General features: G+C 44.0%; 1 protein-coding gene and 1 non-coding gene across 2 annotated transcripts; both read left to right on the plus strand.

The window, feature by feature from the left end:
- The first annotated feature begins 34,223 nt into the window (after nt 1–34,223).
- LOC124718712 (homeobox protein Hox-A1-like) lies at nt 34,224–78,291 on the plus strand. Its single transcript, XM_047244332.1, has 4 exons — nt 34,224–34,407; nt 77,248–77,349; nt 77,446–77,646; nt 78,122–78,291. Exons 1-4 carry the CDS (start codon nt 34,224–34,226, stop codon nt 78,289–78,291), a joined length of 657 nt encoding a protein of 218 aa, XP_047100288.1.
- Nucleotides 78,292–128,735: 50,444 nt separating this feature from the next.
- Trnas-cga lies at nt 128,736–128,810 on the plus strand. The gene has a single exon. It is a non-coding gene; the product is annotated as a tRNA-Ser (tRNA).
- Nucleotides 128,811–144,179: the final 15,369 nt, after the last annotated feature.

Genomic DNA, 144,179 nt, shown 5'->3' on the forward strand with positions numbered 1-144,179 from the left:
GATGTCCGGCCAGGACGCGGGCCGGTTTGACGGCCCTCGCGGGCCGGTTTCGACCCGCGGGCCGTAGTTTGGAGACCCCTGGTCTAAATTATATGTGCCTTTTTCGGTGCTCCTGCAGCAACTTTCTGTCGTGTTTTGTGTACCATGGGGGATCAGTTCCGTCTCTTATTAATTTATTTGGTATGAATCTCTCGAGTGCTGTTGATACTATTTCTTTGAACTTAAGCCACATATTGTCTTCACTTACATAGTTTGGAAGGATTGGAGACTGTCTCTTAGAAAGATGTCGACCGAATTTTTAGCTGCTTTTACAAGTAGATACATTTCGCATTTAGTTTTGGTGAATTTCTTTGTTACAGAATTGAGCCTCGCTACGACTGTAATCCCTGTATCCGTCGTGATGCTCAGGATTACTTGTAGCTGAGAGGTCAAGTGTGTTTTCGTAACCATTTACAATTTTTTAAAAAAGCATTTAGAACAATTACGGCAGTTGTTTTTTATCTACAATAGGGTCTGAAAATGTATTTTTTTCAACATACGGAAGATAGATTGAAGTCACTGCCAACTGTAATTGTATGAGCAACATACCTACTTGTGATGAGACTCAAGTTTTCTTTGAACTCATCAGCATCTGTTACATCTGAGACCGGGAGTCGGTAAAAGGAGCCAGTTATTATATAGGGTGATTCAAAAAGAATACCACAACTTTAAAAATGTGTATTTAATGAAAGAAACACAATATAACCTTCTGTTATACATCATTACAAAGAGTATTTAAAAAGGTTTTTTTTACTCAAAAACAAGTTCAGAGATGTTCAATATGGCCCCCTCCAGACACACGAGCAATATCAACCCGATACTCCAACTCGTTCCACACTCTCTGTAGCATATCAGGCGTAACAGTTTGGATAGCTGCTGTTATTTCTCGTTTCAAATCATCAATGGTGGCTGGGAGAGGTGGCCGAAACACCATATCCTTAACATACCCCCATAAGAAAAAATCGCAGGGGGTAAGATCAGGGCTTCTTGGAGGCCAGTGATGACGTGCTCTGTCACGGGCTGCCTGGCGGCCGATCCATCGCCTCGGGTAGTTGACGTTCAGGTAGTTACGGACAGATAAGTGCCAATGTGGTGGCGCTCCATCCTGCTGAAATATGAATTGTTGTGCTTCTTGTTCGAGCTGAGGGAACAGCCAATTCTCTAACATCTCCAGATACTGTAGTCCAGTTACAGTAGCACCTTCGAAGAAAAAGGGACCAAAAACGTTATTGGCTGAAATGGCGAACAAATGTACAACTAAATGAAACTTTATAGCTCCCTTAATTCGCCGACAGATAGTGCTTAGCTCTGCCTTTTGTCGTTGCAGAGTTTTAAATTCCTATAGTTGTGGTATTCTTTTTGAATCACCCTGTATTATTCCGGTTGTCGAATATAACCTCCTTCCATACTAAGTCACAGGAACTATCTGCTTCAATGTCGCTCGCGAGCTGAAGCACACGTTACATTCTTTTTCCTTAAGTTGTGCTTCTTGTTTCTGTTATAGTGCAGATCATCACAATTACGGCTTTTCCCTCCAAAACCTAGGATGCTTTTTCTGTGACCCTGTAAATACCAGAGCTAAACAATGTAGAACAACAACGTACATTACAAGCATAGCATTCTGTATTACTTCATTTCCTTATTTCTAACATTTTAAAATTGTACGTCGACTTTAGATGACATGTCAATCATAGATGTTTTTATCTCTATTTAGTGCACGTATTTTCAGTGATGTTTTGAACATTCTCCCGCTACACCTTATTAACCAATGTTTCGCCGCAAGGGATATCGGATTTTACAGAGTAAATTAATATGGAGTATGTCGTTCTTCCTTTCAAACATTCACATCCCCATTTCTTCTCTCTTTATCGTCTTTTGGGCATGCAGTTGTAGGGATTAAAGTAGGCACAAATGCAGTGATCAAAAAGAAATGATTAGCGTACATTCGCATTCTCTTTACATCGTTCCTTTCTTGTTGTTCCCATGGCGATGGACTGTTTCTATCGCAATAAGTAAGCGTCAAAGGAAGCTACCGTACAGACAGAGGGATCTGTATTTATACTTGGCAGAACTAATTACATACTGACATAATCGTCGGCATTGCTTCCGTTTCCCAAAAGTTATAAATATTTCGATTTCGGAAAAGAAGCTCTATATTTGGCCAAGATGTCGAAGAAGGAGGTCGCTTACGTACTGGTTGTCTCGAGTAAGATGTGGAGACGGCGGTTTGAAAGCGGACAGAAGTAGTAAGAGGAAGGGCGTCCCTTACCTGAGGGATCGCTACTCAAGTTACCTGGCGAAGGGGTAAGCATGGCAAATGTCCGGCGTGGCAAATGTCCGGCGTGGCAAATGTCCGGCGTGGCAAATGTCCGGCATTCCCTGGGATAGGTGTTAGTGGAGGTTGTTTACCCAGTGGCGGCTGCTGTGTAAAAGCGGAAAGATCATGCGAGGTGCCTGGGCTAGCAGCGTATTTAACACTAAATTCGTCTAGAACCTTCATATGGAAATGATGCTCTAAGCACCCCCTTTTCTAACTCCGACTTTTGCTGTTGCACATGGATTAAGAAGAAAAGCGAACTGACTGTAATCGACAATGCAAGTGGAGTAGAAAAGAGTTTGGCACCTGCAATAATTTAATTTGATATAAATTAAATTCATAAAAAAGTTTCATTAACGTGGTGAGAAATAAAAGGCTTGCTTTACCGATCTACAGAATGAAAGTTCAGTCCAAAATAACAATTTGATTTATTATGGCTACAGATATAAGATGAACATCAACAAAAAGAAAACGAGGATAATGGAATGTAGTCGAATTAAATCGGGTGATGCTGCGGGAATTAGATTAGGAAATGAGACGCTTAAAGTAGTAAACGAGTTTTGCTATTTGAGGAGCAAAATAACTGATGTGATGGTCGAAGTAGAGAGGATATAAAATGTTGACTGGCAATGGGAAGGAAAGCGTTTCTGAAGAAGAGAAGTTTGTTAACATCGAGTATAGAGTTAAGTGTCAGGAAGTTTCTGAAACTATTTGTATGGAGTGTAGCTATGTATGGAAGTGAAACGTGAACGATAAATAGTTTGGACAAGAATAGAAAAGAAGCATTCGAAATGTGGTGGTACAGAAGAGTGCTGAAGATTAGAGGGGTAGATCACATAAGTAATGAGGAGGTATTGAATAGAATTGGAGAGAAGTTTGTGGCACGACTTGACTAGAAAAAGGGATCGGTTGCTAGGACATGTTCCGAGGCATCAAGGGATCACATATTTAGCATTGGAGGGCAGCGTGGAGGGTAAAAATCGTAGAGGGAGACCAAGATATGAATACACGAAGCAGATTCAGAGGGATGTATGTTGCAGTAGGTACTGCGAGATGAAGCAGCTTGCACAGGATAGAGTAGTATGGAGAGCTGCATCAAACCAGTCTCAGGACTGAGGACCACAACAACAACATCAACTGCTATGCTAACGTGTGTTTTTTATCATATGAAGAGACATCTGTTGGTTATTCTGTGCACTTTTTTCGGTTTCAATAAAACCCCAGCTTGAGCGTCAATTTTTACATCTCTATCTGCATTATTCCGAGAAGCACTGAATTTTTAAATGTTAATTGAGTTTTGGGTCACTCATTTTATCAAATTACACAGGACTGTATGAAACGAGGCTACCGTTTAAACTGCGGGAGGAGAAGGGGGACAACCTCCTAGACAGCGTCGGTGCTCGAGGCAGATCACGTGACCTCTCGCTGTCTCCAGGGTAACCTTAGCCGGGCGGCCGGGCACTTTTAATATGCAACCCGAGCCTGAGCAAAGGGGCGGTGCTGCTCCGGCAGCCCTTAGGGCCAAGGACGAGCCCTGCGTCGCGCCCTGAGCCTTCACTCGCCGCCTCTGTGTCGACAGATACCCACCTACTCACTTGGTACCTCTTCCGCTACGTCAGGTACATCGTGTAACAGGCGATCAAAAAGTTTCCTTTCGGAGGCCGCTCAGTTCAGAATCGATATGCCAGCCATGCTAAAACGCTGTGAGCATTTACACAATCATCCCAATGGCGCACGGGATTGAAGGTATCCGTTAGATAAAAGACCGTGCGCTATTGCTTGAAAAAGTCCGTAACTTAGACATTCAGAAATGCAGCCTTCTGTTGCAACGAATTTTTTTTTTTAGTTTACCTAGGTTTCGATGTGCAACGGCCTTGCCGCAGTGCATACACCGGTTCCCGTGAGATCACCGAAGTTAAGCGCTGTCGGGCGTGGCCGGCACTTGGATGGGTGACCATCCAGCCGCCATGCGCTGTTGCCATTTTTCGGGGTGCACTCAGCCTCGTGATGCCAATTGAGGAGCTACTCGACCGAATAGTAGCAGCTCCGGTCACAGAAAACCATCATAACGACCGGGAGAGCGGTGCGCTGACCACACGCCCCTCCTATCCGCGTCCTCAACTGAGGGTGACACGGCGGTCGGATGGTCCCGATGGGCCACTTGTGGCCTGAAGACAGAGTGCTTTTTTAGGTTTCGATGCCAATAATGGCAGCTTCTTCAGGACCTATAATTTAACAAAAATCAAATTATTTTTAGGGCCAAACGTTGGTCAAGGCACAGAATAAAACTAATACAGAATAGAAGACGCATAATCATAAGATTATGTCTGGCAGTACTAAAAACAATAAGAAAAACGTAGATGGAGCGACGCCGGGCCAGGAATCTGAAGGCTGAATTTCTTGTCTGTAAAATTCACGGTTGCTGAAGCGCGGCCACGTGGGATTAGCCGATCGGTCTATGGCGCTGCAGTCATGGGCTGTGCGGCTGGTTCCGGCGGAGGTTCGAGTCTTCCCTCGGGCATGGGTGTGTGTGTGTGTGTGTCCTTAGGATAATTTAGGTTAGGTAGTGTGTAAGCTTAGGGACTGATGACCTTAGCAGTTAAGTCTCATAAGATTTCACACACATTTGAACATTTTTTTTGCGGAAGCGCTGCATTATGTTAAAGATTTGTAACTGCGTAACTGCACATCCCCGTCCGACAGAAAACGTCACCGAGGACACTGGACTCGCATTCGGGAGGGCGACGGTTCAAGTCTGCGTCGGCCATCCGTGATTTCCCGAAATCCCTTCAGCTAAATGCCGGGATGGTTCCTTTGAAAGGGCACAGCCGACATCCTTCCACACCCTCCGCTAATCCGATGGAACTGATGACCTCGCACTTTGGTGTCCTCAATCAATCAATCAACCAATCAGGAAACGTTGAAACATCCCCTTAGAAACATTTATAAAATGACAGTGCCGGAAATCCTCGACGTTATTTGATTTTCAAACAGCTGAGCAAAAATGAACGTAAAGTTAAAGTCTTCTGGGTTATTAGGCCGCGTCATGTTTCTTCTAAAATTTTTGACGTTTCGACCCCTCTGCTGGGATCTTCCTCAGGATCTTTTGCTGTTTTAGCAGTAGTGGACACCAAAAGATCCTGAGGAAGATCCCAGCAGAGGGGTCGAAACGTCGAATATTTTAGAAGAAACATTACGCGGCCTAATAACCCAGAAGATTATAACTTCAGTGACAACGGCCACGAAAGCCTGCAGACTTACTTCTCTCTTTACTTAATGTAATCATGACTAATCTGACACCCAATATTTTTAGCGCAACGCAATCTGACTTTCAATAATCCCTACAAAAGAATGGCCCTGACTAACAATAACCTATACCTTTCATGAATCGCTTACCTCACAAAAATCTTCGTTACTCGAACTACTGCAATACAGCGAGCTCCAATAGTGCCAGCTATATAAAAGATTCTAACTACTGAAGGCACTAACTACTGATAGGCATAGTTAGCAAATGAAAGATTTTGATAGAGAACTAACAATGTATTTACTTTAATAGTGTTCAAAAGTCATCATACATATATATCTATCAATTCATGACATCCATCCTTACAAATTTCCTTTTTCTGACGGACACAAGATCGTCCGTTCTCAAAATTCTGCCATGTCTCTCCCCACATCCACCACAGCTGGCGGCTCACCTCCAACTGCACAAGACTATACGCTGTTCACATCCAACTGCCCATCACTACAATAGTGAATATACCAACAATGCCAACTAGCCACAGACTGCACACAGCACAGTCTGTGATTTTCATACAGAGCGCTACGTGGCGTTACCAGCATAAAAACCTTAACAGCCTCCTTACAACGTCGACTCTTCAAGGCCTTTTTTAAGGGACCGAAAGCGTGATAATCGTATGGGAAGAGGTGAGGACTATAGGGCGGGTGCTCGGGTGTCTCCAACTTCATATGGCATGACTTTTGCGTTATGACGTATACTATACAGGGACGTGAGTTACCATAAGGCAGCAGAATCTCTTGTCACAAAGGTGGTTGTCAACAGACATGCTGCCCCACATACATTTTCCTCGTTCAGATGGCTGTCTAACGGTGTTCGTCCTATGGCACCCAAGAAGAGAATAACAGCACATTGGTCCTGTTCGAGCGCATTTGGTAATAATGTCGCCATAGTACACGTTTCCACATTTATCGCACTCAAGTCGGAAAGACACAAATGCCGCATTAATACTTCGCCTACATGTCGGTGCTTATATTACGAGGGTTGGAACATAAATAGTGGCAAGTATTTATTCACAACCGATACAAAAGAGTTACATGTTTACACCTGTTACTGTCCTTCAGAGTAGTCACCAGCGTTGTGTAGAACCCGTTGCCAGCGATGTGGAAGGCGTACTATACCGTTAGCAGAGCCTGTTCTGTTGATGGTGCGAATGGAGCGGTCTACTGCCTGGAACAGTTCTGAAGCGAATGCCACGAAGTGGTTCCTTCATCTTCGGATTCAAATCAAAGTCGCAAGGACTTAAGTCCGGGGAGTATGGTGCATGGTACAGTACTTCCCAGTCCCATCGACCGAACAGAGCAGCCACAGCTTGCGCTGTATGCGCCCGCGCATTGTCGTGCAAAATGATGGGTGGGTTGCGCAGAAAGTGTCGCCGCTTCTTTCGCAAAGCTGGTCGGAGGTGATGCTCCAAAAACGAACAGTAATACTGTGCATTGACGTTCTGCCGTGGAGGAACGTAATGCGTTAGGATATCACCATCACAGTCGTACACGAGAATCACCACAACTTTAGACCACTTCATTCGCACCATCAACAGAACAGGCTCTGCTAACTGTGTTCTACGCCTTCCACATCGCTGGCAACGGGTTCTACACAACGCCGGTGACTTCTTTGAAGGACAGTGACAGTGGCAAACACGTAACTCTTTTGTATCGGTTGTGTTCAAATGTTCAAATGTGTATGAAGTCTTATGGGACTTAACTGCTAAGGCCATCAGTCCCTAACCTTACACACTACTTAACCTAAATTATCCTAAGGACAAACACAAACACCCATGCCCGAGGGAGGACTCGAACCTCCGCCGGGACCATATCGGTTGTGAATAAATAGTTGCCACTATTAAGTTCCAGCCCTCGTACCAACATCGGAAGCGTTATACATTGCGTCTCCACTGCAGCAACGCCGTCAAATGGAAACTTTTGGTTGCCCCTTATGCATCCATTTACTTTTTTTTTTCTTTCAAAATGAGAGATTGATCTGCTGTCAAGACGGAGATAATCCGCGACACCTGATTTGTGATAATGCGTTTTGTTGCAGTCTACTGTCACATCTGTTTTGACAAAGGAACACATTTCGATAAGCGTTGTTGCAAACTTTCTGGTATACTGCATGAACGAAATTACGACTGTCAGCTCCATCTGCGGAACTCAAGAATATTATCCACTAATTGTTTCGCTAGATATGACTACCTTCAGGTAAATAAATAAATGCCGTGTGACTAGGGCCTCCCGTCGGGTAGACCGTTCGCCGGGTGCAAGTCTTTCGATTTGTTGACGCCACTTCGGCGACTTGGGCGTCGATGGGGATGAAATGATGATGATTAGGACAACACAACACCCTGATAGGAGAAAATCGCCGACCCGGCAGGGAATCGAACCCCGGGCTCTTAGGATTGACATTGTGTCGCGCTGATCACTCAGTTACCGGAGGCGGACTATCTTCAGGTGCAGATGCTGAAATTAGTATCTGTCTGTTAGTGGTGTATTGGGACAGGCTAGCTACAATCGATTAATAAACTCCATGACCCTGTTCCCACACAGGAACTGGGTACAACAACTTCCAACCGCGTCCCAAGAACTGCGAAGTGCTGTGAAGTACACTCTACGACACAGAAAAAAAAGACATGCCGCAAAGGTATCATATGAATGGGTCGGAAATCTGTAGACGCGATGTACATGTACAGAAAAACAAACGATAAAAATTTAGGATTAGTTGGGTGATTAATTCAGGAGAAAGAGCTTCACTAACTGAGCAAGAGAATAACGCGTTGAAATAACTTCCGGGAATTGAGCCAGGTAAAACTTTCAGCGACCGCCGATATTTCGGCGGGAGAACACCCCGCCATTTTCAAGGCAAACTGCAACGGACAGGCGGCGTACATGCGAATTTAAAACCTCGGTTCTCGCACTGATGCGGGAAAAATAACACACACACACACTAGAAACTAGTGACACCAAAGATGACCAAAGTCAGAGCTATCGATAGTGGCACTACAAACTCGCAGGTGAGGTAGCATTGACTCTGTCCCTCTGTTTTTTGACAAGGGAGAGAGCCCGATTCCAAAAGAGTTTACACGAAAACCTCCATCCATGTTAACGAGGTTGCTCGCTAATTTAATGTCAACTGCCTCCTTAATAACACTGTCCCAATAGCTGGACGCGCATGCCAATATCTCGGTGTTATTATACAACATGGGGTGACCAGTATCCAAACAATGTTGGGCAATAGCAGATCTACTTGGCTGCTGTAATCGTGTGTGCCGTTTATGCTCAGTACATCGGTCTTCCACGGTCCTGATATTTTGGCCAATATATGGCAAGCCGCAGCTACAAGGAATGCGATATACACCCGCCTTACGCAGACCAAGATCATCCTTGACAGAATTCAAAAGCGGGGGGGGGGGGGGGGGGTTGGGTTGTTTTGGGGAAGGAGGCCAGACAGCGAGGTCACCAGTCTCATCGGATTAGGGAAGGACGGGGAAGGAAGTCGGCCGTGCCCTTTGAAAGGAACCATCCCGGCATTTGCATGGAGCGATTTAGGGAAATCACGGAAAACCTAAATCAGGATGGCCGGACGCGGGATTGAACCGTCGTCCTCCCGAATGCGAGTCCACCTCGCTCGGTATATTCAAAAGCGCTCTAATTTTAGATGGAAGTCCCAATGACATGTAGTCTACAGGAAACGTACTCACACCGACTTGTACTCATAGGCTAATAGTTTTCACCATCCGGCTCAGCGTGAAGGGATACTTCGTACCTTGGTACACAGGGCACATGTCGTTTCTGACGCTGAGACTTTGCCAGCTGAGCTGTCACATATCGAAGTTACGTTTCGTCAAAATGGTTATAGTGATAGATTGAACGCGCGTTACGCTATCGAGCAACTGTACATCGGGTGAGTGATGATAATTCTGAGTCGACACCCAAGTCTGCTGCCTTTTTGCCTTATGTAGGAAACACTTCCAACAAGATCGGTCGTATTTTACGGAAATACGAAATGAAATGTGTTTTCCGACCTCCATTAGAATTATGCTCACGTATGAGCCAGCACTGCAGCATCAACAGTTTTGATTGCTTCATGGATTCATGGACGATGCGCAGCAGCGTAATTGGTTGGTGCTGTGTACGCGGTCCTTGGCGTAACCCTACCAAAAAGAATGCAAACGGCGAGGCACGGGTTGAGCATGAAGAAGTTCGACATTGTCTCTTGTAAGGTTTTTGAACCACCTCACTGCGCTTGTTTCAGCTGGTGGTTCCCTCCAACACTGGTGTCGAAAATTCCGCAGTTCCGTTTACACAGGTCTTGATTCTGTATACCAGATGACCTATTGCGCCCTCTCCAGATCTGATGCCGTACTGCTGGACTCTAAATCAAATCTGCGACAAAGAACAAAGGAAAAACTGTGAGAGCTGGTGAACGTTTTCCAATGAACCACGACTCTCTGTCTTCCAAGTTATGATTTTTTCTCCATCTACATCTACATTTATACTCCGCAAGCCACCCAGCGGCGTGTGGCGGAGGGCACTTTACGTGCCACTGTCATTACCTCCCTTTCCTGTTCCAGTTGCGTATGGTTCGTGGGAAGAACGACTGCCGGATAGCCTCCGTGCGCGCTCGAATCTCTCTAATTTTACATTCGTGATCTCCTCGGGAGGTATAAGTAGGGGGAAGCAATATATTCGATACCTCATCCAGTAACGCACCCTGTCGAAACCTGGACAGCAAGATGCAGAGCGCCTCTCTTGCAGAGTCTGCCACTTGAGTTTGCTAAACATCTCCGTAACGCTATCACGCTTACCAAATAACCCTGTGACGAAACGCGCCGCTCTTCTTCGGACCTTCTCTATCAACTCTGCCAACCCGACCTGGTACGGATCCCACACTGATGAGCAACACTCAAGTATAGGTCGAACGAGTGTTCTGTAAGCCACCTCCTTTGTTGATGGACTACATTTTCTAAGGACTCTCCCAATGAATCTCAACCTGGCACCCGCCTTACCAACAATTAATTTTATATGATCATTCCACTTCAAATCGTTCCGTACGCATACTCCCAGATATTTAACAGAAGTAACTGCTACCAGTGTTTGTTCCACTATCATATAATCATACAATAAGGGATCCTTCTTTCTATGAATTCGCAATACATAACATTTGTCTATGTTAAGGGTCAGTTGCCACTCCCTCCACCAAGTGCCTATCCGCTGCAGATCTTCCTGCATTTCGTTGCAATTTTCTAATGCTGCAACTTCTCTGTATACTACAGCATCATCCGCGAAACGCAGCATGGAACTTCCGACAATATCTACTAGGTCATTTATATATATTGTGAGAACCAATGGTCCCATAACACTCCCTTGTGGTACGCCAGAGGTTACTTTAACGTCTGTAGACGTCTCTCGATTGAGAACAACATGCTGTGTTCTGTTTGCTAAAAACTCTTCTATCCAGCCACACAGTTCGTCTGATATCCGTAGGCTCTTACTTTTTTTATCAGGCGACAGTGTGGAGCTGTATGGAACGCCTTCCGGAAGTCAAAGAAAATGGCATCTACCTGGGAGCCTGTATCTAGTACTTTCTGGGTCTCATGGACAAATAAAGCGAGTTGGGTTTCACACGATCGCTGTTTTCGGAATCCATATTGATTCCTACAGAGTAGATTCTGAGTTTCCAGAAATGATATGATACGCGAGCAAAAAACATGTTCTAAAATTCTGCAACAGATCGATGTCAGAGATATAGGCCTATAGTTCTGCGCATCTGCTCGACGACCCTTCTTGAAAACTGGGACTACCTGTGCTCTTTTCCAATCATTTGGAACCTTCCGTTCCTCTAGAGACTTGCGGTATATGGCTGTTAGAAGGTGGGCAAGTTCTTTCGTGTACTCTGTGTAGAATCGAATTGGTATCCCATCAGGTCCAGTGGACTTTCCCCTGTTGAGTGATTTCAGTTGCTTTTCTATTCCTTGGACACTTATTTCGATGTCAGCCATTTTTTGGTTCGTGCAAGAATTTAGAGAGATGTTAGCGGCCATATTTCCAACAAGTTTTGTACAATAGATGAGTAATGCCACATAAATTTTGGCCATCTAGGTCCTTCCTTTTCCTCTCCCTCAAGATTAGGCTGCAACTTACGAGGGGTGTCCAGAAAGTTCCGATCGGTCGCGAAATGGAAACGACTATGATAATCCGATAAAGTTTTGCACAGATGTTGGGAAGTGTCTCTAGTATGACCCTAGATAGCATCACGTCGCTCTTCTCGTTTCTGAGCTCACAGTGAGCGGTTAAAGATGTCTAGAAAATAGTGTCTCCCGCCAAGGACAAGGACCTGGTGAGAAATTTCGCCTGAAGCTATGCAGCCAACATTACATAACTGTCGTGCGGTTTCTTCTTCAAGACAATTCTCAGCCGCATTCTGCAGGGGCAATGAAGATGCTCCTGCATCGTTTTCAATTGGAAATGTTTGATTACCCACAATACAGCCCGTAATTGACTCCCTCTGAGATTCATCTCTGCTCACACGAACCGCTGGCTATGAAGACTGCATTTTGGCACTGACAACGAGCTGTAGGCCAGCGTAGAGGATTGGCGGAAAGCACTGGCGGCTGTCGTCTATGATGAAAGCATTGGAAAGTTGGTACAACGCTATGACAAATGTCTAAGTCAGAACGGCGACTATGGAAATAAGTAGCTGGAAGGTGTAGCTAACTGTTGTAAATAAAACAGTTTTAATTTCGACTGTGGTTCCCATTTCGCGATCAATCGGAACTTACTTTCTGGACAGCCCTCGTATATGCGGGCCAAAACGATACGTACAACAAATGAGAACGCTGTGTGGATGTTCTGTTTTGAGATGAAGAGGTTGGTACTGTTGTGGGTTGGCAGGAGAGCCAACACCTTAATAATAGAGGAAGCTGAAAGGCACGCGTTTTAGCTCACGCAGGCTGGCGTGAGGTCTGGAACATGACAAGGAAATTAGAATTTAGAGAAACGGACGTAGCTGGTGGAATACTTAACTTTAATCCATAATTGGTGAACATCGGTCTGACGGTACATGCATCACAAGATCAATAGCAACTGATAATGGCGGCTTGCTAGGTCGTAGCAAATGACGTAGCTGAAGGCTATGCTAACTATCGTCTCGGCAAATGAGAGCGTATTTTGTCAGTGAACCATCGCTAGCAAAGTCGGTTGTACAACTGGGGCGAGTGCTAGGGAGTCTCTCTAGACCTGCCGTGTGGCGGCGCTCGGTCTGCAATCACTGATAGTGGCGACACGCGGGTCCGACGTATACTAACGGACTGCGGCCGATTTAACGGCTACCACCTAGCAAGTGTGGTGTCTGGCGGTGACACCACGGGTACAGTAGAGCAAGTCACGACGAGCTGAGTAAAACCAGTGAGAAGACTGAGGCCCCGCCAAAAACAAAGTTACCACGGCGGACGTAAACTCGCAGCGAGGTTACAGAGGCCCTGGTGGACACCTCTCGCCGGCGACACATCACGGCGATGGGCAAACAACATTATTTTCGCATTACTGGCGTGTCGCAGGTGTGGGGTGGCCGGCCTTCATTAACCCCCGGGGGGAGGCGGCAGCGCGCTGATTTTTTTCGGGACTTCCCCCTTTTTTGCCGCTTGACCGGCCGGCAGCACTAATTGAGCGAGGCAGGTGTGCCAACCCCCGGGCAGTGATGGATGGCCAGCCGTCCGCTGTAGCCGCGACTCAGATTCTCCCGTTCGCTCGCCGCCCGCCCGCCCCATTGATTGATTGATTGATTGATTGAGGCACGGAACGCGCGGATTGCAAGTATTTTACAGGCGTTTTGGGCAGCTCGTCTGCCGACATGTCGGCTCACTTATGTTTATATTCTAGTCGGCCGATAATCACCGATATCATCACTTGCGTCGTATCCTGACGGTTAGTTAAACACATCAGAGCGTGCTCAGATGACGTCAGTACCTATCTACAACTACATCAAATGAAGTTCAATTCTTTTATCTTGGCGGTTCGCGCATGCCCGCCCAGACGCGGGAGATTGCTGAGTTGCCAGTTGTACGCGCCAAGAGAAGCAGCGCCATAGTATAGTTCGCAAACTTACGTTTAGGGGGGAGCGCGCAGTTTATGAAGTAAAGCCACCACAGTCGCATTAACCCTTTCGCTGCTACAGAAACGTGCTCCCCGCATTCCGCGATGTGCGCGATTTTGTCATCATTGCACTGCTCGCCTATGCAGACACATGGTGTTTCGACTGCTTTGACACACTTTATCATTCGATTTCACAAAAACTATTTGGCCCAAAAATTTGATTTTTACACATCTTCTTGACTGATAATTTTCCCCCATCAATGACTTAATTTTGTTTCGATATTCAACGCAGTTATTGTGCAGCATTAGATGTAGTAAACCATTGCACGAAATTTTGAAGAGTTTGCAGAGGTAAAAGTCCATAGCGTGTACTTTCCAAATGGTCGATTTTAGTTGCCACTAGAAATTTCAAAAAATTACATTCAAACGAATAAGATTCATGAAGTAAGACACTTCGATATTGTTTTTAAATAAAAAAAACATTTAGCACCAATAGAGGTTTGAACTCCGAACCCTTCGCTTAGCAGCCATACAATTTAACCATTACGCTAACGCAGCTCGTCATTTAATATATTTCACGGACGACTTTGAACGATCACGCAAAATACCGACGAACACTGTTGGTATGATTATGAATTACTCACGTTTCGTCGAAGTACAATAGGAAATGAACAGTTGCCGCTGTTCTTTATTGCGAAAAAGCGGTTAGTGAGAATGATACAAACACCTTTCCTTGCCTGAATTAGGAGGCTTATTGCTTGTTTGGTTTAATTAATTAATAGAATATGAATCAATTGGTATAAAGAATGCTTTTTCCAAACTTTCTATAAAAGAAAGTCTGCTATCAAGACATTGCTTTTGTTCAGTTACGTTATTTATCACTGAACGTTTCTAAAACTGAAGACACTCGTCTGTGCTCTGCACTGCAGTCGAGCTCTGGCAACGCCGTTCTCTGTTCATTGGCTGACTCTGTTTTGTGACGTCAGATGCGCAGAACGAACCTAAACTTGGCCGCCGTCATAAATGACGCGCACTTTAGTACCTATCTGCATCTACCAATCTGCAAGCCACTTCGCTATATCCATAAGCTACTTCGAGTGCGCGTAACGGAAGTTGGCACATCTACACAGCCGGCGTGGTAGGGGAGAGGATAGACTCCTGTATACGAGGGTTGTCCAGAAAGTAAGTTCCGATCGGTCGCGAAATGGAAACCACAGTTGACACACACAGTGGTTACGGTTACTACAAGCCACACCACAAGTTGGGAAACGGGGCCAAATTTCTAATAGTTTACCGTCGAGTTGAGAGTTTCACACAAAAATGTTTTATTCATATCTTACAGAAACTAACAGTACGGCAATAAACAGCCTATTAAACACGCCGTTAGCGGCAATAAAGTTTTTTACAGCAATGCAACAGTTAAAAAATTTCTTTTAAAAACGGCAGTCAAGTCATTTATAGCAATACAACAGCTTAAAATTTTTTTAAAAAAAGCAAAGAAGCTAACAGTACGGCAATAACAGCCTTTCAAAACACGCCGCTAACGGCAATCAAGCAATTTAGAGCAGTACAACAGTTTTAAAGTATTTAAAGAACATTAGTACACAGGTTACTAAAGTAAATACAGAACTTTGTTAATAAAGTACGGTGAGGTAGTGAAGCCACCAACACCGCCATTAAAAAAATCAAAGGTCTCAGCAAACACACGATTACTGGCAATAAAGGAATGGAGGAATTTAAAAAGTTGTTAAACAAAAGTGTCCTGGAATTTCATTAGAACATAACAGATATGACGGACCCGTGTAAAGCGGCCACAAATCACCCACTCAGGGATGCTCAGGCTAGGCAGAATACTGACCAATTTAAATACGCCCGTAAACACAATTGCCACTCTCAGGCTGGTCACTGCACCGACTTTTAGCCAGCGAAAACTTGTTATAAGATGGCTTAACTTGCTGACAGAATTAGAGCTAACCTCGTGCAAGGTAACATTACACCACACAGTCCTGAATGAGCGACCACATGATCAACCAACAAGAAGCATGAATTTACTTATAACACACGACAGAATAGGGAAACAAACTGCCAAAACTACACCTCCCATCGGACTGTAACGAGAGGAGGAGGAAAGAACACTGTCTTCAATTACACCGGTGCCAGGGACAGGAAACCCGGTCGCCGAAGGCCACAAGGCAGAAGAGACGCTGGTTACACAAAATTATTACTTAATGATTAAACGTTCCACGAAAACTTGCAGTTATGCTCGAACAGGCAGTACACGACCTCCGATGGCAAGGATCCACACATCCGACCGCACACGCGTCGCCAGCGTACCCAACACGCCACGGTCACGCGACAACACGCTCTGTCACCGTAGTTCACGTCTTCTCTGCAACGTTGACGGGTAGTGACCGCTCCTTCATGTTAGGTGTCTCCTTTTAAACTCCAGTGTTGAAATGGGGGATTTAAAGAAGCTTGTTAACGTCCCACCAAGGTGAAATGAACAGCAACTACTCGTGGGGCGATTCTGTATACAACCAACACGCGGGGAGCTCTTCCGTCAACTAGACCCTCTCGTTACACACAACCGACACACACCACGTGGCGACTCGGTACAACTCACCACCTCTGGTCCGCGCTGGAGAGCCACACTGCCCTCCCGTGTCCACCACACTCTCTCTCTGGGCACAACGCCCCTACTTCCGCACCACCACACAAAGTTACAACCGGTCAAAGACCTCACTTCCGCCATAGCAGTTTCCCGGAAGCAAACGCAGATATCGATAGCAGAGGGAAAAGACAACCAAGCAGCCACTTAATGACAGACAAAATATCAAACAAACATGTCAGGGGAAGAAAAGGAAAACCAATGCAATCTAAATACAGGGTGTTTCAAAAATGACCGGTATATTTGAAACGGCAATAAAAACCAAACGAGCAGCGATAGAAATACACCGTTTGTTGCAATATGCTTGGGACAACAGTACATTTTCAGGCAGACAAACTTTCGAAATTACAGTAGTTACAATTTTCAACAACAGATGGCGCTGCGGTCTGGGAAACTCTATAGTACGATATTTTCCACATATCCACCATGCGTAGCAATAATATGGCGTAGTCTCTGAATGAAATTACCCGAATCCTTTGGCAACGTGTCTGGCGGAATGGCTTCACATGCAGATGAGATGTACTGCTTCAGCTGTTCAATTGTTTCTGGATTCTGGCGGTACACCTGGTCTTTCAAGTGTCCCCACAGAAAGAAGTCACAAGGGTTCATGTCTGGCGAATAGGGAAGCCAATCCACGCCGCCTCCTGAATGTTTCGGATAGCCCAAAGCAATCACACGATCATCGAAATATTCATTCAGGAAATTAAAGACGTCGGCCGTGCGATGTGGCCGGGCACCATCTTGCATAAACCACGAGGTGTTCGCAGTGCCGTCTAAGGCAGTTTGTACCGCCACAAATTCATGAAGAATGTCCAGATAGCGTAATGCAGTAATCGTTTCGGATCTGAAAAATGGGCCAATGATTCCTTTGGAAGAAATGGCGGCCCAGACCAGTACTTTTTGAGGATGCAGGGACGATGGGACTGCAACATGGGGCTTTTCGGTTCCCCATATGCGCCAGTTCTGTTTATTGACGAAGCCGTCCAGGTAAAAATAAGCTTCGTCAGTAAACCAAATGCTGCCCACATGCATATCGCCGTCATCAATCCTGTGCACTATATCGTTAGCGAATGTCTCTCGTGCAGCAATGGTAGCGGCGCTGACGGGGTTGCCGCATTTGAATTTTGTACGGATAGAGGTGTAAACTCTGGCGCATGAGACGATACGTGGATGTTGGCGTCATTTGGACCGCAGCTGCAACACGGCGAACGGAAACCCGAGGCCGCTGTTGGATCACCTGCTGCACTAGCTGCGCGTTGCCCTCTGTGGTTGCCGTACGCGGTCGCCCTACCTTTCCAGCACGTTCATCCGTCACGTTCCCAGTCCGTTGAAATTTTTCAAACAGATCCTTTATTGTATCGCTTTTCGGTCCTTTGGTTACATTAAACCTCCGTTGAAAACTTTGTCTTGTTGCAACAACACTGTGTTGTAGGCGGTGGAATTCCAACACCAGAAAAATCCTCTGTTCTAAGGAATAAACCATGTTGTATACAGCACACTTGCACGTTGTGAACAGCACACGCTTACAGCAGAAAGACGACGTACAGAATGGCGCACCCACAGACTGCGTTGTATTCTATATCTTTCACATCATTTGCAGCGCCATCTGCTGTTGAAAATTGTAACTACTGTAATTTCGAAAGTTTGTCCGCCTGAAAACGTACTGTTGTCCCAAGCATATTGCAACAAACGGTGTATTTCTATCGCTGCTCGTTTAGTTTTTATTGCCGTTTCAAATATACCGGTCATTTTTGAAAGACCCTGTATACACAAGGTGTAGCACGAGTCGATACACGGCTCAGCAGTGAAAACCACAAATGTTTTATTTCCAACAGTTGGGTACACCTTTGACCAACTTCTCTACACAGTCGCCACTCCAACTTCGAATATTGTCGTAGTGTTGTATCAACTTTCCAATATCCTCGTCATAGAATGCAGCCGCCTGTGCTTTCGGCCAGTCATCTGCACTGGTCTGCAGCTCGTCTGCAGCTCTTCATAGCCAGCGGTTCCCGTGAGCAGAGATGAGACGCAGGGGGAGCCAATTACGGATTGTATTGTGGGTGATCAAAAACTTCTCATCGGAACCGCTGCAGGAGCGTCTTCATTGCCCCTGCAGTGTGCGGCCGGGAATTGGCATGAAGGAGGAACCGCTCGACAGTTGTGTTGTGTGGGCTGCATGACACAGGCGAAATCTCTAACCAGGCCCTCGTACTTGGGGGCAGACGCTATTACCTACACATCTTTACGTGCTCACTGTTCACTCAAAACTGAAAAGAGCGACGCGTCACGATCGACAGGCATACTAGAGACACTGCCCAACACATATGTGCAAAGCTTTACCGGATTTTCCTGGTGGTTTCCATTTCACGACCGATCGGAACTTACTTTCTGGTTCAAACGGTTCAAATGGCTCTGAGCACTACGGGACTTAACTTCTGTGGTCATCAGTCCCCTAGAACTTAGAACTACTTAAACCTAACTAACCTAAGGACATCACACACATCCATGCCCGAGGCAGAATTCGAACCTGCGACCGTAGCAGTCGCGCGGTTCCGGACTGAGCGCCTTAACTTAATTTCTGGACAACCCTCGAGAAATACAGGATGATTCAAAAAGAATACCACAACTTTAGGAATTTAAAACTCTGCAACGACAAAAGGCAGAGCTAAGCACTATCTGTCGGCGAATTAAGGGAGCTATAAAGTTTCATTTAGTTGTACATTTGTTCGCTTGAAGCGCTGTTGACTAGGCGTCAGCGTCAGTTGATGCTAAGATGGCGACCGCTCAACAGAAAGCTTTTTGTGTTATTAAGTACGGCAGAAGTGAATCGACGACAGTTGTTCAGCGTGCATTTCGAACGAAGTATGGTGTTAAACCTCCTGATAGGTGGTGTATTAAACGTTGGTATAAACAGTTTACAGTGAATGGGTGTTTGTGCAAAGGGAAAAGTTCTGGACGGCCGAGAACGAGTGATGAAAATGTAGCACGCATCCAACAAGCATTTGTTCGCAGCCCAGGAAAATCGACTCGCAGAGCTAGCAGAGAGCTGCAAATTCCACAATCAACTGTATGGAGAGTCCTACGAAAAGGTTAGTTATGAAACCTTATCGTCTGAAATTGGTTCAAGCACTGTCTGCAGCTGATAAGATTAAAAGAATCGATTTCTGTGATTTTATCCTTGCTCAAATGGAAACAGATGAATCTTTCGTTTCAAAGATTGTGTTTAGTGATGAAGCAACTTTCCACACTAACGGGAAAGTCAACCTTCACAATGTCTGTATATGGGGCACTGAGAATCCGCGGGAAACAACTCAGTACGAACGTGACTCGCCTAAGGTGAACGTTTTCTGTGCCATTTCAGCCAATAAAGTTTTTGGTCCCTTTTTCTTCGAAGGTGCTACTGTAACTGGACTACAGTATCTGGAGATGTTAGAGAATTGGCTGTTCCCTCAGCTCGAACAAGAAGCACAACAATTCATATTTCAGCAGGATGGAGCGCCACCACATTGGCACTTATCTGTCCGTAACTACCTGAACGTCAACTACCCGAGGCGATGGATCGGCCGCCAGGCAGCCCGTGACAGAGCACTTCATCACTGGCCTCCAAGAAGCCCTGATCTTACCCCCTGCGATTTTTTCTTATGGGGGTATGTTAAGGATATGGTGTTTCGGCCACCTCTCCCAGCCACCATTGATGATTTGAAACGAGAAATAACAGCAGCTATCCAAACTGTTACGCCTGATATGCTACAGAGGGTGTGGAACGAGTTGGAGTATCGGGTTGATATTGCTCGAGTGTCTGGAGGGGGCCATATTGAACATCTCTGAACTTGTTTTTGAGTGAAAAAAAAAAACCTTTTTAAATACTCTTTGTAATGATGTATAACAGAAGGTTATATTATGTTTCTTTCATTAAATACACATTTTTAAAGTTGTAGTATTCTTTTTGAATCACCCTGTATAGTAATAAGCATAATTGAAAGATTTGAAAGCACATAAGTCACCAGGTCGGGATGGAATCGAAATTCGGTTTTACAAAGAGTACTCCACAGCACTGGTCCCTTACCTAACTGTTTATCGTGAATCTCTCACACAGAACACAGTCGCAAGCGACAGGAGAAAAGCGCAGATGACTCCAGTATACAAGAAGAGTAAAAGATCGAATTCACAAAATTACAGACCAGTATCCCTAATATCGGCTTGCTGCAGAATCCTTGAACATATTCCCATTTCGAATGTAATAAATTTTCTTGAGACTGAGAAGCTTATGTGCAGTAATAAGCACGGTTTTAGAAAGACTCGCTCGTGCGAAACTGAGCTTGCACTGATATACTGCGAGCTATGGTTGATAGGCAACAATTCCATATTTCTAGATTTCCGGGAAGCATTTGACACGGTGCCCCATTGCAAGCTGTTCAAATGGTTCAAATGGCTCTGAGCACTCTGGAACTTAACATCTGAGGTCATCAGTCTCCTAGACTTGGAACTACTTAAACCTACCTAACCTAAGGACATCACACACATCCATGCCCGAGGCAAGATTCGAACCTGCGACCGTAGAAGGCGCGCGGTTCCGGATTGGAGCGCCTAGAACCGCTCAAATTTTACGAATAAACGTCATTCATTCAAAAAAAAAAGTTTTATTGACAACCAAAAATTTTAGCACTGCTGCTGGGGCAAATGGTTATGGCAGTTTTTACGGAGTAACTAGGAAAAAATGTAAAATTTGCTACAACCCAGACCAAACAAGTATTGAAAGTAGCGGTTATTCAAAACTGAAACAGCCATCTCTAGCAGGAACGTGTGAGGAAGACTGAAAAGTTTTAGAATGCCATGCTTCTAAAAACAAACGAAATCTCTTTACGTTTGACAGCTACTCTCTGTTTTGCGAGTTAATTGCCGTCCAGTTTGTTCGATTTGCTCTAATATTTTGTTAATTATTATAATTCAAAGAAGCCGTATAGATTGAAACGTGAATTTAACTAGAGAACATTTCCTGGTTATAATTTTCTTACTATTTTGAATCGCCACTCACCTCTAAACAATGTGAAAAACGGCTTAGAAATTCATCTGCCGAAGAAGCCCCATCTAAGGCGACGATTTTTGGCACAGCAAAATCAAAAGATATCAGATTTTTTTCTTTGTAATGAATTTCGTGAAGAACGCCCAAGAACGGCTGTTACTGACGAAAATATTGCTAGTGTTCGCGCAACGCTTGAACAAGATAGACGGACGTCAGATGATTTTATCTAGTTGCCATTGGGCATTGATAGGACTCAAATCCAAAACATTTTACATCAACTGCTAGATGTGTGCAGACTCTGTTGTCGATGGATTCTCCATATCGAAAACGACAGTGCATTCATTGGTGCAGAAAAACTCTGCAAAAATTCGAAGGCAGCACTTCATTTTTGTAAAATGGATTCGCAGACTGTGACTACATATTAGCCGCAGCTGCGTGTGACGAATGGAAATTTGTTGCAGACCGAGACTCGAACCCAAGTTTCCCCACTTATCATAAGCGGTGGCCTCAGATCATTTCGGCTATTCAAGCACGCCCCAGTGCCAGTCCAAACCTCCATATGTCACGCGGTCAGAATCTAAATGCCCGCCCTTTCGTAAAACGAAGCATAGATAAACTATTATAATTTCGCGCCGACATTTTACCCCGCCAGGGGTGATTATATTATTAATAGTGACAATGTCAGTGTAAATAGAGTACCTGCATTTGTTGCAATACAGTGGCCTTCAGACTTGCATGCGTATCGAGGACATTGTATTGTGATAGATGTAGTTGGTTGGTTGGTTTTGGAGAAGGAGACCAGACAGCGAGGTCATCGGTCTCATCGGATTAGGGAAGGACGGAGAAGGAAGTCGACCGTGCCCTTTGAAAGGAACCATCCCGGCATTTGCCTGGAACGATTTAGGGATATCACGGAAAACCTAAATCAGGATGGCCGGACGCGGGATTGAACCGTCGTCCTCCCGAATGCGAGTCCAGTGTCTAACCAGTGCGCCACCAAAGTAACTGCTCCAACACAGACACTGTCGCTATTAATAATAAAATAATATTTGGTTTGTAATATCAGCAGTAGTGATGAATATTGGATTTCTTGTTATGACTCTGAAAAGAATTATCAATAGCATCAACGGGTCTTCGGAAAGGAATTTAAGCCTGTAAAAGTCCTATTAATTCACAGTGCTGTTAAGAAGACGGTTGCTGGCTTTTTTTTTTTAGTAATAAGCCTCATTGCTGCTACAGCATTAAAATCCAGTTGGCACATGAATGGCTGTTTAGCGCAAATTTTTGAAAAAGTTTATGGAAAAATCCTAAAAGGAAAAAATAATTTTACATCATGACAACACATGACTGCATACAGCAAAACTAACAACTGAGTATGTAGATGCCCTGAAGCTCAGCGCTATGAACCCTCCACCATATTTCCCTGTCCTAGTACCGTGTGATATTCTCTTGTTACAATAAATTCAAGATAAAATGAATGGAATCACTTTTCGCCATCAGATGAAGCAATCTTAAATCATAAAAAAAAGGTTTCCGAACAACCAGACGAAGAGTGGCACCACTGCTCTAAGAACTGGTTTCATCAAATGCAAAAAGAATTTTATGCTAAAAGCAAATACACTCCTGGAAATTGAAATAAGAACACCGTGAATTCATTGTCCCAGGAAGGGGAAACTTTATTGACACATTCCTGGGGGCAGATACATCACATGATCACACTGACAGAACCACAGGCACATAGACACAGGCAACAGAGCATGCACAATGTCGGCACTAGTACAGTGTATATCCACCTTTCGCAGCAATGCAGGCTGCTATTCTCCCATGGAGACGATCGTAGAGATGCTGGATGTAGTCCTGTGGAACGGCTTGCCATGCCATTTCCACCTGGCGCCTCAGTTGGACCAGCGTTCGTGCTGGACGTGCAGACCGCGTGAGACGACGCTTCATCCAGTCCCAAACATGCTCTATGGGGGACAGATCCGGAGATCTTGCTGGCCAGGGTAGTTGACTTACACCTTCTAGAGCACGTTGGGTGGCACGGGATACATGCGGACGTGCATTGTCCTGTTGGAACAGCAAGTTCCCTTGCCGGTCTAGGAATGGTAGAACGATGGGTTCGATGACGGTTTGGATGTACCGTGCACTATTCAGTGTCCCCTCGACGATCACCATTGGTGTACGGCCAGTGTAGGAGATCGCTCCCCACACCATGATGCCGGGTGTTGGCCCTGTGTGCCTCGGTCGTATGCAGTTCTGATTGTGGCGCTCACCTGCACGGCGCCAAACACGCATACGACCATCATTGGCACCAAGGCAGAAGCGACTCTCATCGCTGAAGACGACACGTCTCCATTCGTCCCTCCATTCACGCCTGTCGCGACACCACTGGAGGCGGGCTGCACGATGTTGGGGCGTGAGCGGAAGACGGCCTAACGGTGTGCGGGACCGTAGCCCAGCTTCATGGAGACGGTTGCGAATGGTCCTCGCCGATACCCCAGAAGCAACAGTGTCCCTAATTTGCTGGGAAGTGGCGGTGCGGTCCCCTATGGCACTGCGTAGGATCCTACGGTCTTGGCGTGCATCCGTGCGTCGCTGCGGTCCGGTCCCAGGTCGACGGGCACGTGCACCTTCCGCCGACCACTGGCGACAACATCGATGTACTGTGGAGACCTCACGCCCCACGTGTTCAGCAATTCGGCGGTACGTCCACCCGGCTTCCCGCATGACCACTATACGCCCTCGCTCAAAGTCCGTCAACTGCACATACGGTTCACGTCCACGCTGTCGCGGCATGCTACCAGTGTTAAAGACTGCGATGGAGCTCCGTATGCCACGGCAAACTGGCTGACACTGACGGCGGCGGTGCACAAATGCTGCGCAGCTAGCGCCATTCGACGGCCAACACCGCGGTTCCTGGTGTGTCCGCTGTGCCGTGCGTGTGATCATTGCTTGTACAGCCCTCTCGCAGTGTCCGGAGTAAGTATGGTGGGTCTGACACACCGGTGTCAATGTGTTCTTTTTTCCATTTCCAGGAGTGTAATTGGAGAAAGGATGAAATCTTTTGGGTCATTTTGAATCTTTCACTAATCTAATTTTTGCCACTCCTCTTTGCTTTCGTCTTTCTTTGGTTTGTTCCCAGCCTTCCTAAATTCCTTCACCAAAGAAAACGAAGTAAATATTCTTGAATTCGAATCAAGAACAGCGGCCTACATGAGTAACTTAGTAGACATCCCCGGAGCAGTGACGATATGTACCCAAAGAATGTGAAGATCCACAGGTCACACCAATATTCAAGAAAGGTAGTAGGACTAATGCTCTAAATTACAGGCCCATATCATTAACGTCGATATGCAGCAGGTTTTTGGAACATGCATTGTCATCGACCATTATAAATTACTTCGAACAGAACGGTCTATTGACACACCGTCAACATGGATTTAGAAAACATCGTTCTTGTGAAACACAACTAGCTCTTTACTCGCACGAGTGTTGAGTGTTGTTGACAATGGATTTCGAATTGACTCCGTATTTCTACATTTCCAGAAGGATTTGACACAAGCGGCTTGTAGTGAAATGACGTGCTTATGGAATATCATCTTAGTTATATGGCTGGATTCTTGTTTTCCTCTCAAAGAGGTCACAGTTCGTAGTAACTGACGGAAAGTCATCCAGTAAAACAGAAGTGACTTCTGGCGTTCCCCAAGGTAGTGTTGTAGGCCCTCTACTGTTTCTTAACTGTACAAACAATTTAAGAGTTAATCTAAGCAACCATATTAGGTTGTTTCCAGATGATGACGTTGTTTATCGATTAGTATATTCATCAGAAGATCAAAACAAATTGCAAAACGATTTAGAAAAGATTTCTGTATTGTGCGAAAATTGGCCATTGTTTTTAAATAATGAAAAGTTTAAGGTCAACATCATGTGTGTTAAAAAAAATATCCGTTAAACTTCGGTTACACGATAAATCAGTGCTGTTTAAAGGCCGTAAATTCAACTAAATACCTAGGAATTACAATTACGAACAACTTAAATCGAAAAGAACACATAGAAAATATTCTAAGGATGGCAAACCAAAGATTGCGTTTTATTGGCAGAACACTTTGAAAATGTAACAGATAAACTAAAGAGACTGCCGACACTACGCTCGTCCGTCCACCTTTGGAGTAGCGCTGCGCGGTCTGGGGCCCTTATCACATAGGATTAAACGGAGACAATCGAGAAAGTTCAAAGAGCAGCACGTTCTGTATTTTGGCGAAATAGGGGAGAGAATGCCACTGGCATGATATAGGATTTGGGATGGACATCATTAAAATAAAAGCGTTTCTTGCTGCAGCGGGATCTTCTCACGAAATTTCAATCGCACGCTTCCTCTTCCCAATGCGAGAAATGTTTCGTTGACGCCGATCTACATAGAGAGAAACGATCATCATGATATACACTAGTGGCCATTAAAATTGCTACACCACGAAGATGACGTGCTTCAGACGCGAAATTTAACCGATAGGAAGAAGATGCTGTGATATGCACATTCACACAAGGTTGGAGCCGGTGGCGACACCTACAACGTGGTGACATGAGGAAAGTTTCCGACCCATTTCTCATACACAAACAGCAGTTGACCGGCGTTGCCTGGTGAAACGTTGTTGTGATGCCTCGTGTAAGGAGGAGAAATGCGTACCATCACGTTTCCGACTTTGATAAAGGTCGGATTTTAGCCTATCGCGAATGCGGTTTATCGTATCGCGACATTGCTCCCCCCATTGGTCGAGATCCAATGACTGTTAGCAGAATATGGAATCGGTGGGTTCAGGAGGGTAATACGGAACGCCGTGCTGGATCCCAACGGCCTCGTATCACTAGCAGTCGAGATGACAAGCATCTTATACGTAACGAATCGTGCAACCACGTCTCGATCCCTGAGTCAACAGATGGGGACGTTTGCAAGACAACAACCATCTGCACGAACAGTTCGACGAGGTTTGCGGCAGCATGGGCTATCAGCTCGTAGACCGTGGCTGCGGTTACCCTTGACGCTGCCTGACAGACAGGAGCACCTGCGATGGTGTACTTAACGACGAAACTGGGTGCACGAATGGCAAAATGTCATTTTTTTCGGATGAATCCAGGTTCTGTTTACAGCATCATGATGGTCGCGTGTTTGGCGACACCGCGGTGAACGCACATTGGAAACGTGTATTCGTCATCGCCATACTGGCGTATCACCTGGCGTGATGGTATGGGGTGCCATTGGTTACACGTCTCGGTCACCTCTTGTTCGCATTGACGGCACTTTGAACAGTGGACGTTAAATTTCGGATGAGTTACCACCCGTGGCTCTACCCTTCATTCGATCCCTGCGAAACCCTACATTTCAGCAGGATAATGCACGACCGCATGTTGCAGGTCCTGTACGGGCCTTTCTGGATACGGAAAATGTTCGACTGCTGCCCTGGCCAGCACATTCTCCTGATCTCTCACCAAATGAAAACGTCTGGTCAATGGTGGCCGAGCAACTGGCTCGTCACAATACGCCAGTCACTACTCTTGATGAACTGTGGTATCGTGTTGAAGCTGCATGGGCAGCTGTTCCTGTACACGCCATCCAAGCTATGTTTGACTCAATGCCCAGGCGTATCACGGTCGTTATTATGGCCAGAGGTGGTTATTCTGGGTTCTGATTTCTCAGGATGTTTGCCCCCAAATTGCGTGAAAATATAATCACATGTCAGTTCTAGTATAATATATTTGTCCAATGAATACCCGTTTATCATTTGCATTTCTTATTGGTGTAGCAATTTTAATGGCCAGTAGTGTAGAAAATTATTGTGAAGATGGTTCGATGGACCTTCTGCCAGAGTGTGATTTGCGGAATATCCATGTAAATGTAGATATAGACGTAGATGTAGATATTCTGTGCTAATTTGACTGTTCATTATATTCAACAGTTTCTGTAGTTCTTCCTGACTTTCACAATAGATCGCAATGTTACAATGTGAATCGTATCACCGACATCACTCCAAAATGGATTTCGATCCCACCGCTGATCTTTTTTTTATCCTGTTGTTGCTTATTTGATGAACAAGTTGAACAGTAGGGGAGAAAAACTGCATACTTTCCTTCCAAACATTTCAATCTGAGCTCTCTTCCTCTTGGTCCACCATTCTTGTTGTTTCCTCTTGGTTCTTGAAGCTGTTGCACCGACCCATTTTTATACACTGTATCGGTTCATTTAGAAGCAACATTCTTCGTTTTACCCGACACGCTGCACCTGAAGTCCAGACGCGTTGCAAGTGGGAGCTGGGAGGACTCTAGCGTGTGACGTTCGCATGTGGGCTGACTTTATCAGAGCAACATTTCTGTCGGTAAACCGGACCGGCTACTACACAAAGTTGCAGTCGCTACGCAGCGAAACCGGTTTCTTGCAATCGGCTTACTTTACATCGCAACCGCGTTTGCGTGTCTTACTTTTTTTTTACAGTTTTCTGATATTTCAGGTCGTTGTCTGACGTTATTTCTGTTATTTCATTAATAAAAGGGATGAATTTTCTGTACGAGTCCGCAGTTACTGTGAATATTTCGTGAAGAAACCTTCTAGGGCGCTTATTAAAATTTCTTCGTTTATTACGACGTTTCGGCTACTGCCACGATCAGATATCAAAAAGCTCAGAACGTGTAGAAAAAGACACTTCGTCACTACTGAAACCCGTGTACAGGCATAGGTGCGGATTAGGTGTAGGTTTTAGTACTGACGGACAGTCTTTTTTACTAACTTCTAACCTTTTTGATAACTGATCACGGCAGTGGCCGAAAAGTCATAATAAATAAAGGAATTTTAATTAGCTAGACGGCTTTTCCACCAAAAATTTACGTTGTTGTTATTATAGGCTAATAATGTACTTTGTACATTTGATGCATTACTACTTTCAGCGTTTATAATCATCAAAAATAGTTCTAATGGCTCTGAGCACTGTGGGACTTAACAGCTGGGATCATCAGTCCCCTAGAACTAAGAACTACTTAAACTGAACTAACTTAAGGACATCACACACACGAGGCAGGATTCGAACCTGCGGCCGTAGCAGCAGTGCGGTTCCGGACAGAAGCGCCTTGAACCACTCGGCCACAGCGGCCGGCGGTTACTCCATTAACGTCTCTTGTACGCCATGGATAAAATCATTCTCGGACATTGTAGCCTATAATTGTACATCTATCAGGTATGGTTTGAGCTTTTTTTAGGACTCCACACCTCGATCGGTAGAAACGAAACGGTAGTAGGTCCTTTTGTTGTTTGTCCGTCTGTCCATGTGTGTGTCCGACTATTCAAAACTTTGCTCGGGAACGTTTTTAGGTATCAAGTTGAAATTTATTTCGCATATTGAGATCCACGATCCCTTGGCGATTAAAAGGGTGAAGTTCTAAGTCCATGAAATCAAAAGATACGACCATCTATGTCGCATATTTTGATACTCGCGAACTCACTTAGCCGGCCGCTGTGGCCGAGCCGTTCTAGGCGCTTCAGTCCGGAACCGCGCGACTGCTACGGTCGCAGTTCCGAATTCTGTCTCGGGCATTGATGTGTGTGATTTCCTTAGGTTAGCTACGTTTAAGTAGTTCTAAGCCTAGGGGACTCATGACCTCAGATGTTAAGTCCCATAGTGCCCAGAGCCATCCGAACCAAACTCACTTATCGAAACCTACAGGGAAATTCCGGTTGACTTAGAAACTTGCTGAGGCGAAAGATTTCACACTACAAACAAAGGATAAAAGTCAGAACATCGTTAATTTGTGATTACATCACACGGAAAACAATTTTTTTACCGTTTGTTATCAGACTGTCCGTCGGTCTGTTAAACTTTTTCTCCGCAAAGGCAACACGTCTTAAGTTGAAATTTGTGTTACATACTAAGGTCTAAGTTCTCTTGCCGGTGTAATGAACGTTAGCTTCTAAGTGAATGAAGTCAAAAGATACGGCCGTTTATGTCACATATTTTGATACTCGCGAAGTCACGCATTAAAACCCATAGGGTATGTCCCCTTGACGTAGAATCATGAAATTTTGCAAGAACAAAGATATGGTACAGGTAAAGCTAAGAAATCAGAAAATTGTTGATTTGCAATTATATCACGTGAAACAAATACGAGGGTATTCCCAACAGTAAGGTCTTCTATTTTTTTTATAAGTACAGAACTCTGTTTGTGTGGCAGTTGCTCACGCTGTTATGAAGAGTGCTTCACGCGCTGTGTGTAAACATGCGCACGCCGCGCTGAGACGTTCAGTCTTGGCTTGGCAGCCGTCGAGAATGGAGCTCCCGTTGGTTGTTACCGCCAAGTGCGAATTGCCCGCAGTTATTCCGTTTTTGAAAGCAAAGGGCACTGCGCCGATTGAAATCCATCGGCAATTGACGGAAGTGTATGGTGAGTCGTGCATGGATGTCAAAAATGTTCGTAAGTGGTGTAGAGAGTTTGCAGCTGGTCGGACCGAAACGACGAATCAAGGAGCGGGAGACCGTCAATTTCTGAGGAGACAGTGCTGAAAGCTGAGCAAAGCATGTGTGAAGATCGGCGGATCACCCTGGACAATCTCTGTACGTTGGTTCCTGAGGATTCCCGAAGCACCGCTCACAGAATTTTGACGGAAACATTGAACTACCGGAAGGTGTGCGAAAGATGTGCCACGCATGCTGACTGAGGACCACATGCGGCATCGAGTTGATGCTTCCCGCGCATTTCTTCACCGCATTGCAGCCGAACAGGACAACTTTCTGGACTCAATTGTCACGGGTGACGAAACCTGGGGATACCACTTTACACCTGAGACCAAACAACAATCACACCAGTGGCGACATCCTTCTTCGCCAAAGCCGCGGAAATTCAAACAAACAAAGTCTGCCGGTATAGTCATGACAACCGTTTTTTGGGATCGGAAAGGGGTATTGTTGGTCAACTTTATGCCCACTGGGACCACAATTAACGCTGTCAGATACTGTTAGACTCTGAAAAAACTCAAACGGGCAATTCGGAACCGGAGAAGAGGAATGTTGAGCAAGGACGTACACATTCTCCATGACAACGCTCGCCCACACATCGCTCGGCAAACCGTTGCTCTCCTGCAACAGTTCCAGTGGAACACAATCACCCATCCACCCTATAGTGCCGACTTGGCGCCCAGTGACTATCACCTGTTACCTAAGTTAAAAGAACATTTGGCCGGAAAGCGATTCAACTCCGACGACGAGGTGAAAGAAGAGGTTCATAACTTTCTGAACAGCATGGCGGCGAGCTGGTATGACATGGGCATACAAAAACTGCCACAGCGTCTACAAAAATGCATCAACGGAAATGGTGATTATGTCGAAAAATAGCGAAATGTTCAAGCTGTAAACTGATAAAAACCATTGTAGAAATACACAGGTCTACGTAATTATAAAAAAATAGGAAACCTTGCCTTTGGGATGACCATCGTATTTTTTTTGTCTGTTGTTATTCGACTTCAAACTTGAAATTAAAATATTCTGGAGAGTCCTGGAATCCCTGGGACCGACATCTTGCCAGTATCATTGTCGATAACTATTGTACTATGAAATCCTGATTCTTGCAAAATTTAATGATTCTACCCTACAGGTTGTAACGAGTGAGTTTGGGAATATCAAACTACTTGACATAAATGGTGGTATCGCTTGACTGCATTGACTCAGAAGCTTAAATTGTTTACAGTACCAAGGAACTACAGCTCTAAATATGTGACATAAATTTCAACTTTATAGGTTTAGCGGTTTCTGTGAAGAAATGGTCCTAACAAACGGACAGACGGACGGTCGAGCAACAAATGGCATAAAAATTTTTTCGTATGATGTAATTACAAACTTTCACTTTTCAGATTTATCTTCCTTTACTTACACTGTGAAACATTTCTTATTGCAAAATTTCATGATTTCATGTTCCCTATCTATATAAACGATTTTGGAGACAATCTGAGCAGCCGTCTCCGGTTGTTTGCAGATGACGCTGTCGTTTATCGACTAATAAATTCATCAGAAGAACAAAACAAACACCAAAACGATTTAGAAAAGATATCTGAATGGTGCGAAAAGTGGCAGTTGACCCTAAATAACGAAAAGAGTGAGGTCATCCACACGAATGCTAAAAGGAACTCGTTAAACTTGGGTTACACGATAAACCAGTCTAATCTAAAAACCGTAAATTCAACTAAACACCTAGGTATTACGATTAAGAACAACTTAAATTAATAGGAAGGATAACGAAAGACTGTGTTTTATTTGCAAGACACTTAGAAAATGTAACACATCTACTAAGGAGACTGTCTACACTACGCTTGTTCGTTCTCTTGTAGAATACTACTGCGCGGTGTGGGATCCTTACCAGATAGGACTGACGGAGTACATCGAAAAAGTAGAAGGGCAGCACGTTTTGTATTATCGCGAAATATCGGAGAGAATGTCACAGAAGTGATACAGGATTTGGGCTGGACATCATTAAAAGAAAGGCGTTTTTCGTGGCGATGCAATCTTCTCACGAAATTCCAATCACCAGCTTCCTCTTCCAAATGCGAAAAGATTTTGTTGACACCAACCTACATAGGGAGCAACGATCATCACGATAAAATAAGGGAATTCAGAGCTCGTACGGAAAGATATGGGTGTTCCTTCTTTCCACGCGCTGTACGACATTGGAATAATAGAGAATTGTGAAGGTGGTTCGATGAACCCTCTGCCAGGCACTTAAATGTGATTTGCAGAGTATCCATGTAGATGTAGATGTAGATGTAGATTCTAGATGAAAGGGAAATACCCTCGAGGTTTAGATGAGTGAGTTTACGAGTATCAAAATATGTAACATTACTGACCGTCTCTTTTGATTGCGTTGACCTAGAGGCTTGCCTTTTTTATACCAACGTGAACTGTCCGATCATCTAAAAATAACGAAGCTGTATTGTTCTAGATTCCACTGAAGATGTCTGAGAGTAAGAAAAAGGCTAAACGCGTCTGGGAAAAATAAATTACAGATGCAGCATTAAAAGGCGGTTTTATTTACAAAACAGTTATATCTAAACCTGTTGTTTAATTTCAGTTTGTCGCTTGTGTCTTGTCCAGTTATTTCTCTTACTCTGTCGCATCTTCCCCTCTTCAGCGAGTAGGCAGCTGCTCTGTAGCGAATTGTAATATGTATAGGGAAAACTCCCAGTACTACACACAGTGTCCCCGCGATTCATTCCTCTGACCGCTCCTCAAAATGGGTTTATGCGCACCTAAGTATAATCGATGTATGGAGACATTCATATAAACGCCGCAACCATCGCAGGACTGTGTCAGTCCGTTGTCTCTCATTAAGGGGAGGTTTACTATCTTTTGGTTCAAAAAATTAATTTTTTGTAAGTTGCAGTTTTGGATCCATAAAAGTGTTTAGAATCCACCCGTGAAACGGTTTTTCCGAATACAGAACGAAAATGTTTGTTATTCGCAGTTGGACCCGCCTGAAATCGTTCTTTTCTCTCGGAGGACGAGTTATTGTACCGGTGCTTGGGAGGAAACGCACAAAATTCAAATGAAAGTTTGAACGCGTGTGTTTGGAAGTTAGCCCCCAAGCAAATGCACTCTGGTGCGAAGACTGTGGAGATTGCGACTTCTCCTGGCAGTGAGCAGCTTCAACGAAGGGTACTCAGGAATTCTGAGGGTATTCAGGAATTCTGAAGACCATGACAACGATGGACGTCACCCTGGGACTCTATTCGACGCAGTTCGCCAAGCATTCGGACGACCACCGGATTCAAGCAGCCGAAAACAGCTTGACACCGGCTGTACGAGCGGCTGTGGAGCAGCGCAGGATGGCCCAGATGGAGCAGAACGCCCTCCGTGAGGAAGAGGAAGGACTAGTTTATGGATCCGGAATAGCAGATTGAAGATAAGTTGCCTAATATTGCATGTAGTCAAAAATTCAAACGCGTTTTTCTCGAAATGACTTTTTTTTTTTATCGCGGTGTATGGTAACTTCAAATCTACTGAACCGATTGGCATGATTCTTTGTTTCCGATGAAGCTAACTAAATTGTCTAGGAGTTGTAGCACTTTCATTCCGATCCATCTGCTACAATTACTTGGCCGACGAAGTCGAAAAATCGATGAAAAATCCCATTTTTTCAAATGGCCGCCATTTTGTTTCCTATGGTCCAAATAACTTAAGCGAGGGACAACTCCTAAAGAATCTTATATACTTCGCTAAATTCAACTCAATTTTTATTTCAGACGATCCGGCTGACCTGCGAAATACCGCGCGTGGAGGTCTACATCGAAATTTTGTTTCGTTCCGACGGCACTGGCTTTGCTCTTCGACATTTCCGGTCGAATAAATTCCGCTTTGTAGAGGATATATCAATAAATATTTTGACCAAAATTGACATTGTTATCTATAACAGATCCCGAGAATTCTCAAAGAACATGCTTTTTTCGGGCTAAAGGCTGTAAACCTCCCCTTAAGTGAAACGACGAAACCAGGAGAATGGCGGAAAAACATTCATATAGCTCACATGGCGGGAGAGACTAGTTTCACTTGGTTGTTTCGTCCGAATGATAAAAAAAATTGCTGAATGAGAAAATAATCGGTTGAGCAGTCTGATGTTACGACCAGTCGATTATCCCGTCCCTGGTGGAGAGCTGCATCAAACCGGACACAAGACGTCAACAACAACAACAACATCGGTGCGGTGAGCCACCAGGGTCCTCGCCTGTTCTGGCGCTTTTTTCCTTTCCCCCGGTCCGCCGTCGGGCAGCGATGGACGTCCGGCTGTTTGCGGTGCTCTCCGGCAGAGCGCGGCCCGGCCGCAAGATGGCGCCATCCGTCTTGTTGACGCCTGCGTCGGACGTCGCGGCGTCGCTCGGCGTCGGCGTCGGCGTCGTCCCTAATTGGCCGGCCGGCCCGCCGCCTCCCCCTGTCACCCCCGGCCGCCCCCGCGCAAGCGAGGGCTCCACCCTCTGTGGAGTCCGGCGCTGCCAAGTTCCACTCTTGAGACTCGAAATTAACAGACTCCGACTCCGAAGAGTCCCTCTTAGCTGACAGAGTCCAGACTGCCCGAGGGACGTATTGTTCAGCGCGTCCCACTGATACCCCCTCGCCTATTAAAGTCTCATCGACAATGAAGTTAGTGAGGACCTCTGGCCAAGTCCAAAAGTTTCCACAAGATCACAGACAACTTCTTGCAACAGTTTACCGTAACCCCTCGGAGCAGAGAAAAGTACCTGGCAGTTAGGAATAAATTTGGCGAGGTGCAAGTAGAACTCCGGCATTGAGCATTCCGTACAAATTTAATTATGTGTATAGACTGTTCATCCATTTCCGAGAATCGAGAATCTCTAGCATTTTTACCTGTTTGATATTCCCAAACTCACTCATTACAACCTGTAGGGTACTTCCTGTTGACGTGGAATCATTAAATTTTGCAAGAATCAGGATTTCATAGGACAAATAGACGAAAAAAATTTGTAAACACATCATTTGCTATCGAACTTCAGAATTGAAATTAAAACATTCTGGACAGTCTTGGAATTCCCAGGAATGATATTTTGCTAGTATCAATGTCGATAACAGTCAAAAATCGTCGACAATGTCGTTTCGCGGAATGGATAACCTGTCTGTATACACACCTGTCTATATACACACCTGTCTATATATCGAGAGATTGTAACAATGGAAAATTGAAATAAAGGATGATTTGGAACGAATTGACGCATGGTGCAGCGAATGGCAATTTAATCTCAATGTAGACAAGTGTAATGTGCTGCGAATACATAGAAAGAAAGATCCCTTATCATTCAGCTACAATATAGCAGGTCAGCAACTGGAAGCAGTTAATTCCATAAATTATCTGGGAGTAGGCATTAGGAGTGATTTAAAATGGAGTCATCATATAAAATTAATTGTCGGTAAAGCAGATGCCAGACTGAGATTCATTGGAAGAATCCTAAGGAAATGCAGTCGGAAAACAAAGGAAGTAGGTTACAGTACACTTGTTCGCCCACTGCTTGAATACTGCTCACCGGTGTGGGATCCGTACCAGACAGGGTTGATAGAAGAGCTAGAGAAGATCCAACGGAGAGCAGCGCGCTTCGTTACAGGATCATTCAGTAATCGCGAAAGCTTTACGGAGATAATAGATACTCCAGTGGAAGACTCTGCAAGAGAGACGCTCAGTAGCTCTGTACGGGCTTTTGTTGAAGTTTCGAGAACACACCTTCAGCGAGGAGTCAAGCAGTATATTGCTCCCTCTCGCGAAAAGACCATGAAGGTAAAATCAGAGAGATTAGAGCCCACACAGAGGCATACCGAGAATCTTTCTTTCCATGAACAATACGAGACTGGAATAGAAGGGAGAACCGATAGAGGTACTCAAGGTACCCTCCGCCACGCACCGGCGGGAGGCTTGCGGAGTATGATTGTAGATGTAGATGTAGAATTAAGACTGTACGTAAACCTCAATGCTTGCTTTTTAATCGTATTCTACCACTTTTCGGAAGTATATTTTTCTTAAAAATACACTAGTGTGCGAAACCTAAGCACCAAAGTAACTTTAATGGCAAACATAGCTTGATTAAACTTGGAGCATGCACGGGAACAACTCCTACAGTGTAGTACAGCAGGTTACTGAAAGGAATTCGCAGTGAGATGAAGAAAAACGACACTTAGGTCGAAAAACAATAATTACACAGAGGTCAGCTCGATTCATGATGGTCCCCTGGAGATCATAAAAAATGGAACATTATTGTTATTACGGTGTATGCATGCATATTCTGCAATACATCCCTTGCAACGCCCTACCATGCTGGCCATAAGGTTGGAACGGATTTACTTGTGGTAGGGTGTTCCATTCGTCTACCAGTGCGGTTCTCAACTGTTGCATGGTCGTTGGTGCATCTGGACGTTCTACAGTGCGTCTTCCCAATGCTCCCACAAGTGCTCGATGAGATTTAAGTCGGAGTAATGGGAGGACATTCCACTGGCCGAATATCCTATCGTTCCAAGACGTGCTACGCCTGCGCCATTCGATGCGGTCGCGCATTGTCGTCCAGAAAAAATAAATCAGGCCCGCACACACACCTGAAAAGAAAGGCATGGGGAAGGAGTAAAGTGTCACAATAACATTGACCGATAGAGTCCGCCGTGTCCAAAGATTTGCGAGTCAGTACACTGCTGGAACATTATATCTCCTCACACCATAACACCAGGACCACCAAAATGATCTTATTCGGCAATGTCCATCGTATGGCGAGAGCTGGCAACAAGTAATGACCCCAGAAAATTATTAAATCTTTGAAAAATAATTTTTCTGTTGAAGTAGATGACATCTCTAATAAGGTATTAAAACAATGTGGAGCAATTACAGCTGATGTTCTGAGTCACACGTGTAATGCATCACCAACTCAAGGTATTTTCCCACACAGGTTAAAATATTCCATTGTCAGGCCTCTCTACAAAAATGGGGACACTACAGATGTCAATAATTATCGGCCAGTATCCTTGCTTACAGCATTTTCGAAAATCTTCCAGAATGTAATGTACTCAAGACTGGTTAGCCATTTCAACGGTAATGGGAAACTTAGTAAATCACAGTTTGGATTTCGAAAATGCTGTTGCACTGAGACAGCAGTATACAATTTCACTGTCCATATAATAGAGTCTTCAAATAGTGAAATGTAACCAATAGGATTTTTCTGTGACTTGTCCCAAGCATTTGATTGTGTGAACCATGACATTATGTTACAGAAATTACAGTTCTATGTTATAAATGTAATAGCATATGAGTGGTTTAAGTCATACCTTCAGAACAGGAAGCAAAAAGTTTAAATACGTATGCAACTTCATCTAACTGGGGTGAAATTACATCAGGTGTTCCACAAGGTTCAATCATGGGTCCCCTTTTGTTCTTGATATATATGAACGACCTCCCTTCCTACCTGAAACAGAAAGCTGAACTGACACTGTTTGCTGATGATACAAGTGTCATTATTAATCCATTAAAAGAAACTCCAATTGAAAATGATACAAATAAGGTCTTTGGAAAAGTCATTAATTCGTTTTCTGCAATTGGGCTTGCTCTAAACTTTGAAAAAACACAGTACATCCAATTTTCTGCTGCAAAAAGTACAGTTCCTTTAATAAATAACACATCAACTGAGGTCAGTAGACAGGGTAGAGCATACTGAGTTTTTTGGTGTACATATAGATGAGAATATTAATTGGAAAATTCATATTTTGGATCTTCTAAAGCGACTAGGTTCAGCAACTTTTGCAATCCGAATAATTGCCAATTTTTAGGATATAGGAATTAGTAAGCTCACATACTTTGCATACTTTCACTCTCTGATATTATACGGAATAATATTTTGGAGTAACTCAACATTTAGACAAAAAGTGTTCACTGCTCAAAGGAAAGTGTTTAGAATAATGAGTGGAGTTCAAAAATGGCTCTGAGTACTATGGGACTTAACTGCTGTGGTCATCAGTCCCCTAGAACTTAGAACTACTTAAACCTAACTAACCTAAGGACATCACAAACATCCATGCCCGAGGCAGGATTCGAACCTGCGACCGTAGCGGTCACGCGGTTCCAGACTGTAGCGCCTAGAACCGCACGGCCACTCCGGCCGGCGTGTGGAGTTCATAGTCCACATCTTGTAGTCATATTTTTATAGGATTGAGTATTCTTACAACAGCCTCACAGTACATTTACTCACAAATGAAATTTGTTCTCAACAACATGGACCAGTTTAAAAACAACAGTGACATTCATGATTATAATACCACAAAAAAGAAAAACTTACATTATCCTATGCTGTTATAAAAATTTTCGACAAATTACCAAATGAAACAAAAGTCTGACAGACAGCAGTATACCTTCAAAAATAAATTGAAATCATGTCTGCTTGACAACTTCTTCTATACCATAGATGAATTCTTGAATAGGAATAAATAAATCTATAAATATAGTATATGCATTTTGTGCCATTTAAGAGAATGGGGTAAATAATAGAAATATTAATCTTTAACTCAGTATTGTAATATATATATATATATATATATATATATATATATATATATATATTAAAAAATTTTGTTTCATATGTGCATTTTTTCTACACTTGACACGTTCCACATCATAATGGCTACCGTACTGTGCGAAGTCCATTGATCAATGGAACACGCAACCAACTAACTAACTAAACATCTTCGAACATGATCGTTTTGGTGGTCTGGTTGTCACGGCGTGGGGAGGCATAATGTTCCAGAAGTGTACTGACTTCCAAATCTTTGAACTCAGTACACTGACTGGTCATTGATTTTTTTTTTAGGAATGCATGTGGCTCTGACGTCATTTTTATGGATGACAGTGCGCGACCGCATAGGACAGAGCAGCCGAAGGAGCTTTTAAAACAAAAGAATATTCTTATAAAGTTCTGACATTGTCAGAGTGCGGGCGATCTGTTGTATTATGACTACTGAATAAATTCTCGACTGCCAAGATCGTTTATCATACAGATGACCTGTTTCGGCAAGTCTCTGTTTTCGCCTTCGGAGCTGCAAAAGATGGGACCGAAATGCTAGGATACAGCTACATAATTATGTTCAAACTTTACAATACATGCAATAGCAACATGCTTACCTTTAGATAGTAATTTTGAAGCTGTGTCTCTTGGAAACGCCAGAAAATTTCAGCTATACACAGCAGTGGACAGCTGTCTTGGAATCCTCTGCGGGTTTTGGCCCGCTGGTGACAAGAAAAACATTGTAAAAATCCCTTTTAGTGGGCTTTTCCGAATAATCGCCAGTGAGCCTCCATAATTCCCATCAAGGTCACCGTAGACCCCGTAGACCGCATCAAATGCAAAGACAGCTAACCGATCTGCTCCATTCTCCTAAGGAGGAGCACGTGTGTAATATTCATACTTTGACCATGTACTGTACGATGGTGACACTTAGTCATCGTTCTGTTGGGTATACAAATCGTCTCTAGCCCAAGGACTATCCAAAACATTTGACTCTACCTTTTTATCACTAACAGAACTCGTTGACATGTGCGGTGGTTTGGAATGTACCACATGTGCATGCTGTTGCATGCATGCTGATACGAGTAAAGACATTAAAATTTTGGTGGCTACGTGCTGCGTGACCATTTACCTGTTATGTAAATAGTAATGCATTAAAGACTAGTAAAACATGTCAGTATACATATTTTGCTTTCAGACTTGCATTTCTGTTGGGAGAAAGGGGCGTCAAGAGAAAATAGAATTTATTTATTATCTGTGTCAGGAACTTTCATCTTCAGGTATCTTTTTTGCCCGAAGGAAATCACTTAACTGTGTGAGCCGCACCACATCTTTCTGTATAGTGGTTAAAGAAGAGTTAGCCAAGTGGGAATCAATTTTCTCGTCTCATGTTGACTGAGAGAATGTAGCAGCTCCTTCACAACGAGTCCTATTAATAGCCACAAATCCCATGATGCAATACACCGGTCAGCCAGAATATTATGACCACCGACTTGGTATCGATATAAGCCCATCCAGGCGATAGTGGGAATGACTGCTAGTCAGACACACGCATGGTGCATGTAGTATCAGTGAGCGGGCTGTCCATGTGTAGAATGGGGAAGACGTGCGGTCTACCTGAGTTTGACTGAGGGCAGACTGTGATGACCCAGAGGCTTGGCACGAGCATTTTGGAGACTGCACGACTTGTCGGGTCTTCGAGGAGTGCTGTAGTGAGTGTCTTCAACACGTGGCGAAACCAGGGTGAAACCATGACCAGACGTCGTGGTGTTGGACAGCCACACCTCATTACGGATGTCGCACATCGTCGGCTTCGCGGACTGGTAACGCAGGACAAGCAGGGAAATGTGGTGTAACTAACATCAGACTATAATGCTGGGGAGAGCACAAGTGTGTCTGAACACACAGTGCACCAAAGACTGCTAACGATGGGCCTCCGAAGCCAACGACACACGCACGGGCCAATTTTAATCGGCACGTGACCACGTGACCTTCGGCACTGGACGTTGGCACAGTGGCAGGGCGTGGTGTTGTCTGATGAATCCCGATATCTTTTTCATGCCGATGGGAGGGTGCGAATCAGTCCTCTTCCAGGAGAACAACTCTTTGACACCTGCACTGCAGGACGGAGACAAGCTGGTAGCGGATTCACTATGCTCTTGGCATGTCGGCATGCTTGGGTCCAGTGGAGCTCATGCATGGCACGATGATGGCCAAGCCCCAGACTATGTACACCCCTTGATGACGAACTGGTTTCCCGACGGCAGTGGCATTTTTCAGCAAGATAACGCGCCGCGTCACAAGGCTACTAGTGCGATAGAGTGGTTCGAGGAACACAGTCACGAGTTCCAGTTGATGTGCTGGCCCACGACTCACCAGATCTGAACCCAATTTCTGGGATGTGATTGAATGTGGCGTCAGCATTCATCGCCCCACACCCCCTCGGCCCACCCCCAAAAATCCTCGGAATTTAAGAGAATTAGGTGACTTGTGTATGCAGATGTGGTTCCCGCTCCCTCCAACGATTTACCAAGGCCTTATTTCTTCCATGCCACGACGCTTGGCCGCTGTTATCCGTGCCAAAGATGGACATACCAGCTATGAGGTTCTGGCTGATCGGTGTATATGCAGAGTGGTGGCATAGGCAGAATTCCAAAGCGCTTGTGCAACGGCCTGCATTAACTTCTCGAACTAACGCCGTAGATAGTTCTGACTGCAGTTATCTTTGTTAAGAATCTTTTCCTATAAAAAAATGATATCGTAGGTTATAATATGGTGCAAGTAATCAAATCGAACAAACCTTTTCGTTTTCATGTCACAGATAGTGAACATCTGTCTCATGGTTTAGGTAGCAACATTTTGTTTCTGCAATGGATACTGAGTGCGATACTTCCCTTAGAGCTTTCCTTTTGTTTTCAGTACTAAAAATTTAAAAAGATCAGTGAGTGTTTGATACCCCAGTGAAGATAAAATTTCGCTTCTCCAAAAGTCCCGTGTCAGAAACTGTTTGTACTGTGTGTTGTTATGTCAGTCTGTAGATCTCTAAGCTATGAACTAACGTTATCCATCACCCTATTTCCTGAATCATTCACACTTCATCGCTGGAAAAATGAATCATTCGCAGCAGCAGTAAATCATTGATACGAGGGCGTGCTGAAAAGTGATAGCTCCGACTTTTTGCTCTCGCTATCGGTTCTAATGTTACGTCCATCCACTCGATACAATTTGAAACGAGACTCGCCCGTCCAGGCAACAAGTTTCCAGTCTTCAATAGTCCAGTGTCGGTGTTGATGGGGCCCAAATGAGGCTAAAGCTTTCTATCGTGCAGTCATCAAGGGTATGCGATTGGGCCTTCTGTTGCGAAAGCCAATATCGATGATCTTTCATTGAATGGTTCACACACCGACATTGGTTGACGGTCCCCCATTGAAATCTGCAGCAATTTTCAGAAGGAATGTACCTGTGTCACGTTGAACGATTTTCTTCAGTCGTCGTTGGTCCCATTCTTGCAAGATCCTTTACCGGCCGCGTACATAGACAAATGTATCGCGAATACATAGAAAGAAGGATCCTTTATTGTATGATTATATGATAGCGGAACAAACACTGCTAGCAGTTACTTCTGTAAAATATCTGGGAGTATGCGTGCGGAACGATTTGATCATATAAAATTAATTGTTGGTAAGGCGGGTGCCAGGTTGAGATTCATTGGGAGAGTCCTTAGAAAATGTAGTCCTTCAACAAAGAGGTGGCTTACAAAACACTCGTTCGACCTATACTTGAGTATTGGTCATCAGTATGGGATCCGTACCAGGTCGGGTTGACGGAGGAGGTAGAGAAGATCCAAAGAAGAGCGGCGCGTTTCGTCACAGGGTTATCTGGTAAGCGTGATAGCATTACGGAGATGTTTAGCAAACTCAAGTGGCAGACTCTGAAAGAGAGGCGCTCTGCATCGCGGTGTAGCTTGCTGTCCATTTTCGAGAGGGTGCGTTTCTGGATGAGGTATCGAATACATTGCTTCCCCCTACTTATACCTCCCGAGGAGATCACGAATGTAAAATTAGAGAGATTCGAGTGCGCGCGAAGGCTTTCCGGCAGTCGTTCCCGCGAACCGTACGCGACTGGAACAGGAAAGGGAGGTAATGACAGTGGCACGTAAAGTGCCCTCCGCCACACACCGTTGGGTGGCTTGCGGAGTATAAATGTAGATGTAGAATTGGAACATAGTCCTCAGATGGCCTATTCAAAGTAAGAAAAACAAATCGGGTTTGGAACACAGGACGCAAAGAGTGGCAAGCAGCGACGCTAGCCACTGTGCCAGCGCTTTCGTTGAACAGTTTACTCACTAACAGGCAGATAGTTTACGTCGAAAACTTTCACCGTCGTTTACTCAGAAACGGTCCAGTACCTACGGCTGAAGCCGAGACATGTTTCCGCTTATTTTGATCCCTGTTCGACTGAGGGAAGTGTTTGGTAAATCGTGTTACGGCACTTGCCGAGTTCTCCTCGCTGCGGTGAGTGTGCTAACGTGGCTAAAAGCGACCACAGGCCGGAGCGAGTGGCGCGACCGCAAGAGGCGGCCGGTGGCGCCTGCCACCCACACTGTCAGCGCGGAGGCGGGCCTGTTTGCGCGGGCTGCCGCCAGGGCGCAGCAGCGCTGCAACATGGCGGCCGGCGGCCATCCGTCTTGCTGACGCCCGCGGCCGGCGAGCGCAGAGTGGCTGCTGGCGGCAAACACGCCGCTGATGGCCGCGGCCCGGCCCGGGCCTCTAGGGTTTCCGCGATTAGCGAAAGCGATAGCGGTAGCGAGAGCCCGGCCGCCTTGCTATCCCTCTATCCCCCCACCCCTCTCTTTCTCTCTCTCTCAAGTTCGGCTCCCCCGCTCAGCTCACTAACAGGCTGAAATTCCGAAGTTGTGCCGAAACGGGATGTTGTTGTGGTCTTCAGTCCTGAGACTGGTTTGACGCAGCTCTCCATGCTACTCTATCCTGTGCAAGCTTCATCTCCCAGTACCTACTGCAACGTACATCCTTCTGAATCTGCTTACTGTATTCATCTCTTGGTCTCCCTCTACGATTTTTACCCTCCACACTGTCCTCCAGTATTACATTACTGATCCCTTGATGCCTCAGAACATGTCCTACCAACCGGTCCCTTCTTCTTGTCAAGTTGTGTCACAAACTCCCCTTCTCCCCAACTGTATTCAATACCTCCATCATTAGTTATGTGATCTACCCATCTAATCTTCAGCACTCTTCTGTAGCGCCACATTTCGAAAGCTTCTATTCTCTTCTCTTCTAAACTATTTATCGTCCACGTTTCACTTTCATACATGGCCACACTCCGTAGAAATACTTTCAGAAACGACTTCCTGACACTTAAACCTATACTCGATGTTAACAAATTTCTCTTCTTCAGAAACGCTTTCCTTGCCATTGCCAGTCTACATTTTATATCCTCTCTACTGCGACCATCATCAGTTATTTTGCTCCCCAAATAGCAAAACTCCTGCACTACTTTAAGTGTCTCATTTCCTAATCTAATTCCCTCAGCATCACCCGACTTCATTCCACTACATTCCATTATCCTCGTTTTGCTTTTGTTGATGTTCATCTTATATCCTCCTTTCAAGACACTGCCCATTCTGTTCAAATGCTCTTCCAGGTCCTTTGCTGTCTCTGACAGAATTACAATGTCATTGGAGAACCTCAAAGTTTTTATTTCTTCTCCATGGATTTTAATACCTACTCCAAACTTTCCTTTTGTTTCCTTTACTGCTTGCTCAATATACAGACTGAATAGCATCAGGGAGCGGCTACAACCCTGTCTCACTCCCTTCCCAACCACTGCTTCCCTTTCCTGCCCCTCGATTCTTATAACTGTCATCTGGTTTCTGTACAAATGTCCGCAGCTCGTGGTCGTGCGGTAGCGTTCTCGCTTCCCACTCCCGGGTTCGATTCCCGGCGGGGTCAGGGAATTTCTCTGCCTCGTGATGACTGGGTGTTGTGTGATGTCCTTCGGTTAGTTAGGTTTAAGTAGTTCTAAGTTCTAGGGGACTGATGACCATAGATGTTAAGTCCCATCGTGCTCAGAGCCATTTGAACCATTTTTTCTGTACAAATTGTAAATAGCCTTTCGCTCCCTGTATTTTATTCCTGCCACCTTCAGAATTTGATAGAGAGTATTCCAGTCAACATTCTCAAAAAGCTTTCTCTAAGTCACCAAATACTAGAAACGTAGGTTTGCCTTTCCTTAATCTTTCTTCTAAGATAAGTCGTAAGGTCAGTATTGCCTCACGTGTTCCAATATTTCTACGGAATCCAAACTGATCTTCATCGAGGTCGGCTTATACCAGTTTTTCCATTCGTCTGTAAAGAATTCGTATTAGTATTTTGCAGCTGTGACCTTATTAAACTGATAGTTCGTAATTTTCACATCTGTCAACACCTGCTTTCAACAGCAGCAAAAAATGTGTCCCACAACAGTTGCGACTATTCTTGCAGATGCAGGCATTCCGCCACGAGAAGACAGTGGTTAAAGCCACAGGACAGAACAGGTAGTCGGAACTGTGAAAGGGACCAAAAATGAGCGGCTGTCAGTTACACTCGAAAACATATGATTTTATTTAGTTGCCCAAACATTACAGCCCAAATTTCCGAGCTTAATTATCGACTGAATACGTCACACAATCTTATGGCTTAAGGGCACAACCTCTTTAATTTTTAAAACGGCTGAAGGTCTACGATTTAAAACACAACTACAAAAAAATTTTTAGAAGGCAGAAAGCCCAAGGCTTTATCCTTAAATATTTTTTTTTAAAATGAGGTTGAAGGCCCAAACAGTCTAAGATTTAACAAGTAAGGAATTTAAATTTTAAGAAGGCTGAAGACCCATGATTGAAAAACATAACTACAATAAATTTTCAAAAGGCAGAAGGCCCAAAACTTTCTCCAGAGAAAAAAAAATTAAATGAGCCTGAAGGTCCAATTAATGCAACACTTGACAAGTAAGGAACTTTCAATTTTAAAGCGGCTGAAGGCTCATATGTTCAGCAAAACAGATAGAGAAACGGTAGTGCGATACATCGGTGAAGAAGTTGAAAATCTTCTGCATCTACATGGATACTCCGAAAGCCACCGTACGGTGCATGGCGGAGCGGAGTGTACCCTGTCTCACTACTTGTCATTTCCCTTCCTGTTCGATTCGCAAATGGAGGGGAAAACGACTGTCTATATGCATCCGTATGAGCCCTAAGTTCTCGTATCATCTTCTCGGTCGCTGTTGGCGGCAGTAGAATCGTTCGACAGTCAGCTTCAATTGCCGGTTCTCTAAATTTTCTCAGTATCGTTTCTCGCAAAAAAACGTCGCCTTCTCCCCCCCCCCCCCAAACCCAGCCCCCGCCCCCGTCCCAGGGATTCCGACGTGAGTTCCAGTAGCATCTCCGTAACACTAGCGTGCTGTTCGAACCTCTCGGTGACAAATCTAGCAGGCCGCTTCTGAACTGCTTCGATGTCTACCCTCATTCCGACCTGGTGGTACGAATCCCAAATACTCGAGCAGCAGTCAAGAGTAGGTGGCACCAGCGTCCTATATGCGGTCTCCTTCAGGTGAACCACTCTTTCCTAAAATTCTCCCAATAAACCGAAGTCCACCACTCTCCTCCCCTACCACAGTTCTCACATTCTCGTTCGACAACTTATTGCTTTGCAACGTAACGCCCAGATATTTACACGTCTTGACTGTTTCAAGAAGGGCACTAGTACGAGTGTGAGTCAAATGAAAACATTAAATATTTTTTAAAATATTATTTATTGTGCAGAAGTGGTACAAAGCTGTATCACTTTCCAAAATAAACTTCCCAACGCTCAATGCAAGTCCTCCGGCGCTCACAAAGTGCATAAATTCCTTTAGAAAAAAATTCTTTTGGTAGTCTGCGCAACCACTCAAGCACCGCGTGGCGTAACTCTTCATCAGAACGGAACTTCTTTCCTCCCATTGCGTCTTTGAGTGGTCCAAACATATGGAAATCACTTGGGGCAAGGTCTGGTGAGTATGGTGGATGAGGAAGACACTCGAAATGCAAGTCTGTGATTGTTGCAACTGTTGTACGGACAGCGTTGGGCCTTGTATTGTCATGTTGCAAAAGGATACCTGCTGACAGCAATCCACGTCGCATTAATTTCATTGCAGGTCACAACTGACTTTTTAGGAGATCTGTGTATGATGCATTTGTGACAGTGGTCCCTCTAGGCACATAATGCTCCAAAATGACGCTTTTTTCGTCGCAAAAGAGAGTCAGCATAACCTTCCATGCTGATGCTACTGTTCGAAACTTCTTTTGTTTTGGGGATGAGGAATGGCGCCATTCCTTTCTCGCTCATTTCTTTTCCGGTTTGTGGAAGTGAACCCAGGTTTCGTCCCCAGTAACGATTCTTGCAAGGAAGCCATCACCTTCTCGTTCAAAGCGCCGAAGAAGTTCTTCACAAGCATCAACACGTCGTTCTCTCGTTTCAGGGGTCAGCTGCAGTGGCACCCATCTTGCAGACACTTTGTGAAACTGGAGCACATCATGCACAATGTGGTGTGCTGACCCATGACTAATCTGTAAACATGCTGCAATGTCATTCAGTGTCACTCGGTGGTTTTCCTTCACTATGGCTTCAACTGCTGCAATGTTCTGTGGAGTCACAACTGACCTGGACGAGGAGCATCTTCCACTGAAGTCACACCATTTGCAAACTTCCTACTCTATTCGTAGACTTGCTGCTGTGACAAACATGCATCACCGTACTGAACCTCCATTCGTCGATGAATTTCAATAGGTTTCACACCTTCACTACGCAAAAACCGAATAACAGAACGCTGTTCTTCCCTGATGCAAGTCTTTATACTGATACTGCGACGGTATGTGTGCATCTGCACTATGCTGCCACCTACAGGCCATTCTGCACGCTGTTTGTAGCACGCTTACCAACTTATAGGATAATGGCGCGAAATTTCGATTTGTTATTACAAATTTAAGGTTTTCATTTGACCCACCCTCGTAAAACTGTATCCGAACATTACAGATTTGATATTCCTACTCATCCGTATTAACTTAATTTTTCCACATTTAGGACTAGTTGCCATTCATCACACCAACTGGAAATTTTATCTACAGTCACTCGACTTCGTCACCTTACCGCACCTAACGACATCATCAGCAAACAACCCACAGATTTCTGCCCACCGTATCTGCCAAATCATTTATGTGTACTGAGAACAACAGCTGGGGCACCCCTGATGATACCCATCTCTCTTTTTTTTTTCTTAGCACTATGGGACTTCATCTGAACTTAGAACTTAGAACTACTTAAACCTAACCTAAGGACATCACACACATCCATGCCCGAGGCAGGATTCGAACCTGCGACCGTAGCAGTCAAGCGGTTCCAGACTGAAGCGCCTAGAACCGCTCGGCCACACCGGCCGGCCATACCCTTCTCTCTAATGAACACTCGCCGTCGAGGACAACATACTGGGTTCTATTATTCAAGAAGTCTTCCAGCCACTCAGACACCTGTGAACTTATTCCATATGCTCGTACCTTCATTAACAGCCTTCAGTGGGGCACAGTGTCAAATGCTTTCCGAAAATCTAGAAATATAGACTCTGCCTGATGCCCTTCGTCCATAGTTCTTAGTATATCATGTGACAAAACGTTTAGCTCTGGACAGGAGCATGAGAAGGAACTATGGCTCAAGTTCAAAAAAATAGTTGACCATGCACTGGATACATATGTACCCAGTAGGACAGCAGATAATGGGAGAGGTCCTCCATAGTATACAGTCAACGTAAAGAATATCCCAAGGAAACACAGACTACTGCATAACAGGTACAATACAAACCATAGAGAGATGCTGAATGAAACGCGTTTGGCAATCAAGAAAGCAATGTATTAAGCCTTAAATGACTACCGTAGCACAGTATCGTCAAATGAACTTCCACAAAACGCAAAGAAATTCTGGTAATATGTAAAGGCTGTTAGTGCAACCAAAGTTAGCGCCCAGCCACTCATAGACAAGATAGGAACCTAAAATGAAAGTAGCAAAGAAAGAGCAAAAGTGTTTAACTCTGTTTTCAAATTTTCCTTTACAAAGGTTCAAATGGCTCTGAGCACTATTACATCTGACGTCATCAGTCGCCTAGAACTTAGAACTACTTAAACCTAACTTACCTAAGTACATCACACACATCCATGCCCGAGGCAGGATTCGAACCTGCGACCGTAGCGGTCGCGCGGTTCCAGACTGAAGCGCCTAGAACCGCTCGGCCACACCGGCCGGCCTTTACAAAGTAAACCAAGGAGTATTACTCCAGTGTAATACTCGCTGAAAAGATGAGTGAAATAAATGTTGGTGTCGTTGGTGTTGAGAAACAGCTGAAATCGTTAAAACTGAAAAAAACCGCAGTGCCCGATGGAACCCTATCAGATTCTATACCCAATTCGGGGCCTAGTTAGCCCCTCAGTTAACTATGGCCTATAGTAAATCCCTCGAACAAAAAATTGCACACAGTAGCTGGAAGAAAGCAAAGGTCACATCTGTCTTCAACAAGAGAATCAGAAGTGATCCACAAAACTACCGTCCAATATCCTTGACGTCCATTTACTTTAGAATCTTGGAATATATCCTGAACACAAACATAATGAGGTATCCCCGACAGAACGGCCAACTCCATGTCAACCAGCATGTTCATCGAAAACATAGAGCATGTGAAACCCAACTCACACTTTTATCACGTGACATCCTGAAAGCCTTGGATCAAATCACTCAAGTAGATGCAGTATTTCTCGATTTGCGAAAAACATTTGATTCAGTACACATATATTTATTAACAAAAGTTGCATCTTATGTGTTATCAGACGAAAAAAGTAACTGCATTATGGATTTTTTGGTAGGGAGGATGTATCATGTTATCTCGGAGGGAGAGACATCGACAAATGTGAAGTAGCTTCTGGTGTACCACAGGGAAGGGTGTTGGGTCCCTTGCTGTTCAAGTTGTATATTAATGACTTTGCGGACAATATTAATAATAACCTCAGACTTTTGCAGATGACGCAGTTACGTCGTACGAAGTACAATCTAACCGAAGGTGTACAAAATTTTAGTTAGACCTTGATAAGATTTCAAGATGATGCAATGATTGGCGACTTGCTTTAAATATTCATAAATGTAAAATTGTGTACTTTACAAAACGAGAAACATGCTGTTCTATGACCGCAATACCAGTGAGTCACTGTTGGAATCGGCCGACTCATAAAAATATCTGTGTGTAACACTTTGTAGGGGCATGAATTGGAACGATCACATACATCTATATTTACGTCGATACTCTACAAATCACATTTAATTGCCTGGCAGAGGGTTCATCGAACCACCTTAACAATTCTCTATTATTCCGATCTCGTGTAGCGCGCGGAAAGAATTAACACCTGTATCTTTCCGTACGAGCTCTGATTTCCCTTATTTTATCTTGGTGATCGTTCCTCCGTATGTAAGTCGGTGTCAAAAAAACATTTTCACATTCGGAGGAAAAAGTTGGTGATTGGAATTTCGTGAGAAGATTCCGCCGCAGTAAAAAACGCCTTTCTTTTAATTATGTCCAGCCCTAATCCTGTATCATTTCTGTGACACTCTCTCCAATATTTCGCGATAATACAAAACGTGCTGCCTTTCTTGACTTTTTCGATGTACTCCGTCAGTCCTACCTGGTAAGGATCCCACACCGCGCAGCAGTATTCTAAAAGAGGACGGACAAGCGAAGTGTAGGCAGTCTCCTTAGTAGGTCTGTTACATTTTCTAAGTGTCCTGCCAATAAAACGCAGCCTTTGGTTAGCCTTCCCCACAACAATTTCTATGTGTTCTTTCCTATTTAAGTTGTTCGTAATCGTAATACCTAGGTATTTAGCTGAATTTACGGCTTTTAGATTAGACTGATTTATCGTGTAACCGAAGTTTAACGAGTTCCTTTTAGCACTCATGTGGATGACTTCACACTTTTCGTATTTAGGGTCAACTGCCACTTTTCGCACCATTCAGATATTTTTTCTAAATCGTTTTGCAGTATGTTTTGTTCTTATGATGACTTTATTAGTCTAGTCGTTAGACTAAACGACAGCGTCATCTGCAAACAACCGAAGGCGGCTGCTCAGATTGTCTCCCAAATCATTTATATAGATAAGGAACACCAAAGGGCCTACAACACTACCTTGTGGAGCGCCAGAAATCACTTCTGTTTTACTCGATGACTTTCCATCAATTACTACGAACTGTGACCTCTCTGGCAGGAACTCATAAATCCAGTCACATAACTGAGACGATATTCCATAAGCACGCAATTTTACTACGAGCCGCTTGTGTGGTACAGTATCAAAAGCCTTCTGGGATCCCTGAAATTACCATACGCAGATGTATAGGCGTGCGTATTCAAATACAGATATATGTAAACGGGCAGAATATGGCGCCGCGGTCGGCAGCGCCTATAGAACACAACGTCTGGCGATGAGTTACTGCTGCTAGAATGGAAGGTTATCAAGATTTAAGTGGGTTTGAATATGGTGTTATCGTCTACGCACAAGCGATGGGACACAGCATCTCCGAGGTAGCGATGAAGGGGGGTATTTTCGCGTAGGACCACTTCACGAGTGTTCGTGAATATCAGGTAAAGTATCAAATCTCCGACATCGCTGCGGACGGGAAAAGATCCTGCAAGAACGGGACAAACGACGACTGAAGAGAATTGTTGAACTTGACAAAGTGCAACCTCTGCGCAAATTGCTGCAGATTTCAATGGTGGGCCATCAACAAGTATAAGTGTGCAAACCATTCAACGAAACATCATCGATATGGGCTTTCGGAGCCGAAAGCCTACTCGTGTACCCTTGATGACTGCAAGACACAAATCATTACGCCTCGCCTGGGCCAATCAACACCGACGTTGGACTGCTGATGACTGGAAACACGTTACCTGCTCGGACAAGTCTCGTTTCAAATTGTACCGAGCAAAAAAAAAAAATGGCTCTGAGCACTATGGGACTTAAATCTGAGGTCATCAGTCCCCTAGAACTTAGAACTACTTAAACCTAACTAACCTAAGGACATCACACACATCCATGTCCGAGGCAGGATTCGAACCTGCGACTGTAGCAGCATCGCGGTTCCGGACTGAAGCGCCTAGAACCGCACGGCCACCGCGGCCGGCTGTACCGAACAGATGGAAGTGTACGAGTATGGAGACAACCTCATGAATCCATGGACAACGCATGTCAGCAATCTACTGTTCAAGCTGGTGGAGGTTCTGTAATGGTGTGGGGCGTGTGCATTTGGAGTGATATGGGACCCCTGATACGTATATATACGACTCTTGACATGTGACACGTACGTAAGCATCCTGTCTGATCACCTGCATCCACTCATGTCCATTGTGCATTCGGATAGACGTGAGCAGTTCTAGCACGGCAATGCGACACCGCACACGTCGAGAATTGCTACAGAGTGGCTCCACAAACGCTCTTCTGAAATTGAACACTTCCGCTAGCGACCAAACTCCCCAGACATGAACATTATTGAGCATATCTGGGATGTCAATTATTCAAAAACAGTCTTAATCGCATGTATTAGTATTATACCTCCAACCGGTTTCAACCCGACGTAGGGGTCATCTTCTGGGCGTTTACACCATTGGTCGACTACTGGTGGTGTCACTCCTGTCTACATAACGGCAGGAAACTATCGACCAATGGTGTAAACGCCCAGAAGATGACCCCTACGTCGGGTTGAAACCGGTTGGCGGTATAATAATAATACATGCGATTAAGACTGTTTTTGAATAAATGATTAATCATACTAATCCCTGCCTCATCTCCACAACCATGTTGTCCAAATATCTGGGATACCTTGCAACATGCTTTTCAGAAGAGATCTCCACCCTTCGTACTCTTACGGATTTATGGATAGCCCTGGAGGATTCATGGTGTCAGTTCACTCCAGCACTACTTCAGACATTAGTCGAATCCATGCAACGTCGTGTTGCGTGTTGCATGCTCGCGGGGGCCCTACACGGTATTAGGCAGGTGTACCAGTTTCTTTGGCTCTTTAGTGTATTTTCATTTGTTATACACTAATAACGAACAATAATTTTACACGTGATTCGAGTAAATTTTCCCCAACTGTGGCCGGCACACACTCGGCAGGTGCGGTTGCGAAAGGGTTGACCTGTGACGCAGGAGGGACAGACGCAACGCGCCGTGTTTGGCTTGACCCCGGTGTGGCGGCTTGGGACTTGGTGACGTCACCGCAGGGGACTGACCCTTTGCGGCCTTATTGAATCAGGCCGGACAGGGCTGGACAGGGGTCAGCGGGGAAACAATGCCAGAAACAAATAAGGGCGCGACAGCCGGCCCTGGGGAGGGCTTAGCTCCGGACTCCGTAGCGAGGGACACGTTATACCGGCCTGCTTCCTCGCAATACCAGCAGCTGCAGCGTCGCGCCTTTTCACGGCTGTAAACCGGCTTAGCTGTGCATGTGTCCGAGCTGTCGACAGCAGTAATGAACGAAGAATAATGGAAAAGGAAATTGAGGATTTGGTTGGATGACGAGCAGTTTGGCTTTCGGTAAGGTCGAGGCAACAGGCAGTTCTGACGTTGCGCTGGATAGTGCGGCCGTCCTGGTAAGGGCATTCGATGTATGTAACTGGTGATGAAGGCTTCCGCTAGATACACTGCTGGCCATTTAACCGACAGGAAGAAGATGCTGTGATAGGCAAATGATAAGCTTTTCAGGGCATTCACACAACGTTGGCGCCGGTGGCGACACCTACAACGTGCTGACATGAGGAAAGTCTCCAACCGATTTCTCATACACAAACAGCAGTTGAGCTGCGTTGCCTGGTGAAACGTTGTTGTGATGCGTCGTGTAAGGAGGAGAAATGCGTACCATCACGTTTCCGGCTTTGATAAAGGTCGGATTGTTGACTCGCGATTGCGGTTTAACGTATCGCGACATTGCTGCTCGCGTTGGTGGAGATCCAATGACTGTTAGCAGAATATGGAATCGGTGGCTTCAGGAGGGTAATACGGAACGTCATGCTGGATCCCAACGGCCTCGTATCACTAGCAGTCGAGATGACAGGCATCTTATCCGCATGGCTGTAATCGGATGGTACAGCCACGTCTCGATCCCTGCGTCAACAAATGGGGACGCTCGCAAGACAACAACCATCTGCACGAACAGTTCGACGACGTTTGCAGCAGCATGGACTATCAGCTCGGAGACCGTGGCTGCGGTTACCCTTGACGCTGCGTCACAGACAGGAGCGCCTGCGATGGTGTACTCAACGACGAACCTGGTTGCACGAATGGAAATGGTCATTGTTTCGAATGAATCCAGGTTCTGTTTACAGCATCATGATGTTCGCATCCGTGTTTGGCGACATCGCGGTGGACGCACATTAGACGTGTGTATACGTCATCGCCATACTGGCGTATCACCCAGCGTGATGTTCTGGGGTGCCGTTGGTTACACGTCTCGGTCACCTCTTGTTCGCATTGGCGGCACTTTGAACAGTGGACGTTAAATTTCACATGTGTTACGATCCATGGCTCAAGCCTTCATTCGATCCCTGCGAAACACTACATTTCTCGAGGATAATGAACGACCACATGTTGCAGGTCCTGTAGGGGCCATTCTGGATACAGAAAATGTTCGACTGCTGCCCTGGCCAGCACATTCTCCAGATCTCTCACCAACTGAAAACGTCTGGTCAATGGTGGCCGAGTCTCTGGCTCGTCACAATACGCCAGTCACTACTCTTGATGAACTGTGGTATCGCGTTGAAGCTGTATGGGCGGCTGTACCTGTACACGCCACCAAGCTCTGTTTGACTCAATGCCCAAGCGTATCAAGGCCGTTATTACGGCCATAGCTGGTTGTTCTGGGTACTGATTTCTCAGAATCTATGCACCCAAATTCCGTGAAAATGTAGTCACATGTCAGTTCTAGTATCATATATTTGTCCAATGAATACCCGTTTATCATCTGCATTTCTTCTTGGTTTAGCAATTTTAATGGCCTGTATATCTGTGATCTTCGACTTCTTTATCGCACACTCCAAGATAAAAACAATGCACCATGGAGGAATTATCCGAATGGTACGAAAAACGGTTGATTGTTGTACATCTACAGGCAAACAAAAGACCACAATTTCAGAAAAATTGGATGATTTATTCAAGATAAAGAGCTTCACAAAGCGGGCAAGTCAAAAACGCGTTCGCCCACGTTTGGTCCTTATGCAAACAGTTATTCGGCTTCGCACTGATTGATAGACATATTCGATATACTTCTGAAGGTTATGGTGCCAAATTCTGTAGAATTGGCGCGTTGGGTCGTCAGTATCGTGAGGAGGTTAGAGGGCACTGCCCATAATGCTCCAAATGTTCTCAGTTGGGGACAGATACGGCGACCTTGCTCGGCTAGGTAAAGTTTGGCAAGCACGAAGACAACCAGTGAAAACTCTCGCCGTGTTCGGGGGGACGTTATCTTGCTGAAATGCAATCTTTCTCAGAAAAGCTTTGATTAAGACAATTAAGTACGAACTGTTTCAACGTTCGCGTTACATCAGTGGTCGTGGTGCTTATGGAATATCGTCTCAGTTAGGCCACTGGATTCGTGATTTTCTGTCAGAGAGGTCACACACAGTTCGTACTAAGTGACGGAAAATCATCGAGTAAAACAGAAGTGACTTTAGGCGTTCAACAAGGTAGTGTTACAGGCCTTTTGCTGTTCCTTATCTATATACAAGATTTAGGAGACGATCTTAGGTTGTTTGCCAAAAAAAGTTGTAATTTATCGTCTAGTAAGGTCATCAGAAGATCAAGAAAAATTGTAAAAGGATTTAGAAAAGATATCTGTATGTTGCGAGAATTGGCAAAATTGTTTCGAATGGCTCTAAGCACCATGGGACTTAACATCTGAGGTCATCAGTCCCCTAGAACTTAGAACTACTGAAACCTAACTCTACCTAAGGACATCACACACATCCATGCCCGAGGCAGTTTTCGAACCTGCGACCGTAGCAACCGCGTGGTTCGAGACTGACTCGCCTAGAACCGCTCAGCCACAGCAGCCGGCCGAGAATTGGCAGTTGGCTCTAAATTATTACAGTGTGAGGTAATCCACATGTGTAGTAAAAGGAATCAGATAAACTTCGGTTACACTACAAATCAATCAAATGAAATGGCCGTAAGTTCAACCAAATAGTAGGAATTTCAATTACAAACAACTTAAATTGGAAAGAACACACAGAAAATGCTATTTGAAAGACCAGCCAAAGATGCGGTTTGTTGGCAGAACACTTAGATGTAACATCGTACAGTCGTTACGGCGCCTTCCGTGACCACCAGCGGCGTACGTCGGCCCCACATAATGCCATCCCGAAACAGCAGGGAACCTCCACCTTGCTGCACTCGCTGGACAGTGTGTCTAAGGCGTTCAGCCTGACCGGATTGGCTCCAAACACCGACGCTTGTCTAGTTGAAGGCATGTGTGACATTCATCGGTGAAGAGAAAGTGATGCCAATCCTGAGTGGTCCATTCGGCATGTTGTTGGGCCCATCTGTACCGCGCTGCATGGTGTCGTGGTTGCAAAGATGGACCTCGCCATGGACGACGGGAGTGAAGTCGCGCATCATGCAGCCTATTGCGCACAGTTTGAGTAGTAACACGACGTCCTGTGGCTGCACGAAAAACATTATTCAACATGCTGACGTTGGTGTCAGGATTCCTCCGAGCCATAATCCGTAGGTAGCGCTCATCCTCTGCAGTAGTAGCCCTTGGGCAGCCTGAGCGAGGCATGTCATCTACAGTTTGTGTCTCTCTGTATCTCCTCCACGTCCGAACAACATCGCTTTGGTTCGCTCCGAGACGCCTGGACACTTCCCTTGTTGAGAGTCCTTCCTGGCACAAAGTAACAAAAAATGGTTCAAATGGCTCTGAGCACTATGGGACTTAACTTCTGAGGTCATCAGTCCCCTAGAACTTGGAACTACTTAAACCTAACTATCCTAAGGACATCACACACATCCATGTCCGAGGCAGGACTCGAACCTGCGACCATAGCAGCAGCGCGGTTCGGGACTGAAGTGCCTAGAACCGCTCGGCCACCTCGGTCAGCACAAAGTAACAATCCAAACGCGATCGAACCGCGGTACAAACCTTCTAGGCATAGTTGAACTACGGCCAACACGAGTCTGGTGGAGTGACTGGAACTGATCGGCTCTCGGACCCCCTCCGTCTAATAGACGATGCTCATTGCATGGCTCTTTACATCTTTGGGCGGGTTTAGTGACATCTCTGAACAGTGAAAGGGACTGTGTCTGCGATACAATATCAACAGTCAACGTCTATCTTCAGAGTTCTGGGGACAGGGGTGACGCAAAACTTTTTTTGATGTGTGTGTAATAAGGGAAATCAGAACTCTTACGGAGAGATACAGATTTTCGTTTTTTCCCGGGCGCTGTTCGAGAATGGAATAATTGAGAATTATTGTGAAGGTGGTTCGATGAATCCCCTGCCAGGCACGTATGTGTGATTTGCAGTCTCCATGTAGATGTAGATGTAGATGTGGATGTGGATGTAGTCGTCAAAGAGCGACCAGCAAGCCGCACAGGGCCCGATCCAGATGTTGGTGCAGCTCGTGGTTCTTAGATGTATTTTATAATAATGTGCATTTAAGAACTAACAGCCGTATCCTAAAACTTCATCCGACGTTAAGAGATCCTTTAGAAAGGAATTTTCCCACACAGTAACAAAAATTCTTACGGAAACAGAAGTATTTTAAGAAGTGCTGAACTGCGATGATGGTTTATTAGACAGTGAGGAAAGTGAAGTTGGCTGGTTAGCTCAAGTCAGAGGGGTAAGTCGCGCGGCCAAAGCGGTGTTAGGGTTTAGAGATCGTCAGCTGCGGGCGGGGGTGAGAGGTTGGAGGGGGGGGGGGGGGAGGAAAGTTTTATTGTTTGTCTTCTTACACTGACAGCTCTTGAGCGTGAGCGACTCGAAACGGTCTGCTGCGGTGGCATAAACTTTTACACTGAAGTAAAATGGTTTTGTGAATGCGGATTATAGGCACAAACATCTTCAAGTGCAGTAGTTGTTTGTAACCGGGAATATGAAATTAAATTATGGCTGTTGTTATACAACGCAATGAGGAGAAGAAAGATGACATCCGAAATATTTAGCAAACATGTGTGATCTTGTCGCGTATTGATTAATGCATTTAAATATAAGTACAATTACTGTTATGAGCAATTTAATCAGCCGCTCATGCATACGACACTACATTTCGTCAGGTAATTACAGTGTCAATGTTCGCCGAAGGTTGCAGCAGTCGGAAACAGTTGACACGAAATATTCCGAATGGAGCGAAATTTGAACGACCAGAACTTGGAGGACGGCCAACTCACCGCGCCTCTACTACAGGGTGTCCGTAAAGTCTACGTACATAGGGAATTTTAATAAATAGTAATAAAGCACATTTTAGTCACTTTAATGTTAATAAATAACATTTTCAGCATGATCTCCGTACTTTTCAATGGTTGATTCGATGCGCTTTGCAAGATTAAGGTGAACTCGATGATACAGGCCTGAACCGCCGTTGATTTTATCACACTAACTGGCAATGTTTCTGTCAGGTGGTTTAAATTTGTAATCTTCATCGAGTATACGAGGGTGAGTCAAATGAAAACCTTAAAATTGTAATAACAAATCCAAATTTCGCGCCTTTATCCTGTAAGTTGCTAAGCGTGCCTTTATCCTGTAAGTTACTAAGCGTGCTACAAACTGCGTGCAGAATGGCCTGTAGGTGGCAGCATTGTGCAGATGCACACATACCGTTACAGTATTAGTGTAAACATGGCCGCCCCACTTGCGACCAGTGAAGAACAGCATTCTGTTATTCGGTCTTTGCGCAGTAAAGGTGTGAAACCTATTGAAATTCATTGACGAATGAAGGTTCATTATGGCGATGCATGTTTGTCACAGCAGCAAGTCTACAAATAGAGTAGGAAGTTTGCAAATGGTGTGACTTCAATGGAAGATGCTCCTCGTCCAGGTCAGGCACAACGAGTTGTGACTCCACAGAACATTGAAGCAGCTGAAGCTATAGTGAAGAAGAACCGCCGAATGACACTAAATGACATTGCAGCATGTTTACAGTTTAGTCATAGCACACCACATTGTGTACGATGTGCTCCAGTTTCACAAAGTGTCTGTAAGATGGGTGCCACGGCAGCAGACTCCTGAAATGAGAGAACGACGTGTTGATGCTTGGAAGAACTTCTACGGCGCTTTGAACGAGAAGATTTTGGCTTCCTTGCAAGAATCGTTACTCTGGACGAAACCTGGGTTCACTTCCATCAACCGGAAACGAAGAGAGCGAGCAAGGAGTGGCGCCATTCCTCATCACCAAAACCAAAGAAGTTTCGAACAGAACCATCAGCAGGGAAGGTTACGCTGACTCTCTTTTGGGACGATAAAGGCGTCATTTTGGAGCATTACATGCCAAGAGGGACCACTGTCAGCAGTGCATCATACACAGATCTCCTAAAAAATCATCTGCGGCCTGCAATCAAATCAGAGCGACGTGGATTGCTGTCAGCAGGTGTCCTTTTGCAACATGACAATGCAAGGCCCCACACTGCCCGTACAACAGTTGCAACAATCACAGACCTGCATTTTGAGTGTCTTCCTCATCCACCATACTCAGCAGACCTTGCCCCAAGTGATTTCCATATGTTTGGACCACTCAAAGACGCAATGGGGAGGAAAGGAGTTCCGTTCTGATGAAGAGGAACGCCGCACGGTGCATGAGTGGTTGCGTTGACTACCAAAAGAATTTTTGTTCTAAAGGAATTAATGCACTTTGTAAGCGCTGGAGGACTTGCATTGAGCGTTGGGAGATTATGTTGAAAAGTGATACAGATTTGTACCACTTCTGCACAATAAATAATATTTTAAAAAATATTTAAGGTTTCCATTTGACTCACCCTCGTACTTTCTCTTTCAGCACACCAGAAAAAGAAATCAAGTGCAGAGAGGTCTGGCGGGCGACGAGACCACTTCACACGTCCTCTTCTCCCAATCCAGTTAGGAAAACTGTCATTCAACCAATCTGTAACAGCTGCAGCAAAATGGGCAGCGGGCCCATCCTGCTCATTACAGTCTGGAAGTCCCTCACCCAAACGCCCAATCTGAGGCATGTTTAGATAAATGATAATTAACTGAAACCCTCAGCTGCCGACAGGTGCACGGGAAGGGTGCAAGGGATCAGTCCCTACAGTCGCGCTATTCATCTGTGCCCTCGGTGGCTAAGATGGACAGCCGGCACGGTAGCTCAGCGTATTCGGTCAGAGGGTTAGCTGCCCTCTGTAATAAAAAAAATTAAGTTAATCGATCAACAACGAACTTAAACGGATGTCTTACGACGTCCACCTCGAGCAGATGTAACGAACAAAAGCGAACAAAACGAGATTAAAAATTAAAAACATAAAAGATGGATAGAGCGTCTGCCATGTAAGCAGGAGACCCTGGGTTCGAGTCCTGGTCGGGGCACACATTTTCAACTGTCCCCATCGAGGTATATCAACAACACCTGGCGGCAGGGTTTCAATTAATTATCATTTATTCTAGAGAAGCTGTACTGTCATCAATGGTATCTGTTCTTTCGAGAACAGTTACTATCTATATATATGTTCAGACATGTCTCACCCGTTACATGCTCATCAAAGAAGAAAGGTCGTAGCACATGAGCTTTCCACAAACCACGTCACACCATTACCTTTTGGCAGCCCTGCTGTTTGAATGGGCTCATCCAATGTGGATTTCCTTGAGACCAGAATCGAAGATTTTGTCTGTTCACTTCACCACTGACATAAAGCACAGCTTCATCACCGAACAACACACAATCTGTAGTAAAACTGATATTTTCATCCAGTTTATCCGCAAACCATTCACGCATCTGCATGCTTCTATCGGCATCACAAGCGTCTTCTAACCAAATTGCGTGCCTACGGAGTATCGCCTCAGTTGTGCGACTGGATCCGTGATTTCCTGTCAGAAAGGCCACCGTTCGCAGTAATAGACGGCAAGTCATCGAGTAAAACAGAAGTAATATCTGGCGTTCCCCAAGGAAGTGTTACAGGCCCTCTATTGTTCCTGATCTATATTAACGACATAGGAGACAATCTGAGTAGCCGTCTTAGATTGTTTGCAGATGATGCTGTCGTTTACCGTCTTGTAAAGTCATCAGTTGATCAAAACGAATTGCAAAATGATTTATATAAGATATCTGTATGGTGCGAAATGTGGCAATTGACCCTGAATAAGGAAAAGTGTGAAGTTATTCAGATGAGTACTAAAAGAAATCAGCTAAATTTCGATTACGCGGTAAGTCACAAATATCTGAAAACTGTAAATTCAACTAAATACTTAGGGATTACAATTACAAATAACGTAAATTGGAACGATCACATAGATAATATTATGGGTAGAGCAAACCAAAGTCTGCGATTGATTGGCAGAACACTTAGAAGGTGCAACAGGTCTAGGTGGGACTGACGGATGACATCGAAAAAGTTCAAAGAAGGGCAGCTAGTTTTGTACTGTCGCGAAGGGAGATAGTGCCACAGACATGATAGGTGAATTGGAGTGGCAATCATAGAGGCGTTTTTCGTTGCGATGGGATCTTTTCATGAAATTTCAATCACCAGTTTTCTCCTCCGATTGCGAAAACATTCTGTTGGCACCCACCTACGTAGGGAGAAATGATCATCACGATAAAATAAGAGAAATCAGGGCTCGCACGGAAAAATTTAAGTGCTCGTTTTTCCCGCGTGCCGTTCGAGAGTGGAACAGTAGAGAGACAGCACGAAGGCGGTTCACTGAACCCTCTGCCAGGCACTTTACTGTGAATAGTAGAGTAATCACGTAGATGTAGATCATATTCATTTATGTGATGTACGAATGAAAACCTCTCTTCTGCCAGTAATTTGTGGATGGTTGACCTTGAAACGCCCATCTCCGTGGATGTCCGATGAAGCGATTTCTTTGGGCCAGCATAAACCTTGGTCAGGACAGCCTCTATCGTTTCGTCTGAAGTCTCTGGTCTCCGGAACTGGGTTTGTTCAACACACTATCTGTTTCTTTAAACTTAGTGATTAATTTCCCGACGGCAGTAAAACAGTTGGCGTTGAGGGTGCCGAAGGTTAAATTTTTCCGCAATTTTGCAATAGGACCGTCATTTTGTCCACTTTAGAGTACCAGCTCCACTCGTTCTTCTTTAGACAGACCCACAATTCAATCTGGAAATAAACAAAATTTATTAGAATTACTAGAATTTATTTTATTTTTGTTTATTCATTTATTAATATTTATATAATGTAGAATATTTATTGTAATTTAATAGAATTCCCTATGTACCCTCAGTGTGTGGACAATCTGTAGAGCTACTCTACTGTGGGACGATGGCATGCTGATCTATCTAGGTTCCACTTACCACACAGCGTCAGAGTACTGACGCCTGAGCAAAAAAGTTTGACGACCATTTCCGAGTGACCCATAGGGAGATGCGTGCTGGAGATTACTGGAACACACAGGGAAAGAGAAAAATTGATCAGGGGACTTCATCATCATCATCGTCGTCGTCGTCATCATCATCATCATCATCATCACCATCATCATCTCCCTCAGGTCTCTATCATCCACCCACCCACTTACGGGGTCTACCCAGTTCTCTCTTTCTAGTCGGCCGATAATTCATTCTGTTTACTTGGCAATCCGTTGTCTGAGATTATGTCAACGTGATCCTTCCTCGTCATTCTGCTGTCTTCTATCTTGTTATTTACTGGAAAGATATTTAAATCTGATTTTATTGTATCATCAGTTACTCTATCCATTTTATTGCAATCTCTCACATATCTCATGAACATCATCTTTGCTGTCTGTATAATGGCTTTCCTTTGTTTGTTACTGTCCATGATACGAGACCACATACGAGAGTAGGCACAGCCATAACTTTACAGAATTTCGTTTCTGTTTCCTTTCTTGTTTTTCTTCACAAAATTCTTCCAGCTGTTACGCAGATAGCTTGATAATTGTTATTAACCTTCTTCTCAACGTCTTTCTCATAGTTAAAACTAGTATCACATCCTAAACAGCTGAAGTGGGATACTTGTTTTAAATTTTTTTCATTTATTATTATTTTAAGACTCACTGAATTCTTTCCTATGAAAGGCTTTATATTTGTCTTTTTTCAGATACAGTTAAGATGTAATATATTTCGTTTTAGCTCAGTCTGTATACTGCTCTCTGCAAATTCTCTTCTGTTTACTGTATAATTATCTGACCATCAGAATACAACAGAATATTCAGTGGTATGAAAAAAGTGTTATTTTAATTCCCTTCCATTTGAATACTACATCGTCAATACATAAATTAAATAAAGTAAACACCTTGATTTATTAATATTACATGTGACATTTCCGAACCTGAACTTATTACTCTTTCTGTATTCACATATAGATTCTTTATATTATTAATAATGTGATTAAGAAAATCTGTGATTTCCAATAGTTTCCATAAAAGGTTTTTTTTGCCTTATCAAAGGCTTTCTCATAATCCATAAATAATAAATCCGTTTCTAAATTTAACTTAAAGCCCGATTGTCCTTCTCAGATTATTGCATCAGCAGTACTTTGTAATCTTTGATTAAGAATTTTTCCATAAATTTTATATCCTGCATTTAGTGAACTTATTCCTCTGTAATCTCCTGTGTTCGTCCCTGGAAAGGCCGTAAGGCAAGGCAAGGACGCAATATTCCATCCCTGCACGCTCACCTTGCTCGCCGGGGAAACAGTGAGAAAGGCGGTTACGACTCTGACAAAACGACTTCTTGTAATCACGTGCCAATAAATCCATAGCAGTGAGATCCGGCGATTTGCGGTGTCCATGGAACAAATTCTACCCTTCCAATCCGTCCTATGCGGTTGTTTGTTTTCTGGCGTATCACTGCACCCCAAAAAACTCATTTCTCCATCACTCTCTGAGAAACACTCTTTTGATTTTTCGCGTTAAAAAAAGCTTGCATAACTATGATAATTCAAATTTGTCGTTTCGAAGAGGTATGATCTACAGGGAAAGACTAATATATGCTATAATATGCAAACTTATAGACCTGTTACCTGATCTTTTAAAACAGTCAAACATATTACAGTTTTCGCTTCTCATCTTTTTTCGAGTTTTTTTGTTTTGTTTTCGTGTACATTTTACAAAAAATAATACTTTTTTTAAATAAGAATAATTTGAAGATGAAATATAGATAAAATTTTGCAGTATTAGTTGAAAACAGTCTTGCTTGCAATTTTAGTTTTTTTATTATTCATAATCTATGCGGTTCACCTTACATAGGCATCTTCAGGCTGATCTTAACAAAGCGTATGCAGGTCTTGGAGTCATACAAGTCCATCTAGGAAGTATTTACTGACGTTAACGAAGGCGATGTTGGCCTGATGTGCTCGAAATTGCCCTTTAGCTACACTGTCTAAACGCTCGTCCTAAGAAATACCAAATTAAGATCAGCCTGAAGATGCCTAAACAAGGTGAAACGCGTAGTTGATAAATAATTAAAGAAAAACTAAAATTGCAACCAAGACTGTTTTCAACTAATACTACTAAACACTGGTTTGCTGAATCATGCCACAGATGGATTGGATAAAATTTTGCTGTTTTAAGAAGAATATAAAAAGGTGATAGGATAGAGCAGAGATCTGTTCGTGCTATTACCGATTGTAACTGTCTGTTAATACCTCAGAATGATTTCTTCGAGCTGTTGACCGCCAGTCACAACAAAAAGTTTGGTTAGTAGTAGAGAAATAATATTGCTAAACGTATGAAAAGACAGCAATGGACTTGGAAGAGCAGTTGAACGGAATGGACAGTGTCTTGAAAGGAGGGTATAAGATGAACATAAACGAAAGCAAAACGAGGATAATGGAATGTAGTCGAATTAAGTCGGGTGATGCTGAGGGAATTAGATTAGGAAATGAGACACTTAAAGTAGCAAAGGAGTTTTGCTATTTGGGGAGCATAATAACTGATGATGGTCGAAGTAGAGAGGATATAAAATGTAGACTGGCAATAGCAAGGAAAGCGTTTCTGAAGAAGAGAAATTTATTAACATCGAGTATTGATTTAAGAGTCGGGAAGTCGTTTCTGAAAGTATTTGTATGGAGTGTAGCCATGTATGGAAGTGAAACATGGACGATAAATAGTTTAGACAAGAAGAGAATAGAAGCTTTCGAAATTTGGTCCTACAGAAGAATGCTGAAGATTAGATGGGTAGATCACATAAATAATGAGGAGGTATTGAATAGAATTGGGGAGGAGTTTGTGGCACAACTTGACTAGAAGAAGGGATCGGTTGGTAGGCATGTTCTGAGCCATCAAGCGATCACCAGTTTAGTACTGGAGGGCAGCGTGGAGGGTAAAAATCGTAGAGGGAGACCAAGAAATGAATACACCAAGCAGATTCAGAAGGATGTAGGTTGCAGTAGGTACTGGGAGATGAAGAAGCTTGCACAGGATAGAGTAGCATGGAGAACTGCATCAAACCAGTCTCTGGTCTGAAGACCACAACAACAATGGATTAACTGAAGTTGCTCATCCGTGTACAATGTTCAGTGTTTTCTTGACTAGATCGCCAGCACCTTACACTTATTTACTGTTATTCACGTCCGTATGACTGGTAGAGATAGTCTTTACTGTTCTGAATTTAGGCTCGCCAGTTTATGTAGTATTTTTTCTGCTTTGTGTGTTTGTAGCCTTAAGTGTTCGTAGAAATTAAATTTCTCATCTATGCGTAACAGAAGGGAGAAGAGCGTAGATTAAAAACGTGTAAGACGGGGATTCGGTCTTCTCTTCTACTGTTGTGTGACAATCGATCAAGTGCTCCGCGTGGATGCCTGTTCTCGCGGAATCGCGTATAACATTCATAGGTGATTGCGTTTTCGGAAAGTCGTGCATGTTGAGCTCCTCCAGAGCACAAATAGGCCAGAATGAATCTTCCCACTCAGACATCTCATGCCTTATAGTGAAGAAGAGGATAGTTTCCTAATGCGTATAATTGCAGGCTTCTTGCTATGTGACTGCAGCATATAAGTACATTCTTACAGAATTTCACCACAATTGTACATGTCCCTACCAAAAATCGTAAGATGTCTGCAGCATCAAACGGATATTTCCAAATACAGAATTTAAAAAAAAAATGAAAATTAATTTACTTCTGCTCATAGTCTTCTGCTCGTCTCATGGGCATAAGTGTTATCTTTAAAGTATCGGGTTGTGACATAACTGCGTCTTTTATATTTCCAGCTTCTGTCCAGTAACATAAGGCTCTATTTTTGTACCTCGAATTTGTGCATTACAGTATAATTTTACACCATTGCCAACCTCGACAAATTCACAAAAATCTCAAATTCAGGGACATATCTTTTTCCTACTCGTTTTGGGTTTGAGCTGCTGTATCCTAAGTGTACGGTACGTGCTGTGCATGGCACTAACATCTGGCCTAACAACATTTTAATTTTAAATACATTTTTTGTAATGATTAATACGTTTCTATGTACAAAATTAGATACAGACAAGTTTCTAATGATAGCAGTTTCTTATTAGTTTCGCTAATTTGGGTTTAGTCGTAAAAACGCCAACATTTTTTGTGTGCAAAGAATTAAATTAACCAAATTTTAATTATCTTGTTCTAAAGATAATAATTAGTCGGAATAGTTTCCAATGGAATCTTAATTATCTTGTTCCAGAGATAACAATTAGTCGTAACAGTTCCAGTGGGAACAATAGTGATGACGTCATTTCTCGTCCATTAACCAAATTGTGATATTGGAAAATGAGAAAAATGTTCAGTGAAGAGCAAATTTTTAAATAATAAATATCCGCTCCAATCTGCACCACTCCAGCTTTTAGCCACTTCCTCGAACTCCTCAGCAGCAGGAACACGACTCTGGAATAACGTCCCGCAGTACATTAGACAACTGAACAACGTCTCCAGATTCAGAAGACAGTTAATGACACACCTACTAAAGTAACAATAACGATTACCATTGCCCCGCACACCCGTGTACATCTTTGTTTCCAGCCAGATGTTCGTCATTTCCCAATATTCTTGGCAGGTGCCGTTCCCTTAAATTCCCTTTCTACAGAACTCGCTGTACCAGTAAACATATATCTTGTACGCCTACAAAACCTTGTTTTGTCTACCACTGTCATTATTCTTATTATTCTCATTATTATTACTACAGGTATTGTCAGTATTAACTTTATTAGTTCATAGTAAGTGTTTTATTTACTCACATTGCCGCTCTAGATACTCAAATCGTTTTAACACTATTTGTCATATTAAAATTGTTATTTTTTATAAAAGTTTATGAACAAAGATATTGTATGCGTGAAACCCTCGAACGATGTAAAGAGGGCGTGATTGCCCTAAGCACATCAGGTTAAATAAATAAATACGAAGTATTAAACAAGTAGAAAGGTTAATAATTCTTTATTACTATATGGTTGATATGATCTCTAGATTCGCTGAAAATATTATCACGTTCGTATGAAATACACACAAAAAATTAAAATTGCTATTATACGAAGCCACTGTGCACAGATTAATCGGTATCGAAATACTGACAGTGAATCATCATTTTAGCATTATTTCTTGTGCGAATAACCTGTGTGTCCATAAATGAAATGGAAAATGTAAATAAACATGATTTCAATCTAATGAGAATTTCGCGTTACATATCGAATATGTATCATAAGTTACATTTTTTCGCCGAAGTAAATACACTCCTGGAAATTGAAATAAGAACACCGTGAATTCATTGTCCCAGGAAGGGGAAACTTTATTGACACATTCCTGGGGTCAGATACATCACATGATCACACTGACAGAACCACAGGCACATAGACACAGGCAACAGAGCATGCACAATGTCGGCACTAGTACAGTGTATATCCACATTTTGCAGCAATGCAGGCTGCTATTCTCCCATGGAGACGATCGTAGAGATGCTGGATGTAGTCCTGTGGAACGGCTTGCCATGCCATTTCCACCTGGCGCCTCAGTTGGACCAGCGTTCGTGCTGGACGTGCAGACCGCGTGAGACGACGCTTCATCCAGTCCCAAACATGCTCAATGGGGGACAGATCCGGAGATCTTGCTGGCCAGGGTAGTTGACTTACACCTTCTAGAGCACGTTGGGTGGCACGGGATACATGCGGACGTGCATTGTCCTGTTGGAACAGCAAGTTCCCTTGCCGGTCTAGGAATGGTAGAACGATGGGTTCGATGACGGTTTGGATGTACCGTGCACTATTCAGTGTCCCCTCGACGATCACCAGTGGTGTACGGCCAGTGTAGGAGATCGCTCCCCACACCATGATGCCGGGTGTTGGCCCTGTGTGCCTCGGTCGTATGCAGTCCTGATTGTGGCGTTCACCTGCACGGCGCCAAACACGCATACGACCATCATTGGCACCAAGGCAGAAGCGACTCTCATCGCTGAAGACGACACGTCTCCATTCGTCCCTCCATTCACGCCTGTCGCGACACCACTGGAGGCGGGCTGCACGATGTTGGGGCGTGAGCGGAAGACGGCCTAACGGTGTGCGGGACCGTAGCCCAGCTTCATGGAGACGGTTGCGAATGGTCCTCGCCGATACCCCAGGAGCAACAGTGTCCCTAATTTGCTGGGAAGTGGCGGTGCGGTCCCCTACGGCACTGCGTAGGATCCTACGGTCTTGGCGTGCATCCGTGCGTCGCTGCGGTCCGGTCCCAGGTCGACGGGCACGTGCACCTTCCGCCGACCACTGGCGACAACATCGATGTACTGTGGAGACCTCACGCCCCACGTGTTGAGCAATTCGGCGGTACATCCACCCGGCCTCCCGCATGCCCACTATATGCCCTCGCTCAAAGTCCGTCAACTGCACATACGGTTCACGTCCACGCTGTCGCGGCATGCTACCGGTGTTAAAGACTGCGATGGAGCTCCGTATGCCACGGCAAACTGGCTGACACTGACGGCGGCGGTGCACAAATGCTGCGCAGCTAGCGCCATTCGACGGCCAACACCGCGGTTCCTGGTGTGTCCGCTGTGCCGTGCGTGTGATCATTGCTTGTACAGCCCTCTCGCAGTGTCCGGAGCAAGTATGGTGGGTCTGACACACCGGTGTCAATGTGTTCTTTTTTCCATTTCCAGGAGTGTGGGTACAATGCCTAGTTCCATTACAACCACTACCAACGAAGCTGTTGTCTATGGAATAGAAGCATCCCACGTCTGCAGAAAAAAAATGTTTAAGATGGTACCATCCTTTCTGTTCTGTCTCCATTCCTTGCTTATTTGTGGCGATTTCTTCTATGTCTTTATGCACTTTGCATTTTAATTCTTCAAAATACTGCGCACTTATTCTCGTCAGTCTGTTACGACTAATTCTTTGTATTTGCTCGTAGAAATGCGCCTTCAATTTTTTTTCTGAATTATTGCATACGTTTATGTTATTTCTTAATTTAAATTTTCCTACTTTTCTTCTGTTTCCTAATACCTCCCTCACAAACTTTCTTTCCTTCTTTTTAATTTCTCCGTTTTTTTATTGGTCCTAATATTAGTTTTACTGATGTACACTCTAAGATAAAAAAAGGCGCACCACGAAGGACTTGCCGGCCGGGATGGCCGAGCGGTTCTAGGCGCTACAGTCTGGAACCGCGCGACCGCTACGGTCGCAGGTTCGAATCCTGCCTCGGGCATGGATGAGTGTGATGTCCTTAGGTTAGTTAGGTTTAAGTAGTTCTAAGCTCTAGCAGTTAAGTCCCATAGTGCTCAGAGCCATTTTTGAAGGAGTTATCCGAATGAGACGCCAATCAGTAGACGTGATGTACATGTACAGACAATCAAATGGTTATAGCTTCAGAAAAAATCGGATGAATTACTCAAGACAAAGAGCAAGTCAGTAACGCGTTGCTCCCCCTCTGGGCCTTATTATCGCAGCTATTTGACTTGGCATTGCTTGATAGGAGTTGCTGGGTACCCTCCTGGGGGATATTATTCAGAATTCCGTCTTGACATGTTAGATCATCCAAATTCCGAGTTGGTTGAAGGGTCCTGTTCATAATACTCCAAACGTTCTCAATGGAGAGAAATCCGGCGACCTAGCTGGCCAAGGTGGGGTTTCCCAAGCACGAAGACAAGCAGTAGAAACACTCGTCCTGTGCGGGCGAGTATTATCTTGCTGAAATTTGAGCCCAGGATCGCTTGCCGTGAAGCGCAACAAATAGCGTCGACGTACCACTGTGATTTAAGGATGCCGCAAAAGACAACCAAAAGGGTCATGCTATGGAAAGAAGTTGCACTCCAGACCCACTCCAGACCATTACGGTTGTCGTGCAGTATGGACGACAGTGAGATTGCTATCCCACCGCTGTCCAGGGCGTCTCGAGACACGTCTTCGGCTTCGAACCTCATTGAGCGGAGTAGAATTGTTTTCAGTGATGGGTTCCGCTCACGGTGGAATGCGAAGGTGTACAGATTACGAATTAGTGAAGTGTTATTTAAAACTGTTACATATCACAGTAATGCGACCTATCAAAAGACTGAGTAACCAGCTTTTGCAGTGCGGACCGCTGCTACCCTTGCCGGAAGCGAGTCAGTAAGGGTCTGGAACCCGGTTAGCCGAGCGGTCTAACGCACGGCTTTCCGGAGTGGGAAGGAGCGCCTGGTCCCCGGCATGAATCCGCCCGGTGGACTTGGGTCGAGGTCCGGTGAGCCGGCTAGTCTGTGCATGGTTTTTAGGCGGTTTTCCATCTACCTCGGCGAATGCTGGCTGGTTCCCCTTATTCCGCCTCAGCTACACTATGTCGGCGATTACTGCGCAAACAAGTTCTCCACGTACGCGTACACCACCATTACTCTACCACGCAAACGTAGGGGTTACACTCGTCTGGTGTGAGACGTTCCCTGGGGGGTCCACCGGGGGCCGAACAGCACAATAACCCTGGGTTGGGTGTGGGGTGGTGGAGGGGTGAAGTGGACTGCGGTAGTCGTCGTGGGGTTGCGGACCACTGCAGCAGCGGCGGGGAGGGAGGCTCTCCATCGTTTCTAGGTCCCCAGTTAACATACAACAAGGTTCTGGAAGGTATGGACAGGGCTGTGGTGTCATGCCGAGTCCAGTGCCGTGTCCAGCCTGTGCTAGGTTTCTCCGTTGAGGACGCGTGACGCGAACAACCCGATCGACTTGGTTAGCTCTGTGGCACGTTGCATTGTCCTGCTGGAAGATACCATTGTGCCGTCCGCCCCCGGTAGCTGAGTGGTCAGCGCGACAGACTGTCAATCCTAAGGGCCCGGGTTCCATTCCCGGCTGGGTCGGAGATTTTCTCCGCTCAGGGACTGGGTGTTGTGTTGTCCTAATCATCATAATTTCATCCCCATCGACGTGCAAGTCGCCGAAGTGGCGTCAAATCGAAAGACTTGCACCCGGCGAACGGTCTACCCGACGGGAGGCCCTCGTCACACGCCATTGTTATTATTTATTACCATTGTGCCGAGGGAAAAGATATTGTATGTAGAGGTGGATGTGGTACCCAAAGATCCATTGTACCTTCTATAAAGACGAAATCACTCAGGGAATGCCACGAAAACGTTCCTACAGCATAACGCTCCCTCCTCTGGCATGGCCCCTTTGCTTTCAGGAGTGAGTATATACCAACCACCATCTGTCCGTTAGAGCATAAAACACGGTTCATCTGAAAAGGCCAGCTATCGCCACACAATGGACGTCCAATTGTACACTCATGCTCATAAATTAAGGATAATGCTGATACATGGTGGGCGGTTTGCGGGTTCAAATCAGCTCAGGGTATGACCATGCGGTGCATTTGACCTGCGGTCGTCGCACGGTGGCGCTGGCAGCAGTCCACATACGCAGAGGTGTGCTGGTGCATGTCAGAGTACGGTGCAGCGAGTAAGTGTGCAGGCGTTTTCAGACGTCCTAATGGTGACTGTGTGTTGTAATGGCTCAAAGAACACATATTGATAACGTTATGAGGGGCAGAATACTAGGGCGACAGGAGGCTGGTCAAACACAGCAGGTCGTAGCACGGGCCTTCCGTGTGCCACAAAGTGTGATCTCAAGATTATGGCAACGATACCAGCAGACAGGAAACGTGTCCAGGCGCTACAGTACGGGACGTCCACAGTGTACAACACCACAAGAAGAACGATATCTCACCATCAGTGCCCGCAGTCGGCCACGGAGTACTGCAGGTAGCCTCGCTCGGGACCTTACCGCAGCCACTGGAACAGTTGTCTCCAGACACACTGTCTACAGACGACTGAACAGACACGGTTTATGCGCCCGGACACCTGCAAGGTGCATTCCACTGACCGCAGGTCTCAGGAGAGCTCGAAAAGCCTGGTGTCAAGAACACAGTACATTGCAACAGTGGTTCCAGGTTACGGTCACGGACGAGCCCAAGTATAGTCTGAACAGTGATTTTCAAGGGGTTTTCATCTGGCGTGAACCAGGAACCAGATACCAACCCCTTAATGTCCTTGAAAGGGGCCTGTATGGAGTTCGTGGTTTGATGGCGTGGGGTGGGATTATGATTGGTGCACGTACACCCCTGCATGTCTTTGACGGAGGAACTGTAACAGGGCAGGTGTATCGGGACGTCATTGTGCACCAGTATGTCCGCCTTTTCAGCGGTGCAGTGGGTCCCACCTTCCTCCTGATGGATGATAACGCACGGCTCCACCGAGCTGCCATCGTGGAGGAGTACCTCGAAACAGAAGATATCAGGCGAATGGAGTGGCCTGCCTGTTCTCCAGACCTAAACCCCATCAAGCACGTCTGGGATGTTCTCGGTCGACGTATCGCTGCACGTCTTAAACCCCCTAGGACACTTGAGCTCCGACAGGCGCTGGTGCAAGAATGGGAGGCTGTATCCCAGCAGCTGCTCGACCACCTGATCCAGAATATGCCAACCCGTTGTGCGGCCTGTGTACGTGTGCATGGTGATCATATCCCATATTGATGTCGGGGTACATACGCGGGAAACAGTGGCGTTCTATAGCACATGTGTTTCGGGACGGTTTTCTCAACTTATGAGCAGTACCGTGGACTTACAGACCTGTGTTGTGTGTGTTCCCGATGTGCCTATGCTTTAGCGCCATACGGTCGCAGGTTCGAATCCTGCCTCGGGCATGGATGTGTGTGATGTCCTTAGTTCTAAGATCTAGGGGACTGATGACCTCAGAAGCTCAGTCCCATAGTGCTCAGAGCCATTTGAACCATTTTTTATTAGCGCCAGTTTAGTTCCACGTTGTGTGGCACCACATTCTGCAATTATCCTTAATTTATGAGCATGAGTGTAGTATTAGCGTCCAAATCCCAGTCCTCGTCGCCGATGAACGGGAGTCAGCCAGGATGCATGAAACAAGCGTCTGCTGCAGAGGCCCATAGGCAGCAACTTTCGCTGAACGGTCGTTGATTGTACACTGTCTGCAGCCTGTTGGTTCATCTGGAAGGTCAGTTGCACGGCTATTCGCCCGTTCACATCTCTGCAGCCGTTGTTCACCCTTGTCGTCTATGACAGGTTGTGCACTACATTTGCCTCGGAATCAGCATTGGATAGCGCCATTTTTTCATACATCGTAGGCTTTAGCCATGGTTGCACGCAAACAATTAGCAAACTTAGCCACTGCAGAAATGCTTCCACCAATGATCCCGCCCTTTTGGACGTTAGATAAATCGCTCCTTTTCCGCAGTACGGCAACGACTGCACTCTCCCCCGCGTCCCCCCAACACACTTTATATACCCTCCACTGCTAGTGCTGCCACGTGCCCCCTGTGAGTGATTATAGCACGTTGACGTCGAACATCGGCGGAGGTTAACATTAATGTGACTGGACGCGTAAATATATCAGTTACCGAAAAGTAACACTGACGGCTGTCTTACACTGTGGTACTCAGACTAACATTCGGTCAGATGACAGCCTTACTTTTGTTATTATACTATTCTTTTTTTACTTACTAGCTACTTTTCATTAACAAACATCTTTATATTTTTAACCAGCTGTACCCAGCCACCCTGTGCTGTGCCTCAGTCTGCATAAATGGAAAAGAAAGAAGAGAGAAAGCACACGTTCCTAATATGTATGGGAATTGGATATACGTCCCAATCTCCTTCCCTTTCCTGTCTCTGCCCAACTCCCGCTCCCCTTTCTTTCTCCATTTCTCCCTTCTTTTTCCCTCCCTTTCTTTCTCCATTTCTCCCTTCTTTTTTGCTATCTCTCTCTCTCTCTCTCTCTCTCTCTCTCTCTCTCTGTCCATCACCTCCTCCCCCTCTCTTTGTCCATCTCCTAGTTCCCGTCTTCTACGTTCATTTCTCCCCACCCCTCTGTCCGTCTCCACTTCCTCAACTCTCTTTGACCTTGATCCTTGTTTATTGTTACTGCGAACTCAGATGCTGCAGTAATGAACCAATAAGCCATAAATATCACTTTCTGTTTGTTCACAGCTTTTCACTACTGTGGATACACATCTGTGTGTGTCTAAACGTTTATTACAGTAACGTGTAAGAACTTTAAATAATCGGAAATCTACGACTTGAGATCTTTGGTAACCATGTTTTCAATTTCTCTCTTACATGTAAATATTTATATATTATAAGTATACATATATTAAGGAATTAGGTACCTTAAACACGCCCGTATTAGAGTTCAATGTTGTGTCAAAGCAGTCGGTCTAGAACTTTAGGAGATTAACGATTTTGAACAAACCAACATCTAAATTTTTATAACGCTTCCCCTTCTATTACCTACATACCAGATGGTGTTCCGGTAGGTGTATAAAAACACTCGATTATCCGAGTACAACGTTGTTTCAAAATTTCAGAGTAATACTTGAAGAACTTTCAGAGAGCCGAGATTCTGAAGAAACGAACAACTATGTTTGCGCTTACGAGGTGCGACAATAAAGTAATGAGACTGATGTGAAAAAAGTGTTGATTACCGTTTTATTCGTGTTTAGTGTTGTCTCCTTCAAAGTAGTTCCCTTCTGATTGCACACACATTTCTGAAACTCATCTTCTGTAATATCCTCCCAAGACCCTCGTCACAGCTTTTTGAACATCTTGTGTTGTTTGAAAATGGTGTCCCTTGATCGCCGTTTTGACTCTTGGAAATAGGAAAAAGTCTCACGGAGCGATATCTGGTGAATAAGGTGGCTGTGGTAGTACTGAAATTAGTTTTGAGGTTAAAAATTGCTGTACTGACAGAGCAGTGTGGGATGGCGCATTATCGTGATGTAGAATCCAATTATCAGCAATGTTGGCATGGACACGAAGAACTCTTTCTAAAAATTTCCTTGTAGTAATATTGGTTAACTGTTGTCCAGGAGCCAGTCACTCTTTATGAACAATTCCCTTGGAATCAAAGTAGCACACAAGCCTGCATTTCACTTTTGACTTTGACTTGCGAGCTTTTTTTGGTCGTGGTGATCCCTTTGAGTACCATCGCGAACTTTGGCGTTTTGTCTCTGGATCGTACTGAAAAAAGCAACTTTCATCACCAGTGATAACATGGCTCAACAATTCTGGATTGATTTCCGTTTGCTCTAACAGATCGGCTGCCACACATTTCCGTGTTTCTCGCTGTTGTGGTGTGAGATTTTTGGGGACCATTATTGCACAAATCTTTCTCATACCAAGACCTTCAGATGTTATCAGACGAACCGTTTCTCGTATACAGAAAATGTAGGTGTTCCTAATCGCAAATATGCGAAATTTTTTGATCAACTGCTTTGAAATCTTGGCATAACTTCCCATTGGTGTATGTGCATGTTTTTAGTTACCTATTTTTTAAGTGAATGTAATACATAAATTTATATAAATTTAAAAATGGGGAAACATTGTAAAAAATCTCAAAATGTTACATATACATATCTTATACATTATATGTTAAACAATAGCTAAAACCATGCCCGTATTAGGATTTAACGTTGTGTCAAAATTTCAAAGCAACTGGTCAAAAACTTTCGGAGATCAATGATTTTGAACAAAAGAACACGTACTTTTTTATTTCTATACACTGCTGGCCATTAAAATTGCTACACCAAGAAGAAATGCAGATGATAAACGGGTATTCATTGGACAAATATATTATACTAGAACTGGCATGTGATTACATTTTCACGCAATTTGGGTGCGCACATCCTGATACATCAGTACCCAGAACAACCACCTCTGGCCGTAATAACGGACTTGATACTCCTGGGCATTGAGTCAAACAGAGCTTGGATGGCGTGTACAGGTACAGCTGCCCATGCAGCGTCAACACGATACCACACTTCATCAAGAGTAGTGACTGGCGTACTGTGACGAGCCAGTTGCTCGGCCACCATTGACCAGACGTTTTCATTTGGTGAGAGATCTGGAGAATGTGCTGGCCAGGGCAGCAGTCGAACATTTTCTGTATCCAGAAAGGCCCGTACAGGACCTGCAACATGCGGTCGTGCATTATCCAGCTGAACTGTAGGGTTTTGCAGGGATCGAATTAAGGGTAGAGCCACGGATCGTAATACATCTGAAATGTAACGTCCACAATTCAAAGTGTCGTGATTGCGTACAAGAGGTGACCGAGACGTGTAACCAGTGGCACAGCATACCATTACGCCAGGTGATACGCCAGTATGGCGATGACGAATACACGCTTCCATGTGTGTTCACCCTGATGTCGCCAAACACGGATGCGACCATCATGATTCTGTAAACAGAACCTGGATTCATCCGAAAAAATGACGTTTTGCCATTCGTGCACCCAGGTTCGTCGTCGAGTACACCATCGCAGGCGCTCCTGTCTGTGATGCAGCGTCAAGGGTAACCGCAGGCACGGTGTCCGAGCTGATAGTCCATGCTGCTGCAGACATCGTTGAACTGCTCGTGAAGATGGCTGTTGTCTTTCAAACGTCCCCATCTGTTCACTCATGGATCGAGACGTGGCTGCACGATCCGTTACAGCCATGCGGATAAGATGCCTGCCATCTCGACTGCTAGTGATACGAGGCCGTTGGGATCCAGCACGGCGTTCCGTATTACCCTCCTGAACCCACAGATTCCATATCCTGCTAACAGTCATTGGATCTGGACCTACGCGAGCAGCAGTGTCGCGATACGATAAACCGCAATCGCGATAGGCTACTATCCGACCTTTACCAAAGCCGGAAACGTGATGGTACGTATTTCTCCTCCTTACACGAGGCGTCACAACAACGTTTCACCAGGCAACGCCGGTCAACTGCTGTTTGTGTATGAGAAATCGGTTGGAAACTTTCCTCATGTCAGCACGTTATAGGTGTCGCCACCGGCGCCAACGTTGTGTGAATGCTCTAAAAAGCTAATCATTTGCATATCACAGCATCTTCTTGCTGTCGGTTAAACTTCGCGTCTGTAGCACGTCATTTTCGTGGTATAGCAATTTTAATGGCCAGTAGTGTAGTTTGGCCCATCCTCGTATTCAAGAATCTGCCTTACATTTTCAGGAGCTGTGATAGTGCAAATACTATCAAACTGTATAAATGTTTGTTTGCTAATTCTTCTGTCTGTTTCTACAGCCCCGAAACCACCTCCTGACGGGTTCGCGCTGGCCGGCGGCGTGGCGGGACCGCACGCGGGGGCGGCGTCACCGTTCAGCGCAGCCGGGGGCGGCGGGGGCGGCGCCGGCCCCCTGGCCACCTCCCCGTCGTCGCTGTCCGCCTCGGCCGCCGCCGCAGCCGCGGCCGCCGCAGCCGCAGCCGCGGCCGCCTCCGCAGCCAGCAACACGGGCCGGACCAACTTCACCAACAAGCAGCTCACCGAGCTCGAGAAGGAGTTCCACTTCAACAAGTACCTGACGCGAGCGCGGCGCATCGAGATCGCGTCCGCGCTCCAGCTCAACGAGACGCAGGTCAAGATCTGGTTCCAGAACCGCCGCATGAAGCAGAAGAAGCGGCTCAAGGAGGCAGCTGCCAGCGGCGGGCTGCTGGGTCAGGGGGCGGCGGGGGCGGCTGGGGTGGCGTCGGAGGCGGCCGCCGTGCTCAGCAGCGCCAGTAATTCGCCCACTGCCGCCGGAGCCGCGCTCAGTGAGAACAGCCAGGAGGCCTCCCCCCGGGCCACTGCATCTGAGCACTAGTCCGCCTCCTAGGCCAGTCACATCCACTCTCCAACCGAGCACCAAAGTCGTGGTCCAATCAGTGAACTACCAGAAGGCGTAGCTCTGCCTCGAGCTGGTCTCCTGTCAGCTGTCCAGCTGAGGACTACAATGTTGGTCCAACTAGTGAACCAGCTGGAAGTGTCATGTGGGGTACTTCTGGCTGAAGCTGGTCCTTGATGTTCCATTAACTCTCCAGCTAAGTGTCAAAATCGTGGTCCCCACAGTGAACAACTGGGAGATGTAATCAGGGCTAGTTCAGATCCATGCTGGTCCCCATTGTACCATCGACACTCCAGCTCAGTGCCAAAGTCGTGGTGCAACCAGTGAACTACCAGGAGGCGTAGCTCTGGCTCAAGCTGGTCCTCGGTCTCCCATCAACTGTCCAGCTGAGACTACGTTGTTGGGCCAACAAGTGAACCAGCTGGAAGCATCATGTCGGGTATTTCAGGCTGAAGCTGGTCCTTGATGTTCAAGCTGAGTGTCATAACGTGGTCCACACAGTGAACTACTGGGAGATGTAATCTGGGCTAGTTCAGATCAAAGCTGGTTAGTGTATCATCAACTCTCCAGCTCAGTGCCAAAGTTGTGGTAACAAACTTTGAACAACTGGAAGGTGTCATCTTGGGTAACTTGGGCCGATCCTTAGTACGACAGCCACTTTCCAGTTGAGTGTCAAAGACATGATACGCTGATACATGGTGTGACATCAGCTCATCAGCTGCTTGTCGAAGTTGTACTCTACACAATAAACAATTGGGATACATCATCTGGGGTAGTTCAGGCTCAGGCTGGTTCTTATTTTGACATCAGCTCTCCAGCTCACAGATCTGTGATTTGATATCAACTCTCCACTGCAGTGTCACAATCATGATCACACAGCAAACAATCAGGAGACGTCATCTGGGGTAGTTCAGGCTCAGACAGGCTCTCATTGTGCCATTGGCTCTCCAGCTGAGTGCTGCTGACTGCTGACAGAATAGTCCAGCTGAGTGCCAAAGTCGTTGTCCACACAACTCCAGCTGAGTCCGAAAGTCATAGACCATACAATGAGCAACCAGGAAACAGCATGCAGAGTACTTCAAGCTGTTGATGGTCCACAATGTTCCATCGCCTCTCGAGTTGAGTCAACAACCAGGAGCCATCAGTTGGAGCAGTCCAGGTTGAGAATGGTCCTTGCTGTCCCATTATGCCTCAGGGCACACAGCGAAGGCTCAAGATGTGTCACTTGACCTAATTGGAAGTCTCAGAACAAATGTTTTGGTTCACACAAAGCATTACTAGGTGCTTCCACCTCAGACCTCAGTTTCATCAGCAGTGTCTCATACAAACTCCAGCTTGATGCTATAGAATCCAGCACTATGGTCTCCAAAGCCCACATAATCTACATCAATGTTCTATACTATCAAGTCAACGTTCTCAGACTAGTCATCTTAACGTTGTTCTCTCCCCAAGTCTGCACCGCCATATCGCTAGCAAAGACAAGAACAGTCAGCCAAAACTGTCATCAGGCCCGTCTCTAACTGTGAGCTATAGTGAAGGTTGAACACTCAAGAGGCAACATGTGAAGCCGCTGAACATGACCAGCTTAAGACTGGTCACTACTGTATCAGTCACTCTCCAATCCACTCCTAACAGTGCAGAATTAGGTGGAGGTAGCAGGTTTACCCTTCATGGAGCATTCAGTCCTCAAAACCCAAAACGAGGGCACTGCAGAATTTTCTTTCTTGTGCAAAAGCAGAACAGCCAGCAGGCTTCCACAGAGCATAACACAGTCTCAATCTGCTTCTCAATGCTTCATTTTCTCTGAAGAAATTCTGTCATTATGGTCCAACTCTCAACAGTCACTGATCAAACCTGCCTCTCAGATCAGCCAGTTTCACAGTGATCCTTGCTCTACAAACCAGTTCCCACCCTATTCCTATTGCCACCACCCTCAATGAGGACACAAATATATATAGCTATGACAGTGCAGAGTTGTCCTCCACTACCCTTTCACACCATTGTTTATGAGTCTACATTTATCTTTCCAATCCAGTGTCATGGCTGGGTGTGATGTCAGTGAATTTTTTGTAGCAGTGGGAGTATGTATAGTGAGAATAACAATCTTCAGTGCCTCTGTCTACAGAGCACATCTAACTTTTAAAGGCATATGAGGAAATAGGTGGCTCAACCCAAGTTCACCAACCTCCATCTTTCACGAGCTACCAAAACTTGATGCAAATAAGTACCAATTAACAACGTGTAGCTAGGGTAACAGTCAATTAACCTGGTCTCTAGAAACCATTGCACACTGACACACTTCCGGTGAGTACTCGATGACCAGACCTAAATCTGGATTGGAATAGGTCGCTGGAAAAGAGACGAGAGCAAAAATGAAACGCCCATTTACAATCGAAGGAGTACAATCTGGCCAGTTTACTGGTGTATTAACCCGCATTAATTTGATAATTTGTGCACTGTTCAATGCCAGGATGTTCACTCAGCTTACTACCATCACAGCTATGAGTTGTTTAACGGCAGATAGGATATTTCTAGGTCAACCATTTGGGATGCTATAGTTAGCATCACTGCTTGAGCCCTGTCCACGGTGGAGGCAATGTGGGCTTCGTGGAGATCATTTTAATCTCTTTAGAAGCCAAAATGATCTGAACGAAGTAAGACATGAAGCTGGATTTGAAAACCTACAGTGCTTTACTAGCTGTGATCCTACTGCCCATAGTATACCCTTGGAGTCCTCCAATCTTTGAACTGACTTACATGTCCCGAAATGAGGAACCTACTGTAGAACTTGGACTCCGAACCGCGTGCAACTTGAAATAATTTTATGCGTGGTCTGCATTGTGATGCAACTGCTGTAAATATTTTAAATGTGAATGTGAACTGCCATCTTATCTGTTTGTTTCCACTACTAGTTACGTTCATCCTTAGATGAGAGGTCGTGTCTCAACAGCAGCTGAGACGGTTTTATGTATATTAGGTCTGTCTTCCAAGAGCAGCCAGGCATGTTCTGTCTGGTGTTTCGACAGCTATTTCCGATTTCCTTCTTTGCAAGGTGATGACAGAGTCAGTCAGAACAAATACTGCTCATCATGTTTTCCATGCGACCTCCAATGTCAATGGAAAGTGTCAGTTTGTTTCTCATCACAGACAAAATGATTTTTGAGGTGGAATTTTACGCATCCATTCGATAGAGGTGCCTCAGATTAGTATAGTGCAATATTCGTTTTATCGACATCTATTAACAGTGCAGTAAAATAGGAAGTATAACCAGTATTCCAACAGCGACTGAGTAGCGCTGATGCCCTGTGCTACCAGCATGCAACAGCGCTGCTGAGTCGCTGTTGGAATACTGGTATACTTCCTATTTTACTGCACTGTTAATAGATATCGATAAAGCGAATGTCCCGCTGCACTAATCTGGGATACCTCTATCAAACGGCCACGAAAACTTCCGCTTTATAAATCATTTTGTTTGTAGTGGGAAACAAACTGACGCATTCCTTGAACCTGAGCGTCTCATGGAAAACGTGATAAGCAGTATTTTTTTGGAACTACTCCACCAGCATGTAGCAAAAAAGGATCTGCCGAAACACCAGAGAAAATACGCCTGACAACTCTTAGATGACACACCTGTTAAAAATGCGATAAATGGCAGATGAAATATTCCCAGACCTTTGGACTTATTGCCATATACGCATCAACATTTTTAACTACACTTTCATTCATTAACATTTCCTTACAATCTTTCTTTTGCTCTTCAGAATCGCCTTCGTCCTTGTTGGGGTAATCTACCATTAAGACGAATGTTGCTTTGTGTTTATCCCTTTTATCAAAACGACTTTTCCTCAGTTACGCATCAACATTTTTAACTACACTTTCATTCATTAACATTTCCTTACAATCTTTCTTTTGCTCTTCAGAATCGCCTTCGTCCTTGTTGGGGTAATCTACCATTAAGACGAATGTTGCTTTGTGTTTATCCCTTTTATCAAAACGACTTTTCCTCAGTCACAACGAACTATGACATTTCTGACAGGAAATCATGAACCCAGTCGCACAACTGTAAAGATTCTCCTCCATAGGCATGCCGTTCGTTTAAGAGCTCGCGTGTGAGGAACAGTGTCAAAAGCGGTCTGGAAATCTAGAAAAATGGAATGAATTTGAGATTCATTGTACAAAGTTAAATGGGGATTAAAAAAACAAACAAACTGCAATTACTCTTTATGTAACTAATGTCCACTGATTCATTATACGAAAATATTCAGAAATTATCCCTGAACAAATTTAGGTTTACCTTGCATTTCCTGACTGAAGTATCAAACACGACATTGCCAAATAATCCGTTACATCGAAATGTGGTGAACCATAAAACTAATTGGGGCTGACGCATTAGAAATTATGTGGCAGTGTCCGAGGAGCCGAGGTTCTATGGAGAATCACAGGAGAGGCAGCTTATTACCTGGAAAACCAAGAGAGGAGAGAGAGAGAGAGAGAGAGAGAGAGAGAGAGAGATTTCCGAGTCAATCCCGGCAGGGCGGTTGTTTGCGTGTGTGCCGACGGATATCATTGATTGTTTGCCAGGAAGAAGTCCGAAACCCGACCAGACGCCAGGCTTCCTGCGGATTTAGGAGCGCTGCGCGTTTGTTTGCGGGCGCCTGACGGCTGCCTCCGGTGCTGCTACCTGGCGGTGACCTCTGCAAACACTGGCGCCGTGTGACGCGCTCAACAGGAAATGAGGCTCGCTTCTGGCTTCACACGCTGACACCGATTTACGTTGCGCTGCTGCCTTTCAGAAATCCAGGACAGACCGTAGCTCCCTGCTGTGGACGTCTTTGCAAAGATCGACAAAGTAGAGACTGGGAATCCTACATTCATATTCCTGTTCTACATCAAGCATGCCTTTGAATCATCAAGTGAGACTGCCTTCGTAGTGTAATCATCTCAACGGTAACAATCCTGTAGCATGCTATCTAATACTTCACAATAATCACTCACTTTCCCACAACGTAAGTAAGGCTAACGACTTCACATCCAGTCCCATAGATATTTTTACAATCGCTAATGCTGACCCTTAGTATAGTTTACTCTTTAGTCCATTGACGCCAATGTCCGACCTATTCCTCCGGTTCCCCAGAAAAAGATATTAATCCTTCGTTACTGTGGCCAACTAATTTAACATTATTGGTGCAGTGGCGCGTTTGAGTAAACCCAAAATTTATTTTCTTATTTGTAAATAAAAAGGCATATTTTGCAAGTTTTGAAATTTTCAATTGTAGAGCTCACATTGTCAAAAAAAAGAGGGATAATAAGTACACTTATATTTTCCTAATTTTAGTTGTAATACAGTTTGTTCATCCCAAATATTACATGTAACCAATGTTTATTGATTGTGTCTTCTTCATTCCTGAAACACCCTTTGCACATTGAAATAATGAGTTCTAAGCACAAATTATTCGCACTTCTACAGCATTAAAGTTTAATATTCCTGTCTTTGGACCTCAAATATACTATGCACCTGCTTTGGAGTGATGTATTTTTATTGGCAGTTTCATTGGAGCCTAGAAAATTAAAATATAATTTTGAAAATTTAGGTGAAAATTCCTTACAACTGGAGAATCCCCTATACCACAAATTTTCTAAGATGCTAACAGTTGAAAACTACTCAATGAACAAATAAGTTATAAATGATCAAATCATAGGCTACATTTATATTGCAATTTCAAAATGCCATGTTTGTGAAAACAGCACTACTGTGGTGAGGTTTGATAAACCCAAGAATAAATTTGTCTTTCTCCATAAATGAATTTAAACTGATGTTAACTGCCACAACAACATCTAGAGATCATAAAAGCAAGCTACCGAAGTGTTCAATTATGCACCATCTCATGACAATGTTGAGAAGTACATCAAATAGGGTGTGTGAATCTCTAGCACCGTAATGAAAGGCTAAGCATCCAATCAAGACTATAGATACACAGATCTTCCCCTGCACTTCGAGCTTTAGGCTTTTGTGCCTATTCTGTCTTCACTTTTCACTGCCATTTCGTGATGGATCTTCCTACATCCCTTCTTCCACTTACCTGGTTAATCATGGCCTGACATGAAATCCTCTCTGCCCTAATTCTTCATTGATGATGTTTGCATAGTGTTTTATATTCTTTAGTTTTTTCCATTACTATAAATATCTAGCTAATTCCTGATACCCTGATTCCCTAAATGTTCTTCTCCAGTAATACACCTAACTTTCCTGGAAATCTCATTCTTTTAGGGATCCATGACTCCATTTTATAGAGCATTTCAGGTGTAGCCATGGTGTTATAAAATTTTAATTTTGTTTCATTCTGTATCTTGTTTTGCAGTGTTTTATCTTTCTGCATATTGATTGACATTTGTTAATCTTATTTTCTGTATTCTTGTTCACATTGTATCTGCTATCACGTCCTAAAGAGATCAAATCCAGAGACCTATTACCATTTTTGAGTGGGCATATCTCTCATGATAAACCATGATATTAGGTTCCTTTATTCATCTATGAAAGCTATGTTTTCTTTTTCCCTAATTGATGTAGTTTATACATGTGCATTTTGTAGGTATCTTCACTTTCTTCGAAAAGTGCCACATCATCTACACACATAAGAATATTAATATATTTATCTCTATTAATCTGTAAACCCAAATTTAGTTCCTGTCTCAAGTTCTTGATCAGATCAGTTACATGCACATTAAATAAGGTCAATGAAAGGCTTCAGCCTTGTTTAAATCATTGACTGGTAGTAATTTCTTCAGTTTTATTATTTACAATATATGTTATTATTTGTGTGCCCTTGTATAACTTTGTATAAGCTTTCTGTAGCTTCCACAGAATGTATCAGGTCTTCAGCTTTAGTCATTATGTCCCATAGTTTCTTTCTGTTCACATTCTCAAAAGGTATTTCTAACTCAATAAAAGCTGTATGTGTCTCTAAATTGATGTCTCATCCTGTCTGTAAACTTCTTTATTATGGTAAATATATTATCACTGCATGAACACCATTTCTGGAAACCACTTTGTTCTTTATTAAGTATATAAATGCAAATATTTTATAGGCTGAGTTTAGAAGGCTTATTCCTCCATAATTTTCGTGGTTATTTCTTTCGCCTTTCTAAAAAATTGATATCACGTTTGAAATTTTCCAAATTTATATATAAATACTACACAAAATACAAAACACTGCTCCTGGTCCTGACATTATTCCCTATCAGCACCTGAAACAATGTCCACACTCCTCCCTAGAAATCTTTTCCAATCTCTATATGTCATCCTTCAGTACTGACTGCTATCTTGAGGCTTGGAAAACTTCCAGCATCCTACGTTTCCTTAAAGCCAACAAACCTGATAATAACACCTCCTCCTCCCAACCAATCAACCTCATTTTGCTCTTCAGCAAGTTCACCATTGCAAAAACACACACACACACCAACACCAACACATACCACTCCCTATTAACCAGTGTGGATTCCATCCTAATTTCTCTTCTAACAACTAGCTCTTAAACCTAACCCAGTTCCCATCCACACACTCAATAACCGTAAATCTGCCATCTTTGTGTTCCCTGACTATCAAAAACCAAATGAGCATGTATGGACTTCCAGTCTCCTTTTCAAACACCATATGTTTACACTTTCATAATTCCTGCCACTTCCATCCCACTGCAGGTATGCCTCACGGTTCTGGCAGTTCTCCACTCTTGTATAACTTCTACACGCTGATATCCTTCATCACCACCTCACCCAGTTCACCTTCCGTTGCAGTCAGTGGCTTCCCAGAATTAATCCTTCTAAGGCATGGGTAATAATTTAGGATGTACCACCCAAATAAATTTGTTTCTGAATAGGTTCCGCCTTGAGCAAGTACAGTCTTTCCCCTTTACTACCCAGGATCATCAGTGTCTATTTTTTTTTTAAATTTTCCTTCTTGTTAACAAATACTTTGGTATTCGTCACTTTCTGTACTTCAGGTTAAAGTTGTCTTTCTTTCACAGCGTGTCATTTTATCAGCTTTCCCCATTAGCTTCACTGACAAACTGTACGTTTAAGCTTGCACTGTGTCACTGTTTACAATATATGAAAACAAAAATTTCAAATCTGTTTCTCTATTCCCACAGTTAGGTGGATGAATCACCACCTGGAAGTTTATGCCTTTCTGAAGAATTAAGTGTTTCGTTAAGATAGCTATTTAAATAATACTGTATCGGACATTAGAAGATTTGAGCAAAGTACCTTGGTATCAGGACTGTTTGGATCATGTCTATTTTTGTCTTATAGCGTCATAAAATATTTGGATACGCTGACAGTATTCGAGCCCCCTTTTGCACCCTGCTTTTCCGCCAAAAATTGTTATCAGTCGTTATATGTTCTCATTCATTACGAAAATCAGCATTGTGCGTTGTATTTGCAAAATCAGTGTTCGCATTTACTATTAAGAACGACTTATTTTCCGGCAATGAGGGACAGAGCATTTCAACAGTCCAGAATTCGTATATTCACTTAACAACTGCAGCTCAGTAGAGTAACAAAAAGCTAACATTCTCGCGTGATGCCTAATGACACACTCACAGCTTATAACGATAACGAAGCGACTTTCTTAATTTATGCACAGTCGATTTCCTACATAAATATTCAGGAGCGGAAATTCTTGTTAGCTTGTCGCCCCGATAGCCAACGGGGACACACACACACACACACACACACGAGAAATGTTCGATTCACAGACTCGGATGCTCGTCCGTTCCAAAGATGCTGGCCGAATCGGCTCGGAAACAAAATAATAACGGGTTCCGCCAGCGTCCGCCGCGGTGCTAGCTGTCCTGGGCTGAGACGTTATCAGCCGTTCACGCGTGGCTGCGCCAGCCTCGCTGCACGCCAGCACGACATGTCGTTTCAACATTTCTATCACACGACTTAACAGCTGAATGGGTTTTCGGCGTGCTGGCAGCGGACGAGACGATGCTATCTCGCCGTCCGAGAAAAACGCACAGGCTGGCGCGCCTATCGGGAACACTACTCCAGCAACATGCGTGTTCTCTCCCCTCCACTCCCAATCCCTGTCAGTTTCTGACTCTCTCTCTCTCTCTCTCTCTCTCTCTCTCTCTCTCTCTCTCTCTCTCACACACACACACACACACACACACACACACACAAGGAAATGCCCACATCTCTCTCTCTCTCTCTACATGCACTCGTATCGAAAGTTCTTTTTCTACCCGCGTGGTTCTCCCTCCCTTCTCGCTCGAGGCCCTTGTAAAAGACCAAACTTGTTTGTCAAATTCGCTATCCGCTATCATTCGTTTGTCAAATAAGCGCGCAGACGTACAAACAAAATTTGTCAAATTTAACCTCACTGCTGACGTGGCTGTCGCGCTGTACGTACCGTGTCGCGAGTTGCTGGGCAACATACGAGGTGCAACACACAATACAAACTATAAATCTATGAATGTTGCTACATTGCCAGATACCGCCAAGTTACTGATAATAGCCTAGCAAGCAGCTGGCTACTGTTCTAAAAACATATACGTAAGTAGTCAGACATGTTTGTCAAATCAGTTTGTGACTCTCTCTCTCTCTCTCTCTCTCTCTCTCTCTCTCTCTCTCTCCCTCCCTCTCCCTCTCCCTCACACACACACACACACACACACACACACACACAAACACACACACACACAAAGGAAATGCTCACACCTCTCTCTCTCTCTCTCTCTCTTTATATACACTTGCATCGAAAGTTCTTTTTCTACATGCATGCTTCCATCTCCCTCTTTCTCTCTGTGCACTTCGACTCGCTCGAGGCCCTTGTAAGAGACCAAACTTGTTTGTCAAATTCGCTGTCCGCTATCATTTGTTTGCCAAATAAGCGCGCAGACGTACCAACAAAATTTGTCAAATTTAACATCACTGCTGACGCTGCTGTCGCGCTGTACATATTGTGTCGCGAGTTGCTGGGCAACATAAGAGGTGCAATACAGAATACAAACTTTAAATCTACGAATGCTGCTCCAGTTGCCAGATGCCTCCAAGTTACTGATAATGGTCTAGAAGGAACTAGCTACAGTTCTACAAACATATACGTAAGCGGTCAAACGTGTTTGTCAAATCGGTTTGTGACTCTCTCTCTCTCTCTCTCTCTCTCTCTCTCTCTCTCTCTCTCTCTTTCTCTCTCTCTTTACATACACTCGCATCGAATGTTCTTTTTCTACCTGAATGCTTCCATCTTCCTCTTTCTCTCTCTGCACATAGTCTCGCTAGAGGCCTTTGTAAAAAACCAAACTTGTTTGTCAAATTTGCTGTCCGCTATTATTTGTCAAAACTATTTGTCAAATAAGCGTGCAGATCTTCCAACAAAATTTGCCAAACCTCACTGCTGACGCGGCCGTCGCGCTGTACGTATCGTGTCCCGATTTGTTGGGCAACATACGAGGTGCAATGCAGAACACAAACTTTAAATTTACGAATCCTGCTCCAGTTGCCAGATGCCTCCAAGTTACTGATAATATCTATTAAGCAAATAGCTACTGTTCTACAAACATATACGTAAGCAGTCAAACTTGTATTCAAATCAGTTTTTGGCTCTCTCTCTCTCTCTCTCTCTCTCTCTCTCTCTCTCTCTCTCTCTCTCTCTATCTATCTATCTCTTCTCCCCTCTCTCTCTTTACATACACTCGTATCGAAAGTTCTTTTACCCGCGTGCGTCTCCCCCTTTCTCTCTCTGCATGTAGACTCGCTCCAGGCCCTTGTAAAAGGCCCATCTTGTTTGTCAAATTCGCTGTCCACTATCATTCGTTTGTCAAATAAGCGCGCAGATGTACCAACAAAATTTGTCAAACCTGACTGCTGACGCGGCTGTCGCGCTGTACGTATCGTGTCGCGAGATGCTGGACAACATACGAGGTGCAATACAGAATAAAAACTTTAAATCTACGAATGCTACTCCAGTTGCCAGATACCTCGAAGTTACTGATAATAGTCTAGCAAGCGACTGGCTACTGTTCTACAAACATACACGTAAGCGGTCAAACTTGTTTGTCAGATCGGCAGTCAATAATTCTCTCAGTCACGTCAAACACAGCCTATGATTAAAGAACACTTCAAATCAAGTTGCGCATGCCAAATAAATTGACAAACACGTTAAGTTTGACAATTTGTTTGATCGTGTACTTTTGAAGCAGCTGTGGCACTGTTAGTATCGTATTGGAAAGTTTTTGGACATTAGTGAACAATATACGAGGTGCAATGCAAACTACAAACTTTAAATCTTCTAAAGCTGCTCCATTTGCCAGATGTCTCCAAGTTAGTAATAACAGTCCGACAAGAAGAGGCTACTGTTCGACAAACACTTCCGTAAATACTCTAATATGTCGAATCAGCCGTTAATCAAAATTTCTCTGTCACGTCAAACACAGCCTATGATTAACAAACACTTCAAGCTCAGTGCTCAATAATTCGACAAACATGTGAAGTTTGACAAATTGTTTGTCCATGTACGGGAACCCCTAAGGGAGGAAACTCTTGTGCACCATTCGATTGAGTCCTGTAACCTGTTGTTCTCTGTCTCTTCATGTTCTGTTGCGCACCGTATTTTGCGAGGCAGAGGTTGGGAAGCAGAGTACTATTTGCCTAAACGAGCGTGGAAAATCACTTAAAACATTCACTTACTCTGGCCGATCTCAAGGACAAACTGTGTTAAATCCGTCGCGTATATTCAGCCTGATTGTGAGTCTGGTTCACCTCCCTGTCTCGTAAGCTAGCGCTAGCGAACTATGAACTCTCATTCAGTACTCGCCACTTGTGTAAAAATAACTCCATCTTCGCCATTCCTGTATTTCTTACATCACTTCTAGCATGTCATCTTTCGTCAAATTCACTGAGCAAGCTGTCACAGTGATTAGCAGCTTGGACTCACATTCGGGAGGACGTTGGTTCAAATCCGCTTCCAGCCATACAGATATACTTTTTCCTTCCGTGATTTCCCTCTTCGAGTGAAGTCCCTACAGCGGTACTCATTATTGCAGTATCCACATCCCCAGACAACTTCAAACGCATGTCATCATTCCCTAGTAATTCATTCTCCCACTTCTTTGCACTCTGATTATTCCTGACAATTCTCTTAAACGTCAGCCTACTACGCATCCTTACTAATTTGTAATCCGAGTCAGTGTTCCTATGTACACCTCACAATCCTATATTTCATTTCGGAATCTCCGCCTGATGATTATGCACTCTAACTGGATACTCCTCGTACATCCAGGCCTTTTCAAAGTATAGGTCCTTCTCTTGAGGCCTTTGAATATTGTATTTGCTGTTACTGTGTGAAATTTATTGCAGAGCTTAATTGCTCCTGCTCCTTATTTCTGCTACCAAGGACACATTTTCCCGAAACTCTTTCTTCTGTTACTTCCCTTACCAATACGTTCCAAACCATGACAATTATTAAATTATTATCTTCTGAATTGTCAGTTCAATATCTTCATTTACTTCATCTCCTCATCATCTGCCTGTGACGACGGCATGTACATCTGAGCTGTTGTTGCTGCCATTGGCTTGTTCTCGGTTCTGATGAGAACAACCTCACCACCGAACTATTCGAAGTAACTCACTGTCTTCAGTGCTTTACCACTCCCGTTATAACATTTTCTGCTGCTGATTCAGAAAAAACTCATTCGTTCATTCACTCCAGAACAAAACAGTCACAAACCTTATTTATGGAGGAAATCGTGTATTAAATCCATCTCCATTTTGTGTCCAGATCTCCGGTGATTCCACGCCTCAATTATTTTCCTTTTACAGTCTCTTTCTCTTCAAAACCAACCGCTAGCGGCACAAATGTTAATTGGCTAGCTTTAGCGAGAAGAAAAGCAGAATATGTATCTCTCGGAAACACGTCAATCCCTCAACCGATACTCCAGAAGCTCTCCTAGTTACCACTCTAACAACCATGGAGAATGCATATAAGCATCTCTGTTATTTCAAAGAATAAACGCACTAGAAAATACTTTGGCGTCGACGAGCATATATTACGAGAAAATCAGACCAGATAACTTTTCCAAAGTGAATGAATGTGGATGGTTTAATTTAAAATGATTAATTGGTGCGTGGTAGAGGGTATTTGCTGTGGGGACATTACACAAGCTTGACGAAAGTGGCGGCTGAGCACACGATCATCACCAAACGACGCGCGCAAGAGATCTTTCACGCGTCTAGCAATATCAGGTGGAGCGCCATCCTGCATTTTGGTTCTAATAAAACCCCACGTCATTCCAAGCATGTTTGTCAATTTTTACCTCTCTATCTACATTATTCCGTGGTTTATTAAGTTTTCAAATTTATACTGACTTTTTGATCACCCGGTATATTCACCGGTCGCCTGCCACAGACTTAACTCATTATACTTCATTTCTGATGTGGCGTAATCTTTGCAGCGAAATTTCCGTGCTTTATTAAGTTTTCAAATTTATACTGACTTTTTGATCACCTGGTATATTCACCGGTCGCCTGCCACAGACTTAACTCATTTCTGATGTGGCGTAATCTTTGCAGCGAAATTTCCAGCGCGTTATTTTCGGCCGAGTAGCGTAGAGGCGTTAGCAACAGCTGCACTGCAACGCTCTCGTAGCGCGCATGCGCGCACGCGCCTACGTCATGTCCGGTTCCGTCTGCTGTCCCAATTAGCGGAAGCGGCCGACCGGCGACGCAGCCTTCGCGAGGGTGACATATCGATATCTCGCGCGAGCCGAGACACGTTAATTGGCCCCGTGGCTGTCATCTGCGCATGCGCGCGTCCGGTCCTGCCAGCTGAAGGTTGTCGCCTGGCACGGAAAGAGTTGTGGAGGGGAGGGTTCGTGGTTCGGAAGAAGGAACTACAGAACCCGTCTCCGGCTGTCAGACGGGGAAAATTAATTTTCGAGGCGGTGCGATTACAATCGACGCATCTTCATTTATAACTTTAAGTTTGTAATGTGGAATAATAGGGCGCTTCTCATTTGGTCGTCTTTTTTCCTTTCTCTCGTCCGTACCCCTCCTCCTACACTTTTACCCGCCACCCACCTGACATGTTTCTGCTTCCTGTCAAACTGGGCCCTCGTCTCGCTTTTATCTCCTGAGAACCGAGTTTCTTAATTAGTCCTATTCCTAACGGCGAAGGGCGAGACATACATTTTGTTAAGTGTAGCAGAGCCCAAAACCGTAACTGAATTGTGTATCGCTGGTGTCCCCAAAGCGTGGTTAGCCCCCACTGATTACCTAAATTGCACCATTCTGAGCGCGGTGCCCACAGATTCTCGTACTCTGCTTCTTGAAACTACAATTATGTGACACTTCCTGGCAGGTTAAAACTGTGTGCCAGACCGAGACTCGCACTCGGGACCTTTGCCTTAAGGTCCCGAGTTCGAGTCTTGGTCGGTCACACAGTTTTAATCTGCCAGGAAGTTTCACATCAGCGCACACTCCGCTGCAGAGTGAAAATCTCATTCTGGAAACATCCCCCAGGCTGTGGCTAAGCCATGTCTCCGCAGTATCCTTTCTTTCAGGAGTGCTAGTTCTGCAAGGTTCGCAGAAGAGCTCCTGTAAAGTTTGGAAGGTAGGAGACGAGATACTGGCTGAAACAAAGCTGTGAGGACCGGGCGTGAGTCGTGCTTCGGTATCTGAGATGGTAGAGCACTTGCCTGCAGAAGGCAAAGGTCCCAAGTTCGAGTCTCGGTCGGGCACACAGTTTTAATCTGCCAGGAAGTTTCATATCAGCGCACACTCCGCTGCAGAGTGAAAATCTCATTCTACAATTATGTGCTTCCACAGAAACTTACCCAAGACGTAGCAACCCAGTTTCAGAGTAACGTATTTGAAGAGTCTGATAGCGTGCAGGGTCGAACAAACTAAATTTTGCTGGAAACACACCAAACTTTGATTCTGATGTCGAACATTTGGTTTCAACGATTTAAAGTATCCTCACGGTAAATGATGACAGCCAAAACAGTTGCAGGATAAAGATTTGTTAAAATTCTTGACCAAGGTTTCGGTATATACAGGGTGTCACAGCTACCTTGTCCACCCAAAATATCTCTGCAACAATAACAGCTATTGGGAAACGACTCTCACCGGTATCAATGTAGGGCTGTGGGCCATGAATATACGTATTTGGAAACATTCTAAAACGAAAGCATATGTGTTTTTTAACACAAACATATGTTTTTTTAAATGGACCTCCTATATTTTTTCTTCAGCAATCCATAGCATGACAAAGCACATACACAATGGCGTTGATTGCATCGCAATATTCCCATTACGTCCTGAGATATTAAGACGCGAAGTTGACGCTTGAAACACCCGACATGCGCTGCTAGCGCACGTCCTGAGGCTCAGGCGTGAACCCCATGCTGCCCGTAATCGCGATGTGATTGACATGTGTAATCACACCTCCATACTTATCAAGAGGTCCGAAACGAGTAATACGGTCTGCTGCGATTACGGGCAGCATGGGGTTCACGCCTGAGCCTCAGGACGTGCGCTAGCAGCGCATGTCGGGTGTTCCAAGCGTCAACTTCGCGTCTCAATATCTCGGGATGTAATGGGAATATTGCGATGCAATCAACGCCATTGTGTATGTGCTTTGTCATGCTATGGATTGCTGAAGAAAAAAATATAGGAGGTCCATTTAAAAAAACATAAGTTTGTGTTAAAAAACACATATGCTTTCGTTTTAGAATGTTTCCAAATATGTACATTCATGGGCCCCAGCCCTACATTGATACTGGTGAAAGTTGTTTTCCAACAGCTGTTATTGTTCCAAAGATATTTTGGGTGGACAAGATAGCTGAGACACCCTGTATAAATATACCTTCATCAGGAGTAAAGAATCTAAAATTACATCCTGCAATGGAGATTAATAAAACAATTGTGCCAGAGGCGTCGTCAATAGTTAAGACATCATCTCCATCCCGGAGTTCATAAGCGAAGTACTGGTGCTAAACTGCGTTCGCATTGACCCTGAGTCCACAATCATGTTGTACATATGGAGATGATGTCTTAACTATTGACGAAGCCTCTGGCACAATTGTTTTATTAATCTACATTGCAGGATGTAATTTTAGATTCTTTACTCCTCATGAAGGTATATTTATATATACCGAAACCTTGGTCAAGAATTTTAATAAATCTTTATCCTGCAACTGTTTTGGCTGTCATCATTTACCGTGAAGAATTGCAACAGTTGCTGTTTCAGCCATGTTTAAAATCTTGATTTAAAGTATACCGCTCTTATGATTAACTCCAGGATGTTCAACGAGTTACTCGCAAGAAATATTTTTGTTGATATGCCAACGAGTTTTGGTTGCCACTGAGAAGTAAGAACTTTTTTCTGTATTGTTATTTCATCATCCCACGCCCCATATAGGCTGTGTGTGAGCTGTCAGCAGTACAATACTCTGCTCTTCAGCCAAGAGTGCTCATAAAAAGAGAACAAAGCTGATGGAAAAATAAATATGTGAGGACTGTCTACATTTTAAGTTAAAAAAATTAATGATAGACAGCTGAAAGGACAAAGAATATACACAGTTGCGATGAGGTGAATTCTTCTATGAAAAACACTGGAGAACTGTAATTTTACTTAACATCTGACCGACCTACTCTGAGTGAAAAATATTCTGGTAGAGGAGAATATGTGCCAGAGAGGTTTGGTAGGGTGGGGAGAGGGGAGGAGGTACAGAGATAGGGGTCTGATTGGTCAGCAAACTGTGGATATGATGCATAGGAGGTGAAGCAGATAGTGGGAATACAAACATCGGGAAGGACAGATGGCGAGGATTAATGGTGTATGAGGAGGACAGTGGCACAAGAAGAAATGGATATGGATGGGTGGAGAGGGAAAAGGTGAGAGGAGCCCTTATGTGGACTGCGATAGGTGGGGAAGTGTTAAAGTTGGTAGGAGGGATAAATATCAGGCCAGATATCATTGTCCAGAGAGGGAATTGGTTGAAGCTGCATTAGGATAGGATATGGATATTGTGGGGATATATTGATAGAGTGATGTGTTTGTGGAGTTGGTTGAAGCTGTGTTAGGATAGGATACGGAGATTGTGGAGATATATTGATAGAGTGATTTGTTTGTGGAGTTGGTTGAAGCTGCGTTAGGATAGGATATGGAGATTGTGGAGATATATTGATAGAGTGATGTGTTTGTGGAGTTGGTTGAAGCTGTGTTAGGATAGGATATGGAGATTGTGGAGATATATTGATAGAGTGATGTGTTTGTAGAGTTGGTTGAAGCTGCGTTAGGATAGGATATGGAGATTGTGGGAATATATTGATAGAGTGATGTGTTTGTGGAGATGGTTGAAGCTGCCTTAGGACAGCATATGGAGATTGTGGAGATATATTGGTAGAGTGATGTGTTTGTGGAGGCACAGCAGCATGCCAGGGTTGGTGATCAGAGGAGAGACAGTGGGGTTATTGGAAACTATTCCACAGACAGTTTAGGAGATGTGTAGGGATTCGGTGTGGTTGAGGAGGGGTGTGAATTTGATTAGATGGTAGAGGATCCACGTGGATAAACGGATATGGAAAGTGAGATGGAGTGCATGGCATATGAGGATTTGGAGGGACTTATAGAACTTTTGTGGGGTGAGATCCAAGCAACATTTGCATAACAAAGGATGGGTCGTATCAGGGTTTTGTAGGTGTGGAGAATAGTGGAGGGGCGTATCCCCATGTTTGGCCTGTTATTAGTTTTAGTTTACTGTGGGATTTCTGTCGGATGGTTAGTAGGTGGGGGTTGCAGGATAGCTGCCGGTTGAGGACTAGTCCAAGATATTTTAATGTGTTAGTTAGATGGATAGGACGGTTATAAATGGTAAAGTAGAAAGTATAAATATGAAAAAGAAACAAAATCAGAATAACTGAGTAATATTGTTAGACAGCAACACAAATTAATCAAGCAAAAATGCCAAGCTAATACTTCTCAAAGTGGAGAAGCTGAAATAAACAGTTTGTATTCGTAAGGATAAGATTGCAACGCTTGTTTTATGTCACTGGCGTAAATTTCTGCCACTGAGGTAAAAAAAGAATACTAATAGCGTCATCTATTAGTTCTTTGTTGTATTATGTCGTGATGATTGTGGCACTGAGGTAAAACATCGGAATTACTCGTATTTAGCTGAGCAGGTTACTAAAAGTAAATTAAGAAGTCTTTTTTTTATTCGATTTTGATGAAATAAAGCCTGTATGTTGTCTCAAGCTACACTCAAATTACCCGTGAAAACCGCATGAAAATTCGTAAAGTCGTTTTGGAGATTAGACTGTTCAAACAGACAGACAAAGCCTTTTTTTTAAAAAAAAAAAAAAGCCTTATAGTACTCTGTTATACTCTCTACACCACGCACAATAAGTTTTTGGCAAGTATTTTCAAAGTACGGACATGACGGTTTTACAGTTTTACAGATTTGCCTCATTAATTTTTACGGTGTTGCGGTGAGTAGCATAATTCTGTGGTATCAGAATACCTTCTCAGTATTTTGGATAGTACAAACGGAGATACATCGCTTTTACATTCCCCTGACAAATGTCGTTTTGCGCTTGAACGTCTTCCGTTACTACTCTTATCGCGTTTTGAGAAAGATTATCTGTATTTCTGGGTACTACTTTGACAACAGACATGTTCACGGTGGCAGGTAATGGATTTCGCGATAGTATTGCAAATGCTTGTCAATTTCATGTGGTGTCTACGCAGAAACAAAGCACACGAAATATTTGTTGAGCACTAAATTTCCTATTACTGTTTGCAACAGCAGATATTGTAACGTTCGTGTTTTGTGTGTTCGGGATCTCGCTATGCAGTCCTCTTCTAATGAAATATTCCAATCTTGTGCTGACGTCATAATTCCCTGCTTCAGAAACTGTTAAAAGCAACGACATGTGGCTTGTAATCCAGATTATAAATAATCAGGGACTAATGGAAACTTATTGCCTGACTTCAGCATGGTGGAATACCCAGGCGAGATTTTTTAAAATTGTTTCTCTGGAGCAGAACTCTGCACCCAGATAGAAATCACTGGCAGCATTTACTTCAATCTCTCTGCTTCTCGCGGTCTGTTATGTCGTTGCACAGATGTTTATCTGATGGTTTCCATTTTGAAATTTTTTCTGTTTTCAGAGTTGATGTGGTCTTACAACTCCCTTGCGTTTGGCGTAAAATTGCTGTTTGACCACTTACACGTACGCGATTTGGATATAAATTTTTCTCCGTTCATAGACATTTGACAACGACACTACCAAAGCTGTTTTCTTTATCGTAGTTCCGGTGTAATCTTACATTTTAATCTTTTATTTTTTTTATTAAAGTTTGGTACCCGTTTAGCCACGGCACTGCGATAAGTATTACCTCCAGGGCCAGAAGACATGACAGCAAAAATAAACCTAAAACTACGCCTAATAGACAGGAAAAATGTATGATTGAGTTTTCGCTCTTGAAAGTACCTTTTTCTATCAAAAACAGAAGCGGTGTACGATTTGACTACAAAAACTCGGTTCTGCATCTACATCTACACTTCTACCCCGCAAATCATACTTAAGTGCCTGGCAGAGGGATCATCGAATCACTTTCACACGAACAGCTCGCAGTAAACGCGAACACTTAAATACCTCCGTGTGTGCTCTGATTTCCCCTATTTTATTACGATGGTCATTTTTTTCTTACGTAGGTTGCTATCAACAAAACAATTTTGTATCCGTAGAAGAAAGTCTGAGATTGAAACTTTTTGAAAAGATCTCACTGCATCGAAAAAGCCTTTGTTTTAATGACAGCCACCCCAACTTGTATAACTGCCTATAAAACGTAGTCTTTGGTTCGTATTCTTCACAACTCGCGTTAAAACAGCCTATGAAACACACTGTTTGCTTCACCCTCCCGTTTACATTATCGATATAATCGTTCCAATTGAAATTGTTCATAATTGTTATCCCTAGGTATTTAGTTAAATTGACGGCCCTTAGACACGTTTGATTTATGGTATAATCGAAATATAACGGTTGATCAATGTTTTTCTTCTTGCTTCATTTTCATCTTTTGGACTAGTACCAAAGTTTCATCTTAATCTGCATCTTGGATCTTCTTCTCATCATCACAGCGAAAAAATCTGATGAATTCGAAAAATAATGTTTCACCAAAGATACAATATGCTTCATAACGGGTAAATGACAGTTGTTGCGAAACTTTTTATTTGCCGTTGACTTGTAAAAATTTATAAGGCGATACAGATTATCCTTTGTTACATCGCTCACGCTACTTTCCCAATACTATATGAACTGGACTATTGTTATTTGTTTATTCCCTATTCATAGTTTAATGAAAACATCATTGTTATCGATTCTCCTCTAAATTTAACTCAAAATATTTTCGGCACATTCCATAAAAGTATTTTCGTAGCAAAAGATAGGTTCTTCGTGAACTTTTTTTTTTATATTTCTGCATCACACTACAAACGACTGTTTATAGCTTTTCGTTTGGACAGGAATGTTTGCCGTGAAAGCCATAAAAAACGAATGACGTCTTTAATCTCTGGCAATGGCATGTTGACGTGAAAAAACTGCAATGACACGCGGTACTCCGGAGTTCACATTAAACTGTACAACCGTCTGTAGCTGCCTGAGTAAGTTAGTTGTGAGCTCAGAAAGAACCAAAGCCACTCCACCTCCGGTAGACCATGCCTAGTAAAGCACTGTGATATTCAAACCTTCCAGTGTGTGGACAGCTATACGGAATTTCGCGTCGTCATAAAGATATTTTTTTTCGTTTTGCCTGCTATATAGGGAGTAACTAAATTCCCCTTACAGGCTTTTAGGGCAGGTTCCCTACACCAAAACAAAAGAAAAATGTCTAGTAACCATGGGCTCTAATATTTCACGCCTTAAGAGCGTAAAACACATCTACTGAAAGGTCTTTGCTTTCCATATTTTGGCAGGAGGTAGTATGGACCAAAAAAAGAAAAAAAATAGTAATCATGGGTTCTCAGATGCATACCCTAAGAACTATGAGCACATTGTTCAATAGCAGGCATAAGTTTCACAGTAGAAAACATGAGCAAGTGCTGATATCTCTTAAAGTATGCATTTTATAGTCTATAGTTACTCGACCTTTTTTTCTTGTTTTGGTGTAAGGAACCTGTCCTCAAAGTCTGTAAAGGGAATTTTGTAACACCCTGAATAAAAGGAATCACTGTACCTTTAAGTTATCCAACGACTGCTCAGGGCTCGAGCCAAATTCTCAGTGCCACTCTTTCCTTTTCTTCATTTTGCGGAATAGCGCCACCGCAACGGAACGCAAGCGTAAGAGCTTGTTGGTTTTACCCAGGCAATATAAAACACTTAACCCCGCTTGTATTTCGTGAGCGGTTCAAGACAGCGGAAAGAAGTCTCCGCCAAATTATAGTAGGCAGAGGGGCACGTACATTTGTTTTGAGCGTAAATTCCCTTTAACTCTTGCAACAACCGAGAAATTGAAGCAACAAACAAGTATGCCTTTCGAACAGCCCTCCACCACGGTGGGCACACAAACTGACCTGGTGATTACTAACGATTCCTTCTGAGAAACCTCCTCATGAGCTTTTAAGGTTTGTGGTAGTCCCTAAACAACGAAGTACCCCTGACATCAACATGGTAGCCAAACGACTTCGCAGACTGCTCCACGCCACTTGCTCCTAAATTATTTCGAAAGATGACTGAATATTCAGCTCCAAAATTCAACAGTTTTTCTTAGAATCTAAAAAAAATAGTATGGTCACTTTCAGTCCAGCTCTGAGGCATAACCGGGATATGGTATGCAGTGAGATGGAAGAACAATACCCGTTAGGACAGTTTCGTACTTAGCCGGCCATTTTCAGTGCGAATTCTACGCTCGGTGACTTTTGTTATACAAGATAGCGCCTCTAACACCTCCTTATCACGTATAAGCAGTACATCACACTCACCGTTATGAAGAGAGATATTTCCGCTTTAATGTCGAAACATTACGTGATTTCATCCTTCCCATCATACATCTTACGCAAAACAACGCTTGTTCTTACAATATGTATTAAACGGTTTATATCCTTCAGTTGGAACTAGTCAATACCATTTTTCTTGCAACATTGATTCAAAGATAGAGCTACTTCATATGATACGGCAAGACATTTGAAGCTGAGAGTGCAGGAAGCAATTTTTGGCAAAGAAAAAAAGAACGTTGACGCACTGAGCCGATGCCTTGTTTCAGATGAAATATTTCGCTCTATTACTAGAACTGACTTTTTTTTTCGCTCTCTGTTGAGCGCACTCCTGTTTGTGAGACAGACTGTGTTTACGAAAGCTGCGTAAGTTTTCAAACCGCAGTAGACACTGAATAGTAGTGAACCAATGCTTTGTTTGACGAATGCTGGCTGACTGTGTCAGTAAAATAACACTAACTAATAGTTCTCTAAAAAGCCGAATTATTAGACTTAAGAAATTAGTAATGTAAGTTGTGTGTAATGCTGAGTTAAATGTGTAGCTGTCTTGAAATTGTTGACGTGTACTGTAATTGTGTAATTACGATATGACGATGTCTCGTGTAAAGTTTATGTACAGTTCAAAACGATACATTCTTTCACAAAACCCATGTTCCTAAATCATGTTCTAATATAATAACGGAAATAAACGTATGCACAAATAAAAATGCCCACAACCTTCAATCACAAATCCTCGTTCCCAACCACTGAAATGAGTTAATTAATTGGAATACACCACCACATTTAAAAGATGTATTTTTTCCACCATCATTTTTTTAAAGTTTTGTTTTTCGATGTTCACCTAGATCCACAAGGAATGAGCAGAGGATGTACGCTGAAGTCTGATGAGGAAATCACGTCTGCACAGGAAGTACCTTTTTACACGTGTTCAGCTACTCAATGTGCCAAGTCTGATATATGCTGCGATTGGTCATTTACGAGAGTGGTTTGAGATGTCTGGTAAAACTCCATGAAAGAATGGAACATCTTTGTTGCACCTTCATAGTTGGTAAGCTTGATTATTCCAAGGATCGTATAAAGAATGTCAACATTGTACAGCGTACAGTTCATTGTTGACAGTCGTCTATTCTAGAGATGGGCAAACTGAAACACGTAACTGTTTCGAAACAAATGAAACAGTACAATGTAATGTTTCGATACGCTGTTTCGAAACAGTGAAACAGTTTGAGTTATACCTACACATTTTATCATCTTGAATGTCTACTGTATAAGTATGTCCATATAAACACAAATGAGGTGCGAGAGCGCTAATCATGTCGCAGAAAGTATGAAACTATCACTTGGGCGTCTTGGCAGTTTCGTATTTCCTGCAGCAAATGCGCTGCTTTCGTGTCGTGTGACTTTCATACTTTTCAATTGGCTGAGGCCAGCCATAGCTGAAGACAGAAGAACCACACGAACAGAACTGGAGGTGGGAGCAAACTGCAGAAACAACGGATTTGCTACTGGGATTCCCACATTGCGTTAGTATGGGGAATATACACATCCTGCTAATTTCCATGCACACAAAGGGAATTGTGGATAATAGGCAAACGCCAAATAATTCGAATAAATAACAAAATATAACAGAAAAAATTTTTGTCTTTCAAGGTGTTTCGAACCGTTACTATAAATTCACCATGCTTCCCAGCCCTTCGTGTTCACCATTACACCATCAGTGATATGTCAAACAGATTGCTTGCAATTATACCTACATCAATTTTATACATATGTCTAATAACTGTCACTCTACGCCTTTTTTTATTCAAAATGTTGTAGGCTTACTTGCGTTCCTTAATATGATTACTGTACATGAACAGAGAAGCGTATGTTATAAAAAAAAGTGTAATTAAACTGAATGATTTTCACATATTTATTATTTTGAATGTGAATAGTATGCGTTGTTTTATTGTTTGGTTAGTGTTTATAAAGCAGATGTTACGCCATTTCGGAATAGGACAGTCAGCTAGAAACGAAGCTTTATTTTCGGATATCTTAAGCTTCATGCTATTGCTTGTGAAAAAGATTTCGACACTCTTGAAAGTGTTTCACGAAGTGGTATGTTGTGTTTCAGTACCTGTGCCGAGCCCGAATCTCGTCCGACACAGAGCGGAATGAAACATCCCTGTTTCGATACAATTAGTCCGTTCCAAGCACAGGTGGACTGAAACAGCCTTATTTTGAAACAACGATACAGTTTCTGTGTCTGGCTCGAGATCGAATCTGGTCCGATTATCCGAGACAGAGGCGGAATGAAACCCCACTGTTTCGAAACAGTGAACCACAGCCGTTCCGTAACACTGAAACAGTTCCAGGTATCGATACACTGTATCGAAACATAGAGGCAGTAGCGAATGAAAATGGAGGACACAGAGTTTGTGTTGTTATTATTTTCATTTCAAGAATTGGACTGCCACAAAAATCAAAACAGAACTGGATGAAGTTGACGCGGACTCTGCCCCATCATTGTCGACCATTTACTTTTAGAGTAATGAATTTAAACGTGGTCGGACAAGTACCGAAGACGAAGTGTGCTCCCACTGCCCGACTGAGGTAACCACAAAGAAAACTGTGGACAAAATCCATGACATGGTAACGAAAGAATGCCAGATAAAAAATCTTGAGACTGCTGAGACTGTAGCCATCTCAGCTGAGCGACTGCGTTTCCTGCACGAAGAATTGGCTATGAAGAAGCTGTGTGCATGGTGGGGCCACAATTGTCCACAGTCGACCAAAAGCGTGACAAGCAAATCTACCCTAAGAGTACACTTCGATTATCGTCGTCTTTGAATGTGTACTAGAGGAGAGCAAAATAAGGCCCACATATTTTTTATATGTGCCCATGCGGTCTTTAAGGGGATGAAACACCCTCTTAAAGACAACCGCGTTTCATATTTCTGAATGAATATCCTCGAAACGGTAACAGATACTAAAAGAACTTCAAATAAAAGTTCTATGGTTTTGAATGCTCGCTAAAATGGTGAATCCAAATTTGGCGAAAAAGTCATTTTTTCGAAATCTCCCCCCTCTCCTACCATTTTGTTTTTCATTTCAGTATGACTAACAGCGAAATTCATAGTATCGTTAACACCAAATGTAATCGTGTCCAAAGACACAATAGTCAGAAATAGAGATATCGCTGTATGCATGCCCGATATGCATCAGCTTCAATGCCAATTTTCATACTGATATATATATATATCTTTTGATTTTAAGAAATATCAAATATCTTGTTTTGTAATTGTCTTTTTACATTTGGTGTGTTTTTTTTATTTTCAAGTTGAAAATTTCCAGATGTTAATTATGTTATATTTGAAATCGTTCGTTCATTATTGTTGTAACATTGTTGTAAAACTGTACAATAAGAGGCACAGAACTGTTCCAGTCAAAAAAAATTCTGAACACATTTTCATATTGAGAATTTTTAGCTTATTTCTGCACAAATACGTTTTTGGAATACCACTTCATCATATTATATGATTGAATTTGTTATCAACGATGCTATACTTTGCTATCAGTGCAATGTCGAAATGAAAAACAAAATAATGGGAGAAAGGACATCGAAAAAAATGACTTTTTCGACAAATATGGATGCATCATTGTAACAAACATTAAAAACCATAGATTCTTGTTTGAAGTTTTATTTCACACGTGTTACCGTTTCTGTGGTATTCTCTCAGGAACTTAGTGGAAGTATGGGCATGTATAAAAAGACTTGTGTCTCTTATTTTGCTCTGCACTACGACATATTCAAAGGTGAACAAAATCGAAGTGTATCCCTTGGGTAGGTTTGCTTGTGAGAATCATACTACCCAGATGTAAAACATGTAACATTTTTACCATAACGTGTTTCGGGACTATGTTACCCCATTATCAAGTGCTATAAAAGAAAGAAACAAAACAATACATCACAATACTATACATACTGACAAACACGTAACTATTTATATCGTCCTGTAGTATAACATACCTTAGAGCATCTATGCCATCAGACTCTGTCAAAAATAAAAGCCCGCACACAGTAATCATGCATTTCCAAACGTAAAACTCTTCCTAGAAAGTCTCTCGCTGGCGCATCATACTCTCAGGGCAGCCGCTTTCACCAACCAAAGATAGCACTTTTCTGCAACGCATATGTCACAGCGCCCAACGATACTTCTATCATAAAAATTATGAACATTACATGTCTAGTCGTAGTAAACCAACACTACACAAATGTTGTATCGTGTGCATGTATATATAATGACCAACAGAAAACATTAATCCTAACGCCGCTAATTCGAATAAATTGGTGGCTTGTCCCGTAACATGTTGTGGTAAAAATATCAAAGTTTTGACAACTTGTGCGTAACAACCTCAGTACCAATCTACAAAAGTGGTTCAAATGGCTCTGAGCACTGTGGGACTTAACATCTGAGGTCATCAGTCCCCTAGAACTTAGAACTACTTAAACCTAACTAACCTAAGGACATCACACACATCCATGCCCAAGGCAGGATTCCAACCTGCGACGGTAGCGGTTGCGCGGTTCCCGACTGAAGCGCCTAGAACTGCTCGACTACATCGGCCGGCACCAATCTGCATTAAGAAGCAAACAAAAATAGAGATCAGAAAATGGAAATGGCTTGTCAGTTAACGAAAGTCATTTTCAATTAAAAAAATCGCCCTCAGCAAAAAACGAAAATCCAACACTAGAATATTGTCATAAAACCGGAACGTCTTTATTCAGCGGAATTTCTAGTTCTGAACAAAGCAGGGAGAAACTGAGCAATAGGAGAGAAAGGATCTTGGTAAAAAACAAAGTTTTCACAAGAAGACCGCAGTACAAATTTATGGATCGCCTCCTGCATCTCTTGATCGCATCCACAAAAAGAAAATGAACCGAAACTGGAAAACAGGTTGACGCTCTCAAGAAAAGGAGAATTTCGTTGTATGTTTACCTGATTCAAATGACCCCGGAAAGGTCAACTAAAATCGTATTTTATCACTTCGACAAAAGTCCCAAAATATAGATCAGTTTTTTCAGGGAAGAGGAATAATATTTAGCAGAAATGAACTTTACGAGAACAAAAATTCTAGACAAACCTACTTTTAGAAACATGATTAGGGAGATCAGAGGTTTCCATGAAATGGGCAGAAACGCCTGCAATATATGGGCAAATGAAAAACGAAAAGAACGTTGTGAAACAATGAAGAAATAATGGAAAGATCGAAAATCAGAAAAGAAGACAAAATCCTGAGTAAGTTACTTCACGTGGCCCATAGATAGTCGTACTCGAAGAAAAAGACAAGAACAACAAATTTAATGGGTACAGACGTTGAATAAATGTTCCTCGGTTTACTTGCCACATTGATTTGTAGTGTATTCAAGTTTTCGTGATGTCGTCTGTTGTAATCAACAGACGTTAACTATCAAACGCTGCATACCATGATCGCCCCCCCCCCCCTCCCCCCGAGGAAAGTAGCAAATAAACCGAGACACATTTATACAAAAATATCGCCGCGTAAAATTATATTCTCAGGGTACATGAGAATATAGTTTTACCCTCTTTGTTCTTCTACTGTCTGCACCCCAACTATATTCTTGTCTGCGGAGAAAATAGTAAATAAGGAAGAGACAAGGAACTATTGTAGCTGCAGATGAAGACTACGAACAAAAAAATACAACCCTGACAAATCCAGGAATTCACGAATACACCAAGTCGTCACCAATGACACCTCCCCGTCATAGCGTGCAAAACAACATATAGGAAGCTCAAATACAGGTGCACAGAAGACGTCGGAGAATTGATAAAAGACAGCGGAAATTACACTTTCACAAAACTGTTTACGAATGAAAATCACGACCAATACAAGCTGAAACACAATAGGCATTTCAGTACACGGCTATACCTTACACTGAAAATTAACGTTGTACGGAAATTGTCATTTTACCAAAAGCAGAAGAAGAAGGAAGAAAGCTAAAACACACAACACCTTTCATCCATACTCTCTCTCTCTCTCTCTCTCTCTCTCTCTCTCTCTCTCTCTCTCACACACACACACATACACACACACACACACACACACACACACACACACACCAGTACATACTCATTTTCTCGTGTGAAATTACTTCACACAGCAGTTAAATCAGAAGACATTCCTCACTGAGAGTAGCTTTCAATTTACAGTTTTAACACAATCTAACACACTGTTGCAACACTCACTGTTGTGAAATTTATTGACGTCTGAGAAGTCATGCATACCAGAGAATTTCAAATGGTAAGTTATACATTATTATGAAATGCATTTGCAAATTTCCAATATACACTCCTGGAAATTGAAATAAGAACACCGTGAATTCATTGTCCCAGGAAGGGGAAACTTTATTGACACATTCCTGGGGTCAGATACATCACATGATCACACTGACGGAACCACAGGCACATAGACACAGGCAACAGAGCATGCACAATGTCGGCACTAGTACAGTGTATATCCACCTTTCGCAGCAATGCAGGCTGCTATTTTCCCATGGAGACGATCGTAGAGATGCTGGATGTAGTCCTGTGGAACGGCTTGCCATGCCATTTCCACCTGGCGCCTCAGTTGGACCAGCGTTCGTGCTGGACGTGCAGACCGCGTGAGGCGACGCTTCATCCAGTCCCAAACATGCTCAATGGGGGACAGATCCGGAGATCTTGCTGGCCAGGGTAGTTGACTTACACCTTCTAGAGCACGTTGCGTGGCACGGGATACATGCGGACGTGCATTGTCCTGTTGGAACAGCAAGTTCCCTTGCCGGTCTAGGAATGGTAGAACGATGGGTTCGATGACGGTTTGGATGTACCGTGCACTATTCAGTGTCCCCTCGACGATCACCAGTGGTGTACGGCCAGTGTAGGAGATCGCTCCCCACACCATGATGCCGGGTGTTGGCCCTGTGTGCCTCGGTCGTATGCAGCCCTGATTGTGGCGCTCACCTGCACGGCGCCAAACACGCATACGACCATCATTGGCACCAAGGCAGAAGCGACTCTCATCGCTGAAGACGACTCGTCTCCATTCGTCCCTCCATTCACGCCTGTCGCGACACCACTGGAGGCGGGCTGCACGATGTTGGGGCGTGAGCGGAAGACGGCCTAACGGTGTACGGGACCGTAGCTCAGCTTCATGGAGACGGTTGCGAATGGTCCTCGCCGATACCCCAGGAGCAACAGTGTCCCTAATTTGCTGGGAAGTGGCGGTGCGGTCCCCTACGGCACTGCGTAGGATCCTACGGTCTTGGCGTGCATCCGTGCGTCGCTGCGGTCCGGTCCCAGGTCGACGGGCACGTGCACCTTCCGCCGACTACTGGCGACAACATCGATGTACTGTGGAGACCTCACGCCTCACGTGTTGAGCAATTCGGCGGTACGTCCACCCGGCCTCCCGCATGCCCACTATACGCCCTCGCTCAAAGTCCGTCAACTGCACATATGGTTCACGTCCACGCTGTCGCGGCATGCTACCAGTGTTAAAGACTGCGATGGAGCTCCGTATGCCACGGCAAACTGGCTGACACTGACGGCGGCGGTGCACAAATGCTGCGCAGCTAGCGCCATTCGGCGGCCAACACCGCGGTTCCTGGTGTGTCCGCTGTGTCGTGCGTGTGATCATTGCTTGTACAGCCCTCTCGCAGTGTCCGGAGCAAGCATGGTGGGTCTGTCACACCGGTGTCAATGTGTTCTTTTTTCAATTTCCAGGAGTGTATTTGTACAACGACTGTACGATTTGCTTATAACCAGAGTTGCACCCTACCAAAACTATGGTTCGCTGGTTTTGGTACACTACATAAATAGTAAATGGTAGGATTATCGGTATATTGGTAGAATCGGTAGGGAAAGAAACATAAATGAATAATAAGAGAGAAAAATGTGAGCGGGCGACTTTGTTTTTTTTTTATTTGTTGGTTTTGCACATAATTAGAACCATACATAATTCAGTGTTAGTCCTAGTCTATTTTACATCCATATAGAATATATATCGCATACTGTAACAAAAATTATTTGCTGTATTTTTATGTAACCAAAGCAACTACTTTTGATGCAAGTACAGTCTACAGGCATAAACATGAAAATATACATAACTCTTGTCATTTTATACTAAAAAGAACGTTCTTCATCATGATCAAAGGCAAGAGTTTCCTCTTGTTATTGGTGAATGCTAGAGTTGTTTATGAATAACAGAAACACGTTGTATACAAGTTCGACGAAGTACTGAAGCGACGTTTGGTATAATTTTGTTTTACAGTTTTTTTATTTTACCTTTTTATTGGGTAAATTGCGTTTTCTAGCTCTCTATGACAAATCTGTATCATTTCCTTTATTTTTACTACATCTCTCTGTTTCATGTTACAAATCAAGTTTTCGAAGAAAATCCGAATTAAACTTTGACAATTTCAGTTTTGGTATAAAAATGTTTATTCTTAAGTGACAGGAGGATAACTGTATAGGTTACGTGGCCCTTTATACATTCTCACTCAGTTTCCAGACGGTTCACCAGTTCGGATTTTTACGTGAACCTAGTAAGACTGCACATGTAAAGAAAGCGATCATTATGAGACAACGCCCAATAGGTATGCAACACACCCTACATACAGGTAACATACGTACTGATCAAAGCACTACCGTACTCTACACTTACTTATTGCACTCTATGGAAGCCTACAGTAGTTTTACAGCTCTACTAGTGACATATGGTAATTAGTACCGGACTAGGACTCGAAACGAGATTTCCCACTTTATGCGAGCAGTCGGCGAATCGAACCGAGATTTCCCACTTTATGCGAGCAGTCGCCGTAAGTGCCTCGCCCACCTGAAAACGTCTCCAAGATCAACTCAACCTTCCACATATCCTCGTGTATAGATTCCATAGTGCTCACATAGTTGCTTCGTTGGCTGATTGGAGGAAGGGGACCAGTAGCGAGGTCATCGGTTCCTTTCAAAGGAACCATCCCGGCGTTGGCCTGAAGCGAGTGCTCACAGACAAATCATACGATGCCCACCCAGACAGAGAGAGTGTTTTGCTCATCAGACTTCATTGCTTTGACATGAAATACAGTAGGGCAGCGCTTATATGTTACAATGTCTGCAGAGTTCGATACAATGTTCATTCGGCCAAGCACACACGTCTGAAGGAACATTGCATCGAACTATACAGGCACTGCAAAATACAGACACTGCTCTACTGTGTTACTCATTATTTGACAAGCTAAGTAAATTTAATTGAGTAATGTGCTGCACTTGTAAGTGACACAGAGACATGACACTATTTTTCAACAATGTCACCATATCCCAGCCAACATTGGTCGGAACGCTCTATCAGTCGTTCAATTGCTCAACGACAGATATTCAATTTTTAGTGACAGAGTCATTCTAGAAGCGCTGTGCGAACGTCCTAATCGTCAGAACAATTCTGTCCCCCCTCCCACCCCTTCCCCCCACTTGTTTTTCTACATCTACATCTATATATATACTCCGCAAGTCACTCAACGGTGTGTGGCGGAGGGCACTTTACATGCCACTGTCATTACCTCCGTCCGCAGCTCGTGGTCGTGCGGTAGCGTTCTCGCTTCCCACGCCCGGGTTCCCGGGTTCGATTCCCGGCGGGGTCAGGGATTTTCTCTGCCTCGTGATGACTGGGTGTTGTATGATGTCCTTAGGTTACTTAGGTTTATGTAGTTCTAAGTTCTAGGGGGCTGATGACCATCGATGTTAAGTCCCATAGTGCTCAGAGCCATTTTTTTCATTACCTCCCTTTCCTGTTCCAGTCGCGTATGGATCGCGGGAAGAACGACTGCCGGAAAGCCTCCGTACGCGCTCGCATCTCTCTAATTTTACATTCGTGATCTCCTCGGGAGATATAAGTAGGGGGAAGCAATATATTCGATAGCTCATCCAGAAACGCACCCTCTCGAAACCTGGACAGCAAGCTACACCGCGATGCAGAGCGCCTCTCTTGCAGAGTCTGCCACTTGAGTTTGCTAAAACATCTCCGTAACGCTATCACGCTTACCAAATAACCCTGTGACGAAACGCGCCGTTCTTCTTTGGATCTTCTCTCTCTCCTCTGTCAACCCGACCTGGTACCGATCCCACACTGATGAGCAATACTCAAGTATAGGTCGAACGAGTGTTTTGTAAGCCACCTCCTTTGTTGATGGACTACATTTTCTAAGGACTCTCCCAATGAATCTCAACCTGGTACCCGCCTTACCAACAATAAATTTTATATGACATTTCCACTTCAAATCGTTTCGTACGCATACTCCCAGATATTTAACAGAAGTAACTGCTACCAGTGTTTGTTCCACTATCATATAATCATACAATAAGGGATCCTTCTTTCTATGTATTCGCAATACATTACATTTGTCAATGTTAAGGGTCAGTTGCCACTCTCTGCAGCAAGTGCCTATCAGTGACAGATCTTCTTGCATTTCGCTGTAATTTTTTAATGCTGCAACTTCTCTGTATACAACAGCATCATCCGCGAAAAGCCGCATGGAACTTCCGACACTATCTACTAGGTCATTTATATACAGGGTGTTACAAAAAGGTACGGCCAAACTTTCAGGAAACATTCCTCACACACGAAGAAAGAAAATATGTTATGTGGACATGTGTCCGGAAACCCTTACTTTCCATGTTAGAGCTCATTTTATTACTCCTCTTCAAATCACATTAATCATGGAATGGAAACACACAGCTACAGAACGTACCAGCTTGACTTCAAACACTCTGTTACAGGAAATGTTCAAAATGTCCTCCGTTAGCGAGGATACATGCATCCACCCTCCGTCGCATGGAATCCCTGATGCGCTGATGCAGCCCTGGAGAATGGAGTATTGTATCACAGCCGTCCACAATACGAGCACGAAGAGTCTCTACATTTGGTACCGGGGTTGCGTAGACAAGAGCTTTCAAATTACCCCATAAATGAAAGTCAAGAGGGTTGAGGTCAGGAGAGCGTGGAGGCCATGGAATTGGTCCGCCTCTACCAATCCATCACCGAATCTGTTGTTGAGAAGCGTACGAACACTTCGACTGAAATGTGTAGGAGCTCCATCGTGCATGAACCACATGTTGTGTCGTACTTGGAAAGGTACATGTTCTAGCAGCACAGGTAGAGTGTCCCGTATGAAATCATGATAACGTGCTCCATTGAGCGTAGGTGGACGAAACTAAAATGAGCTCTAACATGGAAATTAAGCGTTTCCGGACACATGTCCACATAACATCTTTTCTTTATTTGTGTGTGAGAAATGTTTCCTGAAAGTTTGGCCGTACCTTTTTGTAACACCCCTGTATATTGTGAAAAGAAATGGTCCCATAACACTCTCCTGTGACACGCATAGCCCTCCTTACGCTAACTTTGACATCGTTTAGCTTGCCGAAAAGATGGAAGTAACATGGTACAAGATCCTTCCCCATCAGTATCACCCATGTCTTCGAGGCTTTCCTCAAATTGTTGGACTCATTTCACTACAGCCGGATGCGACATTACAATAGGACTCTCGATATTTTTAAAAATATCATCATCAGACTCCGATATATCGAGAAAAAGCATCGATATATCGACGGAAAAGATATCGACGCACTGGCCTATAGAAATATCGGCTGCAGATTGTAAAGACACTGCCGGTTTTAGTGCTGCATGTTTAAGTATTGATTTATTATTAGATATTTTGTACATCAACAAGCTAGCAATCGGTTTATACTCATTAGAGCTAGAACTGGAAGGAAAACGATGCACGTTCACGCTTGGTGATTATCACCTTAGTAACAATGTTAGCTGCATGTAAGAGGCGCAATGAAAGGTGTCCAATGGGTCCGTCGTTCGGTTCCGTCACATATTGTATTTGTCCTGAACACTGCATCTCATTTCTGCAAACGGGCCGATTACGTCAGTATTTACCCTCCCACGTAACCGCCCACTGCAGCGACTAATCTTATCGTTTAGATTTTTGTCCATCAACTTAAGCAACTGTTTCTGAAGAATGCCAATGTGAAGAGATAGCACACTAGTTGCGTTGAAAATTGTTTTCTAGCACAACTGATGTGCTGTTTCTTCACATCGGACATCTGCCACCCTCAGTACAATCGGAGACCTTCTTTCTGCTCGAAAAGTAGTTAGACTCCTTCACAAGGTGAAAGTAAAATTAGGTGCTATATAATTTCAAAAGAACAATTTCGAATATTTACCGGAAATTGCGAAAGAAATATAATACAAAATAATAAGATCTCAGCAGGCCGCGGTGGCCGAGCGGTTCTAGGCGCTTCAGTCCGAAACCACGAGACTGCTACGGTCGCAGGTTCGAATCCTGCCTCGGGCATGGATGTGTGTGATGTCCTTAGGTTAGTTAGGTTAAAGTAGTTCTAAGTCTAGGGGACTGATGACCTCAGGTGTTAAATCCCATAGTGGTCAGAGCCATTTGGACCGTTTGAATAAGATCTCATAGATACCAGGAAAACAGTCACAAAAGCAATACGAACAGTCCATAAACAACAAAGCCAAAAAATTGCAAGACATAGAAAATGATTTCAAGAAAAACAATTCACGAAATTTCTACAGAGTATTCAAACAAAAATTAGCAAAGTACTCTCCTCCATCACTCCAATTCGGAAATGAACATGGGAAAATTGCCCATACCAACACCGAAAACTGTGAAATTCTTGCAAAATACTTTCCTAAATTACTGTATTGTGGAAACCGTACAGACAAATTTGAGTTCCGTCATACACAGCGAAACCGAGACTCAAAGCCACCAAGTTTACGGGAGATTAAAGAGATAATTCAGTCACTGAAAAATAACAAAGCATCAGGAGAAGACCAAATCATTGTAGAATTATGGAAAAATGCAGGAGAAAATCTTATCGCAAAACTCAAAGAAATTATAGAAGAAATCGGGAAAACTGACAAATTCCCCACAGACTGGAAGACAGCAATCATACATCCTCTGTACAAAGAAGGAAGTAAAACAGACCACAACAACTTGCGTGGAATCTCTTTATTGTCAATAACATACAAAATTCTGTCTAAAGCCCTACTAAACCGAACAGAAACTCAGCTGGATTCAAAACTGGGCGAACACCAAGGTGGATTCAGAAAAGGTCGATCATGCGTAGAACAAATCCTTTACTTGAAAAACTCGATGAAAAATTTGCAAAGCACTTCAAACAAAAGTTATGTCATCACGTTTGTCGACTAAAAATGCATATGAGAGTATAGACCGAGAACCCCTTTTTGAAGTGTTAGCATAATTTGGACTAGATCAAAAGACACATCCTAAAAGAAACCCTCACGGAGACCAAATCCAAAGTAAAATGTATGGAAGAATTTAGCACAGAATTTGAAATAGACACAGGAGTATGACAAGGGGATGGGCTGTCCCCAGTGCTCTTCAATTGTGCTCTTGAATACGTTGTTCGATAATGGAGAAAAGCAGGTGCACCAGCACACAGACTGGGACTAAAACGTAAGGGCATAAAATTAGACTGTTTAGTACTTGCTGATGACATGGCACTGATCGCCCAAGACATTACTGATGCACAGAATCAGCTAGAATTATTACACGAGCAGGCAGCAAAAATAGGATTAGAAATTTCATTTGAAAAAACGAAATTTATGACTGACATCAAAGATGCACCTTCTGATCTCAAAACTGGTAATAACTACATCTCTCGAGTAAAAGAATTTAAATATGTAGGTGAATGGATTGCAGAAAATTGTAATGAAAAGAAATCTCTCAGGTCAAGAGTCCATAAAATGGAGACGGCGTTTCAGTTAGCAAAAAACGTTTACAACAGAAAGAGCCTCTCGTGGAACTGCAAAATACGACATTACACAACAGTAATTAAACCCGAAGCTCTCTACGCATCGGAGACACTAAATCTTCAACACAGAACACTAAAAGGCGAATTGGAACTGAAGGAACGTAAAATAATGAGGAAAATCCTAGGACCAAGAACTAAAGATGGTGTGCATTATCCAAAACCCAACGCAGAAATATATAAAAATATATCCAAAATAACAGACACAATGTGCATGGGACATTTAGAAAGAATGGACTCAAACAGGTTAACACACGAAATCCATACATTTTTAAAGAACAAAACTACAAGACCAAACTGGTACAAACAGACGGAAAAAGATCTGAGAGAATTAAAGCCTCCAAATTTACATGACAGAAATGAAATCAGAAAAATAACAAACACACGGGGTTTTGAGGAAGAAGACAGAAAAACTAACCGACATACATGGTCTACGCAACGAAAGGTTGCCCATTCGTTGCATATGAAGGAATACTGGGCGAAAAGCAAAATCGTTGCAACATGTGAAATAAGAAGCTTAAAACAAGAGAGAGCAAAATATCTTACTGCAAGTAGTGCCAGCTGTTTTGTTGATTGAAGCCAATCGAACAAACTCACTCCCCAAAAACATTGTAATTCTATTTTCATAACATCGAATATCATAGAATATATGTACATTTATTAAACTAATAAGAAAGTACCAGAACCTATTAGAAAACGAGAAGGCTAGTAATAAAAATACTTGGACCTAGTGCGCTGGAAACCAGTGACACACAAAGCGTTAACGTATCATTTTGAGACGCTACTCATTGCGTAATACCACTACTGCTGAATGACGATTTTTCGCCTTACCATCTACAGTAAGCTGTAATCGTAGATATGTTATTAAATGACATTTAATTATAACAAACTGTATCAAGAACATTCCATGTATTCTGAATCCTTATTTCTTATGGGTGTTGCAGTTATCTATGAAGTACTGTCTGAAAGAAGTTGTATAAATATTCAACCAGAAATCGATAAGATTTCGAAGTGGGGCAAATATTGGCAACTTGCTTTGAATGTTCAGAAATGCAAAATTGTGCACTTTACAAAACGGAAAAACGTCGTGTCCTATGACTGTATAGTGAATGAGTCACTGTTGGAATCAGCCAAGTCGTACAAATAACTGGGAGTAACACTTCAAAGGGATATGAAATGTAATTATAGCATAGGTTCAGATGTGGATAAAGCGGCTGGTAGACTTCGATTTATTGGTAGAATATTGGGGAGGTGCAATAATTGTACACAGGAGATTGCTTACAAATCGCTCGTGCGACTTCTTCTAGAAACTGCTCTGGTGTCTGAGATCCATACCGACCAGGACTAACAGGAGATACTGAACGTATACAGAGAAAGGCAGCACGAACGGTCACAGATTTGTTTAATCCGTGGGAGAGTATCACAAAGATATTGAATGAACACACTGGAAGACTCTTGGAGATAGACATAAACTATCCCGAGAAAGTTTACTAACAAAGTTTCAAGAACAGGCTTTAAATGATTACCATAGGAAAATACTACAACCCCTACGTATCGCTCGCATAGGGGTCGTGAGGATAAGATTAGAATAATTATCGCACGCACACAGGCATTCAAACAATCATTCTTGCCGCGCTCCATACGTGAACGGAACGGAAAGAAACCCTAATAACTGGTACAATGGGGCGTACCCTCTGCCATGCACCTCATGGTAGTTTGAGGAGTATGGATGTAGATCCTCAAACGCTGTTGCCATGAAACAGCATACTGTTATAATATGCAAGTTACAATAATTCTTTAACCACCAATATTTTATTGAGACAAATCATACAATTAAAGACGACTTTTCGAGATATCCTCAGTTTTTTGATAGAAACGGCATATATACACACATCAAAAAAACTTTTGCATCATCCTGGTTCCCAGAACTCCTGAAGGTAGACGTTGACTGTGGATATTGTATCACAGACACAGTCCCTTTGACTGTTCAGCGATGTCACTAAAACTGCCCAAAGATGTAAACAACCATGCATGAGCAGCGCATACGAGGTGTGGCTAGAAAAAAACCGGACTAGTACTGGTGAAACAATAAAACGAATGCAATAAGGCTGAAAGTCGCGTGGCCTGTCACGTGACTCTCGCTCCGCCTACTGCTCGAGTTTCATCTGCCTCCTGCACTCAGTCTGCCCGTGGCGTCTGTTTTAAGTAGTTGACGTTTTGTCTGTGCGTCGGAAAATGTTGAGTGTACCGAAAGAACACCGTGTTAACATCAAATTTTGTTTCAAACTAGGAAAATCTGCAAGTGAAACGTTTGTAATGTTACAACAAGTGTACGGCGATGATTGTTTATCGCGAACACAAGTGTTTGAGTGGTTTAAACGATTTAAAGATGGCCGCGAAGACACCAGTGATGACACTCGCACTGGCAGACCATTGTCAGCAAAAACTGATGCAAACATTGAAAAAATCGGTAAACTTATTCGACAAGATCGCCCTTTAACAATCAGAGCAGTGTCTGAGTTAACAGGAGTTGACAAGGAAAGTGTTCGGCAGATTCTTCATGAAAGTTTCAACATGAACAAAGTGTGTTCAAAAATGGTTCCAAAGTGTCTCACAATCGAACAGAAGGAACGCCGAAGAATGATTTGTTCTGACATCCTGGAAAACATTGAAAGTGATCCCACCTTCTTACAAAATGTTATTACTTGCGATGAATCGTGGTTTTTTACTTACGATCCCGAAACTAAACGCCAATCGATGCATTGGAAAACTCCTGGTTCTCCACGACAAAAAAAAGCACGAATGTCAAAATCGAAATTCAAGGCAATGATGATTGTTTTTTTTTGACATCAAAGGGATTGTGCACATTGATTGGGTACCAGAGGGACAAACAGTGAATCAGCATTACTACATTAGCGTCCTGGCTACCCTACGTGAGCAAGTACGGAGAAAACGGAACGATTTGTGGAGAAAAAAGTCATGGATCCTTCACCAAGACAATGCCCCAGCTCACAGTGCGTTGTCAGTGAAGACGTTTTTGGCAAAACACAACATTCCCATCTTAGATCATCCACCCTACTCACCTGATTTGGCCCCCTGTGACTTTTTTCTTTTCCTTAAAGTCAAGTCAGCTTTGAAAGGAACTAGATTTGAGACTGTTGAAGCAGTAAAAGAAAAAGCGACGGAAGTAATGTATGGACTTACCGAAAATGATCTGCAGCATTGCTATGAACAGTGGAAAATTCGTATGGAGCGGTGTAGAGACCGAGGAGGAGAGTACATTGAAGGAGATAACATGAAATTGTAAATAATTGTAAATAAATGTTTTTTCCAGCATCAGTCCGGTTTTTTTCCAGCCGCACCTCGTATTAGACGCAGGGGGTCCGACAGCCGATCAGTTCCAGTCATTCCACCAGGAAGGAGGTACACGGCTCGTGTTGTCTGTAGTTCAACCATGCATAGATGATCGATACCGCGGTTCGATCGCGTCCGGATTGTTATTTTGCACCAGGAAAGGCTCTCAACAACGGACGTGTCCAGGCATCACGGAGTGAACAAAAGCGATGTTGTTCGAACTCGGAGGAGATACAGAGAGAAAGGAACTGTCGAGGACATGCCTCGCTAAGACCGCCCAAGGGCAACTACTGCAGTGGATGACCGCTGCCTAAGGATTATGCCTCGGAGGAACCCTGACAGCAACGCCACCATGTTGAATGCTTTTTGTGCAGCCACAGGACGTCGTGTTACTACTTAAACTGTACGCAATAGGCTGCATAGTGCGCAACTTCACTCCCGACGTCCATGGCGAGGTCCATCTTCGCAACCACGACAGCTTGCAGGGCGGTACAGATGGACCCAACAACATGCCGAATGGACCGCTCAGGATTGGCATCACGTTCTCTTCACGGATGAGAGTCGCATATGCCTTCAACCAGACAATCGCCGGAGACGTGTTTGGAGGCAACTCGGCCAGAGTGAACGCCTTAGACACACTGCCCAGCGAGTGCAGCAAGGTGGAGGTTCCCTGCTGTTTTGGGGTGGCATTAGGTGGGGCCGACGTACGCCGCTGGTGGTCACGGAGGGCGCCGTAACGGCTGTACGATACGTGAATGCCATCCTTCGCCCGATAGTGCAACCATTTCGGCAGCATATTGGCGAGGCATTCGCCTTCATGGACGACAACCCGCGTCCCCATCGTGCACTATGGGACTTAACATTTGAGGTCATCAGTCCCCTAGACTTAGAACTAAGTAAATAAATAGAAGTGCGCTCTTTTTGAGGACTGTGTTTGTTCGATTGGCGTAATCTATAGAACAGCTCGTACTTCTTGCAGTAAGACATTTTGCCCTTTCTTCTTTTAACTTTTGTAGTTCACATGTTGTAAAGATTCTGCTACTGAATAGGAACAGTAATACATTAAGAATTGCCCTAGGGTTTTACTAAACAGTGTGAATGATGAAATAATTTTTACCTCGAGTTGAGAATTATTGTAAAGTTGTATTGCAGTATTGGTAATGGAATTTTTCTAAGCCGATGTGCTTATTGACTGGATATGGTACTTTCCTTTTTGCCTTAGAACATGTTGACAGATATTGAAGTTTTTATTTATGTATAACATAGCCAGAGCAACCTCACTAGCATTTGGACATGGGAGGAGAGTACGTTTTAATAGAGCTAATAGTAATTTCCAAGAACGCTTGCAAGCGATATATATCGAACGTGCGACTGTCACGTTGCAAGATATCGATTTCTTTTAAAGCTATCGGAACTACTACGACAGAAGACGAACGATGTACATTTCGGTTACAGTGTTGGCAACGGCAAAAACAATAAATCAAAACTGTCCAACGACATTAAATGTTTCTTATCTTATCCGTCATCGACATCTTCATCCTGGGCAATTCCGCGTGATGTGTATGCTGCCGGTATCAGTCCCTTTTTTTTCCAGAGCCGGGGGGACACTTTAGCAACTGAGAAAGTTTCACTGTGAAGTTTTATACCAAGTAAGCACAAATTATGGCAGTAGATTTACTGAAAAATATACAGTTCATATGGGTTTCCCAGTCGTCATTATCTTTTGCTGGATGATTTCAGGGATTTTCACAATCGCTAGATGTTCTCTCTGTGCACAGACTGTGGTACCGATAGCTAGGATGCCACGGCGTAAGTTAAGTTGGAACTACTACGACACACCGACGATAGCGCCCTCTAGCAGACAGACGGATCTACGAGCTCCGCTGTAGACTCAGCCCATTTGATCAACAGCAGACGGCCGGGACACTTCGCTTCGGCTTCGCACCTCAGGGCAAAGTTATGTATTACTCTTGTTGCTAAAGTAAAGGTGATTTTAATTCACACTGCAGCAACCATAGATTTTCACCTTTTCCTGCTCCTACCCACGCGCCGCCTTCTAGGCGGGATACAAAATAGACAGATCATCAGAAGACACGAATTCGACAGAACGGTTTACAAACTCGTGGTGAAATCCTTTTCCTTCAAAGTGTTGTACTATTTCCATCCATCTGTGATGACTTTGGTGCCGGGCAAGATGAAGTTCTTAATAAGAGGAACTAGAGTTTGTTTAGTCCTGGAATATACAGGGTGATTCAAAAAGAATACCACAACTTTAAAAATGTGTATTTAATGAAAGAAACATAATATAACCTTCTGTTATACATCATTACAAAGAGTATTTAAAAAGGTTTTTTTTAACTCAAAAACAAGTTCAGAGATGTTCAATATGGCCCCCTCCAGGCACACGAGCAATATCAACCCGATACTCGTTCCACACTCTCTGTAGCATATCAGGCGTAACAGTTTGGATAGCTGCTGTTATTTCTCGTTTCAAATCATCAATGGTGGCTGGGAGAGGTGGCCGAAACACCATATCCTTAACATACCCCCATAAGACAAAATCGCAGGGGGTAAGATCAGGGCTTCTTGGAGGCCAGTGATGAAGTGCTCTGTCACGGGCTGCCTGGCGGCCGATCCATCGCCTCGGGTAGTTGACGTTCAGGTAGTTACGGGCAGATAAGTGCCAATGTGGTGGCGCTCCATCCTGCTGAAATATGTATTGTTGTGCTTCTTGTTCGAGCTGAGGGAACAGCCAATTCTCTAACATCTCCAGATACTGTAGTCCAGTTACAGCAGCACCTTCGAAGAAAAAGGGACCAAAAACTTTATTGGCTGAAATGGCACAGAAAACGTTCACCTTAGGCGAGTCACGTTCATACTGTTTCCCGCGGATTCTCAGTGCCCCATATACAGACATTGTGACGGTTGACTTTCCCGTTAGTGTGGAAAGTTGCTTCATCACTAAACACAATCTTTGAAACGAAAGATTCATCTATTTCCATTTGAGCAAGGATAAAATCACAGAAATCGATTCTTTTAATCTTATCAGCTGCAGACAGTGCTTGAACCAATTTCAGACGATAAGGTTTCATAACTAACCTTTTTCGAAGGACTCTCCATACAGTTGATTGTGGAATTTGCAGCTCTCTGCTAGCTCTGCGAGTCGATTTTCCTGGGCTGCGAACAAATGCTTGCTGGATGCGTGCTACATTTTCATCACTCGTTCTCGGCCGTCCAGAACTTTTCCCTTTGCACAAACACCCATTCTCTGTAATCTGTTTATACCAACGTTTAATACACCACCTATCAGGAGGTTTAACATCATACTTCGTTCGAAATGCACGCTGAACAACTGTCGTCGATTCACTTCTGCCGTACTCAATAACACAAAAAGCTTTCTGTTGAGCGGTCGCCATCTTAGCATCAACTGACGCCTCAAGCGAACAAATGTACAACTAAATGAAACTTTATAGCTCCCTTAGTTCGCCGACAGATAGTGCTTAGCTCTGCCTTTTGTCGTTGCAGAGTTTTAAATTCCTAAAGTTGTGGTATTCTTTTTGAATCACCCTGTACTTCCACACTGACACATTTTCTTCAGTCTCTTTCTATGCCTCCGAATACTCAAGTCTGTTCAGTTTCGTTGCTGAGAAGTCCTCTCCCGTATTTTCGAGTCGTTATGCGCTACTCATCTGCTTCCACAGTCTTGTTGACACCACCTACCGGGCCATTGTCATTACAATTACGTAACACATTTCTCGATAGAAACGGAAATAGTCACATAGGCCGTAGTTCATTCAGAGTTTGTTCGCCTATGTCAGACCGTCAAGTAAACCTTTTATTTGGATATTTTAAGAAGATTGTGCAACAGTGTTCGTCAAAAAAGACCCTATTTATGACAGAGAGGAGACTGCTTCTTCCACCATGACAATATCCTGCTCACACAGACATCTCTGTTAGACAGTTTTTGGCTAAAAATGTCATGGTTCCGCTGCCCCACGCATCTTACTAGCCAGACCTGGCTCCGTTCGACTTTTTGTTGTTTCCACACGTGAAAAGGGGCATGTAAGGGCACCGATTTGATAACACTGAAGAAGCCAAGAGAATATGGAGGGAGGAGGTGTCAGCCATTTTTAAACATCACTACAAAAAAAAATGTTTCGAACAGTGGAAGCACGAGTGGGACAAATGTATTAGTTGCAATGGAGACTATTTTGAAAGGGTTAAGGTTGTTTTTTAAACAACTTGAAAATATTTAGTTTTTAAAAAAATAATCCCGGTTTTTTCTTTGTTACCCTCTCGTATGTGTCAATGGCTGTCTCTTTGGCGCAGATTATGTATCATCGTTGTAAACGAAATCGATATCTTGCTCCCCGACAGTCGCGCGTTCGATATGTATCTCTCTCAAATGTTCTTGTAAATTTACGAGTGGCCGTGCGGTTAAAGGCGCTGCAGCCTGGAACCGCAAGACCGCTACGGTCGCAGGTTCGAATCCTGCCTCGGGCATGGATGTTTGTGATGTCCTTAGGTTAGTTAGGTTTAACTAGTTCTAAGTTCTAGGGGCTAATGACCTCAGCAGTTGAGTCCCATAGTGCTCAGAGCCATTTGAACCATTTTTAAATTAACGAGCTAATACAGGAATTTTATCCCCGTGCATTTCGTAGACAGTGAGACTTTCGAGCTAGATAAATCCGACAACTGCCGCCGGAGCGCGCTGCGATCGCGTACACCACGCTGAAGTCCACGTAGCATGTGAGCAAGTCTTTCTGATCGCTCAGCACCACGTTGAAATCGGCACGTTCAGTGTGACGTTCGAAAGCAAGATATATGAATGGTGCGAAAAGTGGCAATTGACCCTGTAATGGTTCTTCATTTGCGTGACCATTACTGCACTCAAACCCCAGTTCTCGGTACCAATAATATCGTACTATTTTTCTGCGAAGTAACAAGACATATTTTTGTGACAATATTCACATTTGGTTTAATTAATGTATAGGTACTCCGATGTATCGATATATTACAGTGATATGGTTCTTGTGTGTATTCATTTCTGTGAGACTGTCATAATCTTTGACTTATTTGTAAACGTTTTGCCGCGAATGCGCACAGAGCAGTCTTTGTTTCACTTTGCGGAAGTTAAGTTGTTATTTTGCTTTGTAAGCGAACAGTCAAGTCTTGTGTTTGGTTAAAGTGGAAATTAAATATATGAAGATTGATACAAAACTGTTTTCTTGATGATGTGACAATTAAGAAGAAGTATACGTGAATTTACAAGAAGTTTAATAAAAATGTGGATCGTGAACACCAAGTCAAAAATTATTTCTACCATACCATTGCTCTGATCTGGGATTGTTTGATCATTAAGAATTTCTGGAAAAACGCATTTGTTAGATCTTCAGATATTGCTAAAATACAGATCTGGACCTTCCAGCAGTCAAAGTGGAATCACCCTAGAATCAACAAGATGAGCCATAACAACTTCGACGAAATCTACGTGGGAATCCATTCAAGATAAGTGCCAAAAGTAATGACTTTTTTACAGTGACTTCATTATTTCCATTCTAACGATACCATCCACAGCCAATAACTTTGTTGTTGCCCGATAAAGCGAACATATACTGCGTGAGCAACATTATTAATCTGGTTTCTAACCTACTTTCCAAGTGGTGGTATTGTTAGAACCCTAAGTAACGAAAAGTTTGAGGTCATCCACATGAGTGCTAAAAGGAATTCGTTAAACTTGGGTTACACGATAAATCAGTCTAATCTAAAAGCTGTAAATTCAACTAAATACCTAGGTATTACAATAACGAACAACTTGAATTGGAAGGAACACATAGAAAATGTTGTGGGGAAGGCTAACCAAAGACTGTGTTTCATTGGCAGGACACTTAGAAATGTAAGAGACCTACTAAGGAGACTGCCTACACTACGCTTGTCCGTGCTCTTTTAGAATACTGCTGCGCGGTATGGGATCCTTACCAGGTAGGAATGACGGAGTACGTCGAGAAAGTTCAAAGAAAGGCAGCACGTTTTGCATTATCGTGAAATATGGGATAGAGTGTCACAGAAATTGTGGTTTCATCGCCAGACACCACACTTGCTGGGTGGTAGCCTTTAAATCGGTTGCGGTCCGCTAGTATACGTCGGACCCGCGTGTCGCCACTATCAGTGATTGCAGACCGAGCGCCACCACACGGCAGTTCTAGTCTAGAGAGACTCCCTAGACTCGTCCCCAGTTGTACAGCCGACTTTGCTAGCGATGGTTCACTGTCTACATACGCTCTCATTTGCCGAGACGACAGTTTAGCATTAGCCTTCAGCTACATCATTTGCTACGACCTAGCAAGGCGCCATATTCTTCAAGAATGTATTCTGAATAGATAATATTGTGAATCATGTACCGTCAAGAGCGACGTTCATCATTAATGGATTAAAGTTAAGTATCAAACTAATTTCGTCCGCTTTCTGAATTCTCATTCCTTGTCATGTTCCAGACCTCACGTCAGTATAGTTCTTCCCTCCTCACGTCAGCCTTTGTGAGCTAAAACGCGTGCATTTCGGCCTCCACTAGTAACACGGTGTTTGCTCTTCTGGCAATACAACAGAAATGATACGGGAATTGGGCTGGACATCACTAAAAGAAAGGCGTTTTTCGTTGCGACGGAATCTTCTCACGAAATTCCAATTACCAACCTTCTCCGAATGCGAAAATATTTTGTTGACACCGACCTACATAGGAAAGAACGATCACCACGATAAGGGAAATCAGAGCTCGTACGGAATGATATAGGCGTTCATTCTTTCCGCGCGCTGTACGGTATTGGAATAATAGAGAATTGTGAAGGTGGATCGATGAACCGTCTGCCAGGCACTTAAATGTAATTTGCAGAGTATCCATGTAGATGCAGAAGTAGATGAAGGTCCGTGTCCCGATGGCCTTAGATGTTGCTTTGCACCCTCGGAAGGACTTTCCAACGTTCTTTCTCCACGCTATGACATCATAACATCATCGTTCGAATGCGCGGTCCGTGTGCTGACGACTTAACGGGTAGCATTCATCTCACGCTAGGTGAGGAGAATCCTACGTCATAATGACGTAACGCTACGTCATCGTGACGTAAATAACGTAAATCGACTAAAGGAGTACGCACATCAATTTTTGCAGTTGTACCGCTAACGTCAAAGCTAAATGTAAATACATGTGTACATACGAAGTGGCAGGAGTTGTGTGATATGCTCATTCCAGCTGAATGAATTGTTAAATGTAATCCCAACAATTTGCGATGTTACTGTGTATTTTTGAACATAATTAATGTCTGAGCGAAGGAGCCATAACGAAATCAAAAAAAAGCTTGTCATTCTTTTTAAATCCGATGAATCGTGTGGACAGAAAAGTGACGTAATTAATTATTAAGCTGCAATGCAAAGAATGGCCGGCCGGTGTGGCCGAGCGTTCTAGGCGCTTCAGTCTGGAACCGCGCGACCGCTACGGTCGCAGGTTCGAAACCTGCGTCGGGCATGGATGTGTGTGATGTCTTTAGGTTCGTTGGGTTTAAGTAGTTCTAAGTTCTAGGGGACTGATGACCTGACATGTTAAGTCCCATAGTGCTCAGAGTCATTTGAACCATCCAAAGAATGTGGGATCTTTCTTATTGTGTGTTTCATGAACGTAACGAATATCTGAATGAAGGAATCATAATCACAACGAAAGTTAAAAAAGTGTCTAGTCATGTTTTCAATCCGATTAATATTGAATAAATCATGTGGAAAAAAACGTAAAATAGGAAGAAATTAAAGTGTTTCGTATCTTCATAAAATCCAATGAATTGTACATTATTCATGTGGGCAGAAACGTTAAACTGATAAATTGAAGTGGTTCTGAAGATAATTCCGAATGTTGTTAGAAACATTAAACCATCTAGTTCCACTTAATTTTGCCTTCGTGTTGTAAATCAACTAAGAAAGATAGTGAAATCTTTCGGACTATCTTCATGGATCTGCTCGAAAGTTCTCTCATCTCTGTTAGAGCCCATGTTCAGAACGACGTACACGCTAGCAACACCGGACAAGAGGACAATGAAAGCACATAAACAAATAACAATGCAGATTCAAGACGCACACAACAGTCGATATATACAGAATGCACACAACAGTCGATAGGGCAACTCGTGAAACTCACGATGACGCGTGCCTACGTCACTATGACGTAGGGCTCTGCTCACCTAGAGTGAGATGAGTGCTACCCCGACTTAACAGATGAGCGTCGGCAGACGCGTTGCTCGGCGACGGCAGGGGGCGATGCTGGTGTGGGTGCTGGCGTTGCTGCCGGGTTCCGTCCTGGCGGTGTGGGCGGTGACGGTGCTGGCCGATATGGCGCCGCAGTGCGGGGCGGAGGAGGCCTTCTGCTGCTGGTGGCTGGGCGCCGAAGCGAGGGCGGCGGCGGGGGCGGCGGCGGAGGCGGAGGCTGCCTTCTGGACGCTGACCGCGCTCTCTGCCGCTTGCCTGCTGGCGCTCGCCGAGCTGTGGGACACGACCGAGCAGCTGAGGGGTCTCTGCGAACCCGCGCCACTGCCGCTCACCACCAGGTCGGTCTCCATCCCGTCTGGGAGCACAGGCTACAGTACGAAACGATAGTCAAATAAAAAAACTTTCATAATGAGATTTTCGATCTGCAGCGGAGTGTGCGCTGATATGAAACTTCCTGGCAGATTAAAACTGTGTGCCCGACCGAGACTCGAACTCGGGACCTTTACCTCTCGCGGGCAAGTGCTGTACCAACTGAGCTACCCAAGCACGACTCACGCCCCGTCCTCACAGCTTTACGTCTGCCAGTACCTCGTCTCCTACCTTCCAAACTTTACAGAAGCTCTCCTGCGAACCAGGCAAAACTAGCACTCCTGAAAGAAAGAAGAGCTTCTGTGAAGTTTGGAAGGTAGGAGACGAGGTATTGGCGGAATTAAAGCTGTCAGGACGGGGCGTGACTCGTGCTTGGGTGGCTCAGTTGGTTCTCACACAAAGAATAGTGGAAACAAACAATTAAAAAAACACCTTTTCTATATTAAGAAAAACAAAAGCTTAAAAAACAAAAGCTTAAAAATAGAAAGAAAAAAACAAAAAAAACAAGATGAAAATAAAAGTTTTGCAGCACAGAGTTATCGACAGGAATGAAACGTTTCCTTTGCTGCAGAAGCAACGCACCTTGAAATTTCCACTGCAGTGACAACACTGTCTTCTTTTCTTGATGCAGAAGAAGCATCCTTTGTATTAATCGTTCATTTAACGGCATAGAAGCCAGGCCGAGAAGGCAGAAATTGGCGAGCGTAAGGATGGGTTGAAGGGGAGGAAGGAGACCCAAAAAAAAAGATCAGATGGACAGAGCGTCTGCCATGTAAGCAGGAGATCCCAAAATAAAAGATTAAAAAAAAATAATACAAATAAAAAAAAAGTTGGTAGAGTACTTGCCCACGAAAGACAAAGGTCCCGAGTTCGAGTCTCGGTGCGGCACACAGTTTCAATCTGCCAGGAAGTTTCATATCAGCGCACACTCCGCTGTAGACTGAAAATTTCATTCTAGAAACAACCGCCAGGCTGTGGCTAAGCCATGTCTCCGCAGTATCCTTTCTTTCAGGAGTGCTAGGTTTTCAAGGTTCGCAGGACAGCTTCTGTGAAGTTTGGAAGGTAGGAGACGAGGTACTGGAGGAATTAAAGCTGTAAGGACGGGGCGTGAGTCGTGCTAGGGTAGCTCAGTTGGTAGAATACTTGCCCGCGAGAGGCAAAGGTCCCGAGTTCGTGTCTCGGTCCGGCACACTGCTAGGAAGTTTCATATCAGCGCACACTCCACTGTGGAGTGAAAATTTCATTCTAGAAACAACCCCAAGATTGTGGCTAAGCCATGTATCCGCAATATCCTCTCTTTCAGGAGTGCTAGTTCTGCAAGGTTCGCAGGAGAGCTCCTGTGAAGTTTGGAAAGTAGGAGACGAGATAATGGCGGAATTAAAGCTGTGAGGACGGGGCGTGAGTCGTGCTTGGTTAGCTCAGTTGGGTACTCTCCCACCAGAGAAAGGGGGCCTAGGGCTAATAGATGTTGAAATTAAATGCAAGGCTCTTCTTATACGGAGAACTATTCAGCTGTTTCAAGACTACCCAGACAGCGCGCTCCATATGGCCCTACGGATGTATACACCTACTAATATGGCAATACCGATAAACCTGGGGGAAACCCACTACAATGCCAACCACATCAGGATGTTTCTGCTCGAAGTTAGTTACCTCCGAGTGAAGCTGAGCGCACCACTACAGGACCTTACAACCGCCCAACTATACCGGATACTGAATACTGGAGGAAGAGTAAACCGCATGGAAACGAAATATCCCCTACGGGATTGGGCTCAAATCTGGAAGAACATCCACAACAAAGTGCTCGCAACAAATATCAAATGGTTCAAATGGCTCTGAACACTATGCTACTTAACTTCTGAGGTCATCAGTCGCCTAGACCTTAGAACTAATTAAACCTAACTAACCTAAGGACATCACACACATCCATGCCCAAGGCAGGATTGGAACCTGCGACCGTAGCGGTCGCTCAGTTCCAGACTGTAGCGCCCAGAACCGCACGGCCACTCCGGCCGGCAAATATCAAATCAATGTGGTATAAAGTAGTTAATGAGACCATACCTACGAAAGAAAAATTACACAGAATACGATTGTCGGCAACTGACAGATGTGGGGGGTGTACCCTCATAGACAACTTGCAACACAGATGTGTCTGCGGAGAAAAAAAATTGGTCTGGGAATGGTGCAGAATGAACCTTGCCTCTATCTGCAGGACAGCTAGACAGACAATCTGCATCACATCGGTGTTGCAACCTAAGGGCACTTACTACCCCATCACGAAGAAAAATATGTGGACATGGCTGACAGGACATACTCTGCATTATTCAATTCAAGCCGAAGATGCGCCATCTTACCGGGGCTACAGAGTATATACAGCCACACAAGCACAACTGCTGACGAAGGTTGACAAATACAAACAAAAGTTCGCGAACTATATACCAGCATTGAGAAAAACGACACTATGAACGACAAAGACGATGAAAAAAACGAACAAGGAACGACGAAGTAGATGTATACACTGCGTCTGACCATTGATGGCAGTGGTTTTTTTAATTTTTTATTTTTATTTTATTTTATTTTTCACGTCCATATACTACACATCACAACCAGTGTGTGGCGTCTGTCAATTGGGCACTCAGTGCTAAGACAAGACATCTGCTGACATAGGAGATCACATACAAACGGGGAAAAAGAAACGGGACCAAGCTTTGTGCTTGGGGTATACCATAATAGGCAACCCTCGAGAAGACGAGCGCTTAGTGCCCTAAATAAGCCGAGATATCTCACGCAAAGAATAGTGGAAACAAACAATTTAAAAAAACCTTTTTTCTATATCAAAAAGGTTTTTAAAAAACAAAAAAGAGAAAAAAACAACAAAACAAGATGAAAATAAAAGTTTTGCAGCAAAAAGTCATCAACAGGAATAAACGTTTCCATAAAAAAAAATAGTGCTAGTTCTGCAAGATTCGCTGGAGAGCTTCTGTGAAGTTTGGAAGGTAGGAGACGAGATAAAGGCGGAATTAAAGGACTGAGGACGGGGCGTGTGTCGTGCTTGGGTAGCTCAGTTGGTAGAGCTCTTGCCCGCGAAAGGCAAAGGTCCCGAGTTCGAGTCTCGGTCCGGCGCATAGTTTCAATCTGCCATGAAGTTTCATATCAGCGCACACTCCGCTATAGACTGCAAATTTCATTCTAGAAACAACACCCAGGCTGTGGCTAAGCCATGTATCCGCATATCCTTTCTTCCAGGAGTGCTAGGTTTGCAAGGTTAGCAGGAGAGCTTCTGTGAAGTTTGGAAGGTAGGAGACGAGGTACTGGAGAAATTAAAGCTGTAAGGACGGGGCGTGGATGGTGCTTGGGTTGCTCAGTTGGTAGAACACTTGCCTGCGAAAGGCAAAGGGCCCGAGTTCGAGTCTCGGTCCGGCACACAGTTTTAATCTGTCAGGAAGTTTCATATCAGCGCACACTCCGCTGTCGACTGAAAATTTCTTTCTAGACAGTCAAATAGTGTGAAAGTGGTTCAATGAGCCCTCACGTAGGCACTCTTTCCTAGTATCGGCCTGCCTTGTTTTTTTTTTTTTTTTTCTTTATTGTATTTCAATTCCCCATTGGGGCGGGCTGGCAGCAGCATATGCGCTGCTCTTCAGCCGAAAGACATAGAACAAAACAATAGAAGACATTAAAAAACAGCAAAGGAGAGAATAAGGTGAACATAGATACAACAAAGGGGGAACATGATGGAAGGCAATAGACAAAAAAACGGGGTGACTGTAAAATGGAGATAAAAAACTGTTTAAAAGTAGCACACACAAAAAGTCACACACGGCGACGATTAAAAAACACAAGGCATAGTATGACTGGAGCATAAGGTGTTGACGGATGGCATAGCACACAACGTAACACTGACGGCGAACCTCAAGGCAGTACACAATTAAAAACACACCTCTTGACGCACACGAGAAACAGCACGAAACACAACACTGACGAGGCACACTGATGATGATCCATACAAAGGAACTGCCAGGCGCAAGGTGATGAGGGAGACCTGAAGAAGGGAGGGAGGGGAAGAGATGGGGGTGATGAGCGGGGGGCGCACGGAGGAGGGCCAAGTAGGGAGGGATGTGGGAAGGAAAGAGGCAAGTATGAGGTGCAGGGCCTCAGGGGAGAGGGGAAAGGAGGAAAATCAGCTCTGGGAGAAGGAAGGAAGAGAAAAAAAGGGGGCCCAGGGCTGCCTTGTAAGTATGTTCGCTTTTCGTTACAGTACAATCATAAAGAACGCCAGGGAACACACTTCCCCACAGTACAGCTACGACAGACTGGTGGCCGACCTGTCTGCTTACACACTTCAAAACAAGATCGTGCACAACATACAGGGTGCTCCATTGATACTGACGGGGCCACGCATCTCACGAAATAAGCGTCAAACGAAAAAATTTCAAAGAACGAAACTTGTCTAGCTTGAAGGGGAAACCAGATGGCGCTATGGCTGGCCCGCTAGATGGCGCTGCCATAAGTCAAACGGATAACAACTGCGTTTTTTAAAATAGGAACCCCCATTTTTTATTACATATTCGTGAAGTACGTAAAGAAATTGAATGTTTTAGTTGGACCAATTTTCTCACTTTGTGATAGATGGCGCTGTAATAGTCACACACGTATAAGTACGTGGTATCACGTAACATTCCGCCAGTGCGGACGGTATTTGCTTCGTGATACATTACCCGTGTTAAAATGAACCGTTTACCAATTGCGGAAAAGGTCGATATCGTGTTGATGTATGGCTATTGTGATCAGAATGCCCAACGGGCGTGTTCTATGTATGCTGCTCGGTATCCTGGACGACATCATACAAGTGTTCGGACCGTTCGGCGGATAGTTACGTTATTTAAGGAAACAGGAAGTGTTCAGCCACATGTGAAACGTCAACCACGACATGCAAGAAATGATGATGCCCAAGTAGGTGTTTTAGCTGCTGTCGCGGCTAGTCCGCACGTCAGTAGCAGACAAATTGCGCGAGAATCAGGAATCTCGAAAAAGTCGGTGTTGAGAATGCTACAACATCGATTGCACCCTTACCATATTTCTATGCACCAGGAATTGCATGGCGGCGACTTTGAACGTCGTGTACAGTTCTGCCACTGGGCACAAAAGAAATTACGGGACGATGATAGATTTTTTGCACGCGTTCTATTTACCGATGAACCGTCATTCTCCAACAGCGGTAACGTAAACCGGCATAATATGCACTATTTGGCAACGGAAAATCCACGATGGCTGCGACAAGTGGAACATCAGCGACCTTGGCGTGTTAATGTATGGTGCAGCATTATGGGAAGAAGGATAATTGGGCCCCATTTTATCGATGGCAGTCTAAATGGTGCAATGTATGCTGATTTCCTACGTAACGTACTACCGATGTTACTACAAGATGTATCACTGCATTACGGAATGGCCATGTACTTCCAACATGTTGGATGTCCGACACATAGCTCGCGTGCGGTTGAAGCGGTATTGAATAGCATATTTTATGACAGGTGGATCGGTCGTCGAAGCACCGTACCAGGGGCTGCACGTTCACCGGATCTGACGTCCCCTGATTTCTTTCAGTGGGGAAAGTTGAAGAATATTTGCTATCGTGATCCAGCGACAACGCCTGACAACATGCGGCAGCGCATTGTCAATGCATGTGCGAACATTAGGGAAGGCGAACTACTCGCTGTTGAGAGGAATGTCGTTACACGTATTGCCAAATGCATTGAGGTTGACGGACATCATTTTGAGCATTTATTGCATTAATGTGGTATTTACAGGTAATCACTCTGTAATAGTATACGTTCTCAGAAATGATAAGTTCACAATGGTACATGTATCACATTGGGTCCGCAGCTCGTGGTCGTGCAGTAGCGTTCTCGCTTCCCACGCCCGGGTTCCCGGGTTCGATTCCCGGCGAGGTCAGGGATTTTCTCTGCCGCGTGATGACTGGGTGTTGTGTGATGTCCTTAGGTTAGTTAGGTTTAAGTAGTTCTGAGTTCTAGGGGACTGATGACCATAGATGTTAAGTCCCATAGTGCTCAGAGCCATTTGAACCATTTTTGTATCACATTGGAACAACCGAAATAAAATGTTGAAACGTACCTACGTTCTGTATTTTAATTTAAAAAATCTACCTGTTACCAACTGTTCGTCTATAATTGTGAGCCATACGTTTGTGGCTATTACAGTGCCATCTATCACAAAGCGAAAAAAGTGGTCCAACTAAAACATTCGTACACGAGAGGGCCTTCGGCTCCGAAAGCCTATATCAATTTTGTTTCGTGGAATGGTTCGCATGCTGACACTTGTTGATGACCCAACATAGAAATCTGCAGCAATTTGCGGAAGGACTGCACTTCTGTCACGTTCTCTTCAGTCGCCGTTGGTCCCGTTGTTGCAGGATCTTTTTCCGGCCACAGCAAAGTCGGAGATTTTATGTGTTACCGTATTCCTGGCATTCCCGGAACACTCGTGAAATGGTCGCACGGGGAAGTCCCCATTTCATCGCTACATCGGAGATGGTGTGTCCCATCTCTCGTGCGCTGACTATAACACCACGTTCAAACTCACTTATATCTTGATAATCTGCCTTTGTAGTAGCAGTAAGCGATCTAACAACTGCGCCAGACACTTGTTGCCGTATATAGGCGTTGCCGACGCAGTGCCGTATTCTAGCTGTTTACACATCTCTGTACTTGAATACGCTTGCGTATAATAGTTCCATCCGCAGCTCATGGTCTCGCGGTCGCGTTCTAGTCTCCCAAGCATAGGGTCCCGGGTTCGATTCCTGGCGGAGTCGGGGATTTTCCCTGCCTCGAGATGACTGGATGTTTCTGTTGTCCACATCATTTCATCATCATCATTCATGAAAGTGGTGAGACTGGACTGAGCAAAGGTTGGGAATTTGTTCGGGCACTGAAACCACGCAGTTGAGCGCTCCACATTCCAAACATTGTCATCATATACCAGTTTCTCTTGCGCTTCAGAGTATATCCGAGGGACGATCGTACGCGACGGTTCCGTTCACGTCACTGGGCATCGCGAATCATGTGTTCATAACAATCGCCATATCACATAAACCATTCAAGATACCAAAATAGGATTTTTTTTTCCAAATGACTGCACGCAATGAGGCACATATGCTCTATAACAAATGTGCGAAGCTTTCTTACGCGCCGAGATATAGAAGTATCTCGACCGTAGCAATGAGATTCGGCAACTCAGCATCCTTCTAGACGCCCATAGCACTGTACGAAAACCCAAGCGCCATGTTTACTGCCAGTTGAGATTGGCACACAAGACACTGATCTCCAATCGGTATTGCCAGTAATGTTTTCGGGATCTGGCATACTGAATGGCACACCCTAATTAATCCCAATAAGTTACGTGTTATAAAGGTGGCAACAAATGTGTGGAGGTCATCCATGTGAGCTACTCGAAGGGACTTCATTGTCCTTTGCCGGCTCCACATCGGTGATACTTCTCCGTCGCGAGGACCCATCGCAGAGTCGCTCCAGCTCTCGATTGACAGTGATCCACATCTTGTTGAACTGTCCAAATCTGGCCGCCCTGAGGCGAACTTTTAAACTTCCTGACACATTGCCTATGGTGTTAGGTGATAACACCTCAACGGATGGTCTAAGTTTTATTCGAGAGGGGGGTTTTATCACTCAGTCTAAGGGTATGGCCATCTCTCCCAGACCTTCATCATATCTGTGTCCGTCCTGATACCTGAGTGGTCAGCGTGACGGATTGCTGTCCTACGGGCCCGGGTTCGATTCCCGGCTGGGTCGGGGATTTTCACCGCTCAGGGGTCTGGGTGTTGTGTTGTCTTTATCATCATTTCATCCCCATTCGGCGCCCAGGTCGCCCAGTGTGGCGTCGAATGTAATAAGACGTGCACCAAGGCGGCCAGACCGGTCCTGCTTGGGGCTTCCCGGCCATTGACGCCTCATTTCCATTTCCATTACCCTACCTGTATTTTAACTCTTCCTCGCTCTCTCTGGTGCTGTGTTTTTCTTGCCTTGTGTTTTTTAGGGTGGAGATTTCAGTGTGTTGCAGAATGGCTGGCTCATCCCTTTTTATTCTCGCAATCAGCCAGCCCAGGATGTCTGCTACATTGTTTTAACACCTTCTATCGCTTTTTTCCTTACAGTCCATTTTTGCTTCCTAATTTCGTTTTCTCCTTCAGTGTGGTAACATTTCGTTCTATGCAATTTGTCCCTTCCCCAGATTTCAGAGTATAGGATTCTTTTGGGGTATGGTGTTAATCGGAGTCCTGTGTGACTAAGGAAAAAGGGACTAGTGACCATGCAGTTTAGCTCCATCCTCCTACAAACCAACCATTCGGCGCTGCTACCAAGACTGGGAAGAACGACTCTGCCGGTGTGTAGGTGCCGAAGAGAACTGCTTGAAACCGACAGTATTTGTGGTGTCACCGCCAGACACCACACTTGCTAGGTGGTAGCCTTTAAATCGGCCGCGGTCCATTAGTATACGCCGGACCCGCGTGTCGCCACTGTCAGTGATTGCAGACCGAGCGCCACCACACGGCAGGTCTAGAGAGACGTCGTGGCACTCGCCCTAGTTGTACAGCCAATGTTCATAGCAATGGTTCACTGACAAATACGCTCTCATTTGGCGAGACGATAGTTAGCATAGCATCAGCTACGTCATTTGCTACGACCTAGCAAGGCGCCATTACCAGTGTATATTGAAATGGAAATTATGTACAGTCAAGAGAGATGTACACCGATTGTGGATTAAAGTTAAGTATTCTACCAGTTCCTCCTGTTTTGCTAGTCTTATTTCTCTGACCTGTTCCAGACCTCACGCCAGTCTGCGTGTAATTAAACGCGTGCCTTTCGGCTACCTCCGAGTGGCTTGGCTGTCTTGCCACGCCACTACAGTATTGTTGTTTGAAAAAAAAATAAAAACTTTCTTAAATAAAAAACAGTCACATTACTTTTCTTAAACACCTCCTATATCGTACATGGCAGAAAAAAGCAAGCGCTCCATCTTCAGGCCACAAATGGGAACATCCGGTCGCCGTATCATCCTCAGCTGAGGATGCGGATAGGAGGGGCGTGTGGTCAGCACACCGCTAGCCCGGTCGTTATGATGGTTTTCTTTGACCGGAGCCGCTACTATTCGGTAGAGTAGCTCCTCAGTTGGCATCACGAGGCTGACTGCACCCCGAAACATCGCAGAAAGGTGCTACCAAAAACTGGCACCGAGGCAATTGTGTTTGACCACAGGCCGTAGGTGACTGGGGTTTCTGGACAGATGTGGAAATGTTTACGGACGAACAGACGAGTGGCTGTTGAGCATTTGAGCGCCAAGATGGATTGAGGTGCTACTGACGGTGTCTCCCCAACAACCGTTCAACGAACGCTGCTACGTACCGGCCACCGCAGTAGACACATGATTCGTGCACCCTTGCTGTTCGTCTGCGACGAAGGCTAGAATTCGCAAACCAGTATGTCCAAATGGTTCAAGTGGCTCTGAGCACTATGCGACTTATCATCCGAGGTCATCAGTCCCCTAGAACTTAGAACTACTTAAACCTAACTAACCTAAGGACAACACACACATCCATGCCCGAGGTAACATTCGAACCTGCGACTGTAGCGGTCGCGCGGTTCCAGACAGAAGCGCCTAGAACCGCTCGGCTACAACGGCCGGCCCAGTATGTCCACTTAAAAGCGACAGGTGGCCTTTTCAGATGCGTCACGTTTTATTGGTGATGGGACGACCGACTGTTATCAACAACAGCCTGGTCAGTCGACTGTTTTTTCGTTTAGTCCGTTTTTTCAGTCGAATGAAACAACTGAAAGAAACTAGTCCGTCGCCACGTCACTCTCCAGGTTTGAGTGGTTTCACAAAAGTACGAGGTCTGTTCAAAAAATTCCGGAACATCCGTAGTTTCGCGCCAGTGGTGTGTTGGAGAGAAATGTGTTTCATATCCCTGCACATGCCTGTGTCTAATGTGTTCAAGATGTTCAAATGTGTGTGAAATTTTATGGGACTTAACTGCTAAGGTCATCAGTCCCTAAGCTTACACACTACTTAACCTAAATTATCCTAAGGACAAACACGCACACCCATGCCCGAAGGAGAACCTCCGCCGGGACCAGCCGCACAGTCCATGACTGCTGCGCCTTAGACCGCTCGGCTAATCCTGCGCGGCGTCTAATGTGTAAGTGCCGGAAGTTTCATTGTTGTGCGTCTGTAAGTTATTGTTCAGTGCTGTATTGAGTAAAACGTTGTGTCCCTAAATCTTGCGTGAAACTCAAGAAAACCGTTACAGAGACACATCAAATGATGCAAGAACCTTACTGTGATGAATGCCAAAGCCATACTCGGTGTTACGAATGGTCCACACGATTTAAAAACGACCGGACGAAAGTTAAAGGTGACCCTTGTTCAGGACGCCCTTCGATGTCAACTGACGACGCTCATGACAGGGACGTCCACGAAATTGTGCGTGCCGACCGAAGATTTTGGAAGAAAATAACATTTCGCTTGGATGATGACGTGAAATCCTGACACAGCATCGTGTTGCCGCCAAGTTCGTCCCACGGCTTATGAGTCAAGACCAGAAGGACCTTCGCATCGCGATCTGTGAGAGCTTTGGGATCGCACAAATTGGAACGAGATGTTCTTTGTAACTGTTTTGTTCATGTAAAATATTTTTCGATGTTTAAAAGTGTAGGCGCTACAGTCTGGAACAGCGCGACCGCTACGGTCGCAGGTTCGAATCCTGCCTCGGGCATGGATGTGTGTGCTGTCCTTAGGTTAGTTCGGTTTAAGTAGTTCTAAGTTCTAGGGGACTGATGACCTCAGAAGTTAAGTCCCATAGTGCTCAGAGTCATTTGAACCATTTTTTTGGAAGTGTACAACAAGTTGTGTGTGATGTTTAGTGTGTGCGAGACTCTGCACAAATGGACCATAAGGAAACTTAAAGTCGACGAAATGAAGCAGACTCTCACACATCGACAACATCACATAGAATTGGCATAAAAAACACAAAAAAACGTATTTGAAAATGGAGTCATTTCCCGTCGTGCGAAAAATAAAATAAAGAAAATCCTAACTGGTAGCAGATAAGTTATTTATAAACAAAACTATTATTTCACAGTCCAAGGCTTTCAGAACCATTAATAATGGATCAAGTCAGAATGAGATGTTCCTTGAGAGAATCATAACTGGTGATGAGACGTGGGTCTACGGTTATGATGTTGAGACCGAGGTTCAGTCTTCGCAGTCGGTCGGGAAAGATTCTCAAAGACCATAGAAAGCTCATCAGGTCAGGTCAAATGTTAATGCCACACTGATAGTTTTCTTTGACTATGAAATATTAGGTCATCATGAATTCGCTCAAAATGTTCAAATGTGTGTGAAATCTTATGGGACTTAACTGCTAAGGTCATCAGTCCCTAAGTGTACACACTAATTAACCTAAATTATCCTAAGGACAAACACACACACCCATGCCCGAGGGAGGACTCGAACCTCCATGACTGCAGCGCCCCAGACCGCTCGGCTAATCCAGCGCGGCATGAATTCGTGGCACAGGGACAAACTGTTAATCGATGGTATTTTCGGGACATTTTGCGACGACTGCGAGAAAATGCGTGAAGCAAACGTCCTGAAATATGGAGAGACAATTCATGGCTGCCGATCGATGTGGCCGATCGGTTCTAGGCGCTTCAGTCCGGAACCGCGCTGTTACTACGGTCGCAGGTTCGAATCCTGCCTCGGGCATGAATGTGTGTGATGTCCTTAGAGTAGTTAGGTTTAAGTAGTCCTAAGTTCTAGGGGACTGATGGCCTCAGATGTTAAGTCCCAAAGTGCTTAGAGCCATCTGAACCAATTCACGGCTCTTGCATCACGATAACGCACCCTCGCATTCATACCTGTTGGTGCGTGACAGTTGCACAAAAAACGAAATCGCTGTGTTGTCTCATCCTCTGTTCTCTCCAGGCCTGTCCCCTGCGGACTTTTTTTATTTCCAAAGTTCAAAACCCAATTGAAAGGACGAAAATTTGCAACGATAGAAGGATAAAAGAAAAATCGCAGACGGCGCTTCGCGCGATCCAACAAGGGACGTACCAAGATTGCTTCCGGAAACGGCGTTGGGAGCGGTGTCACTTGTGGAGGAGAGTAAGTAATTCGAAGGAGACCATAGAAGATAAGCGTAGAAAAATTTTGTGGACAAAGGTTCCGAAATTTTTTGAACAGACCTCGCATCTGCCAGTTGGATCAGTTATACGAATGTTTTCACTTAGTCGCTGGGTTTCAGTCATTTCACTTACATACTTTTTCACTCTTTTTCACGGGGAGACGACGATTTTGGTGAAAAAGCGCGTGACACCGCCGCCATAGCCTCCTCCTGCTGCTGGCAAGGCCAGGGCAGCAGCCGATGCGGGGAGGTGGCACCGTGACTGCTACGCTGCCGAGACCCACCACAGCGCCACCTCCTCGCAACGGCTGTGGCCCTGGCACTGGAAGCGTCAGGGAACTACGCTCGCAGCGTCCACCGCGCCATCTCCTCACATCGGCTGCTGCCCTGGCCTAGCCAGCAGCAGTGCCACGCTGCCGGGACCTGCCACCGCGCCACTTCCTCGTGTCGGCTGCACCCCTGGTCCTGGCAGAAGCAGGAATTTGCGCCAGAGAGTGCGGGCGGGGCTGTTTTATCAGATTAAAATGGTTCATAATAATTAATGTACATCATCACACCTTCTCAGTAAAACCGAATGCAAAAACAGTCGCAAAATTTACTTCACGTACCCCAGACAGAAGCTTGGCTTACTCAATTTTGTACTCCCAACAAAGATTTTTTAGTTAAGTGTTAATTTCACCTGGAACAATTTAATGCACAGCACTCTATTTACCAGTTTAAAGCGGTGAAGATAGGAATTAGTCCCTCAGTACGTAATTAGATAGATGTCTATATTCCATATTTTAACTTTGGCATACCCGATGAGACGTCGCGGTGGGGCGTTACCTAGTTAGAAGAATAACAGGATAATTCAGTCAACTAAACTGCTAAACTGTGCTTAGAGTATCGTACATTTGCCAAGACTACAGGAGGAGAACAGACAGGTCAGTGACCGGATGGACAGTTAACAATTTTCTGGGAAAAAAAAAAGACGCGACGACCGAGATTTGAACCCAGCTCACACCACTCACAGGCCAATATCATGTACACTACTCCACGACGCTCTCGTTAGTCTGATCGCCTATTTATTATACATGCTGAACATTGACAGCTCGCTGTTTCTACTTTGCTTCATTTTTCATAGTTCAGTTTACTTTTTCGTGTTTTAGTGTATGATCTGTGTTTGGTTTTTGACAGGCTATGCACTGGCCCATTTTGCCACGAGATCTGAGGGCATCGCGGTGGGGCGTTCACCTAGTTAGAAGAATAACAGGATAATTCAGTCAACTAAACTGCTAAACTGTGCTTAGAGTATCGTACAATTGCCAAGACTACAGAAGGAGAACAGACAGGTCAGTGACCGGATGGACAGTTAACAATTTTCTGGGAAAAAAAAAAGACGCGACGACCGAGATTTGAACCCAGCTCACACCACTCACAGGCCAATATCATGTACACTACTCCACGACGCTCTCGTTAGTCTGATTGCCTATTTATTATACATGCTGAACATTGACAGCTCGCTGTTTCTACTTTGCTTCATTTTTCATAGTTCAGTTTACTTTTTCGTGTTTTAGTGTCTGATCTGTGTTTGGTTTTTGACCGGCTATGCACTGGCCCATTTTGCCACGAAATCTGAGGGCATCGCGGTGGGGAGTTTGCCTAGTCAGAAGAATAACAGGATAATTCAGTCAACTAAACTGCTAAACTGTGCTTAGAGTATCGTACAATTGCCAAGACTACAGAAGGAGAACAGACAGGTCAGTGACCGGATGGACAGTTAACAATTTTCTGGGAAAAAAAAAAGACGCGACGACCGAGATTTCAACCCAGCTCACACCACTCACAGGCCAATATCATGTACACTACTCCACGACGCTCTCGTTAGTCTGATCGCCTATTTATTATACATGCTGAACATTGACAGCTCGCTGTTTCTACTTTGCTTCATTTTTCATAGTTCAGTTTACTTTTTCGTGTTTTAGTGTCTGATCTGTGTTTGGTTTTTGACAGGCTATGCACTGGCCCATTTTGCCACGAAATCTGAGGGCATCGCGGTGGGGAGTTTGCCTAGTCAGAAGAATAACAGGATAATTCAGTCAACTAAACTGCTAAACTGTGCTTAGAGTATCGTACAATTGCCAAGACTACAGAAGGAGAACAGACAGGTCAGTGACCGGATGGACAGTTAACAATTTTCTGGGAAAAAAAAAAAGACGCGACGACCGAGATTTGAACCCAGCTCACACCACTCACAGGCCAATATCATGTACACTACTCCACGACGCTCTCGTTAGTCTGATCGCCTATTTATTATACATGCTGAACATTGACAGCTCGCTGTTTCTACTTTGCTTCATTTTTCATAGTTCAGTTTACTTTTTCGTGTTTTAGTGTCTGATCTGTGTTTGGTTTTTGGCAGGCTATGAACTGGCCCATTTTGCCACGAAATCTGAGGGCATCGCGGTGGGGCGTTCACCTAGTTAGAAGAATAACAGGATAATTCAGTCAACTAAACTGCTAAACTGTGCTTAGAGTATCGTACAATTGCCAAGACTACAGAAGGAGAACAGACAGGTCAGTGACCGGATGGACAGTTAACAATTTTCTGGGAAAAAAAAAAAGACGCGACGACCGAGATTTCAACCCAGCTCACACCACTCACAGGCCAATATCATGTACACTACTCCACGACGCTCTCGTTAGTCTGATCCCCTATTTATTATACATGCTAAACATTGACAGCTCGCTGTTTCTACTTTGCTTCATTTTTCATAGTTCAGTTTACTTTTTCGTGTTTTAGTGTCTGATCTGTGTTCGGTTTTTGACAGGCAATGCACTGGCCCATTTTGCCACGAAATCTGAGGGCATCGCGGTGGGGAGTTTGCCTAGTCAGAAGAATAACAGGATAATTCAGTCAACTAAACTGCTAAACTGTGCTTAGAGTATCGTACAATTGCCAAGACTACAGAAGGAGAACAGACAGGTCAGTGACCGGATGGACAGTTAACAATTTTCTGGGAAAAAAAAAAGACGCGACGACCGAGATTTGAACCCAGCTCACACCACTCACAGGCCAATATCATGTACACTACTCCACGACGCTCTCGTTAGTCTGATCGCCTATTTATTATACATGCTGAACATTGACAGCTCGCTGTTTCTACTTTGCTTCATTTTTCATAGTTCAGTTTACTTTTTCGTGTTTTAGTGTCTGATCTGTGTTTGGTTTTTGACAGGCTATGAACTGGCCCATTTTGCCACGAAATCTGAGGGCATCGCGGTGGGGAGTTTGCCTAGTCAGAAGAATAACAGGATAATTCAGTCAACTAAACTGCTAAACTGTGCTTAGAGTATCGTACAATTGCCAAGACTACAGAAGGAGAACAGACAGGTCAGTGACCGGATGGACAGTTAACAATTTTCTGGGAAAAAAAAAAGACGCGACGACCAAGATTTGAACCCAGCTCACACCACTCACAGGCCAATATCATGTACACTACTCCACGACGCTCTCGTTCGTCTGATCGCCTATTTATTATATATGCTGAACATTGACAGCTCGCTGTTTCTACTTTGCTTCATTTTTCATAGTTCAGTTTACTTTTTCGTGTTTTAGTGTCTGATCTGTGTTCGGTTTTTGACAGGCAATGCACTGGCCCATTTTGCCACGAAATCTGAGGGCATCGCGGTGGGGAGTTTGCCTAGTCAGAAGAATAACAGGATAATTCAGTCAACGTAACTGCTAAACTGTGCTTAGAGTATCGTACAATTGCCAAGACTACAGAAGGAGAACAGACAGGTCAGTGACCGGATGGACAGTTAACAATTTTCTGGGAAAAAAAAAAGACGCGACGACCGAGATTTCAACCCAGCTCACACCACTCACAGGCCAATATCATGTACACTACTCCACGACGCTCTCGTTAGTCTGATCGCCTATTTATTATACATGCTGAACATTGACAGCTCGCTGTTTCTACTTTGCTTCATTTTTCATAGTTCAGTTTACTTTTTCGTGTTTTAGTGTCTGATCTGTGTTCGGTTTTTGACAGGCAATGCACTGGCCCATTTTGCCACGAAATCTGAGGGCATCGCGGTGGGGAGTTTGCCTAGTCAGAAGAATAACAGGATAATTCAGTCAACTAAACTGCTAAACTGTGCTTAGAGTATCGTACAATTGCCAAGACTACAGAAGGAGAACAGACAGGTCAGTGACCGGATGGACAGTTAACAATTTTCTGGGAAAAAAAAAAGACGCGACGACCGAGATTTGAACCCAGCTCACACCACTCACAGGCCAATATCATGTACACTACTCCACGACGCTCTCGTTAGTCTGATCGCCTATTTATTATACATGCTGAACATTGACAGCTCGCTGTTTCTACTTTGCTTCATTTTTCATAGTTCAGTTTACTTTTTCGTGTTTTAGTGTCTGATCTGTGTTTGGTTTTTGACAGGCTATGCACTGGCCCATTTTGCCACGAAATCTGAGGGCATCGCGGTGGGGAGTTTGCCTAGTCAGAAGAATAACAGGATAATTCAGTCAACGTAACTGCTAAACTGTGCTTAGAGTATCGTACAATTGCCAAGACTACAGAAGGAGAACAGACAGGTCAGTGACCGGATGGACAGTTAACAATTTTCTGGGAAAAAAAAAAGACGCGACGACCGAGATTTCAACCCAGCTCACACCACTCACGGGCCAATATCATGTACACTACTCCACGACGCTCTCGTTAGTCTGATCGCCTATTTATTATACATGCTGAACATTGACAGCTCGCTGTTTCTACTTTGCTTCATTTTTCATAGTTCAGTTTACTTTTTCGTGTTTTAGTGTATGATCTGTGTTTGGTTTTTGACAGGCTATGCACTGGCCCATTTTGCCACGAAATCTGAGGGCATCGCGGTGGGGCGTTCACCTAGTTAGAAGAATAACAGGATAATTCAGTCAACTAAACTGCTAAACTGTGCTTAGAGTATCGTACAATTGCCAAGACTACAGAAGGAGAACAGACAGGTCAGTGACCGGATGGACAGTTAACAATTTTCTGGGAAAAAAAAAAGACGCGACGACCGAGATTTGAACCCAGCTCACACCACTCACAGGCCAATATCATGTACACTACTCCACGACGCTCTCGTTAGTCTGATCGCCTATTTATTATACATGCTGAACATTGACAGCTCGCTGTTTCTACTTTGCTTCATTTTTCATAGTTCAGTTTACTTTTTCGTGTTTTAGTGTATGATCTGTGTTTGGTTTTTGACAGGCTATGCACTGGCCCATTTTGCCACGAGATCTGAGGGCATCGCGGTGGGGCGTTCACCTAGTTAGAAGAATAACAGGATAATTCAGTCAACTAAACTGCTAAACTGTGCTTAGAGTATCGTACAATTGCCAAGACTACAGAAGGAGAACAGACAGGTCAGTGACCGGATGGACAGTTAACAATTTTCTGGGAAAAAAAAAAGACGCGACGACCGAGATTTCAACCCAGCTCACACCACTCACAGGCCAATATCATGTACACTACTCCACGACGCTCTCGTTAGTCTGATCGCCTATTTATTATACATGCTGAACATTGACAGCTCGCTGTTTCTACTTTGCTTCATTTTTCATAGTTCAGTTTACTTTTTCGTGTTTTAGTGTATGATCTGTGTTTGGTTTTTGACAGGCTATGCACTGGCCCATTTTGCCACGAGATCTGAGGGCATCGCGGTGGGGCGTTCACCTAGTTAGAAGAATAACAGGATAATTCAGTCAACTAAACTGCTAAACTGTGCTTAGAGTATCGTACAATTGCCAAGACTACAGAAGGAGAACAGACAGGTCAGTGACCGGATGGACAGTTAACAATTTTCTGGGAAAAAAAAAAGACGCGACGACCGAGATTTCAACCCAGCTCACACCACTCACAGGCCAATATCATGTACACTACTCCACGACGCTCTCGTTAGTCTGATCGCCTATTTATTATACATGCTGAACATTGACAGCTCGCTGTTTCTACTTTGCTTCATTTTTCATAGTTCAGTTTACTTTTTCGTGTTTTAGTGTATGATCTGTGTTTGGTTTTTGACAGGCTATGCACTGGCCCATTTTGCCACGAGATCTGAGGGCATCGCGGTGGGGCGTTCACCTAGTTAGAAGAATAACAGGATAATTCAGTCAACTAAACTGCTAAACTGTGCTTAGAGTATCGTACAATTGCCAAGACTACAGAAGGAGAACAGACAGGTCAGTGACCGGATGGACAGTTAACAATTTTCTGGGAAAAAAAAAAGACGC

This window comes from Schistocerca piceifrons, chromosome 10 (assembly GCF_021461385.2).
Source record: "Schistocerca piceifrons isolate TAMUIC-IGC-003096 chromosome 10, iqSchPice1.1, whole genome shotgun sequence".
Taxonomy (NCBI): domain Eukaryota; kingdom Metazoa; phylum Arthropoda; class Insecta; order Orthoptera; family Acrididae; genus Schistocerca; species Schistocerca piceifrons.

Excerpts from the sequence above, each read along its gene's own strand:
- LOC124718712 (XM_047244332.1), top strand. The coding sequence starts at position 34,224 with ATGGACGTCCGGCTGTTTGCGGTGCTCTCCGGCAGAGCGCGGCCCGGC. Across the intron at positions 77,350-77,445 it reads AGCCGGGGGCGGCGGGGGCG|CCAGCAACACGGGCCGGACC; the intron begins GCGCCGGCCCCC and ends CCGCCTCCGCAG. Across the intron at positions 77,647-78,121 it reads CAAGGAGGCAGCTGCCAGCG|CTCAGTGCCAAAGTCGTGGT; the intron begins GCGGGCTGCTGG and ends TCGACACTCCAG.